Here is a 121,896-nt window from a genome sequence, read left to right as displayed (position 1 = left end):
ATCCAGGCTAACTTCCTTAGATTTTCAGCTTCATCAACCGACCAGGGGCATGCCCATTTTCAGCGTGGGACGGCGTACCAGGGGGCTTGGATTCTCAAACTGGAAGGCAATGAGGACTTCCCATCCTCTTTAGGCACATCTAGAAGAATTCCTTTATAAGAAGTTACCGTTAGATAAGAAAAATGGTTTCTAATAAAGTGGCTAGACGCCTTGGATACAAAGAACTCGAAATCCCACAATGATCATGAAGCTGGGGCTGGCAGCAGGGCCTCCACCACCTAATTAACCTCTCTCTGTCATCCCCCTCCAAACTCGACACTTTCAAAAAGCCAGTGGTTTTTTTAAATACATTTATTAACCAATGTTAACACATTAAATGACTCTATATATTGCTAGTCAGAGCAGCTTACAAAATGCCAGAATGCATCATAGAACTGGACAGCCACAATGAATAATTACAATGTGCAGAGTGGCTAAGCTCAACACCTTAATATAGCTTTATGATTTGCAGAAAATTAATTTTTAATAATGATTCCTAAAACAATCAATTGTAATTTTACCTAAAACTTATACAAAAACCAGGCCACAATCTCTTATTTTTTTTTTTGTTGTTTTTGTTGTTTTTTTTTCTTAAACACACAGTTTTCACGCCGTAGTAACTTGGAAATGTGCAACCGTGTCAACAGAGACAAAAAAGCCAAAGTAACACGAATCTTACTTTCATGCAGCTATCAGTTAAATATTACATACTCTGGAATGATTTTACACCAAAAATATTTCCACAATAACTCGCTTTCATAGGGGTGGATCGAAGTTCTGGAAATTTGAAAAAAATCGAACGGGGTTTATATTCCTCGGTTGCGATCTACTTCACTGGCATCACAACCCAGTGGCAACACACACCGATTACCCAGCCACCTCTAACCTTAACACGCCTGTTGTTGTGTTACTCCTGCTGCACTGGTTTTCCTGGGGCTACCGGGACGCTCCATAGAATAGTGTGGACTAGTTGGCAGGAGCTAATTCGGTTGTGTCACCACTGTATGCGAAAAAGAACAGGATTTGATGATATTTCACAGAAGACTTAGTGGCATTTTCATCTTTAGAGTGACCCTGACCAAACCCAGAGAAAACTTTTTAAAAGGCTTTTCTCCCGATTCTTTCACTTCCGTGGGTGGGATTGCTTTTAATAAATATCAATGATCTAAATAAATATTTACAAATTATTCCTCTTCTCAAAAAAATAGCTAGATGGAAAATGGGAACTTGACTTGGTCTAAGATCAATCAGCCTTGGGAAGAAAAAAAAAACTTAAAACTTGAGACATTTCGAAAGAAAAATTTACATTTTACATCTAGTTAAAAAAAAAAAGGTTTCTGACCATTGATGCAATTTATATATCTATATATAAAAAAATCATTAATTAATCAACTATCGATCCATTCCTATTGGTAATGCTTCTTAATCCAGACATTCCGCAAAATACAGACTTTTTACAAATCACGGCATCTTTAATACAAGAAATCAACATGCATTATTCTTCATTCTGTGTACAGGGGTGGAGCTCATCAATAGGCAATGACCCATTACTACAAACATAACGGCTTCTGTGAAACGTTAAGTGCTTTCTTTTCCTTTCAGTATTAAGTTGCAATGGAATAGGTGACACCAGATAATAATAGGCAGTCAGATGACATCTGGGGAGGGAAGGGAAGCGTTATACGAAATTTCATATGCCTCATCGATCATTTCATGTATGGTGGAGAAAGGTAGTTTTTGGCTTTTTCTCTCTTTTTTTTTTTTGTTTACAAGCACTCGTGTTAGGACAAAGATGAAATGTGCAAACTTTAAAAGTTTAAATATTCATTTTCTCTAAGATCCAGCTCAGTAAAAGATTACCCCAGTTCCCTGCAACTTTAAACTACAAGATCAAAGCTAATAATTTGTTATAAAAGTTATATATTGAAAAGAAATAATGAAAAACACAATTGGGAAATATTTAAGAAAAAATATGCAGGACTAGGACCTGCTGTGTCAACCCTGTTCCCTAAATTCAATCTCATACCCACTGGTACAACCAATAGATAATGCCTTTAAACAGTAAATCAAGCTGAACAAAACCAGCTCAACAAGGTTAAGAAATAAATGTTACTTCAAGGTAGTATGTTTCCTTTCTGAAACAGTTTTCGTAGTTGTTCTTACATTCAGATCTACTTTCACTGTTTCTCTGTTAAACTCACTTGTATACCTGTTGTTTCTGAAAGATCATCTAAAGGTTAAAATCTCTGTAAAACCTAAAAATGTTTTAAAATTTGCTGAAAATGCAACAAATTCTCAATTGATTTTTTTTTTTTCCGTATTTTTAAATAACGATACCCTCCACTGATGTTACTTTTACTCACGGACAATCCGGAGGGATCTGTAACAGAAGATTAAAACTACTGTGCAAAATTTCTTCACAAAAAGTGTTTAAAGGCTGGTGCAAAATGGGAAGCAAATTCTAAACAATTTTGGCTTCTTGGAAACAAAAACCGCTGTGTCTGAGAATAGCAATCATCGGGGTGATTCTCTAGAGGAGGAGGAGGAGAAAGAGGAGGAGGAGGAATGCATCTTTCATCTTTTTCTGCGACAGGTGCGTTTGTGTTCCGCATGCCAGTGCTCCTGCTGACACTTGATGGAGCAGTAGGATGTGTTCCAGCAGCAGTGGTACATGGCTTCCTCTTCACAGTTGTAGCACTAGGGAAAGCAGACAATTTGAGATTACCTCGGTTTGCCTTTTCACTCAGCAGCGCGGCCCACGTGTCCTCCTAGGGCTGCAGATTCGTCCTGGGCTGAGGTCGGGAGGGAAAAATCAGATTCCTTCTTGGAATGCCGCCCCGGCTCTTAAGCTGGCTGGACTCCGGGGTTCCAAGCTGAACCGGGAAAGCTCAGGTAGTTCCCAGATCTGTGAGTCCCAGGCTGGAGGCCTGTAGCAGAAAGCTGGCCCCTCCAGTCCGGGGCTGAAATCATTGCCCACCACTGGTAGCTGTGTGGGCTACAGTAGCTAACTCCCTTATAATAATAATAATAATGATGGCATTTATTAAGCGCTTACTATGTGCAAAGCACTGTTCTAAGCGCTGGGGTAGATACAAGGTAATCAAGTTGTCCCACGTGGGGCTCACAGACTTAATCCCCATTTTCCAGATGAGGGAACTGAGGCCCAGAGATGTGAAGCGACTTGCCCAAAGTCACACAGCTGACAAGTGGCGGAGCCGGCATTTGAACCCATGACCTCTGACTCCAAAGCCCGGGCTCTTTCCACTGAGCTTATCTGCATCATGCAAGTGCCTAAGGCGGGCGCTCACTTTATGTCCCATGTTTTCCCTTCTCTACGTTTATACACTGGAACAATGTTCCAGACAACTGTTAGCCTCTTCGTGGAATACTGTTCTTGATCTTGATTAAGAAATATTGATCTTTTAATGCTTGTTTAGAGGCTCTGGGCTTCATTTCACTAGGGGCGGCGCTAAATTCCATACCCCGTAGAACCCTGGCAGTGTTCTCTTTCCAAAATCACCTTCCTCTTATAACGCTAATTCCCACTTCCTAACTCCCCTCTGCCACTGTGTTAAATTTACGCTTCCTGTCTTTACATCTATAAAAGTTAAGCTTTTTCTTTATATCTTTTTATCGGACTGACTTCTTCCTTTATCTCATTTAGGCAGGCACAAATAGAGGGGGATGTCTGGTGGTCAGAGTTGGCAGCATGACCCAGCGGAGGCAGCCAAGACCTGGGAACGTGGATTCTAGTCCCGGCTCGGCTGCTTGCCCACTGGGTGACTGAGGGCAGGTTGCTTAACTTCCCTGTGCCTCAATCTCAATCTGTAAAATGGGAATTAAATAAATACCTGTCATCTGTTCTCCCTCTCCCTTCAACTGTGCTGCACACAGTAAGCGCTCAATAAATATGAATGAATGAATGAACTGTGAGCCCCAGGTGGCACAGAGGCTGCGTTTGACCTGATTACCTTGTATTTATCCCCCTGTTTAATACAGTGCTCAGCATATAGTAAGTGCCTAGCAAACATTATTGTCATTACGAACACAATATGAAGTCACTGATAATGATAACAATATGACAGCCAAAGGAATGCCAAAAATTATTTTGCAAGACAAGGATATTTTACCCAGTGATGGCACTGCTCTTAAAAAAGGATGTAGAAAAGCGAGATAGAGATCACTGATCTTGAGAGGAACAAAACTGTTTAAAGCTCCGGGGAAAGGTTGTAAATTAGCTGTCTTCCAGCTCATGAAGGCTTTTAAGGGGAGGAAATGGGCTCACGTTAAAGCTGAGATTTTAATGACGCCTAGAAAAAGAAGGCTTGACTTTCAAGGTAATAAAGAATTGGAAAGAGGGTGGATTCTTCATCCCTGATTTTTCTTTAATAGAGAGAAGATGACTGTGGAGGACCATCCAGCCCATGAGGGGGGCTCTCATGGGTCAAGATTCTCCAGTCAGCTCTCTGATTCTAAACAATCTAGTGCCTTTTTTCCCCACTTTGGTACAGTGCTCTGCACACAGTAAGCGCTCAATAAATACGATTGATTGATTTTCCCTGATTTGTCTTCGTGTGTCCTTTGTGAGCTCTTGAGACTAGTATCCTGCCAGCCCTTTCACCTTTAGAGAAGCAGCACAGCCCAGTGGTAACAGCATAGGTTTGGGACTCAGAGGACTTGGGTTCTAATCCCGGCTCCACCACTTGTCTGCTATGACATCTCGGGCAAATCACTTCTCTGTGCCTCAGTTATCAAATCAGTAAAATGGGGATTAAGTCTATGAGCCCTATGTGGGACAGGGACTGTGTTCAACCTGATTAGCTTGTATCCTCCCCAGTGCTTAGAACAGTGCTTGGCACATAGTAAGTGCTTAAATAACAATTTTTTTTTTTCACCTGCCTTTCAAATTCTCTCAACTCACAATTTCACCTGTTGTTTAGGGATTCCCCCTTTGGGTCACAAAATAATAAAAAACAACAATAACTGACATATGTTAAGTGCTGGGGTAGATACAAGATACTCATGTTCCACATAGGAGGGAGAATAGGCAATGAATCCCCATTTTGCAGATGAGCAAACTGAGGCACAGAAAAGTTAAGTCATTTGCCCATGGTCACTCAGCAGGTAAGTGGCGCAACTGGGATGAAAACCCAGGTCCTTTTTCGACTAGGCCACACTGCTTTGGAAATGAACCTGATGAAGAATTACAGAAAGTAATCATCACCTCTTAAATTTGCCCAGCTTCTATTTCTGAGGTAAAAGATTTCTCTACATCACACCTGTAAGCCAAGAGTAACTTTAAATTTGCTAAGTACCAGGGCTGTTCTCATTCTTTTTAGCATTCTGAAGTAACTAAAAGTGTTCACAAAAAAAAAATCAGAAATCGAGATAAAAGGAGTTCAGGAGCTTGAAACAAGTTTGAACTCAAGGTACCCACTGCAAGTATAATCATGAAAATATATTCTTTACATTAGAAAACATTATCATCCAGGTATCTAAGGGCTCACGACCTAAACTTAACCACTTTAAACATGAAATGTAAATACCCAATAATGAGAGCTCTTTAAAGGATGATTTGGCAGGATTTTCTGATTCGTTTCTCAGGATTAAATAAAGCCCAAGAGGGCCACCAGAGCCTCAACTGGAGGTTTCACAGCAATCCAGTACACTTGAAAAAATGTAATTTTAACATTAGCTCCGATACAGGGGGAACCCTCGCATAAAATAAGGACACTTTTCAGAACTGAATCTCCTCCCGTACCAAGGATAAGTGTGCAGAAAATGTACTGATTCAAAACGAAACAAAACATATTTACCCACTGCTTCTTCTTAGTCTGGGAAATCAGTTGCTTGTGCTGGGCCGCTAGCTTCCTAATTTCTTCTACAAATTCTTCTTTACACTTTTCCTTTACCTGCTTACATTTTTTGTCCATCTCTCCCTGCATGTTGGCCACAGCTTTATTTACAGCCTGCCTTTTTTCTTCCTCCATCTCTGTACGCAGCTGGGATGAAATAACAAAGTCGAAAACAGGTCAGTTTACACTACGTATTCAATCGGCCCTGCCTGCCTCCACAGAAGTGTAGGAAACCATTTCGATACATTTATTTCCAGCTAACATGTGGAGCCAATCTCAGGTTTTTCACAAACGTGCAGACCTGAGGCAGTCTGCGAGTACCATAACCATCAGAAGGATACAACAGGACAAAAGGGAGCGGTTGGATTCTATCTCTAGTTGAAAAGCCGGTTGCAGAGGTACGAGTTTCAAAACACCACAGGAAATGCTGCTCAGTCACTAGGCAACATTTACCCCAAATAGTGAGACTTCAAAGGCCACCAGTACCTTCTCCAGTGCTTCTCTCACAACGCGTTCGGTCTCCCGCTTGTGATCAGACTTCATTCTGTCTTTGAAGTCATTGAAGACTTTGGTGTATTTGTCATGGCACATGTTCTGACACACTCCGTCATTGGAGGTCTGGGTGCTCCGATGCAGCATTCTTGGAGAAGAGGCACTTAACTTCTTGGTCTGGGTTGACACGGAAACCTTTTCAATTGGCTGAGGCATTGTGGGGATTTCCTGGCTGGAACTTACAGCTTCAGTTTCAGGTTCTGGCTCCTAGAAGGCCAAAGAAACTCTCATTACCACGGATAAACCGACAGACAAATGAAAGGTCACAGTCATTTGCGGGTACGTGAGAATCTAGAAATCAGACACAAGAGATCATTTTGGAAAACAACTCCAGATAGTCTAGCAAAATAAGCAGGGGATACCTCACCAAACTGGTTTCTTTTCGGATGAATGCTTTTGGAATGAATATTGTGAAAGCTAGAGTGTTCAACCAAAATCATTCTACTTCATTTCTACTATTTATGTTGAATTGTGAATTCACAAAGTTGCCAAACGGATACTTTTCAGTAAGAGGTAGGCAGGACGGTACTTAAAATTTGTCATCTCCTGGCTTACAAACAGAATGACAGAGAACACGAGTATTTTTCACCAGTTCCCAAACCCCGGGCATTTTTAAATAACATCAGTTCTGGTCTTCATTTTATTAGTGCTGAAGAAACCGAAATGACTTTGGGAGAAAAGCGGCATCGTTTTCATTCGTTCATTCATTCAATTGTATTTATTGGGCGCTTAGTATGTGCAGAGCACGGTACTAAGCACTTGGAAAGTATGATCCAGCAAAGTTCTCTAAACCAGAAGAAGTTTAACTCTTAACTCCGACGGGGACATGCAATACCAAAATCTATTTCTTTTTAGTGAACAGAATACGTGCATGATAATATCAGAGTTCACAAGGATGTATAAAAACTAGACTGATCGGACTATTTCACCGTGGACACATATTGCCCACGGGTGCCCAAGGGAAAACTGTTTGGACCACACCTTTAAAACAGTAACTTCTTCTGAGGCCACCACCCAATGTGAGGTCGGGGCAACTTACTTCCTTTTTGGGCTCCACACTTTGATTCCGTCGTCCTTTCTTTGCTCTGGGTTCCTGAGTGACCTTCAGCTGTGGGCATTGTAAAATGAGAACAAATTATTCCAAGTCCTGTGAAATGAGCTTTATCAACTGCAAGTATAAGGAATGAGCCTGAGCCTACAGGTGAAAAGGGAGTAAATTGCTCACTTTTTTTTTCCATGCGCCACTTAGGGAATGGCCTATCCTGGTGCATGAATGAATAGCCACGTGGTCTAAACGAGTTAATGCACCTCCATAAAGTGAGCAATTTACTTCCTTCTCACTGGTAGGATCAGGCTCAATGTGATTTTCACACAGCTCTTTAGAGTAAGCCGCTTTATGATTGGGAAGCCAGAGTCTACCTGTTCAGTAAGGAGTGTGCACTCAAATAGCCTCACCTATTTGCAACAATAGATGGGAAACACAAAAAACTCACCTGCTCATTGCTGGTAGAGGAGATGCTGGACTCTGCCTCCTCCTCACCCCGGTCTTCATTCTTAGATTTCCAAAATCTTCCTTCCCGAAGGAAACGCTGGTGCAGTTCCAGCTCATCACAGGCCTTTTTCCAGCCCATACTGCGCTTCACATGCAACCGATGGATATTAACTGTGATATCTTGGATATTTTCAGAAGGAATCCATGCCCTGTTTAAAAAAAAATTCAAAATGGTCAGGAAAGGGTCATTAGTCGCAAGAAACAAATTCACTTGCAAAAGTCATCTGGGACTGGGGAGGGGGAACACGGTGGGACGCAGTCTCCCACAGAGGCCTCAATCTCATGCCCATTCCGATTCCAGGGGCACCTAACTACTTTGTTGAGCGGCCAAGTTTAATCTCGACCTGTTCCTTCTCCCAGCTCTCCAATCTGCTGCAAATCTTTGAAAACTGCGTGTCAACATAGCATTTCCAAAACAAAGACTGCCCTGCTACCTCCCGAAGAGCGATAAGCTCTAATGACACTTGCTAGGGGTATCGATCCCTTCAAGTCCGCCTCACACACAGCACAAGGATCTGTCCCATCTGACAAAAACGCCTCACTGAGTAACTCGGATCAGAGATCTCTCTGCTTAGCAACTTGGTGCCTGAGACCAAAAGAACTAATTAGACTACACTTTCAGTGGACTGAGGCCCTGGCAAGATTTTTCAATATATTTGGAACCATTTACAAATGTTCTAACATTTGTAGTAGTAAATCAAAATTTCCAAAAAATAATCCATTTTAGCGATTAGGTCTCTGACCATATAAGTATAGACGTATCCACTAAAAGCAACACCCCAAGAAGCAACATGCTGTCTTTCGAGCCGAAGGAAGACAGGATATTATCCACAGAAAACTGAACTGTACAGAAAGTCCAGTGAAGAGGGACTTCTGCCTGCTTAAATGATGCCTAATTCCTTACTGAACTTCAAAAATGTTTAGTTTCATAAGCACTTTGACTTGAGCGGTTTTGCTCAAATGGAAAAACTGACTTCGATATGAGTGGAGGTCTCATTTTCAGGAATGTCATCATCTCTGAGTCCAAACCCTTTCCCGAGTTATGTTAAGGATATGTCTCGTCAAGGAGAAAAGAGGGAAAATGAGGAAGAATTTCAGTCGCATGTCAAGGAAAGCGTCAAAGCAGCAGCAGAGGTTGCTGAGCCCAGCTGAAGAGTTTGTTTCCTGCAGCCACGGCCTGGGATTTCTCAGGGAAGGCTTCTTTGGAGGCAGAAAATTGAACGTGACACAGGTTGATGCCCGAGGGTAAATATCGGTGCAGAATTTATGAAGTGTTTTAAAAGCTAAAAATCAAAATGTATTTTAAATCCCCAAATGGAATGAACAAAAAAAATTCCAGGTGTGTAAATATGTCAGAGAAAGTATATTCTGCTTGGCATTAAGTGCCAACTGAATCCAGTCAGCGGGCAAACCCAGCTGTCTCTAGTGGAGCAAGTGGAGGGATGGGATTTTTAGACTTTTGTCCACTGGGAGACACGTTACTGCCTAAGAAGCCCAGAAAAGTATACAGAAGGTGGTGGGAAGGGAACTGTCATAGTGACACAATATAGGGAACTACAAACACTTAGGAAACCATTAATCACTTAGTAATTTTGAAAACGTGATTCAAAATATTTGGGAACCTGCTTGTGAGTTTCTAAACATGAGCTCAATTCATCAGCTTCTTCCCTGAAATGAAAGATGATAATAAATGAGTAACTACACTGATGTTCCAGGCGGGTAGAGCTCTCCCCAAGGGCAAACTGTCTCAGAAGCGAGGGCCATTGGTATCCATGAAAAGATTAGCCACTTGGAAAGGTACAGAAGTCAGATCTAAATGAGCATATAATGAGTACTTCATCCCATTAAACTATGCCATCGCTTTAGTAACGTCATAACTCTGACTTAGATGTCTCGGCAAGGTATAATTTGGCTGCTATTATTATGCAGCAGTTTTTAACCTGATAAACTGTTTGGAAGTCTGAGAAGTACCTCACAGAAATGCCAGGAAACGGGAAGACTCTACCCCAGTCTTTCGCTTCCGCTGACTGACAAATACTCAAATTGGAGCTACGGTTTTATGTCTGTGACACCTTACATAAAGGCTTCAAATACTGGAGAGTTAACAGGCTGGCCAGATATTTTATTTAAAATACTTAAATTTTCTTGCACATGCTTAAATTGGAAAAAAAAAACACAAATAAAAATCCCTGAGCCAAGAGTCGTATCATGGATCACATGCATTAAAATTGCCATGAACATTAAAAGGATTTACACGATTTTAAACTGAGACTGATTCTATTATGAAATCAAATTTCTAGACTGATGTATTTATTCATTCTGCATATCCACCCAACAATTCTTGAAGGAATCCTGAATTTAGAACTAACTTTGCTTCGAAGTGGTAGAATTATTAAACATACTTTAACAGATACCAAGTTCACATCCAAATGCAGACTTTTGGTTATTTACCCCAAGTTGATTACATCGTATCTAATCCCAGACATTCTGAAACCACTTTGGGAACACGTATGTACTTATGACAGTTTGAGAAAATCAGGTAAAATTTATAACCTTCTTTAAGTAGGACTGTTTCTTCAAAGGCACATTTATGGATGGCTGCATATGAGATTAATAAATTACCTCTGGTGATGGTGACCAAAGAAACGAACGTCAACCTGATTGTCCTCTTTCTGCATGACTTTAGCTGGCCAAAACCCAAAGCCTTTCATTTTGGCCCAAACCAGCTCATGATTAGGTATCTGGAAAGAAAGGATAGGTTTTTATTTTCCTCTTTGAAGGACTAAATGCAAATATACTTTAAATACTTCCACAATTCACTGAGCCAGTAAGTTGTTAAAAATACATCTGATCTTATGCCAAATCTTTTTTTGGTGATTTTCTAGGGCTCATAAACTATGAAAACTATTGTTCAACTATGTATTTTGAGTATTCCAGTTGTAAATATTTTTATGTCTGTCTCCCCCGCCTTAGAATGTAAGCTCCATATGGGCAAGGTATTTCACTTATTCATTCTGTAGTTCCCATGTGTCTAACAGAGCAACCTGCTCCAAAGAGAGAGGACTGCTCAAACACTACTAAAGTGTGTTATCTAAACTGAATACAGCTTGCAAAGAAGTCATCAGACTCATTCAAGAACTGAGAATTTCATTTTTACTATGTTTTCAATTATTTAAAATTCATACCAATGAAGTGGTTAAAATTATTCACATTTTGTGTCTAAATCTTAGATACACTCTCTTGCAAATCCATATGTTAAAGAAGCTTGGAAAAACTGCACTTCAGAACAGTGGGAAATTAAATCTTGAGAGCAGGATTATCCGTGCTTCAGAGGTGTAGCTTTTTATTTTGAAACGCAAAGAAAAAATGAAGTTTTAGAGACATACGCAAGGATAGCAGAACCAGTTGTCAGGGCGGGCATTTGACAAATAAAAACAATTTTTGCAAAGCTGCAGTTCATCCAGCTGAAAAATAGAAACAAATAAATCCAAGACATTTACATCATAACATTAGTATAGTATGAGTCTATGATGAGCTTCGCTACATTTCCTTATAACAAAAAAGTGCATTTCATGATAGATTGTAAAACTACTAGAAACAATGATCGCAATTTAAAAATACTTAAGACAACAGAAATACTCTGAATGTTATCAGCTCTGACAACTTTTTTAATTTGACCAATTTATTAATTTAATAAATAAAATCACTTAGAAACATTTTGGTCCTACATTTTCTTATTTGCAAATGAAAAATTTCACTTTTAATTTTTCATTTCTTAGAATTAATTTATTTTTTTTCCCACCCAAACTGATACTTACACCCAAACTGCAAATACTTAAATATCTGCTTATACAGCAGGGATATACAAAGAGAAAGTACTATGGTGGAAGTAAATATTTTACAAAATTGTTTTGCTGTGAAGCTTATGAGAAAGATGAATATTTCAAATGATACGGCACAGTTGCAAAATGAAATACTTTGGCTTGCAGCAAACTAATGAAGTTCCGTATTGAATGCTAATATTACCTCATGGCATGTGTCTTTGTAAAGCATTCTGGCTATATCAGCTTGCTCACTGTCCGCTGTAATCAAAGAACATTTCCCATTACCAACAAAATGGCAACCCGCTAACCAAAAAAATCAAACTGTCGCTTTGGGATAAAAATATGTGATTTACAAAACTTAATTCGCAAAGATAAACAAATGTGCTTCACTGCAAACCAAAAATACATATTTTAAGATCAGTGAAAGGACCAAAAAGAGCAAAAGGGAATGGCTGTTGACATTCAGAACATTCACTCTCTAGTATCAGCCTCCCGCCTCTTCCCTCAAACTCAAGTAACTTATTTAGACATTAATCAAAGTTCAAAAAAAAATCTCCTAATACAAAGCAGCCACACAAAACTCTTGCCAGTCACAACCTGTTCAGCTCCCAAGGGGCTATAAAATGGCCTTTGACAAACAGCTCCCAAGGGCTGCTGCTACCAGCTTTAGTCATCCCTCGACCAATGGTGTGAATCACACCGACAAGGTAGTCTCACTCTGTTTCTCCCATACAAAACCCTAAAAATTAATTTCAGTAATGCAGGCTTAATCCTGAAGACTTTTGAAGGGCTAGATCTCTTCCACAATAAATCGATTTTTAAAAATAACTCCACCTCCGTAGAAAATCACTGTATTGTGAAGAAGCAGTTGAGCATCAGCTTTGAATTCCTCGTAACTTCTGTACTTTCCTTCATTCACTTTCTGCACAAAGCAAAAATGAAGTGGTAAAAACAGGGTTAGTGAAATGATTTGTATTATACCAACTGATTCCTACTTCTGATTGTGAGTATGGCACAGGAGGGTTAACTCCTGTCAGATTATTCAGCAGCAAACTGAAATAGCATTAAACCAAGATGGGACTAGAAATGTTGGAATTATTGTTTTGCTTTCCTGCACTACCATTAGATGGGTGCTATGAAAATAGCACCATTGATGCTTAACAATCTGCTCTTTTTGTCAAAACAATATCAGTGACTAAATTAGGCTCCTTGTGGAAAGGGAACATGTCACTTTGATATTCTGTAGTGGTGGTGGTAGTAGTAGTAATAATAATGATAGTAATGATGTATTTGTTGAGTGCTTACCAGGTTCCAAGCACTGTTTCAAGTGCTGGAGTAGATACGATTCATTCAACTCAGACACTGTCAGTGTACCAAATGGGTTTCACGGTCTCAAGATGGGGGGAAAGGTTATTAAAACCCCATTTTACAGTTAAGGTGACAGAGAACCAAAAGAAATTAAGTAACTCGCCCAAGGTCAGAGAGCAGGCAAGTAGCAGAGCAGGGATTAGAACCCAGGTCCTGTGACTCTTAAGCCCAAGCTCCTTCCACTGGGCCATGCTATTTCACTTCCTAGGCATCTAGTACCCAGGACCCCACCATGTGAGTGCTAAATAAATGCTCCTGCAACTACTACTGAGTTCAGTCCATTTCCCACCTTTCAGCACCATCTTTTACCATCATGGAAGCCATAATTTTAAACTAAATGAATTGAAACTGGTACATAATATATTCCAATCATATATACCTTTTGCTGAGCTGTGTAAGATTCATTTTGTCCACTGAATTCAAACAGGATCCTTCTACACCCACTCCACTTCTGACTGGCTCGATGAAGTTAGAAATATCTGTCACCATTAGGTGAAGCTTATTATGGCAGGCAAAAGAAACCCAGACTCCAATGCAGAACTATACTTGAATTTGAAAACAGACATGAAAACTCTTTTTGAGGAAAAAGATCAGTACTTTACCTCTTGAATGGTAGGGACATCGACAGCTGAGTGTACAAGCCTTCTGTACATTGGGTGTTTATTGTCCTTTCCCTTTTTGTTTAGGTCTATGGCCTGCAAAGATTGTTAAAGAATCACCAAAGCAGGACTAGCAAAAGGGATGGAAACCATCAGCACATGAAAATCAAAATGATTTGCAGGAAACATACATTAGAATACATACACATTTATGTGGGTTTCTCTGGGGTTATATAACAGATAAGCTGTTTTGATTTGCGGGGAGAGGAGTAGGAAGACTTTTTTTACCTAGATCCGAGTACTATGAATGATGACACAACTTGAATCAGTCAAATTCTCAGTAAGCTATGAGTGTCTTAATTTTATGGAAGTATATGGCAAATCTAAAGCAGAAGATGACATTTTCAAAGGATGAAAACAAAAGAGAGACAGCTTCAATTTTGAGAGCTCCTCAGTGCAGGATGCAACACAACAGGGTACTGATTTTCACACATTATAACACCTTACATGCTAACAGTTGCCACTAAATTGATAATATCTGTCAAAATGAAACTAAGATGATGGAACTCTGAAAGTAGGACTCACCCGCTCCTTCATGCGGGACACAATGAATCGTAGATATGTGCTCATCTCCTGTTTGCTTGTGTTTTTCTTCTTAATGCTCTGTTAAGAAAAATATCCTGAGTTGTAAAACCAATTTCATATAATCACACAATTCTCTTTGCATTACACATTGATATCTAAAAAGAGCCAATATTAAAATATTAGTAAGCAAACCTTTTAAACATGACACATAAATGCTAAATGAGGAAAGTTGTACAAACCAAGGTGAGATGGGAGATATGAGAAACGAACTGAACAAGGAAGACTTGGGAATTACGTACATTATTTCTCTTCCAACACTCACACAAAATTAAAAAAAATGATAGAAAATAACTTGTAGGAACAATGCAATGGATAAATCATTCTAGTGAATAGCTTGAAGTTAAAACATCTCACTTATGGTGAGAATAAAAGTATAAGACATTAAGGATAAGGGAATGTCTGACCCCTGTGAATTAAGTAGAAGAAATTTATATAAAATACTGTGGTTGAATTAATCCCATATTAGAGAGCTCCTCACTAAAAAATTTCAATTCAGGTAACTGGATTGAATTGTTTAGATGCAATGAAATGTAACCTCCCTTCAGGGAAATAAAAAAGACAGCATTTCAACTTTCTCTCTGACGACTAGCCAATTCCCAAAGCAAACTTTCTCCATGAGTCAAAACTAATAGCCAATACCTAACAAAGCATCTGCAGAGTAAATTCACATTTAATGTGTCCAAATCTAGAAAATACCATAATCTCCATCACTCCCACAAATATAAGAAAATACATATCCATGCAAAATTAGGCTCAGATTTTCATTACAACTCAAAAGGTCTGGGACCTGGGCTAGGATCACAAGGAAAGAAGTTACCTTTCTTCTTTGGGAAAGGAATTGTAAAGGCATTTTCTCCCTAGTATTTCCACTATTGAAAGTGTTTCTCCTTTCTCACTAATGATGAATGCAGCACAATGCTATATATTTTGTCTGGTTGTAGCTTAGATCCTTTAGTAACTTTATACGAGGTTAAGTGTTTAAAAATATTGAAATGTAGGTAGAAGTAAACATAGCAGTTGAGGTTTTAACAGTTACCTGGGTGTTTGAGAGAGCGAGAGAGAGACATTCTTAATAAAATGCTTCACTAACTGAGCAAAATGAATTGGGGTGAAAGAAACAGATCAGTCTGCAGGCTGGAAGAAGAGGCATTTGGGCATTTCACCAGGGGATCTAAAAAGACCTTATCTAGGAAAGATTTCCTGAGGCCAAAACTCTGGACAAAAGTGGCTATCTCTGTGGTGAGAGGAAACTGGAAGGAAGGCAAGCTGAGCTGCCCTGGGGCACTCTTAAGGGAAGGTCTCACAAACCATGTAGGACATGCAGAAGACAACTTTAGAAGCTCAAAAGCGATCAGTCCTCCTGGCATCTGCAGAGAGATGGCCGGGGACGAGGGATGAGGCCGCAAGACGGGGGACATTCTTTAGCGTGATCCCCAGGTACAAAAACGTGACTGGCAGGGAAGAGAAAGTATAAATGGCACTACGCAAACCATCATTACTCTACTGGATTCCTTCACACAAGTTCCCAGTCCTGAAATCCGGGACTGAGTCTCATCTGTTGTTCCCTGGGCTGGTCAGTAATATCTGCTAATGGGCAAAATAGATTTTATTCAAACCCTGATTCATAAGGTGAGGTTCTGAAAAAAAATTCTGGATATCTTCGGGGCCAGGGGCAGGTTGGATCACATATCTCTAAGTATAATTTAAGAGGACAATTAAGGACTAGCCTTGGGTTCTCTTAGGGAAGGGGCAAATAATCCATCAATGGTATTTACTGAGTGCTTATTGTGGGCAAAACACTGTACTAAGCACTTGGGAGAGTACAATAAAACAGAGTTGGTAGACAAACTTCCTGCCTACAAGAAGTTTACGTTCTAGAGGGAGAGACAGACAGGAGGATTGGTGTCTGGATTACTGCTGGAGAAGCTACATCACCTAGAGGAAGGAGTCAGAGGACCCAGATTCTCATCCTGGCTTTGCTAATTGCTTGCCGTGTGACCTTGGGTAAGTCACTTAACTTCTCTGTGCTTCAATTTCATCCACTGTAAAATGAGGATTCAATACCTGTCCTCCCTTGTACTTAGGCTCTGAGTCCATGTGGGGCAGGGACAGTGGCCAACCTGATTAACTGTATCTACCCCAGGGCTTAGAACAGTGCTTGACACATAGTAAGCGCTTAATAAATGCCACTATCATTTTAATGCTCTCATCAAATTGAAATCAAATACCATGTGTACACAACCAGTGAAGATTAATTTTAAAATGTCCTGAAAATCTCCTCAGTATTCAAGTCCAATTCAAATTTTATCCTTACCCAATAGGGGTAGCTTAATTGCACTTGCGTGTAGACATTTTAGGCAAAAAGTAAATTGACTGGGAGCTGAGGTTGTGGTCTTGAATAAACATTTAAAGTTGTCTGGTGGGACAGGCCTCCAGACCACTATTAACTTCAGACTGGTTAACTTTGGTCTTTTCCTTTAGGCCCACCTATTCCACACCCTCTCTTTCTCTCTCGCTCTACTCCTAACAATAGGCAAAAGTGAATCTCTCTAGTCTTTAAAATGAGCCCAGAATTTCTTTAATAAAAACCTAGAATCAGGTTCTTTAATATAGTTTTACCTTTCTTTGTCTCATTACATTTTGTGGCTTTGAACTGAGAAGATAACAAAGGCTGCTGCATACTAAAAATGATTGCTGAAAATAAGGATACACTTTTATCTCTCCAGATTGATTAAATTAATTCCCGCTGAGGTTGACCAATGTACCGGGATCAAGTGTTAAAGAATCTAAAACGTGGGATTATAAATTGTTACTATAAGATTCCAAACAAGCCATTTTAAATAAGAAAAAGTGTATTATAATGGCCCAAATTGAAATCCATTAGCATTCAACGAAACTCTCTTTCATTCAATTTACAATTTTCAACCCTCTTCACTTGACATTATCTTATATGCATCACCTACCAAAAATATCATAGAAATAATGAGAGCAGTTTTTCATGCTTTGGTAGTTACAGGAAGCTTAGCGGGGTAGATGAATATGAAATATGGTTTACAGTTTTATAGCTCAGACTATATAAAAATCAAAAGTTGGGTTCAATAATCCCACCACCTCTGCTTCCGATTAATGATATAAGCACTAATAAAAAGTGGTTCAGGTATTTCCCTAACTTATGCAATATTTTACTTTTGTATAATTACTACCTTTACTTCAATGACATTTGTCGGCTTCATTTTAATCTCTGAAAATATCACCACACAAAAAACATACTTCTGCTTTTTTCTATGCAATTAAAAAATGCGTTTTGTCCATAAACAGCAATCAAATAATTTTAAAAACCCAAGGCTTCTCCTCTTTCACTTTTGAATCTAACCATGAATTAGGTTTCCTTTGCCTTAGTGGCGGGTGGAAGGTCAAACTGTTCACTTTTGGAACGTGAATATGGACCACTTAAAGCTCTTCCTTTCATAGAGGAACTCTACCACTACACTTCTCCCTTGAGAGGCATTAGAGAATATCCAATTAAAACTCAACATATTCACACTGAAATTTGGTGATAATCACCAAACTGCAGGTGGACGGCACTCACTCCCACTGAATACCTCCTCTACCTCTGGCGGGCCCAGAGACAGCTTCAGCTGGCTGGCCAAATTTCCATTTACATGCCAGTCCTCCTGCAGAGAGCCACTGGACTGAGTCTTACCCGAGACTGGCAACGCGCCTCACGGCACATTGGCAACTGCAGTTGGGGAAGGGCAAGAACCCAGCTTGCTCCGCTGGCCACTGCCATGGCTCCCCCACCCTGGAGCGGGGTGGGCTACCTCCCAAAGTGTCAGGCCCTAGAATGTCCTCTGGGATAGCCCAGCCCTTCTGCAACACTTCAGAGAGCTTGAATGAAAGATCCAGAAAGGTAAAAAGTGGATCTATTTATCACACCCTTATAATTTCCCATTCCAAGAAAACAAGAGTAATGTTCGTTTAGAGGAATTTCTAATGATGAAAAACTTATTTGCTCTGGTAATAATAAGGCACACTACAAAAGATGCACCATTTGGCATTTCCCTATGCTCGATCAATGTTTAGTTAACCGTACAGACCAAGAAGACTACACAGTGAACAGAGAGCAAAGAGCAGACAGTCCTGCCTGCTGTTTACTCTAAGTGCAACCTGAAGCCATTTAAACTCCGAGGTTTTCCGTTTTTCATTCGTCCAAATGGGGGCCACACAAGAAGAATATTGTGTAAATATACTATTAACTAGAAGCACTTTTGAAAGACTCAAAATGTAGTATAAATTTACTCCACACTTGATTTTTAAATACCACGTTTCTTGCAAACTGTCATGTCTTAATATGACATCTAACAGTACAGTGCTCTGCACACAGTAAGCACTCAGGGAATACCACTGATTGACTGACTGACCTAGAGGGACTACAACAGAAACTGCTGTAGCTGTTGAGTCTTTCACAAGATAGACGACATGAGTATTTATAAGACTACCAGGAAGGAAGACAAGTCCACTGTTCTGGGGTCAGAGAAACAGTGTGCTGCAATAGTGATTTTCAAGTGAAACACAAACCAGCATCGTTAAAGATTCTACGCAATTCTGTTCAGTTCATTAAATCCTCTACCAGGGATCAAAAACATTGGCAGTAAAGAGACTAGGGTCTCTCACAGTCACCACTGCTCCTACGCTGAGCCCTGGTGGTCCAGGCAATCAAGACAGAGAGAGGCCAAGGAGAGAGTTGGGAGGAGGAATGGGAACACTTCACTCACATCACGACTCCCTGGACTGGAAGAGTCACACCGGGGTTTGACTCAGCCACTACCAATCCCTCGTGAAGCCGTCATCAGAGATGAAAGATGACGGTGCCCGTCACTGCTGCCACCATTATACCGATCCCATGTGTCACAAGTGGTAGCAGTCACCTCAAGAAGTTCTTCGAGAGACCACTGCTGCTTCCATATCATCTAGATCAGGGTGGGGAGGCCACAGAGAGGCTGGGGATGTTCCAAGTTTTAAGTCACCTACCAAATAACTAACGGTTGCTAACTATTTGCCGCTGAGAAAATCAGTTGAATGTGGCTGGTCAATTCCCAAGCCTGTTTTTGGTACATTAAAATAAAACTCCAGCCTGGGACCGAAATAATCTTAAAGTAATAATCTGGTGTGCGTGTAAAATTAAGGTAAGAGGTTCAAAGCAATGCAAATATTTTGCAAGGACTACACCAGTGAGTTGTGAAATTCCCAGGAGTGGTTATAAAAGCTGACAGAAATGGGTTTTAAATCAAGAAAAATCCTAGGCATGGTTTCTTAAAACATCTCTGAAGCAGCAGGGTTTGCAAAATAAAGCTGCTCAGGATGACTGAACATGCACAACTGACAAGTGGATGACAAATAAGTCAAAGTCTCAGTGACCGTGGCAGCACAGGAGGGCCAATCTTTACATAAGAATGAATTGTTCTGAAATGAAATGCCCAGTACTGCATGTTAGTGTCAAACAGACATTCTCTTCAGCTTAGACAGTCCCATTTTTCCCCCCAAACAATCCCTTCCTAAACAGAGTATTTGCTCTATATTGCATAAACCACTGGTAATCTTTTCTCATCCAAAATACCTTCCTAGGACTGTGAGTCCGTTGTTGGGTGGGGACCGTCTCTATACGTTGCCGACTTGTACTTCCCGAGTGCTTAGTACAGTGCTTTGCACACAATACGATTGAATTAATGAATGAATATAAACTAATTTTGAAAGAACCAATGTAAAATGAATTTTTATCTAGAGTTTAAAACTACAAATGTAAGATGAAATTCCTTGTCAACGGCAACAGAGGGAGCTCTTCCTGACGAAAATTGCGAGTTTCCTGATGAAAATTGAGAGTTTCCCGATTTGGTGCTCTCACAGACTTCATTTCAGAGAAAAAAGGTACTTTGTTCTCAAAGTGCTCAGCTTCCGGTTCAGTTACTCATACTCAAGGCCCATTTACCAGTTTGAAAGTGGGGGAAACTTCAAAAGACACAATACATCTTCGAAGATGTTCGGATTTTCCTGGTTTTCTCCCCTGCTTTCACTAGATGAAATCATCTACCTCATTTTAATCTCTGCATAAATAGGCACAAATCCACCCATTACTAAGGATTTCATGACAGCAATAGAGCAACGCTCCAGATTTTTCCCAGAAAAGGGGGAAGCAAGAGTTAATTATCGTCCATAAAATGGATCCCGGGGATTGTCAAACCACAGTCAATTCCAGAGTCCTCCCACTGCCAACTGCAGCACTCACGAAACATGCTCTAATCGAGCTGAATGTAAATCTGTCTAGATTGGGTGTGCCGGCACAGTTGGTGGTGTTCACCCTGACTTCTGATCAAAGGGCAGCCACAAGGTGAAAAAGATGAAAACACCATCCTGATACAAATCGCAATCCTTAAAGTCAGTAGGGGCCACCCTTAGGCAGGCCTGGGGAGACAATAGCTGACTTCTTCCACATGGGAGTGGGGCAATAAGCCCTTTGGTTTGAGCAACATCAGGTCAAAGCCGGATTTTTCCACAGAACTATCCAAAACTATCCGCAAATTACAGGGGGATTTGTTACCAGGTTTTCTGGTCCCAATTCAACATCGGGTTGAGGGCGCGCTGTTCTGGGAGATCCTGTCCATTAGGAGGCCTCTGGATTAGTTGTCAGGGTGACGGCATTTCTCCATTTCCCTCATCTCAAGGCCAACCTACCTGGACAAAAGGTACTGGCTTGTGGCAGCGGGGCAGGGTTGGAAAGGACTGACTTGTTCTCTCACAATCGGAGGTGACGACAGCTGGGGTTTCTGGGACAGGTGCTGAAAAGACTCAGCTGAATGTTACTCCAAAATCAACAGTTTTGTTGGCACCATACTTCTAGCCACCACCCCCCTCGCTCCCCCACTGTTGGTCTGACATTTAAAGTTACGTTTATCCCGTGCAGATTCACATCAATAGAGGGATTTTCTACTAGAAAATCTATTTCAAAAATACGCCTGGCCCCATGCAGCTCTCTCCTCTGAGAGGAAAGGGAAATGCAAGAGGAAGAAGCAGATTAAGAATGAACATCTCAGATGGACAGATGGACAGGAGCTGCATGTTTCTGGGCCCCAGTGAATGAAGTGTGAAGCCCTAAATCTGTCTGTACAGAAAGGAGAATAGCAATTACAGAGAGTGAACAAAATGAGGAATGCGGGTGCCAATTCTAATCGAAGGACTTTTTCTTTTTCTTCAAAAGTAACCGCCGAATGCCACCCACAGAAATCAGGGATATGAGCAGCCTTGACTGAAATTTTAACTAATAATTAAATCTCAGGATTGCAATTCTCTATATTTTAAAGAAAATTTCTGAAAGTTAAATCAACACTAACAAAGCTATAGACTGAAGAAAGGTACAACCAAAACTTTGATTTTCTTTGTTAAAATTTCCTGGCAATTATTGACAACGCAGAAAACCTGAACAAAAGCCTGCTTTGTTAACCCTTTCTATACCAAGTTTCTAAATTCTGCAAGAGATGACTAATTCGTACCCATGACTTAAATGGAGACAACTAGGCCAGGTCCTTTAAACGGAACATAATTGGTCAAATACATAAATAATAAATGACCATCGAAATGTAATGCAGGGGTAGAGATGTGATCACCGACACTAAAAGAATGTTTTATCCTCTCCTCTTCCCACTGCAGTCTCCTCTTCTGGCTCTTTTACCTCTGCTTCCCTGCCCACCCCCGCAACTCAATGACCAGCTTTCCCCAACTCATGTGATTCTAAATTGTAGCACCTGCTCAAGTCCTGGTCTTTATCAGGATAGCAGTCGGAAGAAAAAACTGGAAAAACATGCTTGTCTATTCAAGGAAACCACCTTAAAAGACAACTCAACACTCCCTTGCTCAAAGAATGTGAATAGCACCTACACATGAACTACATGTGCGCCTTCATTTTGCCAGTGCTTTCTGAATACATTTCAAGACGGGTGTCACATCAAACAGGCTGGCATTTAGATATCTGCTGCATTCACGGATCCCCCCTACACATTAAATATTATTTTCCTCACGAGTCTAAAGGTTTCAATGGGAGCTTGACTCTACACTCAAGGAACGCAATTAACTGCCAAGGAATACCACCCTCTATACGGCATTTTGACTAAAACAGTATGGAGGTAACCACTTGGACGGCAAAGGAAAAACAAACATGCATATGTGCATGAATGAAAGAAAAATGAACATGAACTTAAAATATACACGCAAGAGATGTTTACAAGCTGCATGCAGGGGTAAGACACTTTTCAAAGTAGTAAACGATTTACAATCAAAACAGTATAGTTCAGATAAGTAAATACGTTCATTGTTTTGTTACTCAGTTTCTTGGCAAATTTGACCTGATATACGGGAATCACACATTACATACACACAGAACAGAATGTATTTTTTAAAAGAAAAGAAAGTGAAAGCTACATATTTTACCTACCTGCCTATTCCACCATTTGATCTTTATCAAAATAAACCCAAGCCACCCTCCCTCACTTTCCAAAGGAGAATATTAAAATCAACAAGCGCAGGTTCTAACCCACAAAACAGGGCAGCAGTTAATGAACGTAAAAAGGGAAAAATGCAAATAAAAGAGAAAGAATTCTACTCTTAAAACCATGGGCCCTTGCTGAAATTACTTTGTATATCACCCCAAACAGAAAACCTGGTAGCATAGTGTTCCTTGCAGTCCAAGGTTAATACTGGACTCATTGTTAAGAGGCCATACCAAGGGGAGAACAGTTTATATTAAGGACCACTGCTTCAATTTGAATCAATTTCCTAAGGTCCTCAAGGACAGTATCCGAGAATATATGCAACATACAGACTCTCTGTGCATTTATCATTGTTTCAAAAGGCAACACATTATTACTTCACCCATTAACCTGGCCAGGCCATCTGGGATAGCTTATTGAGACTATTATTAATGAATTTCAACCCTCTAACCAGCACATTAAAGCTCATAGGTACTCACCCTGCAAACTGGGCACTGCCAGTGACTACTGCTGTCTCTAAGCCTGAACTCATCAGACAAACACTTGGAATGATACACACGAAAACACAGGTCACATATCAACACCTCTCCAGGCAAATGGCATTCAAAACAATACCAGTCATGATTTTCTGTTTCCCAGTCCTACAAAAAATACAAAATAATTGGGTATGATAGTCTGTCGAGATCTGCAGCAACTAAGAACAAAATATAGAAACGTCTTAAAGTCCATCAGAAGTTAGACATTTTAAACATTTGAAGACATTTACTATACCTCATTTGTGTAAAACAAGAGTGAAAAGCAAAGGCATCTAAGGGCATCGATGACTATAAAAATTTGGTCCTAAACAGCATTGATGTTTGAATTTTTTTTTTGAGGTGGCTCACTAGCACAAACCAGTGCAGGTATGTGCCCCAAGTTATCAAATGATGATCCCTCCCCAACCTCCAAATCTTTGACCAGTTCTAATACTGTTTATGAAACTTATTATCCACTTTATTAAGAAGTGGGTTGCTGGAACTACTAAAAAAGACTCCCCAAACCCTCTATTTTATCGTTATTGTACCATTCCAAACCTTTGTTGTTTAAAAGAGTATGTAGCACATCATGGATTCCCAAAGCAATACATTTAAATCAGTGATAATTGATCATCTGTACTCCCTTCCCTTTCTCTTCTACAAATATCGTGCTATTTAGTCTTAAAAAGAATTTACTTCGGGCACTGGGTAAGTTAATTGTTTTCAGAATTTGAAGGCTGACTTTAAAGAATGAATAAATGTTTAAACCTAATGATTTAACTGTGTGGCCCAAGTGCATCACCACAACATTGATAAAGAAAGAGGAAGGTTCATTTTCTGGGCTGGTGCTCTATGTACTGATTCCTGGATTACTGACCAGAAAGGAAATATCAGTCTGTACATACACAATATTTATTTTGTTTTTCTTGTTTGGATTTCAACTGCTAATATCGCTTAAAGAATAAGCAGGAATATTTTCTTAAGTGGGCTTTTAAATTTAGGGGTTCCCCTCCTCCCCCAACCCAAAACAAACAAAAATACCCATTCCCCACAATCCTGTATTAGCTAGCAGTGACCTTTCACCCCAGGTTTAGCCCAAACAAGGTGATTTCCAGAAGGGCTCGACCATCACTTTACTCTTCATTAGCCCCATTAATTGTAATCTCCCTCCAAAGCCGACTGCCTCCCGGATTACAGCACCTAAACTCCTCCAGGAATCTTAGTGCACTGTTTTTAAGGAGTCATTTTCTTTTCTTCACCCTAAAGTTCACTCAGATCATTGCTGTTACATACCTAAGCCACATCACCTCTTCTAGAAGAAAGGAACTCAAGTGTTTCATCAGTCGTTGCCCATACCACAAATAAAATCCTGAATCCAATGTATAGGTAATGTAGATTGCAAATGTTGGACCTGATACAGTGTCTGACGTGGAATATCTGGACGGTTTGTACTAAGATGTTATGCTTGCCCCCTGACTTAATACATCAATTTATGTCAATCTGAACCTCATTTTCCAAAAAATTACATTCTCTACAATTTATTCTAATAACAGATAAGATGTTGTTTAATTTGCTGTTTTGTGTTAGCAGTTACTTATAAACTGAATTATAATACAGCTAATTTGATTACCTATTTTCATTTAGCTGATTTTCCAACTTTGGAACAAAGTGTGCAACTTCAAAATTCTTTGAGTGTACACTGAAAGGTCTTTAGCGGCCTACACTTGGCTCAAATTCTGAGCACTACCATCCTTGTGCATTTTATCCTTCATCTTAAATATAATGATCAAAAATTGCAATCAACAGAACACAGACCAGTTGAGAGAGACAGACAGACAGAACAACTGTGGAGAATAATTTTTCCCCTTAATAAAATGAGGGTAACAGTTGTCGCATCTACTGGGGGGTGATTAGCCAAAGATCCATCTTTTCATGATAATTACAAAAATGAAAGTCTGATCTTCCAAATGTGCCACCTGAGTCATGTTCAGACATGCAGATGCAAAGTTTCATATAAGTGCACACAATCCACATTTGGATAAATGCATATGGATTAAACCACATTTATGTTTAGACTTTTAAAGTAAACGATAAGGACAATATTAAGCACCTACAGTGATATTCCCCCAAGGAAATATAAAAAAAAAACAGCTTTTAAATAAAGCTGGAGTCTTCCTAAAGGAAACACATTTCTCAATAAAACTTTTCACTGACAAGTCTACGGTCGTACAAAACTGTACATCTACGCTCCCGTCATACATCTCACATAATAAAACGGACCTTAGGAAAGGTTCTGTTGCCTTCGACAGCAAAATAGGAGCCCGTAATTTGTCTTGCAGAAGACGGGAGTTATTTAAATAGCAAACATCTGGACGGCAATGACTGCGGAAGAAAAGCTTGAAAATGGACTGCGTGCAAACATAGCTAAGCCTTTTAGAGAATTCCACCAGATGTCACCAGTTCCCCCACTACCTTGATTAAAAAGAAGTCACTTGAAGTGTAAGGTATGTGAGTAACCAATTCCAGTTTCAAGAAACAACAACTTCCCCGCCCAAAATAAAAGGACCAATTCAGAATACAGGCTAAATTAAAAACTGGAAGGCACGTGGATGAAGAGGGTGTAGCTGAACACAAAAAAGTATGTTTATAGTAGTCTAAGCTAACCTACTGAAGAGAGGAATGTAATAGAAAATAACAGACTTCAAATAAAACCACATATGTCAAAAGTTGTTCACCTTGTTTTTGGTTGTTGTCCGGGAGAAAGGCTGCATACTGTAGGCCTTTCAAAATAAAAAAAAATATCTTGGTCTCTATACTGTAACTTGGCTTGATATCAGGATATATACAGGGAGACAAGGAATCCAACATGGAGGAGACAAAATATTTCCTCTACTGTCTGCTGATATACATTTTCTAACACAAATTTAGCTAGCTGTTCGCTAATATTCTGTTTTCATTTTACTGTGCTCATGCACTGTAATACAATTCATTAATGGAAAAATAAACAGCATCATGCAAACTCAAGTGTAAACGACAATCAATAAGAGAGGGTTAAAGTGTTCGTACTACAGCATCATGAAAACCGAATTATCGCTGGGGAAAAAAATCCTTTCCCAGAATCAGTGTGGTGTGGGGGTGGGAGGGAGAGGGATAAAGTCTATTGTGATATCAGAGAAATACTTATGAGTAGACTGTGTCATCATAAATGAAAACAGTTAACTTGGATAGCAACATTCAAGTACATCCTTTGACATGGTAAATGGGTACAGTTTAGGAAAGTGATAGGGGGTCATTCTGAGCTAGTTTCCATTTAAGTATGGGATTAAAGAATACTATTTTTGGTACGAGAATATTAATCCACTGCACAAGAAAATGAAGGAATTTTCCTTAGTCAGCAGCACTTTGCCTAAATCTATCAGTTCATCACTCTAACTCCTTCCTTAGTTTTCCATCTTCTTGTAGTTTTGCCACAGTTGACTATTTAAAGTGGCAGCTATCTTTGGGTGCAAAATTGCATGGATCACACAATAGAAAGAAAGGCCTTAATTTTATCAGGCAATTCACTGACTTTTCTTAAGCGACAGATGCATACTGAAATAGCAAATGGGCCCCAGTATAGTATTTTTCACATGACTATGTGATACACAATTCGTTCTAAAATACGGTGGTGTATATTGGGGTTTTCCATAGAAAAAATCATTAGTGCACAGGAAATGTGAAGACTAAGAATATCAGAATGTCAATGATTTGCTTTTTCTATCACATTTCAAATGTTCTCTCCTCAGAATCATCAAGTGTAACAGAGGAAGAGAGTGAGAGAAAAGAATGAAGGTGAGGAGGAGAAGAGAGGAGAGACAGAAAAGTTACAGAAATGGGAGAGTGGAAACAGAGTGACAGAAGGAGGTGGGGAGAGAGGGGGAAAAAACAAAAAACTCACTGGGAAAATCCAATTCTTGTTAACACAAACCTATATGAATAAGGCAGGATTTTACGGCCCAAAACCATTCTGCAATTTTAAAAAACGTGAATTTCTTTACCAATCAAGATTTTTAATGCTTAAAGAAAATGGTCATTGTAAAGGTGAATGCAAATGATTCAAAATGCTTTAAATACTAATGAATAAAGATTGTATTCATTGTAACTGAAATTAAAATGGTGCATTTTGAAGGACAGTATGTGGTTCAGTACATAATTCACAAATAGGTTTGTGAAATGCATGCTGAAAATAGTGCTCGAAATTAACTGTATCCTGTAGCAATGGTTGAAACTTTTAGGCCATTTAATATATACAATTGAGCCAATTTAAATGGCAACAAAGCTCCAGGACACAATAAAAAAAAAGCAACTTCACACAAAAGGTGTAATATTTTTCTATGATTACTGCTAACTACACTAATATCTATGTAATTGTAGGAGGAGAAAAAGAAAGAAAAGAAAACCTTCCTTTTTCAAACTGATTTTTTTAACAGAATAAAGGAGGCCTTTTTATACCATGACGCTTTATTGTGCCAATTTTATGGATATGGCTCATAACTCCTATCCAAATTATCCACTTTGACTAAAGTTCATAAAGATTATAAATTGTACCTGCCTCTACAGTAAATTTTCATTGACATGTATGGGGCAAAACACAATTTATTTTTAGCCAAAAACCCAAAGTAATCTTCCTGTAGTAAAAATGCTTCACTTTGAAATTGAGTGCATCTCGGGGTATTGTTTTTCAATATGGCTTTAGTAAACTACAAAATATGACTTTTGTTAAGGAAAGGGAGACATTCCTACACCAGAAACATCAAGAGGCAAAGACTTAAGTTTTCTACCTGATTTCGAAGGTGACCTGTTGTTCTTGCGGGTGAAAAAAATTAGAAATTCTACTTGCCAGTTACTAGAAAATACATTTGAAAGAGTTGATATGAACCCCAAACGACTAAAACCCAACTTACAGTTTCCAAGTTTCATTGGGTTGCAGAGACAAACTGTTAAAAAGCTTTTTTTTTTTCCATAGAGACAGAGTACTTATTTCCAGTCTGCATTATTTTTTTCAGTGAAGGAAGAAACAAGAGAACCTAGATTGGCAGAGCAAAAATTGCAATTTGGCTCACCTCAAAATCCTAATAAAAATGCAAGTTCTAATCTCCAATTTTACCTCGTCACAATCCCTGAAAAGGTTACAGCCAGAGATGTAAGCAGGTCACATATAGGGCCCTTCACTGGCCAGCAAGAGGAAGACATTCGCTACTTCGGTTTCTAAAGACACTCAGGTCTGGGAAAATGGAACCACCAGAGTGGTCCAGCACTGGCTGTGACCCCAACTGATGAGGCGAAATATTAGAAAACCTTTTTTTTTTACAAATGTAAATTAAGAAATTTACCTAAATGAAAGAAAAAAAACACAAGAAAGAGATCCTCTCTGTAATTACAAAGAAAGTCACCAGAACAAATTAAGTATTATAAGCACTGCTGATGGTGGAACATTCAACACAAGGCTGAGGAGGAATCGGATGGAGGTGGAGAGTGGGAAGGGGAAAAAGAAGACTCTTTAAGGGCAAGGGCTGTGACTTCTACTTCATGTCCCCAAGCGTTTAAGCACAGAGCTCTGTATGAATTAGAGGGGCCACAAATGGTGCTGCGATTGCCGAGGGCTTTGCTGCTGTTCGGGCCACAGAGCAGCAGCTGAGGCAGGTTGCCTTCTTCCACAGGAAGAAAAGGCAGCGTTTCTTTGGACTCAGGTATTTTTAAAAGCCATATCAGAGCTATAGGGCCAAATTTGGACCTCAAATATAAATTGCAAGTAATGCTTATACACAATTTATAAAAAAGGCAACTCAAAAATTGCCCCTTAATTGCTCCATCCACCTCCAGGCACTTGCAATCATGGTCCCTAAACTGATGGAATCGACCATAAGAATCGCCAAAGGCCAAAGAAATACCCAACAGTGGTCAGGGTTTCATGCCATGGGGCACTAAATTTGGGCAGAGAGTAGTAGCACTAGTAGGAGCAAGCAGCAGAGACTGAGTTCCCACTTGGATAGAAGGCATTGTACTAGGGCTTCAGAAGTAAAGAATCGTCTGCACACTGGATCTGTGCTCTTTGGGGATTTGGTTTGCGCCCCATAACACTTACGTACATATCTCTAAATTATTTATAGTAATGTTTGTTTCTCCCTCTAGACTGTAAGCTTGTCGTGGGCAGAGAATGCATCTCCCAAGCAGTTGGTAGGTACTCTGCACAAAGGAAGAGCTCAAGAAATACCACTGATGAATTGATTGAATAAAGGAGTGATATGACCCCTGCTAACAAAGAGCTTACATTTGAACAGGGACGCGAACATTAAAATAGTTACAACACTGTTAAACTAGAGTTGGGTGTGTGTGTGTGTGCGCGTGTGTATGTGTGTGTGTGTGTGTGTGTGTGTGTATATATATATATATATATATATATATATATATATATATATATATATTAGAAATGGCTGGAGGAATAATGTAGCTCAGCTTGCTAGGAAATCTTCCAGGCAAAGCCTGTTGGAGTAAGTGGGAAATTTGGAGGGGTACAAATATGATGAGAAAAGGGGAAGGTTCCTCTGTCTAACCAGGGGAGAAGGGACATTCCAAGCTAGGGAATAGCTGAGTGAGGCAATTGGAAGTGTGAGAACGGAGAGCCTGGGGGAAGTGAAGACAGCAGGCTAGGCAATAGCAAGTGAAGAGAACAGATAGGAATGGTGTTTCCAGATGGTGGAGAGTAGAGAAGTCTTTTTTTTTTGCTATGAAGAGCGATGGGTTTAAGGGAGAAGAGAGATGTAGGCTGGGCAATGCTTTAGGAAGATCTGTGCAGTAGAATAGCTCAGATAAAGCACGGTGGGGGGCAGATTGGTGGCAGGGAGACCAGTGAGGAAGCTAATGCAATAGTCAAGCCCAGGCAAGACCAGGGCTTGAATCAGGGTGGTAGCAGTTTGGGTAGAAAGGAAAGGTAGGATCCAGGATATGATATACAGGAAAAACCAGCAAAAAGAATTCATCAATAGCACTTACTGAGCCCTTACTTTGTGTAGAATACTGAACTAAGTACTTAGAAGAGTATATAGTAGACATTATCCCTTGCCCTTAAAAGAGCTTACAGTCTAGTGGAAAAGACAGAAACTAAAATAAATTACAGCTTTGGGAAGCAACCAAGTTACAAGATATGTACACTAGTGCTGAGGGGCGAGGGGGAGAAATAAATACCTACATGCTTAGGGGTAAGGAGTCAAGTGAATAGGTATAAGGATGAGGCTGGATAGAAGCCACCTGTCTGCGAGGTTATGGCACATATGCATGGGGAGAAAAGGAGGTATTTAGGGAACACTACTGGGATAGAAGTAAAAATTTAATGAAGTGGCACGTTAGCCTAGATTCCAATGAACAATTCATGGTAAGCATTATTCAATGGATTTCTGGTGGCTTAGATAAATGAGAAATACCTCCCTTCTGTCTCCTCTCTGAGTAGTTGACCATTAGGTTGAGTAGAACAGAATGACTCTGTCCTCGTTCCCCACCTGTGGAGTACATGGAACCTGACAGGTTGAGGATTGTGGGGGTTAAGTAATTTCACATCCAGGCCTGTTAGGTTTCCATATCCAAACCACTGGGCTTGTCTCTCCCCCGCCTTAGATCTGAGGGTGCTATGTTTTTACAGGTAAAGAGATAAGACAGCTAGTTCCCTATACTCAAACCCCTTTTGGAGACAAAGACAGAATGGAAAGCTCACATTTTATAAATCCTAAAAGACTCACTACTTCCCCTGCCCTAAACCATATCATATTAATCTACTCCACATTTATTGTAGGGGGCTGGTTCTACTGGACCAACTTAATAGAAGAGCCCATTAGTTCTGATGTGGAGAGTCATAATTGCCCCGGTTATGGGGAAAAGGCTGGGATTAATAGCTATGTTTCAATAGCTAACATATAAAAAGAAGTAATTTGTTCATAATAAGGGCTACAGTTTCCAAAATTAGGGGTCAAAGGGGCCCTCGAGCAATTTTAGCTTTTAGAGTTGACAGTTTTATTTGTTTTTTTTAAAAAATCCCAAAGTACAAACAGCTTTTACCTTCATTTTTTTGATCATCAAACAAGAATATTCCTTCCTGTGTTTTCAATGCGATTCCTCTTGAAAAAATGGGAGGAAAACTTGTGTTTGATGAATGGGGTTCCTGACCCCTTAATTCTACGGGGACTGCAACCTCCAATTAATTAATCAGTGGTATTTACTGAGCACTTGGGGAAGCAGTGTGGCCTAATGGGAAGAGTGTGGGCTTCGGAGTCAGTTGACCTGGGTTCTAATCTCAACTCTGCCCACTGCTTGCTGTGCGACACTGGGCAACTCAATTAACTTCCCTGTGCCTCAATTTTCTCAACTGTAAAATGGGGATTAAATACCTGGTCTCTCTCTTTCCTGTGCCTCAATTTTCTCAACTGTAAAATGGGGATTCAATACCTGGTCTCTCTCCTACTTAGACTGTGAACCCCATGCAGGACAGGGGCTGTGTCCAACCTAATTAACATGTACCTACCTCAGGACTTGGAACAGTTTTTGACACATTAGTAAATGCTTAATGAACAACAGAAAAAAGTGCTTACTGTGTGCAGAGCACTGTACTAAGCACTTGGAAGACTACAATAAAATGGAGGTGGTAGGCTTGATCCCTACCCATAAGGACATCAATGACCTCCTCCATGACAAATCTGACAGGCCACACTGTATTCTCATCCTTCTTGACTTGTATGTCACCTTCTACATTGAAAGAGAAGCAGCGTGGCTCAGTGGAAAGAGCACAGGCTTTGGAGTCAGAGGTCATGGGTTCAATTCCCGGCTCTGCCAATTGTCAGCTGTGTGACTTTGGGCAAGTCACTTAACTTCTCTGCGCCTCAGTTATCTCATCTGGAAAATGGGGATTAAAACTGTGAGCCCCACGTGGAACAACCTGATCACCCTGTATCCCCCCCAGCGCTTAGAACAGTGCTTTGCACATAGTAAGCGCTTAACAAATGCCATTATTATTAGTAGTAGTAGTACCTTCTTCTCCTCGAAATGTTAAACAACCTTGACTTTACTGATGCAGTTCTCTCCTGGATGTCCTTTGTTCTATCTGACCAATCCTCTAAATCAGTCAATACTATTTCATCTGGCCAATCATCTCAGTTAATAATATTTCATCTGGCCTAGCCTCTCAATTAGTCAACAGCATTTATTAAGCAGCTAATGGGCTCAAAGCACTAAACTAACCCTTTTGGAGAATACAAGAGGGTTAGGAGACGTGATCCTTAACCTCCAGTTGACAGTTTAGTGAGGGGTTTACAATCTACATCTTCCTCAGTTTCTTTTTCTGGCTCTTCATCTACCACTCACCACCTATCTGTGGGTAGTAATAATGGTATATATTAAGCGCTTATTGTGGGCAGAGCATTGTCCTGTAAGCCCTGGAAGAGAATAAGAGGAGAATTTGATATTATCCCTGTCCCGTGGTGGGAGAGGGACTCTCAATACTACACAAGGGTCTGTTTTGGCTTCACACTTAAGGAGCTCCCAAATCTATCTCGCTTTTCCCGACCTCTCACCTCCTCTGCAATGTCATACTTCCTTTTGCTGCCTGGACATCACCCATAGGTTGTTCCACTGACACCTCAAGCTCAGTGTCCAAAACCGAACTCCTCCTAAACCCATTCCTCCTAACATTCCCATCCCAGCTGACAACCTCACTATCACAGGCTCAGATGCCCACAACCTTAACAGTGCAGCTAGTCCTCTGGGTAAGAGTGGCAACGTTTTTAAATTCCACAATCAGCTCTGTCAAGGGAATCGCAAGGGAAGAAAAGGAAAAAAAAAAAAACAAAAAAACCACACATGATTCAGGAAGGAAAGGGGCAGGTCATTTACATTTCCCAGAGGTCACAGGGGTGACTTGGGAGTAGTTTGCCAGGGATGGAACCACTACGATACAGTAAAGTTACAGAACAACTACATCTACATCTGGGCAAAACTAAGCCTATACCAATGAGGGCTCTTATTCCAAATTCTGCTAGCTGCTCTCTGCTTTGCTCGTGCCTCGTTTGGTCCCAGTGGGCCAGTAGGAGATTTTCTCCTGATTTCCTCTAATACGTGGTGAATTTTTCTTGCTCCTTTCTTCGCCAACATGCGTGGAAAAATAGGCCTGGGACTGACTTCTGGGATCTGGTCTTCCAAGCATTCCTCAGACTAAAGTTGGCCAGGTGCTATGGCGATCAGGCCCCTAGCCGCATGGAAGAAAGTTACTTTCCTAGTCCCTCCTGGTGAGTGTAGTTTACATATCAAACTGGCAACTCTCCATTTAAGTTTCTGAATGCTTTCCAATTGTAGTATCAAACATTGATTTGGGCCATTATTCTGTCGGGTAACTATTTCAGTCATGACTCTGAGCTCTTTGTGGGTACAGAACATGTCTATCAACTCTTTGTGCCCATGGAATGTGTCTGTTTATTGTTGTATTGCACTCTCCCAAATGCTCAGTTCAGTGCTCTGCACATAGTAAGTGCTAGGCAAATATGACTGAATGAATGAATATTGTGTTATTCTCTCCCAAGTATTTATTACAGTGCTCTGTACACAGTAAGCACTCAAAAATACCACTGATTGATGGCTGATGGTTAGAGTGGGTTATTACTGATAATAACAATAATAATGCTAATAATTTTGATACCTTAGTGCTTACTAAGTGCAAGCACTGTACTAAGTGCTGGGGAAGGCACACCATAAGCTGATTGGACACAGTCCCTGTCCCACCTGGGGCTCAAAACCTAAGAAAGAGGGAGAACAAACATTTACTCTCCATTTTGCAGGTGAAGAAACTGAGGTACAGAGAAGTTGTCACTTGCCCATGGTCTCATAGCAGGCAAGTTGTATGGCCGGGATTATAATCCAGGTCTTCTGACTCCGAAGCCCCTGCTTGTTCCCTTAGGTCACACTGCTTCCAGCTTCCAGAGCATCAGTCTGTGTCCCTACTCCACTTTGAAGTGCACTGTGGGAATCTTCAGCCATGCAACCCCTGTCTCACAAAGCATATGAGTCTATGACTCCTCACTCCTTTTATCTCCAATGAATTCTGTCACTGAATTTTCCATGACATTCTGTGGATCTGTCCCTTCCTTACCATTTAAAATGACTACCACCGTGACTCAGGCACTATCCCATCCCAGTTACATGACTACTCTCTGTAGGCCTTCTTCACTTTGATGCCCAGATCATTTTTCTGGTAAGTTTTCTGCAGAGTTCCCTATGACTCAAAAGCTTCCAATATTATACAATTCTTTCTACATCAAGTGGGAACTCCTGACCATCGGCTTCGTGGAACACTATCAATTCTCTCCCTCTTACTTACCAATCAATTGCTCATATTTATTAAGTGCTTACTGAGTGCTTACTGAGTGGGAACAGTACTCCGTACTGTGTGCACTGCACTGAGTGCTTGGGCAATGACATCACAATATTAAGACACATTCCCTGCCCACAACGAGCTTACAGCCTAGAGGTTCTCTTTTCTGTGGGTCTACACACACTCTTTTCCCCCTACACCTCGATTAGGACTCTCGGCTCCCTTTCCAAGTTACACTTTTCTATGTGCCTCATTCCTGACTCTCCCATTTGACTTTCTTTCCCTTCAAATCCTTCAGATCACAGTTCTCCCCATTTTCAAAGTCCTCCTGGAAACTAACCTCCCGCTGGAGACATTACCTGATTAAGGTCCACTCTCTGGGCCCTTTCCATCAAAGAGAACCCTTTACATCTTAGCACTTAGGCAAACTTTCACTTACACTAACTCACACATTTACCTTATTTTAGTTAACTTTGCAAACCTTTGCTCTCTGATTTTCGGTGAATGTCCCTATCTCCCAGGTGAGACTATAATCTCCTTGAGGACATAGATTATGCTCCTTACTCTGTTATACTGTTGTATTGTATTCTACCAAGTGCTTACTACAGTGCTCTGCACATGGTAAGCCCTCAATAAATATGACTGATTACTCAATTGTCCTCTTCTCCAGAGTCCAGCTTGTGCTCCATACAGAACAGGCACTTAATAAATACTACTGATTGATAGAACATGACCTGAAATAGTGTTTGGTTTAAAAACTTCTCCAATTGGACAAAATTAGCTGCTATGCTTCAACTATTGCTTCAGAATAAGCAAGGGACAGCTCTGGACACAGCAAAGGACAAATTGTGAAGCACTGTTTCTGGACAACCAATAAAGGCAAGAGTTGTTACAGAAATTTTTGCATTTTCTTGGATTTTTAAAAAATTATCCAAATATTTAAGATCATTCTCAATCAGAAAAATGTTAATGCCAAGCGTATACTAAACTTACAAGCTTTAAATGGTAACATTTAAAATGGACCCATTTTAGAAATATTACAAGCAACTAATACAATCTTATATTAATAGAATAGCTAAAAAAAAGATTTACATTAGGAACCTAGAAAAAATATTCAGGGCAAACAACAAACAAGAGAAAATTGAGGCTTATGATGTAATCAACTCTAGAAATATATACAAAAAAGATTCTATAAAAACACAACAAAATCCCCTGGAGTCTGTTGCCTAACCCTTCATACTTTGATTTCTGTTCTGGAGTTATTAAAGGTCAGGGGACAACCACTAACACCATAAAAAAAGCATAATATCCATAAATTAAGATTTAAAAAATTAAGATTTATATTCTTTGTACCTACAATTCCTCTGAAAGCACTGCCGTGCCCTGGCACCAATTCTATCGGTAATGTGAGCGCTTGTATTCCTTACGCATTACTTTTTGGAGACTTAAGATTTTCAACCTGTCAAATAACTTCAACCTGATCCTTGAGAAAAACATTTTTTTTTCCAGTTCATCTCTCTTCAGAACCAATTTCTGAAGGAGGCTACTAAGCAAAGTTACCCTGGCAGGTTCCTGACATAAGAGAGAGGCCATTTTAATTACAAAGGGCACATTTTCTTCTTTATATTATGGGTACTATGCACTTAATTTACTGTAAAGGCTACTATCGCTTTCAAGTCAATACCTCTTAATGGGTCAGTCGGGACAGAAGGAACTTCGTAGTCTAATGTTTTTTGTAAGTGGATAGTTTATTTCAAACATAAATTAAAAGAGTAAGAAATTGAAAAAATTCTTACTCTACTGTTTACTGATTGGATCAAATGATTATTAATACTCATTAATGGAATTTTTCAAACTCTGCAAGACAGAATAGCTGAAACGTGATCTATTTTACCAAAGAAATTATACTCACAATCTCATCTCCTGGCAACCAATATCCTTCTTGTTCAATACCAGCTTTTGATCCCTTGCAGCCCACAGTTAGAGTTTCAACAATAAGACCATCTTTCACCGCTAAGCTCAGCTGACGGGTGGTCTCTTTTGGATGCATACCATGGACTCGGGACATATACCTGAACACAAAGAAAAAAGAACCCAGAAAAACCCTTAATGCTAAACAGAAACAATGAATAACACATGGAGTGGTAAAAGACATCACATTATACTCCTTCCAGTCAGATTACACTTTGATGAAAATACAAGATTTTAAAAAAAACCTGCATTGTAGATAACTTTTCATGAGTCTGAATTGTCCCCACTACATTCTCTGCTTTAGACAAATTTATGGGCAATTACTAGCAACTGAAAAACAAAAAACAAAAAGCAAAACACAACACTTAAAAACATCCAGCACTCTCACTCCTAATTTTAAGAAAAACGACCAGAGCACCTTCTAGTCCCTAAAATTTCAATCTTGGAGAGGTGAAGAAGTCAGAGTCGAGACTAAACAATGTAGAAGAGGCCTTCCCACCACTGAGCCCCCTCCTTCCTCTCCCCATCCCCATCTCCCCCGCCCTACCTCCTTCCCCTCCCCACAGCACCTGTATATACATTTGTACAGTTTTATTACTCTATTTTACTTGTACATATTTACTATTCTATTTATTTTGTTAATGATGTGCACCTAGCTTTACTTCTATTAATTCTGATGACTTTTGACACCTGTCCACATGTTTTGTTTTGTTGTCTGTCTCCCCCTTCTAGACTGTGAGCCCGTTGTTGGGTAGGGACCGTCTCTATATGTTGCCAACTTGTACTTCCCAAGCGCTTGGTACAGTGCTCTGCACACAGTCAGCGCTCAATACGACTGAATGAATGAATGAAAGAGCCACAATGATCTAAAGGGGATCACGAATGGGGGTCACATCCAAATCCACACAAAATTCATACTGTAACACGTGATTTTCAGAAGACTAGTACTGGAAAGGGTTCATGGAAACCCAGCAAACAGGCAAAACTACTTTTACCTGGTTGGCAGGGTAGATTATTAATCATAGTCCAAACTGTTCTGCTGTTCTATCAAAAAAACCAAAAGCCCCACTGAACAAACAACTGGTTTATCACAGAGGGCTTAGAAACACTGCATCAGGAATTAAGAATTAAAAGACCTGGGCAAATCATCTGGTTCAAGCCTGGCCAATTTTTTTCTGGTTGGAGGGCCCACAAGATCTGGATATCACCACCCAAACCTGAGCATGCTCCCAAATAAGGTAGGGGGTTGTGGGGGTGGAGGTGCACATGCATTTATGCAGAGAAATCAAAAAAATCCAAATTAACAATGGATCCCTGGACACTTCCCACCTAAGTCTGGATTTAGCCAATTCTCCACCTTCAAGGAAGAACACACCTGCTGCTCTCCAATATATGCAACTGTCCTCTCCTGTATTCCCCCAAAGGTATCTCATTCAAATGGCCCAGTCCACCTCCTCTCTAAACTTTCTCAGGAAGGCCTGAGAAAATACCAAAGAAAACACCACCTCCAGATTTCCCCCTTGACGAACACGTTTCAAAATGGACGCCTGGCTTCGTCTGTGCCGAGGAAGAAACAAGTGAAAAAGATTCTTCTCAGGAGCCTTAATTGCACTGCTGCTACTGAGCTGTCTTCTCTTGTGGCTCCTGAGACAGTACAAAATGTTCTTCGGCATCACAATAGGGAAGAAAATCCCCTTTCTCTCTTTACCCCTGCCCCCAGCCTCTGCTTTTCAGCCACTGGCAACACAGTTTTAACTACATTTCAAAAAGAGAAACAGAACCTGTCAAAAGCAGATTGAGGAGGTTGTTGTTACTGCGCCTCCCCATTCTCCCCATCTTCAAAGCCTTATTAAAATCGTATCTCCTCCAAGAGGTCTTTCCCGACTAAGCCCTCACCTCCCTTATTCCCTCTCCCTTCTGCCGTCACCTATGCACTTGGATCTGTACCTATGAATCATTTGATACTCATCCCACCCTCAGTCCCATAGCACTTACGTACGTATCTGTAATTTATTTTACTATCTGTCTCTCTGCTCTAGACTGTAAGTTCCTGATAGGGAGAGAGCATATCTACCAATTCGGTTGAATTGCACTCTCCTAAGTGCTCACTACAGAGTTAAGTGCTCCATAAATACCACTGATTAATTGATTTTAAGAACCCAGAGCCTGCACCCCACCCGTGTCAGGTAAGTGCTGTGATCTATAGCTTTGTGCTATGTTGCCTGCAATGCAACGAGGGAGGGTAAGGGGGGAGAGTGGGGCAGCAAATTAGAGAAGATTGGGAGTGTGTTGTATCTCTGGAGTTTACTACAGGGCATACACTGGCACTCTAACAATCAGAGGAAACAGGAATAATTACCCTCAAGAAAGGCCCTGCAATCATTAAGATGGCTGTGACCACCTCAACAGTACTAACCTTGGGTGTGCCTCGAGGTGTAAAGTTTGACAAGGGGAGGAAAATCGAGCTTTCACCACCCCATGCCCCCAGAGACCCTCAGTCTGACACTGCTCCCAGGAGGTAAATCAACGTCACTTTTCCTTAAGCTTCTACTGCCCCAATTATTTTATACAATTATTCCTATATGATTATTTTATCCGATTTCTGATGACTCAAAGAACAAGAGATTCCAAGCATTTTCCAAAACTAATTCCTCAGTGCTGGGATCTATTAAGTACTTGTCTATTCATGGATGCATGTTTCTGATGTCCTCCATTTTGTGTTCCATTTAAGTCACTCAGACTTGCAAATAAATACTCTGATCAATAGCAGTAAATCAGACAACGCAGAATTAATCATAATTTTATAGCAGGCTTGCCAAATACAGTATAGATGTCCCACTGCACAGTGGGATTATGCTTAATATAAATATTTCTTTTCAAATTACAAAGTATTTAAATAAAAATGAAGGTTTACAGAATAACCAGAGGGCCAAAGCTACGTCTCAACATAACAACAATAGTTCTCACGAACATCTGTTCGGAAAAACAGTCACATGCTCTCAAAAATATTTGCTCGTGCCCCTTGTTTTGGACTGAAAAATCACACTTGATATTTTTCCCGCACTGCTAGCAAACAATCCGAGCTCAGTTTGGGTTGGTAGGATAGGGGTGAAGATTTACAACTGGATACGAAAAGCTGTAGCTATGCAATGTTTAAGCACTTTTGGCTTGGCAGTAGATAATTAGCAAGACCAATGAAACGACCATTCTCATGAATCCCCTTCATTGCTACTGGCAGTCCCATCTCCCAATCCCAACATGCTAAACCCCAAAATGGTACCAGAGGTGCAGCTACCTCCTCCTTTTTTTTTTTCATTATTGCATTTGTTAAATTGTTACTATGTGCCAGGCACTGTAGTAGCACTGGGGTAGATACAAGCTAATTGGGTCGGACACAGTCCCTGCCTGACATGGGGCAGTCTTATTGCCACTCTACAGATGAGGCAACTGAGGCCCAGAAAAGTTAAATGAATTCCCCAAGGGCATGCGGCAGACAAGTGGCAGACCCAGGATTAGAACCCAATTCCTTTTCACTCCCAGCTCCGTGTTCTACCCACTAGGCCATGCTGCTTCTCTAGAACACAGGAAGTGATGAGTCCACGATGACTGAGAAGCAGTGTGGCCTAATGGAAAGAGCACAGGTTTGGGAATCAGGGGACTTGGGTTCTCATCCCATCTCCACCATTTGTCTGCTGCGTGACCTTGGGCAAATCACTTCACTTTTCTGTACCCCAATTCTTTCATTTATAAAATGGAGATTCAATACCTGTTCTCCCTCCTTCTTAGGCTGAGTGCCCCATTTGGGGACATGATTCTCTTTTATGTACCCCAGAACTTAGTACAGTGTTTAGCACATAGTAAATGCTTAACAAATACTACTCTTACTATTATTATGATTGCGGTGCCATTTTAGAACAGGTCTATGTGGTATATTGAACAAAGTGTGGTAATGTAATTATGCCACATCTCCTTTTTGCCTTCAGGACATCTCCACCTGGATGGCCATCCAGCACCCCAAACAAAACATGTCCAAAAATCATCTTCCTTTCTAAACCCTCCCCGTTCCCCATCTTGGCTGACCCTACGACAATCCTCCATGTGAACCTAGAACACAAGTGTAGTATCATCCATGACTTTCTCGCTGTTATTCTGCCCTTTCATCTACTCTACTGCTGAAAGTTGCCAATCGTCCCCCAAAACATCATGTGAATCTCTTTTGCCTTCTCCCCACAAACAGCCACTTCCCAGGTTCAAATGCTCATCCCTTTATAGTTGTGCTATCGCACCAGCCTTCTCACTGGTCTCCTCGCCTCTGGCCTATCCCCTAAGCAGTCCACGTTTCACCCTGCTGCCTGCATCATCTTTCTGAAATGTCGCTCAACACACACTTCCCTACTTCTCAAAACCCTCCGATGGGATCAGAAATAGAGTCAGCTGGGACACTGGTTTTTCAGCTTCAGTGAAAAATGTGTCTAACTTGGTTTGAACAGAAGTCTTCTTCTTAAATCCCCTTAGGGCATGCTAACTCCTCTGGACATCTTTGTGCTCCTTTGAACTCCTCTCTCCATGAAGATCTTTTTCAAACATAACAGACAACGATTCCTCCGAATGAGGCGCAATTAACTCATCGATGTCTGCATCAACCATTTCTAAATTATCTCCAGAGCTCAGCAACTTCTCTGGTTAGCTGGGCGGCCTCTTCAATGTCTTGAAAACCTCCCTCTAAAATATATTCAGTGTGAATGGCTTAATCTCAGCCCAAGGGATGGATTTCCTTACCTGCTGCACCTGACCAGAAGGGCAGAAAGAAAGGGGGGGCAGAGCCTCAAACAATACAGGTGGTATCCCTGAGGTGACGGTAACCAGGGAGTGTAAGGTATCAAATGAAACTGGTTGTATCCCTGGGGTGATTGCAACCTGGAGAAAGTCTGTGAAGGGGAAAGATGAAAACTGCAACCAGGGTTTGCTGCAACAATTTTCTACTTACTCTTACCTTGGATGTAGAGAGCAGAGCCAACCCTGGTTTTGGCCTGCTCTATTCCTAGTCTACTGTTCCTGGAATATAGTGGAAAGTGTAACACGTTCCCCAAGCTGTTATCCAGTTAGCCAAAATATAGAAAGTAAATACCTTGTTAGGAGGCTAAAATATGGCAAGAAGACAAAGAGAAATTCCCAGAACCCTCAAACAACCTCTAATTAGTCACAAGGCTGAATCAAGCTCTTTGTAAATGTAATTTACCTAGTCGGGGAGCTGGGTGTGGGGGGAAGCACTGTCACTAATCCACTAGGTAAAATACCGAAAAGAGGAGATTCTTTCATATCGTTTTCCTGTTACACTCTAAACCTAGTTTGATGAGGCTGCCTGTCTGCCCATAAGAAAGAGAAGTCCAATGGATCTCAAATTCTCAGGCCAACCTTCAGGGTGCTCGCACCTCCACCTGCAAGAAGGAGGTGGCAAGTTTATCCTGATTCGAGTAGGAGGGATGAAGCAGAAACACATAGTGTTCATTCATTCAGTCAATCGTATTTACTGAGCGCTTACTGTGTGCACAGCACTGTACTAAGCACTTGGGAAGTACAAGCTGGCAACATATAGACGGTCCCTACCAAAAGGAACCATGAATGAAAGAACACTGGGCTTGGTATTTCCCAGGATACCAATAAGACAAGAATTTTACCCTCTCCTGAAATACACTCCTGCTCCTTCTTGCACATCTAAGTTACCCTTTTGAAGGCTTTTGCGGGGCAGTCATCAGTCCAAACCAAGCTCCTCGCCACCCTGCTTGTTCTGGAGCAGTCTCACCCTAACTTTTCAGCAATACCTGTTAAAGGACTTTTCTCACAGCCTGGGTCCAAACACAAGCTTTCTTATTAAATATTTTAAATAAACTATAACTCTATAGTATTTTTTGTAACTATGATTTCCTTTAACACCTGTTACTTCAGATCAAAAGAATCTCTCTTGGACCATCTCATCCAGCTCCTCGAAACCCCCGATAAATCTCATCTCGAGAAGATTATAATTTAATATGGGGTGAGAGGGAAACAAAGTTATATATGAAATGCACATAAACGTAAATGATAGCAACAGATATACATTTACACACCTAACAATTCCTTCATTTTGAGAAAAGTTAAGCACCTAACTAAAAGCAAAAATTACTGTAATCCCAAAGAAAACTGTGTTGTCCAGTGTAATTCCTTGGATGGTGTTTGGCAGTTTTCACATTGCTTGACATGTGGAATCACGGCCAACAGTTCTGCTCTAGCAAATACCCAAGATATCGTTTGGAAATGGTATTGTGTAGGACCAGGTTATGTGGGATTATGTGAAGTGAAGAACTGGCAATTATGAAATCAATTTGTGCTGGTAAAATATTGATGAAAATTAAAATCAAATCAAGCCCCCCAGTTTTAGGTATTAATTAATTCATTCAATCATATTTATTGAGCGCTTACTGTGTGCAGAGCACTGTACTAAGCACTTGGGAAGTACAAGTTGGCAACAAATAGAGATGGTCCCTACCCAACAATGGGCTCACAGTCTAGAATGGCTGGAGTACAACAGACCTGGTTAATCCACGAAACCAGATAAACTGATTCCAGAGAAGCAGCATGGCTCAGTAGAAAGAGCATGGGCTTTGGAGTCAGAGGTTATGGGTTCAAATCCCAGCTCTGACAACTGTCAGCTGTGTGACTTTGGGCAAGTCACTTAACTTCTCTATGCCTCAGTTACCTCATCTGTAAAATGAGGATTAAGACTGTGAGCCCTCCGTGGGACAATCTGATCACCTTGTAACCCCCCCAGCGCTTAGAACAGTGCTTTGCACATAGTAAGTGCTTAATAAATACCATTATTATTATTATTATCATATAAGAAGGATTTGGGAGTAAGCACAAATTTCTGGCAGTTACCATATTGGATAATTTTCTCCATTTGGATTAGAAGAAGTCTTCAAGTACATCAATCAGATATCCTAGCACCACTGCCAGAGGCTTTGGAGCTCAATTTGGATAAAACATGATAGAAGAAAAGAGGAAAACAATCAATGTAAAACAGATATCAATTGGCTAGAACACAGTGCCACATACTACTTTCATTGTTTCGGGACCATCTTCCCCTAAGCCCTATTTCCCACACAAACAAAGGTCGACAGCATGACTTGAGGGACGATATGGAGATTTGCAGGAACACAAGATCATTGTGAACTAATTAAATTGATGATGGGGTCTCCCATTGGGAATGAAAGACAAGCCTTGCTCCGAGGACACAGAACCTCCAGCAGGAAGAACTGGCACTGAAACTCATGACTCCTGATTTCCCGGGCAGAGCTTTTTTCACTGGGTACATAGTACAGCTAATAAGCTTCAAATCCTTCAACCTGTCTACGAAAAGTCTAGTGAACTTTTCACCGGTGACTTCATAAAAATCAAACTCTCCAGTTCTCAGCCAAGCCACCGACTACATGAACTGAGTGAATATGATACTTTCTTTTTCAATCTTTTACCAAGACTTGGATACAGAAAGGAGGTGAAGCAATTTAATGAGATTTACAGCTGTTTGAGGCTAAAGCAGTTGACAGTGCTGAGAGGTTACCTTATTTGTTCAAGCTTAAACTAGCAGAGGCACTAGTCAACCTCTTCAATACTCACTATCTGGGTCAGTCTCATCTAAAAAAAAAACCCCATAAATACAGTAAACAGTTCCTGTTTACAAAACACGTCTTTAAAATTAAGCTGAATCAGTGTTCCTTAAAATATTTCACTAAAATTTGATTCTGGGTTATTTTTAATATTTCATTCAGATAGTTTATAACTTTCCTATTTACAGGCAGAATTGCTACAGTAATGAAAGTTATCGTCTTCTTTATATATTAACTCTATGACAAGATTCTGACAGGTATTCAATCCTAATATACTACGGTATTCTGTAGGACTTCAAAAGATGTATGTTTGAACTTACTTTCAAAGTCAGTGCAAAACCAGGACAAGATATGTAAAAAAAAATTTCCTATTCATTAATTCATCATGTAATAAAGGAGAGGAGCAAATAGAAAAGGTTAATTCTCCTACTCTTCTAAAGAAAAAAAACCTGCGGAAAGCAAGAATACACTCTTTGGCCATAACATGTGCTTTATCTATGCATTGTGGCTTGAAGGAATTAAGGTACTTTTCATCTGAAAACAGGAGCTGTTTGGATAGCATATGCCACGTGGATGGAAAAATATGGTTTTCTAAGTGATGTCAGAAAAGGTGAGCACTACAGTGTGAGTTTTTTCAATGTGGAGTTTTGAAAAACACAATCATTGTGTTTTAGGAGAGCTGTGTGAGGTTATGAAATTCTTCTATTTTCCTGAAATCCCTTCCTGTTGTTTTATTTATAGATCTAATAATATTTCATATTGACCCCACAGAGGGCAGAAGCTACTTTTGTAATCAATTAGCACAGCAAATGTTTAGATCCGGACAATGTTCATTTATGGGAAAGTTTAGAAATCACTACAAAGTCTGGGGTAGGGAACAAAAAAATAGGGTTAGCTTAACTGACCATAATTAACTTTGGGGAGCATTTTTGTTAAATTGAAGGAAGCAGTCAAATTACTGACAGATATAGGAAGGGGGAGGAGGGGAAGGAGGGGGAGGAAGAGAAGGAGCCTGGCTTCAACACACTTGGAAAGATACATGTTTTCAAGACTATCCACATCCATGTCTGGGCAAGAGTAGGCCAGAGTCAATGCCTTAGGTAGTAAATCTATACCATTCTACTCAGTAGGGTTCTGTTAATATCTGTATACCTGGCTCCATCAACACATCCTGGGCAATGGGGGGCCAAGGTGCCAAAGAAATGGAGGTTTCTTGGCAAATGTTATCTCTGTACAGAAACGCTCTGGGCATTTCACTCCCCTCCTCAAAAATCTCCAGTGGTTGCCTGTCAACCTACGAATTAAGCAAAAACTCCACACTCTCGGCTTCAAGGTTGTCCATCACCTCGCCCCCTCCTACCTCACCTCCCTTCTCTCCTTCTACAGCCCAGCCCACACCCTCCGCTGCTAACCTCCTTACTGTGCCTCATTCGCGCCTGTCCTGCCGTCGACCTCCTTCCCTTCCCCACAGCACCTGTATATATGTATATACGTTTGTATATATTTATTACTCTATTTATTTTACTTGTACATATCTCTTCCATTTATTTTACTTTGTTAATATGTTTGGTTTTGTTCTCTGTCTCCCCCTTCTAGACTGTGAGCCCACTGTTGGGTAGGGACTGTCTCTACATGTTGCCAACTTGTACTTCCCAAGCATTTAGTACAGTGCTCTGCACACAGTAAGCGCTCAATAAATACGATTGATTGACCCCTGGCCCAGGTTCTTCCCCTGGCCTGGAATGCCCTCCCTCCACACATCGGCCAAACTATCTCTCTTCCTCCCTTCAAAGCCCTACTGAGAGCCCACCTCCTCCAGGAGGCCTTCCCAGACTGAGCCCCCTTTTTCCTCTCCTCCTCCCCATCCACCCCCAGTCCTACCTCCTTCCTCTCCCCAAAGCACTTGTATATATTTCTACAGATTTATTACTCTATTTTACTTGTACATATTTACTACTCTATTTTGTTAATGATGTGCATATAGCTATAATTCTATTTATTCTGACAGTTTGGACACCTGTTTACATGTTTTGTTTTGTTGTCTGTCTCCCCCTTCTAGACTGTGAGCCTGCTGTTGGGTAGGGACCATCTCTACATGTTGCTGACTTGTACTTCCCAAGTGCTTAGTACAGTGCCCTGCACACAGTAAGCGCTCAATAAATATGATTGAATGAAATCTGTTGCTAGAAGTTTGGATCTGGTTTTAGAAGCCCACCGTATCTACGAGAGCCCCAGAGATGATTTACTGGAGGGGCCATCTTCTGTCCCAGTTCAACCAGCTCCCTAGACTGCCCTATTGGTGTTGTGTATGTTACGGATTCATTACTAGGCTTGGACCTATTCGGATGCTTCGATGTTTTTAGACCAGTGTTTCCATGGCTGCTACGTTGCAACACATTCAATGTTACTTATAGATGGTAAAATGCTACAGAAGAAGGTGTAACTGAAAACAACCTAGATGCTTCTGTTTTATAACAAAGAATAATAATGGTACTTGTTACATGCTTTCTATGTGCCAAGCACTGGTCTAAGCACTAGGGTACATACAAGTTAATCAGATTGGACACAGTCCCTTATCCCACATGGGGCTCAAAATCTACGTAGGAGGGAGCAGGATTTAATCCTCATTTTACAGATGAGGTAACTGAGGTAAAGAGACACATGTCTGCTGTGTGACCTTGGGCAAGTCACTTCACTTCTCTGTGCCTCAGTTCCCTCATCTGTAAAATGGGGATTAAGACTGTGAGCCCCACATGGGACAACCTCATCTCCTTGTGTTCCCCCCAGTGCTTAGAACAGTGCTTTGCAAATAGTAAGCGCTAAACAAATACCACCATTATTATTATTATTATTATTATTATTATTGAGTTGCCCACAGTCACACAGCAGACACATGGAAGAACCTAGTTTAGAACCCAGGCACTCTGATTCCCAGGCCAGTGTTCTTTCCACTAGGCCCTGCTGCTTCTCTAAACTTTGATTAGTTCGGCAATATCTTTACATGTATATATTCAACAGGGTGGCCACTGGTGTTTTTGCTACAAGCCATACAGTTCTATTTTTTTTCCTTTCTTAGTATGGGATAAGAGACAGAGAGATGGGACTAGCACATAAAATAAAATACCTTAAAATCCATATGGATAGCTGAGGCCACGGTGAATGTTTTCATGCTCCTCTGTTATAGTCTTAAAACTGGAAGAGTCACTACTGTCCCTGATAATGTTACCAGTGCTTAAACACTGCAATCATCATCATCATCAATCGTACTTATTGAGCACTTACTGTGTGCACAGCACTGTACTAAGCACTTGGGAAGTACAAGTTGGCAACATATAGAGACAGTCCCTACCCAACAGTGGGCTCACAGTCTAAAAGGGGGAGACACTGCAATGCAAATTCTATGTCAAGCAGATTATGAGGCAGCAAAAATCTTGGTTAATATGTTTCCTTTTTTGACATCTTCCTTCCTGGCTTTACCAAACAATATACATCAAAAATGTCAAAGAATGGAGAAAAAAAGGTTCAACTGGACAATCACCAGAGGAAATACACCTAATAGGCAGCCAGAGAAGTAACTGGTGAGAATCAGAAACAATTAAATGCGTTCTTAAGTGTACCACCTTTCTTCTGTAAAGTAAAAAAATAAAACAAACAACAAAACATGCAGGACACATGGATGCTTGTGCTTTCTTACTAACACTTATTTCATTCCACCACAGTGAGTGCCTGTTGAAACTTCCTTACCCTGAAATCAGTTCCCCTAGTGGGGCCAGTCAGCTTGCAACCCTGTTGCTTCAGGGAGCGCCGTGTTCAACACTGACAGGGAGAAGTCTCTGCTTCAACTCTGTTCCCCTGAAGAACTTATTAGGGCTCTGCAGCTCCAGGCTAGGAGTTGATGATGATTACAGGGCAGCAAGGCTGCACACATTTCCTTCACCAGCAATAAATGTTATGTTGTCCTGACCTGGGGTGGGGCCCAATGGGTGATCAAGGAAATGCATACTTTCTCCACCCTCACAACCTCCCCCCTCACCCCTTTCTCCTCCCCAATGCCAACGGTGGCTTTTTAACCCGCTTCCCTGGAGTTCCCATTTTTCCCATCAGCTCATATGCCCCCAAATCCTCCCCAGAGTCCCACAGTCCTATTTCCACCCTACACGTGCACAATTTAAAAATCCTTTTCAAACCTATCTCGACACCTCAGTCCTTCCCCAGCTCACAGCCCTTGGGGCCACCCCATCTGCAGTGACTGGCCAGGGGCAGCTGAGGAGGGGGAGGGTAGTGGCCAGCCCACCCCAGGTCTCCTCCAGCCCAAGCCTCTCAGTTGTGACAATCCCTGGAGCTTCAGGTCGAAGGAGGGGCTGGTGGCAGCTGGCCACCAGTTTTGTTTTTTCTTTCAAAAGGGACACCAAGAAGGGGTAGGACCCGAGACAGGACTCAGGCTGTGCTCAGGGGAGCTGTGGGAAACACTTTTAAAAGCTACCATGGGCGGGGAATACAATGGGAAAAGTTGAAAAAGGTGCAGGGAGAGCCAAGGGGAAGGGGAGGACAGAACAGGGTGGACATGGGGTGGACTCACCTGACCATCAGTCAGGGACTAGATGGAGGGAAACTGTGAGTGTCTTCATGTGAGAATCTCCTGTTCCTTGCACGCTGTCCATGAAAACACTGTAGTACATCTCACAGGGCACTGCTTGACCCCAGTGGTTACCAGCTGGCCCCATGCTTTGAAGTGCTTTTGCAGCAGTGGTGATGGTTTGCCTAGGGAGGGGAGGTTTCTCTCCGTTCAAAACCACTTAAAGCTGCAGGGAGCAGTCTCTGGTTTTGCGCTACTCTGTTCTTTCCCTTACACACAGGGGAAGGAGATCAATAGCGATACTGTTCATAAATGCACAGAATTTCATACTGAGCAAGTCCAAACTGAGATGGTTTTATCATTGTGTATTACATAGCTGTACAGTAAAGGCTGTAGGCTCCTTGGGGAAAAATTTTTCCTTCCACATGTCTGCACAGCACATTACGGACATGTTCCTCCATCAAATATTTACAAAATAATCACAAATGAATGAGAAAAAGAATTGCCACCATTTGGGCTATAACTAGAGAAAGGGGTGCCACATAATTCTAATACTTTGGATTTTGATTTAAATACAAAATAAACTAGTACAGGAGGCATCGTTTTGAGTCGCTTTCCTCTGCCACTGCCATTGCTTCCCGGAATTATTGGGAACATTCAGCTAATCAAATACCTGAAAAATCAAGATCTCTTGTTCAGATCTGGCTTACATCTATAACAATGGCCTCACATACACTAACTGAAAAAATGAATAAGAAAAAAGACTAGCTTTTAAAATTCCTAATTAAAATTATATTTACACACCATTAGAGGAACACTTTATACAAGGTTTATGAATTGCTCTGAGGCTCACCTCTGTATGAATTATTTATAGATTTCTCAGTAGATGTACTGTTCAAACAGATAAAAACCCTCAGTTCCACTTTAAGGTGCTACAGTCCAATGTCTGCACTAACCTCAAACACAGCTTTTATTTTAACTATAGATAACCTTGGAGCAATTACTGTTTCAAAGTCCAACTACAAAACCTGCTAGTTTTGAAACTATCACAATGCTGCTGAACATCAAGAACGTGCTAAATTTAATAATGGTTTAGGCCACAATGCTATTTGTGTTAAATACATACCATCTTCACTCATTACATACCAGACATTTCTAAAAAAAAAAAAAAAACCATTGTGGAAAAGACTAAATATGCTCCCTTTTCAACCTCCTTTAATGGTAGGGGTGTTCTGAAAAAAATGTACACATTTCAAGCTGTTTTTAGATCTGTAGCATGAATCTAGAAGAGCATCTATATGGAAAAGGAGGCAACGGCCGCAACTGAATAAAAGCTATCTTGAATAAGCACCCTAATTTATCAACGTCTAAAATGTAAGAAGTGAAGCTATATGGTAGAGGTGTGGTTCAGAAGCCAAAATGATAAGTTCCTTTGTTTTCAGGTTTATGTCATATTTCTTTTTCCCTGGTCTCCCATCTGTTGCCTACAAAGCCTCATTGCCATTGTACCCCAGAAAAAAATCCCATTTGAGCTAACACTAACATACCTCATCTATCCTCTTTTGATCCCCACTTCAACCTCACCAAACCAACCCCACCTTCAGACACCCAATTCCCATCATTCCCATTCCCCCATCATTTCCAAGGCAAATTTTCTTTCCCATCTTTATTCAATAAGATAATTTCGCTTTATCAATGAGACTTAGAAAAATCAATCAGAGGCAACACTTGATACCAGGGAGGAGGAATAACAGTGTCTAGGAAAAAGGTGGATACCTGGATACCGTAGGAACCTTGGAGTATTAGGTTAATGTAGGAAAAAGTACCAGATTACAGGTGTGGAGGTGTGTAAACTCACAGTAGTTTATATGCTTCTTATGCTTTTAAAAATGGACTACTTTCAATTATCACCTGATATGACAGGAGACTTCGGTATGGTTTAAAAATATCAACCATAGTTAGCCAGGCATCATAAGCCGGTCAAGATGTGCCACCTTTAATCAATCAATGGTGTTTATTGAGCTCTTACTGACCGCAGAGCACTGTACTGCTTGTGAAACTACAATACAACAGAGTAAATAGATGCAATTCCCACCCATAAGGAGCTTACAGTCAAAACATTTTATGGTATATATTATGGCCCTGATTTATCCTAATCGGAATCTTAATTACTCTAGAATACTTGAGGGTTTCTGAGAAGCTGACTCACTTTAATCTTTATGAGGCACTGTTTTAGTAAAAGAGATCGTAGGCAGATTAAGACTTTGGTGGGCCCAGTCAAAGGAGCCCAGAAATTCTCCCATTCCAGGCCATATTCTGCCCCACTATTTACCCCACTCCCCAAACCACATGCAGACCCCTGGTTACAAGCGTATTCTCCCCTCTATCATCTTGCAAGATGCAGTTCGTAATAGTAGTAGTCCTAGTATTTATTTACTAAATGCTTGCTTTGCGCATAACACTAAAGAGATCAAAAATAATATACAGGAGGGAAATTAGACAGTCCCGGTCCCTCAAAGCACTCTTTTTTAATTGGTATTTATTAAGCACTTACTATGTGCTAGGCACTGTACTAAGCGCTGGGGTCGATGTGAGCTAATCAGGTTGGACACAGTCCATGTCCCACATGGGGCTCACAATCTTAATCACCATTTTACAGATGAGGTACAGAGAATTTAAGTGACTTGCTCAAGGTCACACAGGAGTCAAGTGGTGGAGCTAGGATAGACTAGCTCTCTTCCTCCCGTCAAAGCCCTACTGAGAGCTCACCTCCTCCAGGAGGCCCCCCAGACTGAGCCCCCCCTTATCCTCTCTTCCTTATTATCATCGCCCCCACTCCCTCCTTCTACCCTACCTCCTTCTCCTCCCCACAGCACCTGTGTATATTTGTACATATTCATTACTCTATTTTATTAATGATGTGTAGATGCCTGCAAATAATAATAATAATGATAGCATTTATTAAGTGCTTACTATGTGCAAAGCACTGTTCTAAGCGCTGGGGGGATTACAAGGCAATCAGCTTGTCCCACATGGGGCTCACAGTCTTAATCCCCATTTTACAGGTGAGGGAAATGAGGCACAGAGAAGTTAAGTGACTTGCCCAAAGTCACACAGCTGACAAGTGGGGGAGCCGGGATTCAAACCCATGACCTCTGACTCCAAAGCCCGTGCTCTTTCCACTGAGCTATGCTGCTTCTCTAATCTATTTAAAATAGATAAAATAAATCTATTTATTTTGATGGTATTGATACCTGTCTACTTGTTCTGTTTTGTTGTCTGTCTCCCCCTTCAAGACTGTGAGCCCGTTGTTGGGTAGGGACTCTATATATATTGCCGAATTGTACTTTCCAAGCACTTAGGTACAGTGCTCTGCACACAGTAAGCGCTCAATAAATACGATTGAATGAACGAATGAATGAATCCATGTCCTTCTGACCCCAGGCCTGTGATCTACTCAATAGGCCAGACTGCTTTTCAATCTACCCAGCAGCAGCAAAAGCAATAAGGATATTTAGGGTGGGGGGACAGGGAGAGTTGCTTCTAACCAGGGATAAAAGTGGTCATGTGTGATGGTAAATCTCTTTTCATGAGCTAAATATCTTTAAATGGTTCATAAAACACTTTAATTTGCTCCAGGAGTATAGTTGAACTTGGAGCATTCCATTCCCTACTATCGACAGGAGATAACCTTTTGATGGTCAAAGAGGACAACAGGAAATAACTTACATTTTTGTTAAATGGTAAAATCCTGTAATTTCTAAATCAACAGTTAACAAGCCAAATTATAATTCTTACAAACAGATATTGATTTTTAACAGAACTGAAAACAGGATCATGGTGTCTCTAATTGGAAAGCACTGGCTTAATCACTGCAAATGTTTCTGCTTCATAATTTTAACAATCTTTTATCTAAAAAACCTTCCTAATCCATAAATCGTCTTTTGTTTTTCAACCTGAGTCATTCAGTCTGAGGATTAATCTTTGGGCCTTTTAGTTTTGCTTTTGCTTTTTAGGTGCACACGAAGTTTAATTTGCAATAAAAACAGGGCTATTAAGAACAGGAAAATCATGATTTTCTGTGCCAAAGGTAACAATTATAAATAACATGAACCTCATCCAGTTTGACCCTGGAGAAAGACAAATGAACAACGGATATAAGCAGCTCCGCCTTGCAGACTGAAAATTTTTTGTGTTTACAAAAGAACCTACTCGACTACGAAGAAAAGGTTCAGAAATAAATCTTTAGAGGCATCACTTGATGTTGTTTTGCTGTGATCTTTCAGTAAAAAGTCTCAAGGACGTAGCCAATTCACTATTGTTTTCCATTTGCCCTGGAGATGCCTGTACAGAGGACTAAAAGGTATTTGCTGCTTTCAAATGTAGTTGTGTAGCCTCTTGGAACAAATACACTTCAGTTTTTTCTACCTACTTATATGTTCCATCCCTGTATTTGTTCAAGAAATGACAAGGGTTTTCTTTAACCCTAAATTTTCTGAAGACATCATTCTGGGCAATTCATTTCTACTCTCTAAAATGCTTGCTGCACCTAGTAGCTATAGAATACACTACCTGACAGCCAGTCGGATTTTACATCAACAGGTAGTTACTTACGTAGGTCATTCTGCTGCTACAGTCAAATACAACAAAGGTAACAAAAGAGCTACAAATGGAGATGACTGCTAAGGCAGAAATTAGGTGACGCAATAATTGAATTGCTTTGCTTTCGGGAGCAGATGCCTTGCCTCAATCAGCAGTTTTAAAATAAACAACACATTTCCAAAGTTCAGAGTTAGACAAAAGCCATCCTCCTCCAGGCGGATTTGGAATCTAAAATCTAACAAAAGCAAAAAAAAAAAAAACAGATAACAGAGGCATAACGAATTAAGTGGAGAACTTTCAGATGTTACGAAAGTTTTGCTGCATAACAGAGCTGAGTACTAAAATAGGATTGATTACCTGGTGATACATTCAGAAGTAACCTGTTTTCTTACACATGAAGACAACTTACTGTTTCGGTTTATGTATATCTGTAGCGACAGGAAGAACTCCAGGAGAATTCAGAAATTTCAATGCCAAACATGCCACAAGAAGTCAGAAGTCACATTTTCTAACTGGGTTTTGACCCTAAAGCAAGCAATACATGTAATTAATCAAATGCCCTAATCTGATGCCTTAATTTGAATGGGATTATTTTGACTATTTTACCAATCTAATATTAATCTTTACCATACTTTGTAGACTGCTATCTACATAGGCTAGCTTTATGGGTGACCATCTGACTTTCTAATTACCTCAAATAGTCAATGAAAATCACGCCATTTACCAACTCTAAAGAAGAATGCTGTATTCATATGAATTGCAAATATAATTGAATACACCCCTAGATTATCCTCATTGATAGAGGACAGTGATGTCATAGGTAATCTAAAACAAGATAATCAAAAACCCTTTATATTTGAGCTTTGGAGTGCATTTACAAGCTTAAAATTTGACTGCAACTCCCAACAGTTTGAACAAAATAAATCTGGAGTAGTCCAAATAAATGTGTTCAGATGCATTTCACAATTACAGACTGCTTACATTGTTTTTTTCTGCCAGTTCTCCAAGGGGCTGTGAGTTTTCATGTGCATTTGGGGCCAGGTTTTGGAAGTCAACCACTGTGGATTAGATCTAGGGTTTAGCACAGTGCTTCACACACTATAAACCTTAAACAACTGTGATGACTGACACGGAGAACAAGTAGGGGCTTCACAACGGGAAATAAGAACATAAATAAAGGAGTAAAATCAATCCTGTTTCTGTGGAAAATGGGTTTCAAGAAATACCCAAGCATATGGCAGAGGCTGAAGGGAGCAGGGCTTGCAGACAACAAAGACTACCGACGGCAGGGTTACTTTTTGTTGCTGCCAGAAGTTCAGTTACTACAGAAAGCTCTCTGCAGACACCAAGTTAGAAAAACAGGTAGGGTGGCACCAAATATGAGCTCAACACAAAGGCCATCGATGGCTGGGCAATGAAAATCAGACCCTTGGTAGCCCTTTGGGATAGATGCTAGTGAGCAGGAAGAGAGCCCTGGAAGGAATGGATATTCCACAATGTTAGTCCTCCATGAAATCATTGGGAATTTACTATAACACACTCTCAAATATTATTTGAAGTCACAGGTTTCAAACAACATCAGGATGAAAGGCACAAAAATGTGCAGAGCTTACTACAGTAAAATTCTACTTCATTCACTGGAGGAAGGGAAGTTGAAAATCACCTGAAAACAAAACTATTTACTAGCATCAAGTTTTAAAGTACACTCAGTTCTCTCATAATGGGTGTTTTCCCTATCCATTTTGGATAGACAACAGATGGGGGAAACCAGAAATCACTTGTTCAGCCACCCGAGTCTGCCTGGATAGAACATGAAGCAATATTGGGCAAAACCTGTGTACATGAGGACAGCAGTAAAGATTCGTGTACTAAAATGGGAGTATTCCTTAAAACAGGGATGTTCGTGAATGTAACTCCCACAATACCAAAACATCTGACAGGGTTTTTTTGTTGGTTTTTTGGGGGGATTGGGGAAATAACACTAGTCCCTTAGTTAAACAACAGACCAGAGACTGGAGAGTCCCAGTTTGAATCCCTACTCTGTAGCTGTGGGCAAGTGATTTCTCTCGACCTGTAAGCCCTACTTTGCTAAATGAGAATAATATAAATGGACTGATTTTTACAAGTAGAGGAATAATAAGGAACTAATCAGAGTGACAAGCATTTGGCATAATTTAAATTCCATAAATGTAGGTAATAATTAGCATTTTATAACACCTTCACTCACTCACACATTGGATACTAATGACCATTTAACATTAATGGAAGAGAAAGAGGGAAAAAAAGGGCCATCTTTCTACTTCCCGCTATACCTGACTTCTTAAAAAAAAATCCACTGGATGAGCTGCCCGGGATGAAATGGAAAATCTTCAGATTGCTTGCCATAAGGCCACAGATAATTGCAGCCTTATTTTCAATTGTTAATTTTCTATTATTCAGAATGAGCTAAAATCTACCTGGGTGAAGTCACTGTCTGAGAGACTGTGCCCTGACCTGATTGGTTTGAGTCAGTTGCCCCTGCTGACAGCTCATTTCTGGAAGCAGCAGGAGAGTGTAAGACTTGGGCTTACCTCGCCATCAGTTTTTTTTTTTTTGTTTATTTTGGGTTTTTTTTTTAAATAATGGTACCTGTTAAGTGCTTACTATGTGCCAGGCACCGTATTAAGCACTGGGGTAGATACAATGCTTCTCAGGTTGGACACAGTCCCAGTCCCACATAGGGCTCACAGTCTTAATCTCCATTTTACAGACGAGGTAACAGGCACAGAGAAGTTAAGTGATTTGCTCAAGGTCACACAGCTGATAAGTGGCAGAGCCAGGACTAGAATCCAGGTCCTTCTGACTCCAGGGCCTGTGTTCTATCTCTTAAATAATAATAATAATAATAATGATGGCATTTGTTAAGTGCTTACAATGTACAAAGCACTGTTCTAAGTGCAGGGGAGGTTACAAGGTGACCAGGTTGTCCCACTGGGGGCTCACAGCCTTGCTCCTCATTTTACAGATGAGGTAACTGAGGCACAGAGAAGTTAAGTGATTTGCCCAAGGTCACACAGCTGACAATTGGAGGAGCCGGGATTTGAACCCATGACCTCTGACTCCAAAGCCCGGGCTCTTTCCACTGAGCCACACTGCTTCTCTGCTTCTTCTTCTTTAGGCCACATGCCGCTGTCAGAGTTGCTGGAGCAGTTAACTGGGGGGGAGTTGGTGGCACACAGCTCCCCAAGCACCAGCATTAGAAGCCTGGCTCAATCTCCTACATATGGTGTACTGATTCCAAAGGTTGATTTTTCACTGTGCAGATTCAGGCTAAAAAGATATTCCCCCCCCCCAAAATTTCCTTGCCTGTGCAGACTCTGTCATTGAAATTTTTTCTAAAAGAAACCTTCATTTATTTCAATTTACTGATCATTTAGTCCTTTTTCTTTAGTGCATCCCTAAAATTTTAATAAGTAGACTAGTGAAAAAAAAACCCAGCACAAAATTATTATAAAATATAGAAGGAAGGAATCTCCTGTAGGATTTTAATTTATCACTAAGCAAGACTTGTAAATAGCACTTTTTAAATTAAAAGGGCCACAGCAGTTTAAATAGTATACCTATACTGAAAAAAAAAAAATTGCATTTAATCTAGCATTTACTCTTCTAGCCAAGACCAACTACGTTTTAGGAGTCTAACCTGATTCATTCATTCAATCGTATTTATTGAGCGCTTACTGTGTGCAGAGCACTGTACTAAGCGCTTGATGAATTCTTTCCTCCCAAGAGGTATTTGAAAATTAGGCTAGGGCATGTTTCAATTGAGAGTTTTAGATTTAGCAGTAATTCTGTAATTTAACTTCTGTAACTTTAAGATTTGCCCATAAGCTTAAATAGAAACTACAAAAGTTCCAAAATAAAAAAGACATCCCCCCGAAAAAAAAAAAAACATTAAAGAGAGATTCATAACCAGTTTATGATAAGCCTGGGGAGGATGGCTAATGTAATTTCAGAGGTTGTTCGTATGACTTCAGCAGGCACCTAAAAAACTGGTAAATATATCTACATCTTTGGCAAGGGCCCTAATTTATTTTAGGAGACAAGTCACATACTCTTAGGATTCAAACTAATTGTAAGGATAAAAACTAAGAGTGTTAAAAAAGAATCTAAGAGTATACCAGCAATATTAAAATAAATAGTATAGTTTTGGTCAAATATGACAATGACACCTGCCAAACCAAAAGTGCTTCTCACAGTCCATACCCCTGAAGACTAACTGCAGATCTAGTCACGGTCTGCAGGAGCTGATGTTTGGTTTAAATAATAATAATAATAATAATAATAATAATAATAATAATGGCATTTGTTAAGCACTTACTATGTGCAAAGCCCTGTTCTAAGCGCTGGGGAGGATACAAGGTGATCAGGTTGTCCCACGTGGGGTTCAGTCTTCATCCCCACTTTACAGATGAGGGAACTGCGGCACAGAGAAGTGAAGTGACTTGCCCAAGGTCACACACCTTACAAATGGTGGTTTTCTACCAGCTACCCTCTAAAAGGACCTTTAAATCAACTAACCAATTGTTCCAGGTGGCTGATTTGAGTGTCCTCAAAATGGAAGACATTCTGGAAAAAATAACCTGTTTGAATTCATATCACAAAAAATGTTAAAATCCTCCAGATGTTTAGCTGCAACTCTCAAACCCTTTTTAATTCATTTTAATGGGGCATAATTCTCCTCCTTCACCTTTGTTAAAATAAAAACATTCTATTCTAAGCTGCAACTAAATACATTGCTAGTGAAGGTAACACAGTTGGAGCAACTTCTTTTTCAGAGTTGATGGGTTGTTTACCTTCAGTCTCTACACTTCAACTCTCTCCACCCAAGTCACGGTTTCTCTCTCAAACTGAGTATATGAGAAATAGAAAATTGTATGGCAATTAACAGTCAGGCTATGTTCAGCAAGGAGAAAGCACAGAAGTTAACATGCTGTTGAACTGGAACAATTCTTCAGAAGGTGAACAATAAATGTACAAAAACCCAAAAAACTTAACACCCCCAAATGGAAAAACTAGAATTGGTTCTTCAATATCTGTCGATAGCATATTTATGTCAAGGGGATGCAGCTGAATTGATGCATTCCTTGTCACTAAGTATATGGAATGAGAACAGAGGAAAGTAAAAAACTGATGAAAACTGTGAATATAAATATTCTTAGGTGGCTAGTGCTTCAGGGAGTACTTCCAAGACAGGCTTGGGGGAAAACAAATGGCAGAGAGATTAAGTCCTTGAATCCCTTGGTTAAAAGCCATGCTTAAATTACTATTTTACTTTTGTACTAACAAAGGTGCATTTCTTTCCTTTGCTAAAATGTGGTGAATCAACTATAGATTAACCATGCTAACAGGGGTTAGGGGCAGCATAAACAAATCAAAATTACAGAGGGATAATTAAGATTTCATGTGAGTCCTCACTTTCACAGTGACCGCTGACAAACTGCAAAAGACACTAACGTGAGTTTCACTGTTCCACTTCAACTTCTGTAGTGGTGAAGTAAAACGCAAACTTTTAAGTGAGCGGCTATACTTAGCTCTAAGTAAGACAAGGGGCAGGGCCTCCAGGGTTTGGGCCAATGGTCTAAGCCCGTGTGAAAGAACACCCCCCCCACACACCTAAAAAATAGAGGCCAACCAAGGTGAACATGAAGTTGGAAAGAAAAGAAGGAAGTAAAGGCACAGCTGAAAATCACCCTGCTCGACCTAGACCTACAACTTCACAGGAACACATGTGAAAACTGACACACTCAGCCAGTCAGACGTGCGGGGAACGAAGCCAAGTAACAGCAGGAGGAAGTAAGGTGAAGGAGAAGCCAAACTGAGCTGCGGCTACTGGCAACGAGCAGGGTTCCTGTGCGGCTGCCCAGCGCTCAGCCGTACGCTGCCCTTCTCTGAAAGAGTAGAAGCAGGGTGACTCTGGTGGGTCCCTAACAGAGGCAGTAGTAGCCCATTTTTTGACTTAACTTCCTCCTACTTCTGCTGCTCTGCACAAAGCCCCTGAGAGATTTCCGGGCTGATTCGGTCACGGTCACCACCACTGAAAGTGAGACCTTTCCCAGCCTACGGGGATCAGCAACCCCTGGGCTCTCACTGGAGTCTAATGTGGCTCTCAGTCCACAACTGGCAGTGCCACTATCGCATACAGCCCCGTAGCCACAACTTAAAGCCAAGGCAGGAGGTGCAGGTTCACTGGGCTCCACCCAGCCCATCTCCCCACCATGGGGCAGGAGAAGAGGAAGAGGAAGGGAAGAAGAGACGACAGAGAGAGTCAGCAAGGAAGAAGTGGAAAGAGCACGTCTCTAGGGGTTAGGAGTCTTCAGTTCTATTCCCAGTCCTCTTCTGGTCTGCTGAGTGACGCCAGGCCAGCCTTCCAATTCCTCTGTACTTATTGCCTTAACACTAAAATAGGAATAATACCACTTTCCATCTCCTACCTCACAGGACTGTCGGTTGAAAAGACAAAACGAACTGATCTGAAAGTATTTTGATAAAAAAAAAAACCATAATATGAATTCATGGGTTAAAAAAAGTGCAAGAATCAAGGGGACGGATAGACTGTGAGCCCACTGTTGGGTAGGGACTGTCTCTATGTGTTGCCAACTTGTACTTCCCAAGTGCTTAGTACAGTGCTCTGCACACAGTAAGCGCTCAATAAATACGATTGATTGATTGATTGATGAGACACTGATGCAGTTATCAAAAATTATAAGGTAACAAACACAAGTAATTCATAAGAAATAATTTTTCTAGTTTCTTCAAATAAATGAAAGATGATCGTACGGAGGGTAGAGACCTGTTTTCCATCTCCTCTGGGAAAACCAAAGAAGTGAGCCTAGGGATTTAGGTTAGCTAGATGGACAAAGAACCCTGAGAAAAAGGATTGTCAAGCAATGCAATGCACGGTGGGACCTCATGGATCTCTTTCCTTTGCTGACTTCAAAATTAGAATAGATTTTAATCTGCTTGGGGTGGCTTTGGCGCTGTCCCATCTGAAAGAAAGGAGGGAAATAAAACTCCTCCAGTCTTTTTCAGCCATGTGATTATTTCCTAAAGTGTGTCAAAGAGCTTATTCTACTACAGTTTAAAATGTGATAAAGCAATGAACCTCAGGCATTTTCTTGGAAGACAGTTTTATGGAACAGTGGCCTCTCAACTGACATCATTAGTGGGCAGAGTAGGGAGCAGGAAGGAGGGGAAGGGAGAGGAGACATGGCAAGAGTAAGTGAAAAGCACCAGAATAGTCACCGAGGAGCCATTTTCTTTAGTCGGTTTCACCTCACCCTTCAATTTTCACTAACAGGCAGGGAAACCAACTTAAACTTTCCTTCCACTTGCCTACGGACAATGAGGAATTAAGTGACCAGAAGAAGGGCAAAAGCTCAAGGAGGAAGAAACCAGAAGATGGACTCTTTCATCAATTATAAATTTGTTACCACGACCCTAATGTGGGGAAATTTCCCTTTCCTCTATTCCATGCCAATACAACAATTTATACCTTCCTGCAACACCCAAACTCACATTACTTCTTAGGGTTCCCATCTTTTGAATACCCTTAATGTCTATTTGTCACAGGCTTACAAGTGAAAAATAACAAAACGCTCCCACCTGCTGCCTCCTCTCACTGGAAGTGGGGATTGGTAGGACTAAAGGAAACTGGGAGGAAATTGAGCAGAGGCATGCTCCTTTCAGACAAGGCAATAGTAACAGGAATAGAAAAGGGCAGCCACTACCAAAGCACTCACTGTAGTGCCAGCACTAGCATTATTTTCATGGTCACACATATATTTAAACATGAGAAACTAAATGCTTTATATCTGCTTGTCTTCCCATTAAATTGTGCACTTCTCAAAAGTGGGCAATTTGTCTTAGCCGCCGTTCGACTGGTCCTAGGGCAGTGCTCTGAACACAGCATGCACTGCCCTAAAATGAAACTGACTCCAATCAGGAGCGCTTCATACACATACATAAAAATGCAAGCTGTGTGTCTATATGCAAGTTATACACATGCAAATCGATTAAATATCACAACCAGGCCCTTTCTATACACTTTTGACACTGATGAAAGCTAGAGATCCTTGAAGAAACAGGCCCTGCTTTTGCTTCTTTTCATTTAGGATTCCAGTCAAGGGAAATGTATAACAATCTTTTCATTTCTATTATGACCTCCTCCTTAATTCCCACATTCCACAGAGATGCCTCAAGAAAACCATAACACGCACTTAAGAATGCACACTCATTTTTTCGTTCATCTGAGTAGAATCTAGTTGGCCACTCACTCTTCTCATCTGGCCCCAGGTGACTTCTTTCCCTGTAAAGCATGGATGGTGCCCTTTGCAAATCTGTCTGATTAATCAATCGTGTATTTATTGAGCGCTTACTGAGTGCAGAACACCGTACAAAGCCCTTAGAACAGTGCTTTGCACATAGGAAGTGCTTAAAAATGCCATCATCATTATTATTATTATTATTGTGCCCAGCCTGCCTGCCTTGTACAGGTCTTAATCTCCATTTTACAGATGAGGTCCAGAGAAGTTAAATGGACTTGCCCAAGGTCACTCAGCATCCCTACTGATAGCTCACCTCCTACAGGAGGCCTTCCCAGACTGAGCCCCCTCCTTCCTCTCCCCCTCCCCAGCCCCCCCGCCCTACCTACTTCCCCTCACCACAGCACCTGTATATATGTTTGTACAGATTTATTACTCTATTTATTTTACTTGTACATATTTACTATTCTATTTATTTTATTTTGTTAATATGTTTTGTTTTGTTGTCTGTCTCCCCCATCTAGACTGTGAGCCCGCTGTTGGGAAGGGACTGTCTCTATATGTTGCCAACTTGTACTTCCCAAGCACTTAGTACAGTGCTCTGCACACAGTATAAGCACTCAATAAATGCAACTGAATGAATGAATACAATGTAACAACTGGTGGACACGTTCACTGCCCACAATGAGTTTACACTCTGGAGGGAAGTCCGATCAACTTCAGTTCAAGTAGGAAGCTTAGACGCTCCATAACATGATCCTTTCTCAGTTCGATTCTGAACTCAACGTCTTGTAGCCCCCCTAGGACTGGAGAAACATTCCATCTTTCTCTCTACCGGCCTTTTCCTTCGTGCATGAATCTGACTCATGAATGACACTTCTCTGTCAGTATCTAATCATGGCACTCCCCAAAACCTGCTTCATTTTCTGTGCCCAGCCCTCTGCCCAACATTTTAGCCCTGTAATTTCAGAGTGCATTTTACTGCTACCAATCCCCGCTTCCTGGATTATCACAAATACATTCATTGAGCCTGAAGTGAAAGCAGGGCACTTTAGTAGGGTTTCTATATTGTTACTTATGTAATAATAATAATAATGGTATTTGTTAAGCGCTTACTATGTGCAAAGCACTGTTCTAAGCACTGGGGGGATACAAGGTGATCAGGTTGTCCCAGGTGGGGCTCACAATCTTAATCCCCATTTTACAGATGAGGTAACTGCGGCCCAGAGAAGTGAAGTGACTTGCCCAAAGTCACACAGTTGACAATTGGTGGAGCCGGGATTTGAACCCATGACCTCTGCCTCCAAAGCCCAGGCTCTTTCCACTGAGCCACGCTGCATTATATCCCAAATGCCTCAAAACAAAACTTTCACTTTTAATCCCGAGCCTCAATATGCTTCATTAATTGGCTCTCTTTACCCGACTTCCCTTACTCCTCCACACCCTGACCTACTCTCCACTCCAACTAAATAAACCTGATTACTACCTCTCAAACATAACTAGCCCACTCTCCCCTTTGATCCACTACTCATAGCATTTCCCCCTCCTGGAAAATCCCCCCTTCCCTATCCCATGCAGGATCTGTTCCCTCATTTTAAACACTGCTGAGAACACATCTGCTTTATGAAAAATCCAGAGGGGGTCCCCTCCCATCCCTTCTCCTCCCCACACCCCAGCTCCAGTTTCTCCAGGCTCAGCAGTCGTTCTTGTAACATTTCTGAATAACTCCATATAGCACCATTTGTTATTCACATGTTTGTAATTTTTGTTTTTAAGCAATTATCACACTTATCCTGCCTTCTCCTTTAGACAGCGAGGTCCTCAAACAAATTGGGTTTCCCACATTCTTTTCCAACTGCCCACAGCATCTAATCCAATACCGTGCAACAGGAGTTAATTTATGTTACAGATAATGATGAGGAGGAGGACGATGATAAATAAACTGCATAATCAATCAATAGTCTTAACTGTTCAGGCTCTTCTCCTTTCCCTCTAGTTTCTTCTGCCGGTCTCTCAGTCACTTCACTACTTTAGCATTTTCAAGGAACAGGAGGAAACTCAAATCAGTCAACTTTGCTCCATCTTAGAAACTCTGGTAAAAGGCTTATTGAGTGAGAACATCGAACCGATGCACAAAAGTCATCGTCTGTCAATATTTTTTTATCCACACTCTAACCTGGCTCCTCATTTCAAGGGATAATTAGGAGTCAGCTGTGTTTATGCAGCAAAAAGTGAACAGAAATCTGGTAATTATACAGTTAATTTAATCACTGTCCGTGGTCAAACTGGATAATTCAGGACAAAAAAAAAAAATCTCTGGGGCTACAATCATCAGATTCGATGGTCTACAGTGATCAATTAACCAAGTTGTTCACTTTCACTTTTTGCTGTGTAGCTTCGACCCGAATCTCAGGACAATGCTTATTCAAATCATCATACAAATCCTAGAATTAATTAGTCTATTCCTTTGTTAGTGAACCTAAATGCTTCAAATTAGGAGAAGCATCCTGCCTCTCAAAATTTTGAACAAGTTAATGCAATATGACAGTGTCATTCTTATTTACCCAGCACTTGTGCATATATGTATGTCCGCAGAAAGACACATATAGATGGCTATACCGATGTCCAATTTAGAATACAGAATCAATCAAAGGTATCTACTGAGCACTTACTAAGGGCAAAGCGCTGTACTATGCACTCAGGAAAGTACAACGGAGTTGGTAGACGTGATCCCTGCCCACAAGAAGCTTACACTCTACAGGAGGAGACATTAAAATAGATTAGGGATAGAGGAACTAGTAGAATACTGGATGAACTCTCAGTTATCCATGAGCACAATACTTGCACTGAAGATATAATTCAGACCATTTGTCCCATAGACTTCAGATATTTGTATTTACCTAGCAGTTGTGTGTGTGTAAAGTACAATCAGCTCAATGATAATGAGTGTTCTTCACTACGCATTTTGGATAGAACACTGTGAAGAGAATTAAAGAACATTCTTGCAACCGAACACATGCATCCCGACAAAATGTGGTGTGAGGCTGTAAGAAACGAGAGGGCAAGTGGGTTGCATTCATCAAGACAGGCTCACTAGAATTCAGATTTTCTCCTTCAGAAGGGGTTTGTCGGGAATATAACTCCCATCTTCTGGGAGGCGCGACTGTATATAAGACAAAGTAAACTCAGTCCAACACAAGCAGATTGCTGACACTACAATAATCTATGAAGTTCCTCACAGCATACTTCAGACCAGCTGCTGCTGCTGCTTAGTAGTCCAGTTCCCCCTCCTACCTACCAAATTCTCGGGGTGCCTTTAACTCTGTCTCCTAGCCAGGGCAGATATTGACTACCCCTATCACGACAAGGAGGGAGGGGAGCACAGTAGTATCTGAGTGATGTACACAATGTGTGTGTCCAAGTGTATGCCTGAATGTGTCTGTGAAAGACCATGTGTGGACTAGCCAATGTTTTGTTGTTTTTGTCTGGCACCATTGTCTTTACTAGTATAGTGAACGTTCAATAAATATTATTACTTCTACTAGTGTTGATAACAGACTATTTTAGTTTATTTATGTATTTATGAATGAATGTGTTTCCCTTGCCTCTCAAATTAATTTATAATTTGGCACCATCTTCAGCTTTTTGAACCATTTCTCACAGCGTTCTACATAGAGTAAGCATTGTTTAAATGTCGTTGAAGGCTTAACTGGTTTATCCAAATATATTTCACATAGACTGTAAAATGTTAGCAAGATGACGTCCAATATGAGGCATTTATTTATATAATTTTGGCCAAAAAACACCATATTCTAAAAATATCCAAATAACTGAAACCAAAGTCATATTTACTTCAGTTATAGGGGAAAAGGCCTTAACTCTCCCCACTTACTGGTTCAGAACTGCCAAAGGGCTATAAAATGTTCTAAAGCCACTGGTTTATATTTTAATATAAAATACTACTTACTTTGTAATACGGTCAATGTTAGCAATTTGCTTCTGGTTCCGGATGATCTCAATAGCTGCCCAAAGATGCTGGATAGCTTTTGTATCCGCCTGTCGTCTTTTAGTTAAGCGTGCCATGACCTGTTTACTTTTTTAGCTGTAAAAACAGACAAATTAAAACAATTACAAAATGGATTATAACACATTTGCTTGCAGCACTTATAACTTTGTTTTTAAGCAATTTAGGCAGCCTTGTGGACTTTCCAGGTTTTCTATTCCTCTTCACTTCTGCTGCCCATTTGGGGGCAGATCACTGGGTTTTAGCACCTCCACTATACAGTAGATGGGTCACAGAGTAGGTGAAAATATTTCATAAAGTGAAAAGTTTTTGAGGAAGTAATTAAAAGCTATTGACTTCCATAAGCTTTTTAAGATTTCCTCTGCATTTTAGTTATCCATAAAGACAATTTAACAAATAACCAGGCATCAACAGAGGAGAAAATTTTAGGAGGAGCAACCCAATTTACATGTAGCATACATCTTGCTTTCAGTTTTCTCAGTGAAGAGCCCATGGTGGCTGCAATGCCAATATTACTTACAAGCTAGTACTTGTAAATTCCCTATAGGATGTGTGCTACTTTACTTTGCTTAAGGCATCCGAGCTGAAGCATCAACTTTCTCATAATGACATATCAAAAAATGTAAAAAAAAAAAAATGACATACCCAAAGCAACATTTCTTGGATATTTGACAAAAACCACCAAGGCAGGCCTGGTACCTTTGTTCATGGGAAGAAAGTGGGCAATTGGCAAATGGAACCCTGAACAACAGAATGGAGAATATGCTGGATTTAGGGTGGATTATTTTTTTTTCACCCAACATCGCAACATTCTTGGATGCTGAGATGGCCATGGTGGAGAGGGAATTGGATAGGCAGAGCTGGGGCAGAATGAGAGGTGCTGGAATGGGAAAGACTAAAGGAAGGGGAGTGGGGTGGGGGGAAAAAACCATTGTGAGCCCAATGTGGGACGAGGACTGTGTTTAATGCCCACCTGTGTATTGTCTCCCAGTGCTTAGTACAGTGCTCTGCACATGGTAAGCACTTAAAACACTATTACTAATGCTACTAATAGAGAAGGTAAAATGTGGAAGAACCAGGTACCGGAGCTGTGTTTCATAATTGCAGGATGTAAGTTTATCTCCATTAGTACATTTGTTAAGAGACAGAATTTTGTGGCCCACTAAGTATTATTATATGAGCATTTAACACTAATATCTTCATAAAGTGGACATAATGTAGACTTATTTATCTTTCAAAGAACTGCATAGAATTCTTAGTGAAATGATGAGCATTAGGCCTGGAATAAAATGACAAAACAGAAGCATCATGGCCTAGTGGAAGGAGCACAGGCCTGGGATTCAGAGGACCTGGGTTCAAATCCTGGCTCTGCCACTTGTCTGCAGTGTGACCTTGGGCAAGTCATTTCACTTCTCGGTACCTGTTGCCTCATCTGTAAAATGAGGAAGAAGACTGGGAGCCTAATGTGGAACAGAGACTGCATACAACCTGATTATCTCCTATCTACCCCAGCGCTTGGTATGGAGCCTGACACATAATAAGCACTTAAATACCATTAAAAAAACCCGACTGAGGTCTTCTACCTACATATATAACCAACAGGTTAAAAAAAATGCTCCTGTTCTTTAAGTGAGCTTACATAATTTTGGAAAACAATGATTTAAGCCCTTTTTAATGTTGGGGAAATTGGCATGAAAAGATGCTAAAAGTACAACGAGTATTTACAATTTAAAAATCTCTATCCACATGATACAATTAACAAGACTGTAGTACTTGTGATCCGATTTGCTCATACAACCAACCATGAACAAAAATATAGCAAGCAGCTGGCTTTGTTTACAAATTTTCCCAGAGCTTCAGGCAATGAACACAGATAAGCTGTACACCGCCCACAGCCTAGTTGCAAGTACTGAAACCCCATTTTTTAAAGCTTAATGAATCATTTTGATCACTAAATAACTTTCTTCCCGTGCCACCACTTTCTCAATGAGAAATGATTGACTGCAACACACTGGTACATATTACCACGTTTCTGGGATCAAATGCCTTACAAAAGGAATCCAACACTCTGCCACAAAGCTTGTGGCACAAATAAAAGTCTCACCAAGGTTGTATACCAAGGCAGGGAGCACTGGAAACAAAACAGGAAAAACTAGAGACTTTAGCTCAAGACCACAGTTATATACCATAACAGGAATCTCAAATAACAAGATAGTACTCTGGACGAATGTGCCAAACTAAATGGGTATTAACTGTTCAGGAAAGAGAAGCATTAAAAAAAAAAGGGAAATAAAATAGCTGTGCATGTTCAGTGGCACAAGGGAAATAAAAGAGGCCAATAAGTAAGGGGTATCTGAGATAAAGCACTGGGCTAAAAGGGTAAACAGAAAGAGTCTATTACAGACTTCTAAATCAGGAAAAGAAGGCTGAGAAGGACTTTTGGGATAAGCCACCTGCAAAACAGCTTTGGGTCAGGATCTCCTAAGGGTGGTAGATCAACTATTCAGATATCAATCAATGGTATTTGTTGAGTATTTACAGTTTACAGTGTTTCTCTCCCAAGCACTTAGTACAGTAAACACTCAATAAAAATGATTGACATTGATTGCGGAGCAGTGTACTAAGCACTTGGAAGGGTAATAATAATAATAATGGCATTTATTAAGTGCTTACTATGTGCAAAGCACTGTTCTAAGCGCTGGGGAGGTTACAAGGTGATCAGGTTGTCCCCAGCTCACAATCTTAATCCCATTTTACAGATGAGGTAACTGAGGCACAGAAAAGTTAAGTAACTTGCCCAAAGTCACACAGCTGACAAGTGGCGGAGCCGGAATTTGAACCCATGACCTCTGACTCCAAAGCCCGGGCTCTTTCCACTGAGCCACGCTGCTTCTCTACGGCACAACAGAATCAGCAGTTACATTCCCTGCCCACAAGGAGCTTACAGTCTAGAAGGGGAGACAGACACTAATATTAATTATGGATATGTACATAAAAAGTATCTGTGGAAAGAGCAATTCACCAGGGCACTGATCATCCCATAGACTTGCGAATTAAGATAATTTCTGAATGCAGTAAGTAGCGGAATCATTTCGACAACTTGTTGCCAACTTGTACTTCCCAAGCGCTTAGTAAAGTGCTCTGCACACAGTAAGTGCTCAATAAATACGACTGAATGAACGACTGAATGAATGACAGATCCTTTTCTTGATCAATTTCTTACCAAGCAGATAATCTTAATGCAAGTAATGGCAAGATGTCTGATGTGGAGCAAATCCCACTTCTAATGGAGGGTTGGTTATTTACAGGTTTTTCCTCCAGATGTCTACTGATTGGACCAGTCCATTACCCATCAGCGTCTCCAAAGACAGTGGGCAGGGAAAGGAAGAAGGGTGGAACTAACTTCTGTCATATTTGCTAAATTTGGTAGAGGAGGAAGATATTTAGCTGTTTGCTAAGTATGAGTTTAGGGAAATATCTGTGCTTTAGCTGAAACCTGATACCATCTGAGGATTTGGGTGTTTTCTGTGTAGGTGGGTAAGCTAACACGTAGGTATGCTTATGTGGATAGTAGTCCCATGACCCACTACCACTCACCCCATACTTCTTGGTCTCCTAAGATCCTTCTGGGCAGGCAGTGTTGTCTACCAACTCGGTTGAATTGTACTCTCCCAAGTGCCTAGTAGTGTTCTTCACACAGTAAGCGCTCAATAAGTACCACCGATTGATTGATCACATGCTGTACACTCTAGCTTTGATCTCCCTGTGGTAGCAAGCTCCAGCCCTACTCTCCTGCTGTCCGGGATTGTACTTTGCCAGTTGCCACACTGTGACTCGCCCTTCCACCCACCTAATTTCTTTGACCCTGCCCTCTTGCCACCGCACCCCAAGAAGACATTCTCTTGCACAACTCCTGGGTGCAACCCCAAGGCTGAAAATCGCTAATTACAAGTAGGGTCACTCCACCATCAGATCTAAGCTTAGGCCTCCATCTACCCCTTCGACTGCCACCTCAGCTTGCTGGACTCCCATCTCCTCTCATGAACAATGAACTTCCCCCCAGAGAAAGAATTCACCCTTCACTGACCTGTGATAATACCGGACTAATTTACCACAGACAAAGGGGTTGGTTACTATCCCCAAAGTATTCAGGAGGCATTCATTCAATTTGTGGAGGGAAGCTGCTTTAGAAAGAGCATCATCTACAAAGCATGCAGACATACACATTTAAGTCAAAATAAACCAGCACCGTTTCTGACTTCCACTGGCTTAGATTTTTCTGAGACTATGAAAAAACTGCCCAAAGTGTCACTCAGTTACCCCCAAACACTGGCAAGCTCGGTGGGGTGACTGTTCGCCTTTTTTCCCCCCATGATTTTAAAGTACATTCTCAGGGTTATTTCTGCAGAACTATCATCCATAGGAAAAATTCCTTGGGAGAAACTCATCCTATTGGGGGGGGGGGGGGGGGGGGGGGGGGACATGCAGCAAATTCACTTTACGGTTAGGAAAGAACAACATCCATTGGCTTCCCTGCTTTTCCATAGTTTGGGGTGCTTAGGGACCCCGAAAGATGTAGTGAGCCTGAGACTATGAAAAAACTTCGTGGCTTAATTGAATACCTATTGTGGACCTAGTACATGTTACTAAAGCTGATAATCAAATAGGAAGGCATTTTTTTTACTAAGGAATCAGAAGCCATTTTCCCTACACAAGTAACTTGAAAAGACAACTCTGAATGTGAAACACAGTACTAATATTTTCATAAACAAGTAAACTATAAAGAGGAAAATTAACATCATATGGGAGAATTTTCATTTCAGAAATACCTTTAGCAATCAATCTTCAAATCTCTAAGTGCTAATCAAGTAGTCATCATTTTTTATAAACTTTATAAGTACTATTAATAACATCTCAAAAAGGACATTTGAAAACTGTGTAAAAGGTGATTATTAGCTGAATGGGAATGAGAGTTGTCTGTAAAAGGAGGATTTGTTCTATCATCACGGCTGTCCAAAGTATTGTTTAGCAATCTAAAAGGTCAAAAGAAAAAAGGGGATAGTAGTGTAGAAAAAAATCGTTAATCTATTTCAGGAAAATTCATGATGAAATGCTAGAAACCTTCAAATAAAACCAGTGAGGCAGCCACACATTTCAATGAATTGTATCAGGTTAAAACCAACTGTCTTACGACAATTTTTGTTTCACTGAGATGGAATCCTAGAAACAAAATGGAACACCCAAACTGCTTTTCACTTTCATGATGCTTTCCATCCGTTGATCATGCCCCAAAAATGGTAGTGAAAAATCCCAAGGATCAATGCAACAACAATAAAAATATTATTTTCAGGTTCCAAAGAGCTATTATTTCATTGAGGATGGAATTTTTAGCCTCCCAAGTTTCTAATTTTCCCTATCTCATTCTAGACTCTTGTTAAAACATGCTATTCTTGCCTATGTAGCCACTCTGACATTCACCTGTGAGCCTCATGTGGGACAGGGACTGTGTACAACCCAAATGTCTTGTATCTACCCCAGCGCTTAGAACAGTGCCTGGTACACAGTAAGCGCTTAACGAATACCATAATAATAATTATTATTACTATCACCTCTGGATTTCCAATCTACTGCATCAACAGCTCTAAAACTTCTGCCTCCAAATCTCCCCCTCCAACCTCAAATCCAAGCATGGGCACCCGGCAGTCTTTCGGGGTCCCTAAGCACCCCAAACTATGGAAAAGCAGGGAAGCCAATGGATGTGTTTCTTTCCTAACCGTAAAGTGAATTTGCTGCACGTTTCCCCCCCAATAGGATGAGTTTCTCCCAAGGAAGTTTTCCTATGGGATGATAGTTCTGCAGAAATAACCCTGAGAATGTACTTTAAAATCACGGGGGGAAAAAAGGCGAACAGCCACCCCACCGAGCTTGCCAGTGTTCGGGGGTAACAGTGACCACACTTTGGGCAGTGATGTATCGGGGTTCTTCTTCATTTGTTCCCCTCCAGGAGGTCCAAAAACAACACTGTCAAAAAAAATCCTATTCTTCATCATAATCTACATGAGACACTTCTGGGTCATAAGAAACTGCAATTTCTGCCACAATTCTACCTCAGTCTTGCCTGCCTCACTGCTGATCCTTGCCCACGTTCTCCCACTGGTCTGGAACATATCAGACGGGCCACCATTCTCCCCATCTTCAAAATCTGACTAAAAATCACACTTCCTCCAGGGACTAAGCCCTCATTTCCTTACGAGATTTGCCCTCTCTTCTTTATCACCCATGCAGCTGGGTCTGTATCCCCTTAAGTACTTTGATACCCTACAGCACTAATGTACATACATATAAGTTACCACTTCCCCTACCTGTAGTTTATTTTAATGCTCTTCTCCCCGGCTAGACTGTGAGTTCCTTGTAGGCAGGGGCTGTGTCTACCAACTCTGTTGTCCTGTAATCTCCTAAATGCTTACTACAGTGCTTTGCCCAAGTAAGCACTCAATAAATACCACTGATTGAATTCTACCTGGAGTATAACTCACATTAAACTGCTTAGCCCAATATTAGCAGTACCAGAAGCCAAGGAGATAAAGCATCCATTAGTGAGGTTAGTCCCATTATTGTGCTCACTGTCAGGACCCTGATGTCAATTCGACAACCTAACTGATCAATGGTTGCCCAGCCATCTCTGCATTTAAAAGAAACTCTACAACTCTGGCTGTGAGGCACTCGATCAGTTCTCCCCCTCTTACTCCTGTCTTCCTACAACCCAGCCCACACATTTCACGCTTCTAACAGCAACGTATTTATGGTAACTCGATCTCATCTTTCTCACTGTTGACCCCTTGCTCATGTGAACTTCGACAAGTCATTTCACTCCTCTGGGCCTCAGATACCTTACCTGTAAAATGGGGATTGAGACTGTGAGTCCCACGTGGGACAAGGACGGGGTCCAACCCGATTTGCTTGTATCCACCCCAGTGCTTACTTAGTACAGTGCTTGGCACATAGTAAGCACTTTACCGGTATCACAAGTATTATTATTATTTTCCCCCACTCCTGCCTGGGACACCTTCCTGCTTCATATCTGACACTACTCTTCCCATCTTCAAAGCCCTTCTAAAATCTATCTCCTCCAGGAGGCCTTCCCTGATTATTCACATCTTTCCATCCTAGTCTCTCTCTTTCTGTGTCACCTATGCACATGTGTCCATGTCCCTTAAGCATTTTAATACTCATCCCACCGCCTTTATGTGAATATTCTGAAATTTTGCTCCTTCCCCTATCTTTAATTTGTTCTCATGTTGGTCTCCCTGACTAGATTATGGACTGCTACAGAGCAGGGACTGCATACACCTTCTCTATTTTACTCTTCCAAGAGCTTAGTACAGTGCTCTGTACCCAGTAAGCACTCAATACATACCAGTGAATGACTGATTGAATAATGAATGAAGTGACCAAGAGCATTTTGGGTTTCTCCACCTTCCTAAACCTGGCCTGCTTGAAAGTCTTCAAGGAAGCTGTATGTGAAGGGGGACTGCACGGCTACAAGCAAGATCCCTTAGGCAGCAGCTGGCAAATGTGCCAACTCCCAAGCCAATAGGAGATTTGCAAAAGTAAGCAATCGCAAAGCAAGCCTGCCCTGTCTTGATAAATTCAATGCAGCGTTTGCCAGGCAAACTGCTGAATTGTGAGAAAAAAACACTGTACCAGTTACCAAGACACTTTTTGTTAGCTTGGAAACAAGGCTGCTAAATGTTTATCCTGTTAAGAGAGATGCAGGATCCATTCACTTTTTTTCTGTTTTTCAAACTGCTCCCCAGTTCAACTTGTGATTATACAGGATGACTTCTTAATGCCACCTCATATTGTGCTGCAGTAATAGCAGTATTATTAGTATTTATTTATTAAGCAATTGCTTTGTGGCAACGCACTTTTCAGATCCAAATCCTCACTGTTATACCCCCCATTCAAGCCCTCTGCCGCTAAAACTATAATAGCCTCCCTAAAACTTTGATATTCTGGCTCATTTGTCTCCTGTTCTAAGAAAAACCAAACCAAAACAAAAAAACCCTGAAACCTAGCTGGTCTTTACAGAATTCCAGCACCAATACCCATCCATCCCGTGTGTCTTATTATGGAAAAGATGTGTTTGGTCTTGTGACTCTCCTCTAATGGACCTTTAGATTGTGGGTCCTCAGCTTAAGGGCTTTTTGTTTCTGTTTTTAAAAACTCAGCTCCTACTAAACATATATACCTACAGGACTATACAGCCTAAAATTACAATAATACAGTCACGGTTCTCTTAAAATGCTGGGGTCACATTCTTGAAGAATGCTTTATGACAGAAAGCTTTGCATTATGGCACTCATACCTTAACCAATACCACACATATGTGTCACAACCATTTCCACCAACACTGAATCACATTCTAGCTCTGAGAGATGACACAGGTTATCAGAAGAACTTCCCTAAATCCTTCCATCAGGTTCTACTCAAAACGTGTTGTGAAAACCAGGATTGTAGAAATGATTATATATAATAAAACAATAGGTCACCTTGGCCTTCAGAATGATGTATTAATGCTGTAGCAGTGCCTGTCTTAAATTTTAAAATATCTATATTTTTCTTTGGAAAATAAGAAACATCTGCTGAAAAAACACTCCAAAGGTTAGTTTTGCAAAACTGATTCCTGGGTCATTAAATTTTCTAGAAGACTCAATCCTTTTGAGATTATTACCCTCCAGAAATTTGGTACCACTATTTTAAATTACCACAAATGATAACCTTCAAAAAAACATGGCCTTAACCAAGGAGAAGAGACCAGCATCTCTTAATCATTTGGTGAGCCACGATTCGATAGATAGATTTCACTCATTGATGCATGAAGATTAAAGCTTTCTCTTTGGAACTGAGATTCCAGGAGGAAATGGCAGACACTTTCTCTACATTGACATGTATAGCACCTCACCCAGAGTCAATCCAGGTAGGACATTTAAGATGAGGTGCCTGGATTTGAAGCTATCCCTGCTTGGACTTTGATCTCCCTTCGAATGTCTGAAGACAATTTCAGAAATCTCAATGAAAATAACAATGAAAGAAAACTAGCTGCACCTTTGCTATAACAGCATTACTGCTGAAGGTCACAGCAGTGCTTAATTAGTATCTTTGTCATTTCGAGACAAATCATTAGCATATTAACTGAAACACGGATTCTCTTGAAATGATGTTATCTGATTATAATAAAAAACAGAAGTTTGAACTAAATCTTCCTTGCCAAGAATTCTTCGTTAATAATAAATTAAGTTTAAACATCCAAAAACTATATAAGGCAATTCTAGCACGGCCTATATCTTTTAAATTTTCTAGAAGGCCATGTTGACTCAGAGGCAGAGCCTGTCCTAATCTAGGTCAGTCCCACCACATTAACGCAGGGAACCCTAGGGTTCCTGTTCTTGATTCTGCTGCCATCCTAAATGGCATATGCTCCTTGTGAGCAGGGATCGCGTCTACCAACTCTACTGTACTCTCCTAGGTGCTCAGTACAATGCTCTGCACACAGTAAGTGCTCAATAAATACTATTGATTTGTCCAGGGCAGTCCTCAGTATCCACAGAGCCTAACGGCAGGGAAGAGGGAGAAGGGTGGTGGAAAGAAAAGAACCATTGAGATGACTTTGCACTGCACCATTCGCACACCTTGGGCAGATGCTGTTAATTAACATGATTCTCCAGCTAATCAGGTGGCTGGATAACATCACAGTCTAAACTCCTATTTTTGAGTCCTACCAGGGTGCCTCACAAAAAAATTGTGTTGGCCTTTCAGGGCTAACAAAACTGGAAATTAGAAACAAAACAAAACAAAAAATCCTAAAGAAAAAAGAGACCTAAAAATCTTGACACCAGATTCAGGTCAGGCTCTGATTCTCTCTGGTGCCTTGGCTGCTAGGGCACTGCCTCACATGCACAGTGAAAATGGTCCCACGCACATTCTTTGTAGGGAATATGAGGACACGCAAAAGTCCAAGCAGCCACAGTGAAAACACTTAAGGGATGACACATCAAGCTTGTGATGCAACATAATCTTAGTGAGGCCCAGCCCAGGGCTAGACTTGGGACACCTCAGCTCTGGAACTCAACTGAGACTTAATATTTTCAGCCTACAGAGAACTCTATCCTACCAGTCTGAAATATGACTAATAAATACTACTATCAAGTCCTCCTGACATAAGCTTGTTAACATATGGGGATACCATTAGGGCCATTATTAAAACATTTTTTCAACCTGACACTACGATTGCCTCATACATGTGACCAATACAAACCACATCTTATTCCTTCGAAACTTTACCTTACAGCTTCTGCCATGGAAAAATAGTGAACTTTGCATATTAACTTGCCAGAAGACTGCAAAGGAGAAAGTAAAAACTGCATGGAAAAATCCTTTGGCCTCTCTGCATGCTGGAAATAAGCATTTCAGTTTTTTTGTACAAACAGAAGTCATCCCTCCTCTCCCCCTCATCCCCCTCTCCATCCCCCCATCTTACCTCCTTCCCTTCCCCACAGCACCTGTATATATGTATATATGGTTGTACATATTTGTTACTCTATTTATTTATTTATTTATTTTACTTGTACATATCTATCCTATTTATTTTATTTTGTTGGTATGTTTGGTTCTGTTCTCTGTCTCCCCCTTTTAGACTGTGAGCCCACTGTTGGGTAGGGACTGTCTCTATGTGTTGCCAATTTGTACTTCCCAAGCGCTTAGTACAGTGCTCTGCACATAGTAAGCGCTCAATAAATACGATTGATGATGATGATGATCATGGGACAGACTGGCATAGACTATTATCTTACTTAAAGTTCCTTTCTGGTTTTCCCAAAAGAGCAGTTTTGTTTTTTTTTAAATCTACATCATTTTTAATAGCATTAAAGTGAAGTTTCACGGACAAGTTTCTGTAACCTGACTGAATGGTCTGTCTCATTTTACGATATATTTTCTACTAAATAGGTTGATGGGAATTCTGATTTGGCACAAGGATTGCTGCTTCAACCCAACATAACAGAGCAGAAAGCACATGCAGCAAGTGTAAGATTTCCTCTTTCTTTTGCAAATGTTTCCAACTCCATAATTTAGACGAGTGCATTAATACCACATAGGTTGTGGTAAACCAGGTGAAAAGCCCCAGAAACTGGAATTTCTAATAGCCTCTGAGTACAAGTGCCATCTTGGCCAACTGATCCCTTGTGGGAGTGTCTCATCCAATGGAAGAATGTGTGGCTGATCAGGATAAATCTCAATCTTCCTTGGGAGGTTGGGAGGAGCTCCAGAGCATTCTCCCCAGGATGATTTAGCATGGCCAAATTGGGTAGTAGCAGGATGGGCAAGCAGCAAGGTGTTGGGCTAATCTGACTACCAAACAGGATTCCTAATAACAGCTTTGGCAGCTGCTACAACTTCAAATCCCTGGATTCCGTGTGGCCAGGATTCAATTAATCAGTGAGCTCCTGCTCCTTGGAGGCTTCCCTTGGGCCAGTAGACCCCTTCTGTGTGGGTTTATTTCCCCCCCACCCACCCCAATTATGCAGCTCTCATTAGGCTTCTGTACGTCATGACTATGACAATCCCCTTCCTTGACAACCCAGCCTCTTTTGTTAATCTGAACTAACCAGCACCTCTCATTTGTTCATCCAAAATGCTGGATAATTAATCAATGGTATTTACTGAGCGCCTACTGTGTGCACAGCATTGTACTGAGCGCGTGGGAGACTATGATACAACAGAATTAGTAGACATGCTCCCTGCCTACAACGAGTTTACAACCTAGAGGGGGAGACACGCATTAGATAATTTATAATACATAATTCATAGATATGTACATAAGTGCAGAGGGATGAATACCAAATGCCTAAGGGTCTCAGGGTGTATATGATGCAGGATGGAGAGGGAATTGGGGAAAAGAGGGCTTAATTGGGGAAGGCTGCTAGGAAGAGGTGGGCTTTGAGATAATGATAATAATAACAATTAATAACAATCATAATAATAATACCTTTATAAGGCTTTGGATAATAAAGTCTATATAACTTCTGAAATGGTCTTTCCTAACATACTCGCACCCCTTTTTCTTCAGCGCTCTTCAGATTTCAACAAAATTTGATTACAATAATTCAAGGAAATACTACCACACGGCTGATATTTTTAGTCCTTTGCTAATGCCCAGTGGTAAAATACTCAGGGCAGGCTTGGTGGGAGATAAACAACAGGATTAAGTGTTTCCATTAAAAATGCTGTGATGTTCAGCACAACATAATTTAATCACTGTCAGTTCATTATTAACGAAGCATCACAGAAAGCCTGATAAGTACCACTTCTACAAAGCCCAGAATTCATGTAAACTTCGTATACTCAATGAAGCTGCTTATTGCCATGGTAGATGAAGGTCCGATTTTATGGAGACTATGGAGACTAAGATCCTACCTCCTTGCTTTAGCACAAGTATGCATTTCAAGTGCTCAGTGTTCACGTGTAAGGGAGTGCACACAACAACAGACCCAACCAAGCTGTGAAGGTGCCAAACTAGGATCCAGAGTAGTAGAATCTGACTGTGCACTTGTAGAGCAGTGTGGCGTAGTGGAAAGCACGCGGGCTGGGAGTTAGAGGCCCTGGGTTTTAATCCCAGCTCTGCCAAATGCTTGCTGTGTGAGCTTGGGCAAGTTGCTTAACTTCTCTGTGCCTCAGTCTCCTGCTCTACCTCAGACTGTGAGCAACGGGGACGGGGACTGAATCCAACCTAATCCACTTGTCTCTACCCCAGTGCTTAAAACAGTGTTTGATACATAGTGCACGTTTAACAAATACCATTTTAAAAAAAGTATCAGCCTATCAACCTGTCTAAAATAGTGATCACAGGGTATGAAGGCTGGCCAACCAAATGCTCAACAGCAAAATCATATTCAGTGTGCCGTAACAACTGATGCACAAGGATGACTGTTGCTACTCATAAAATTTTGATAAATTTCCCAGATCCCCACACAAACGTCAAGGGGAATAAAAAGGGAAAAGGAAAGCAGCCTGAACACCAACTATTATCTTAGGGTAGCACAGAATGCAAAGGAGAAGGGCCAGAAGAGCTGAACTTCAAGTACCAACTACAAGATACACAATTTATCATTAAGTGCATGTAAAGAATCTCAGAAGCTTAAAGCAGATATCATAATACGTAAAACGGGGCAATCGAACAAATCTGATGTCCAGGGAACCAACAGCGATCAACTAGTCTCAGTAGAGGACCACAAAGCCAGAATTGGATGTGTTGGTTTTAGTGTGAAAAAGGATGTGTGCCACTGACAAAAAGCAGTGATAACATTTCTCCGAACAGAGCAACACTCATCCTTGACATTAGCTTCCATGGTATTTTGTAGAAAAGGGTAGAAGTACATCCCAACAGGCAGAGGATGGAGAAATTGAAGAAATCCATGAAGAGGTGTTTTATCCATTGCTTTCAATGGATAGAACATGACAAAAAAAACTTCTCCACCAACAGTTTGGAGAAGGACAGTAAATTAACTAAAATAAATACAGTAGCTCAACTGGCTGTTTAAGCAAAGGCTAATCTTCTGAACGTCACAAACAATATTCAAAAAGCCATCTCAGTCAACCCTTAAAAGCTCAGGAAAAAGCCACCCAGAACCAAATAAAACACATGAAAAGGACTCTTCACCAATGTTTCAACAATAGGTAAAGACATCTTCCCACTGACTCAGTCCACTAGATTCTGAGTTTGTCACTGCCCACCAATAAAGAAGTGTCAATTTAGCACAAGGGTTAATGGAGGAATTATGTTGATTCAGCCTCAAATTTTACTCCAGTTCAGGAAAAGACAATGGTTATGATGTATCCCTTACATACAAAACCTCATCAGCATAAAAAGTAACCTTGAAAACTTGGCCAAAAAAGCAACAAAGAATCGAGGGGATGCTGAAAACGATGGCAAGGAGGCCATGCATGAAAGCCAGAGGAAAAAAGACAATTTCAGGACACTTTCCAAAGCCATTAAGAAGATGATTAAAAAAAAGACTCTGGAGAGTTCAGGAAAAAAGTTGAGTGTAGCAGCAAAAATGAGGGGAAGTTGGATGAGAGTCCAAAGTGATTTAAGGCTGAAACAGAGCATCCCAATGGCACTGAAAGACTGAAGTGGAAATCGGAAAGAGATGACGGACAGACTTAAGGATAAATGAAATGTGCACAAAATTCTAAGATAACCTTTACTCACCTAAAGTCACAGTAAGTCGTATTCAGCCAAGAGTGAATCCAAAAACCAGAACCAGAGTAATTTGGGAAGAAGTTGAATACGCCATCTGCAATGTGAAATGTGGAAAATGCCTAGGCATGGAATAACACATGACCGGAATATCTCAAAGCAAGAGAGTACACCGCTATTTAAGGCGATAGCACAATAGTTCAACGTATGCATCATGAACAAGCACACTTCGACTACAAGGAAAAGAACAAAGACAATACTGCTGATCAAGACAGAAGACTAAATTCACCCAGATCTTTCCCAAGGACTGTATTCCACAAAACCCAGCAGTAAGGAAAACTTGGGGGGGGGCTGTGGTTCTCGCGGCATCCTCTGTAAAGCAGAATCACAAATACGCATGTACAGAAACTGTTTCTTCTGACACCACGATACCCTGTATCCAAACAGATTTGTGCTGTCAGAGGAATGCCCCATAATTTCCTAACAAGTTTCAACCAAAAAGCAGAGTGAAAGCACTGGCAGAAATAGACGTCTCTTCAAAACTAACATCTAATTACTGCAACAAATACATGAAGTCTTGCCCAAACGGCAACAAACATAATCTTGATCTTTAAACCAAGACATAGAAATGCTGAATTTTGTTCAGGATGCTCAAACACTGATCATATCTACTTATACCACCCCCAATTTACTCAAGTTCAAACAGGGCTGAGCTAAAAATTTCAGCAGTGTTGGATAAATTGGCATTTATTCATTCAATCGTATTTATTCAGCATTTACTGTGTGCACAGCATTGTACTAAGCACTTGAGAAGTACAAATCGGCAACATATAGATACGGTCCCTACCAAACAACGGGCTCATGGCCCTCATAGTGAGGGAAACAGTGAACAAGGGAGTGGGTGTTGGACAAGCAACACCCAGGAGGCACTGGATTCTAAGGTCAAAACAGCCTCGGCCTCACCCTGAGATGGGTGAACTTCTGCTCCTTCATCAATCAATGGAATTTAATAAGTATTTAATGTGCACAATCAATCATTTACTGAGCACTTACTGTGTGCAGAGCACTGTACTAAGCACTTGGGAGAGTAAAATACACAACGGAGTTGGTAGACACTTTCCTGCCCACAAGGAGCTTTTATAACCTTAAATAACTTTATTTCTCTCCCAGGGCTGTTAAATTATTTGCCTAAGACCACCAACGCAGAACTCATTTGTGCAGGGAACTGGGAGGTGGTTTTGCTACTTGCAAAGGAGGGTGGGGCTCATCAGGAAATTGGCAACCGGCTACTTCACCTACTCTTAAAACTGACGGCATTCAACGACAGGAAACCTTTTGACTCAAGGTGCTCAGTGAAACTGACATAATAAAAAGGTCCTGGAGATGAGTTGCCATTGCAAAAAAAAAAAAAAAAAATTACAACCTTCCACATCCCATGCTGTTTAAACCCACACAGGGAATCAAGGAGAGTGACATAATCCTGCAAAAGTTATTTACATAGCTTTATGTGTGTCACAATTCAACCAAGGCAACTGGTAAGGAGTCAGAAGTATTGATAGCAAATAACTGACGCATCAACCCTTTAGTGACGACTTACTACATTTTTAAATGATGCTGCAAAATTAGAAAGGAAAACATAAGAATTACAATTGTGGTTTCAAAAATTGGGCTAGAAACAAAGCTCCCACAGACCAAGTGGTTAGACAACCTACTCAACTGTAGCCTCCTTGAGGTCAGGGATCTTCTCTACCAAATCTATTGTTCTGAACTCTCCCAAGTGCTTAGTTTAGCAATATGCACACACGAGGTTCTCCATCAATAAATGGAATTCAATGCTTGTTACATTGAAGGGGTGGTAAATTACTGTTTTCAGGAGAAACAGTTAAAACATTTGATAATTACAGGAGGAGAAATTGGGAGAAAGCAAAGGTTTATTTCAATAAAATCAGGAAGTCGCTAATGAATAATGAACTGCCAATGAATGGCATTTTTTGAGCGCTTACTGTGTGCAGGGCACTATACTAAGTGCTTGGGAGCATACAAAACAGACCAAAATGTTTCCTGTCCACAAGGAGCTTACCGTCTAGAGGAGGAAAAAAAGGAAATAACACTTTATGACTCTACTATTTTGGCATCAGTGTCATGCGCACCACGATGTTGGTCAACAATCTGCACCAAGGAACAGAAGATGTCTGTAATCCAAAAGGTGGATTACAATGCTCATGCGACATCTTACATCAAGAACAAATTCAAGATGAGAAGCAGCATGGCATAGTGGATAGAGCAAGGGTCTGGGCACGGGCACAAGTCGGAAAGCCATGGGTTTTAATCCTGACTCAGCCACTTGTCAGCTGGGTAACCCTGGACTTCACTTCACTTTTCTGTGCCTCAGTTACCTCATCTGTAAAATGGGGATTGAGACTGTGTGCCCCACCTGGGGCAGGGACTGTGTCCAGCCCAATTTGCTTGTATCCACCCCAACACTTGCACATAGTAAGTACATAACAAATACATTAATAATTATTATTATTAAGAAATTAGGAAGTGGGCAAATTTGTCAAATGGCACAAGTTAAGCATACAGCAAAATGAAAGGGCGGAACACAGCTACAGGGCAGGAAAATGATAAACCTCCCTCCTAACAATTGAGCAGAAAAAAAACCACAAAAAAACAAAAAAACAACTTGAATGGAAGACCAAGAATGCACTAGGCAGATATTCAGTGACTGCATTTTGGTCTGAGACGTCCAAGCTGTGCTCAAGATAGACTGGAATAATATGCTGCATGGAGTGAACAAAGATGTCAGAATAAAGGACTTGAAGGAAATTTCAATTTAATAATGCAAGGTCCTGTCTGGGAAAGACACTTTCGCTACCTTAAAAACTTAGCCAAAAGTGTTACATTAGTTTGCAATTATGAGCTGCTTTTAAGAAAACTGGCAATGATTCTCTAGTCTTTGTAAACTGATTTTCTTCACTGGCGAGATATGAGAGCTGGGAAAGAAGAGCCAAAGACAGGTTCTGCAGGCTCATCTGACTTTAAATTTTGCCCAATTAATGGTTGGAAGAAAGCCACGTGGCACACTTTTGGGAGAAGTGTTTTGAGGACATTTCCTCTTTTCTTCATCCATTGGAGCCTGCCTCCGCTCTCCTCTCTCATCTTTTCCTACTTTCCTTTGGTCCGTCAGGTCTGTGCATATTTCATGCTTTGGTTTTATTTCCTCTTGGGCTTTTCCCAACAGCTGCAATGCTCTACCATTACAGTATTCATCTCCTGGGTGAAAGTCTGAGAAAACTGAGAGATGCTGCTTGATTGTATCAAAAGACTAACTTTAAAGTGTTTCAGTGAGAAAGAAAGGTGTTAAATCTTCCTTTGCAGCTGTCGCTGTCAGTTGTCCTATAGACATGGACGCAGGGAGAAGGGTGAAAAGTGTTAGCTTGCCAATCTGAGCATGTGGCCAAATAACAGATTTGTTCTATTCTAAATTGGAATAAAGCCTACTAACAATCTCTGTGGTTCTACTGTTTTTGTTTCTATAACCCAACCAAGAAAAGTTCTGCCCTGAAAAAAAGTGCAATTTAGTTTCCAAATAGGAAGCTATCCTTCACAATTTCATTTCTTTCTCTAACAGCATTTTTATGACACACTGATATAAAAAAATTCAAACTAATCAATCCGAAATTACTTTTCCAGAGCCGCCAATGGTGCCATTTGCATTTACTAATTGTAAACAGAACAGAGGACACTAAGCTTTCTGGATTTCTTGGCATTGATCAATGTATTTTGATGATTTATAAGAAATCACAGAGATTTCCACAACTTATTAGACAAACTATGCTTTTAAATGTTTTTGAGTTTTTAATCCAGGAATTCTAAGGAAAGATTAAAGTTTTAGAATTTGTCAAATGCTGCCAGCAGATTCTAAAAACTTGATTGTGGTACTAATCAAATGGCAGTTTCTGAGTTAAGTCGGTTCAGGCAAGTCTGTTTGGGCAATAATTCTCCAAAGGAAACATTAGTTTAGGTCCTGAATCTGCACAAGGCAAAACAAACATGGAGCACCTAACATCAGTGGATGCTAACAAAACCAACATTCCTGGAATTTTGCACCATTAAGTCTCACAAAAAGCCTGTTCATTTGTTTTGATGTGTATACATCTATAATTCTTATTTATTTATATTGATGCTACTGATACCTGTTTAAGTAAACAGGTATTTTTGATGTGTTTTGATGTCTATCTTGCCAGTTCTAGACTGTGAACCCGCTGTGGGAAGAGACTGTCTGTCTCTGTTGCTAAGTTGTACTTTCCAAGGGCTTAGTACAGTGCTCTGCCCACACTAGGTGCTCAATAAATATGACTGAATGAATGAATGAATTAAACTGGATCAGCAACTTACCTGAATGACTGTCAGTCTGCTGCATACAAGGCTTTTTCACCAATACCCATCTTTATCTCCCTTCTTCACCACTTAGCTCAAAACTAAATCCCACCAAGTTAATGATGCTAGCCCAGATAGAAGACTGTTTGGTTGTTGGTTTTTTTTTTTTACAACTTCATTATCACAAATGCCCGAGGCTTGTTTTCTAAAAAGCAAGGATTAAATGACCATTGAGGCAGGATATTCTTCTCCCTCTTTTTCCCTAACAGCCTATAAGGATCATAAATAAGGTATAGATTTTCCATGTTTCCACATTTTGCCCTCCTACTTTAAGTCCAGGGTGCTTGTGTAGGATCTCTTAGGGAACCCAACGTGTGACCAGGTGATGGCCTAGTCAGGTGTTGAGAAGGGCCATGTTGGGTACATTAATACTGAATTTCAGGATCTTTAGCTGCACATGAAAACCACTGGTATCCGTCTCTATTCCTCCAGACAAAAACACAGTCCATAACCCGAAATAAGAACAAATACATCCTTCTTCAGCCTGAGCAATCTATTAGGAATCAGAAAACACACGCGCACGTACACACACACACACACACTCTCTCTCTCTCTCTCTCTCTCTCTCTCTCTCTCCAACCCCAATGAGACAACTTTAAACTTGATTCTGCATCAACCTCAAAATTCAGAAAGAAAAATAAACCAGATAATTATGTCCTGAATATTTTTTAAAAAATTTTCAAACTCCCCAAATGTATGCCTTATCTAAAATAAGCATAGAGAAGGATGCTTTGAGATGGTCCTTGCTTCCAAGCCAGTGAAGACCGCGGTGCAAAACTTTGCTCTCAAAGAACAAAGCACTGGCTTTTAGTCTCAGTCAGATTTAAGTTCTATTTTTTAAAAAAATTACACCACTAAAACAGGCTAAGTGGAAATCTCTTTTTTATTAGATTCCAAATCAGGTCGCTTCCATTTGTTCTGTTTAGAAAACACGGATGCATAGTTCCCCATCCCCTACAAAACAAATATTGAGCTTGCACCACGGAGGTTTAGTCATTGAACTTTTTACTTACAGATGGTGCTGTACAAACCAAGTTGAACAGATCAAGGTCCTACCCTCAAGGATCTTGAAATCTACAATACACGACACTAACATGTACAGCTTTAAAGGACATTCAGTGCCTGACACTGGTATAAGTTTGTAAATTGGGAAACACTTCAAATTAAGAAGAGTCAGGGAACTTTCAGGTTTAGACACGGAGACCAAAATTGGCATATTTTATTTTCCAATATATGCTAAAGCCAAAATTAATTTTGAAGTTCAAAATGTACTCTGCTTAAATTGGAACGCTCTAAAATGCACCAAGTGTAGCCTGAAATCATATCATTTTGATTTGTGTGTCCTACATGAACACCATCTAGTTTTTTTTAACAAACCTTCAACTGCTCATTTATTTCCAAATGATTATGAAACTTTGGATGCAAGAAAACTGAAATCCACAGGACCCATTTTTAGCTTATAGCCAAGAAGGTGCCTGCCAGCGGTCGTAAAACAGAGTTAAAATTCCACAAGATGACAACAAAGTAAAATATGTACAATATGTTTTTCACTCCCCTTGTAAAAAATAATGTACTTTCTTGCTAAGTTACAAATGTAAAAGTACAGTTATTAACAATCATAAACTTTACAGGGTTCTTTTGTTTTCCCACTGAGTAGAATCAAAGTAAACACGGCAAAGGGTCTATTCCATCAAAATCATAAGCTTTTTTCCAGGTAAATTTTTAAAATTTTATTATTCACATGAATTAAATTGGAGATAAATATTTCAAATGTAACTGCTAAGTCACAAAAGAATAACTGGTGGGATTAATGTCCATTTTGGACTCGGCTTCCCTTTCTTGACTTTATCTTCCTGCTTACGAAAAAGCAAAAATTTACAAGGCTGACTAGTTCCAGTTCTAATGCAGATTCATTTTATTCACATATATGAATTCCTCATCTCTACTCTTCCTTTAAATGATATTGAGCCAGGAGAAAAAAAAAAGTGATATCGTTCTTCACACTGGATAGTCTCAGGGAACCTTTTGGTGTAAGTCAATGATGCCAGATTTGTTATTCACAGTGGCCAAGTTGCTCAAATTCCTACCTGCTCACTGAACTGGGCCCAACAACGCATGTGCACACGTGTGTATGTATATGTATGTGTGCATGCGCTTAGTACAGTGCTTTGCACAGAGTAAGCACTCAATTAATAACACTGAATGAATGAGTGTGAGTGTGTGCCTGTGTGAAAGATATATGTGTAAGTGTACTTATCTAACAGATCTGCTTGCAGATCCACTGAGAGGTGGGTGCCCAGAACTAGGCTCTCGGCCTCAGCCTAGATGATTTCTCTCTCTAGGTTTATTACCATAGTGATGATTAAGCTGAAGTGGAGGAGCTCTAAGAGGCAACTGTGGTATTGGTTAAACGCTTACTATGTGCCAGGCACTGTACTATGTGCTGGGGTACACAGGCAAATCGGGTTGTCCCAGATGGGGCTCACAGTCTTAATCCCGCTTGACGGATAAGGTAAGTGAGGTAGAGAGGGGAAGAGAAGTGACTTGCCCAAGGTCACAGAGCAGACAGGTGGCGGAGCCGGGATTAGAACCCGGGTTCTTCTGATTTCCAGGCCCGTGCTCGATCCGACTAGGCCAGGCTGGTTCTAGTACCTGAGTACCAAAGTTAAAAAATGTCAGGAGCAGGTTCACCCTGCTGGGTCGTGGCAGTGCTGGCCCCCAAGTCAAGTGGCCCACGCTGGACCCCTGGCAAATGTGAGGCTTAGGGAACCACCCACAGGCCAGCAGCCAGGAGATAATAATAATAATAATAATAATGGCATTTCTTAAGCGCTTACTATGTGCAAAGCACTGTTCCAAGCACTGGAGAGGTTACAAGGTGATTAGGTTGTCCCACAGGGGCTCACAGTCTTAATCCCCATTTTACAGATGAGTTAACTGAGGCACCGAGAAGTGAAGTGACTTGCCCAAAGTCACACAGCTGACAATTGGCAGAGCTCGGATTAGAACCCATGACCTCTGACTCCAAAGCCCGGGCTTTTTCCACTGAGCCACACTTCTTCTCTGTAAAACACTGTTCTAAGTGCTGGGGAGGTTATAAATTGATCAGGTTGCCCCACAGGAGGCTCTCAGTCTTATTCCCCATTTTACAGATGAGGTAATTGAGGCACAGAGAAGTTAAGGCTCTTGCCCAAAGTCACACAGCTGAGAATTGGGGGAGCCGGAATTTGAACCCATGACCTCTGACTCCAAAGCCCATGCTCTTTCTACTGAACTACACTGCTCGACCCACACGCCCAAAGGTGGGATGCCCTGCCTAAATCAGAACATCTAGTCACATCACATAACATACATATGTGTGTACATATGTTTGTACATATTTATTATTCTATTTATCTTACTTGTACATATCTATTCTATTTATTTTATTTTGTTAGTATGTTTGGTTTTGTTCTCTGTCTCCCCCTTCTAGACTGTGAGCCCGCTGTTGGGTAGGGACTGTCTCTATGTGTTGCCAACTTGGACTTCCCAAGCGCTTAGTACAGTGCTCTGCACACAGTAAGCGCTCAATATATACAATTGATTGATTGATTGATCACCATCTAGTCACTGTAGTCGTTCTGCTCCTACCCCCGGACAAAACTCACAGAGAACAGCGCAACTCACTGCACTCAAGCAACAAAGTAATATGCTAGTGGCTCAAAGGTGGAAGATTTTTCTCTCATAGAATGGGGTCCCAGAACCTGTAATTGTCAAAAAAAAAAATGCTACTTTATAGATTCTTCAGGTTTTACTTCCTTTAAAGGATAAAACGGTTTTATAACTGCAAAATGAAGCACCTAAGTGTATGTTCTTCCAAGTTTTTTAGAGATAAGAAAAGTATGCTAACTACTTGAGAACTGGAAATGACACTAAGAAATTCACTGCTGAAATGTCCAGATATCACAATAGTTGACACCACAGCTTTTTAAATGTAATCAAAAAATAAATCTTTATTTCAACTTAGGGCTTAAATAAACTCAAGACACACCATTTTAGTTGTTTATCACACCAAAGGTGAAATAATATTGTTGATTTTTATAGACCATATTTTAAGTTATTGCTAATGGTTTCAATATAACCAATGTCTAAAAACTGCCCAAATGAAGTTTTACCTATTTTCCAGATCAAAATAAATATAATTTATCCCAGTACTCAAGAGGCTTAGCTAGAGCTTTAATAATCTTAGCAAAAATATATGTATAGGAAAAACTCAAAGTCTGCAACGCCTGGGCCCAAGGTTTTTTTCTAATTTCATTCTCCTCTTACCGGTAATATTTTGCATCTCTCTCCCATGCTGGATTGTATGCTTCTTGAAGGCAGGGATCACGTCTTCTAACTCTGTTGTACTCTTCACTAAACTTAGAAGGCACTCAATAAATACTATTGTTCCACTAACGAAAATATCACAGACAGTTTAATTTTTCCTATTCTAAACAACCTAATATCCTTTTTATAGGTGGTATTTCTGTACCACCTGTAAACTGGATAACACACAAAAATAAAGAATGGAAAGTATTACAGAATGTGTTTGTGGGTCATTTATTTTATCTGGAGGTGAAGACTGAAATGCCCTTTCCATATGTCATCAAGTAAAAGCAATGCAGAGCACTGAACTACATTATTCATTCATTCAATCATATTTTTTGAGTGCTTACTGTGTGCAGAGCACTGTACTAAGTGCTTGGGAAGTACAAGTCGGCAACATATAGAGACGGTCCCTACCCAATAATGGGCTCACAGTCTAGAAAGGGGAGACAGACAACAAAACATGTATACAGGTGTCAAAATCATCAGAACAAATAGAATTAAAGCTATGTGCACATCATTAACAAAACAAATAGAATAGTAAAATAGTAGCACTTTGTCTACCAACTCCGATGTACTGTAGTCTTCCAAAAGCCTATTACAGTTCTCTGTACGTAATAAGAGGTCAAAAAATACCACTGATTGAATCACCTCTTTGAACGACCACACAAATTTACTTTCTCCACATTTTTATAAATACAAAGCACCGATGAACAGAACTAGAGTACATCAGGGAATCTAGCAGAGAAGAACGAAAGTTTGGATAACTGAATTTTCTAGATATGCTAGATCTGAATAAATGAGTTTTGTTGTATGATGCCAACTTCTTTTACAACATTAGATGAAAGGTATTGTCCAAATTTTGTTTACCGAAAACGGTCATCCATTTACTGTGGTAACCATTAGGCCTGTGAAGGCTTTTTAGACTGTGAGCCCTCCAAAGGACAGGGGTCATGTTTAACTCCCACCTGTGTAGTCTTTCCAAGAATTTAGCACAGTGCTCTCTCTGTCCATAAGAAGCACTTAATAAATATTATTGCTGCTGCAGGAGATTATTGGGCTGTTGTCCGAATCCTCCATCTGGGTTGAAGCGGGCAGGGACAGGAAGCCAGGAGCGTATAGTCAAGGGTATGACCAATCAGAAATCTAAAAATGTTGCAGTACCATCACATTAAGTGTCTATTTTCCTTGCAGGGGTTAATTATGCTTCCTTTCTCTGGGCTGAGGGGTAAGAATATCATCTGATTTCATTCCGCACAATCTATTTGAGTTTAACTATTTGCAGTTATCCAAACTTTTGTTTTTGTCCGGTAGATCCCTGCCGGTATGGTTTTGGTTTTTTGAATGACAATACGCAACCAGGCCAGTCACTCAGTCATAGTTATTGAGCACTTACTTTGTGGAGAGCACTGTACTAAGCGCTTGGGAGGGTACGATATAACAATAACCAGACACATTCCCTGCCCAAAATGATCTTATGGTCTAAAGGGGCAAGTAAGTACCTCAATACATACACAGAAACTGTGTAGGTGGGTCAGAAACACAGAGCATGCAACCTAATGGAAACTGTACACACAACCTTACGATCTTACGATTGCTGGTAGAGTTGGCAGGGAGAGAGAGGGGAGGGGCAGTAAGGAACAAAGACAGACAACAAAGATGGCAGCCTGTTTCATTCCCAGTGATTTTTATCCTCCTGCTGGCTTTATTTCGTATCCCAGACATATGTCACTGCCAGCAAATGAGAGAGAAAGATGAAGTAAGGGATGTGAGATAAAAGATCTCTGCTGTAATCAAAACTCCCCCAACTAAATGAAAGGTGTGTGGGGGATGCTGAGAGGCTGCCTGGGAGACAGAGGTATCTGCTTAACAAACACCATTTCAAATAAAAAAAGAAGGGCTTGACAAAGTCCTAACAACAGTACTAAGTTTGGTTTAGACCGTCACCAAATAAATCGCTGTGCTTCTCTCTGAATTTGCCGATGCCTTTATCCTCCGCAAAGCTCTAGAAAACACCGATTTCTGCAGCCTGCCATTTAGTGAGATAGGATGGAGTGGAAACAACAGAACAGGTGGGTCCAGAAGGTGAGAGAATGGCAGTCAGGAAGAAATCATAACGACGGGGTCCAGGGAATCGGGACTCGGGGTAGAAGGGAAAGGGGAAGTGGTGGAGAAGGGGCACAGTCAAGCAAGTAGGAAACTAGAGAAAAAGGAGAAAGGAGAAAATGAACATGGGGGATAAAAAGGAGGAGGGTAGGCGGGATTGTAAACTAGTCATGTGCAATCACAGAACTACAGTACAAATATAAAGCATCACCATAACAAATCTACATGATATTGAGGCATCACAATCTATGGGACTTTAAAATGGGGCCTATTATTACTCATTCATTCAATCGTATTTACTGAGCACAAACTGTGTGCAGAGCATTGTACTAAGCGCTTAAAAGTACAACAACAAACAGACACACAGAGGAGCAGCATGGCCTAGTGACAAGAGCACGGGGTTGGGAGTCAGAGGACATGGGTTCTACTCCCTATTCTCTGCCACTTCTCTGCTGTGTGACCTTGGGCAAACCACTTAACTTCTCTTTGCCTCAGTTACCTCATCTGGAAAATGGGGATGACGACTGTGAGCCCCAAGTGGGACAACCTGATTACCTTGTATGTATCTAACCCAGCGCTTAGAACAGTGCTTGGTATATAGTAAGCACTTTAACAAATACCATAATTATTATCCAGGGCTTAGAACAGTGCTTGGCACATAGTAAGCCCTTAAATACCATTATTGTTATTATTATTATCCCCTCTTGACTGTAAACTCATTATGGGCAGGGAACGAGTCAACCAACTCTGTTGTACTGTACTCTCCCAAGTGCTTAGTACAGTGCTTGCACACAGTAGTGTTTGATAAATACCACTGTTGATGACAATGGCTGCCCTGCATTAAAAAAACAATTTAGGAGAGGGACTACGATGCTGCTTGAATACAAAAATCTTTCCAAAGAATCAGGTATTTCTGTATATTTGCTCTTTGCATAAAAGAACATACATCAGCAACTTTCAAAACCACACTTACAACCACAACTCACCTAGCTTGCTTAACTGGGTATCTATTTCTAAAATACTGCATCATGATAGTATTAGGAGGAAAAAAAAAGGAGAAAACTAAATTAACACTTCACAGTGGAAATAGCCAAATCTGGGAGAGAGCAAAGGGCAAATCTGTATATCAAATATTATTTTAAGAGCCAAGGAAGCCTAAGACTGATCATAAGTTTCTTTCCTAGAGATTTTCAGGATAGCTGACCATCTTTCTGCAATCATTCAAGAAAAAGTATGCCTGACTGCTGGGTTCTTCATTAGGATTTTCCCAAAGGCACCTATGATATATCTGAAGACCACAAAGGCATTTGTACACACGTTACTTACAGAGTACTCTGTGTATACAGTCACATATTCTCAAGGGTCTTTCAAATTTAAGTTTTATTTGTTGCCTTTAAAGTTGGCATTTCCTGATCCCCTTTTCTCCGTTTCATCTCAGCCATGCTTTTATCACTGACCCTGGTTCCTTATCTTATGCTATCGAGTCATCTGTCTGACCCATAGCGACTCCACGGACACATCTCTCCCAGAACACCCCACTCTCCATCTGCAATTGTTCTGATAGAGTATCCAGAGAGTTTTATACACCCCCAAAGTACATAATCAACAAGGGAGTAAATCACCCAGTATCAAAGGAAGAATAAAGGATTATGGCAAGGACCACAGAAGCCTCATTCTGATCACCAATACCTTAGGTGTGGACAACACATTCTAGAAGTAATTTTTAGAAATACTTCATTCCTAGGAAGAGTCTTGGATGAAAATAGTCAACAAAACATTATCTGTGCTTACATAATACACAATTATTGCTTACAGATCATCATTATTACTACTGTCAACCAAAAAAAGACTATTTTTCTTAAAGCCAAACAACAGCTCACTACTTCTAATCTACAATGGAGCTGGTTCAATATTTGATAGAATGCATTCTTCACAAATAAAGAATAATCTTTCAAGTGACCTTTATTCAATGAGATGACTTTCTGTATTCTACCCTGCCTGTTATCAATCTTTGGCTATGCTATCACCAGGATGCACTTGATTTTTTTTTTTCCATTACAACTGGATTCAAAATTCCTACTTTCAGATGGCAACATTTCCTTAGGGCAATGATCCTTCTGGATTATTCATGGGCAACATAATTAAGCGTACTCGTAATGATGATGGTATTTGTTAAGTGCTTACTAGGTGCCAAGCACTGTTCTAAGCACTGGGGGGATACAAGGTAATCAGGCTGTCCTACGTGGGGTTCACAGTCTTAATCCCCATTTTACAGATGAGGGAATTTAGGCACAGAGAAGTTAAGTGACTTGCCCAAAGTCACACAACTGACAAGTGGCAGAGCCGGCATTAGAACCCATGACCTCTCACTCCCACGCCCTTGCTCTTTCCACTGAGCCACGCTGCTTCTCTAATCACATCAAGATCTCAGGATCAAACAATGCCTATGATCTCTGCAGCTCAAAAGAGCAGAATAAACAACATCAAAATAACTTTGCTTCATTTATAAAGCTAACAAAGGCATTGGATCCACACGTAGGCTTGGACTCTGGCAGCTCCTGAGAAAGTCTGGCTGCCAAAAGAAAATCACAAATTCACTAATTCACCCAAATCCCACACTTGAAGTTGTTAGACTTGAAAACAGCTTTGAAAATGCTCAGCTTTTTATGGAAGGAAATACTTTCAGATAACTGAGCCCCTTTATGATCTTAGTAGGGCTTCCTAGGCTCCAAGGGCTTGGATTTTTCTCAGCAGTTCTGTCCTAGGATGCTTAAATCAATCAATCAATCCATCAGGGGTATTTCAGAGCACTTACTGTGTGCAGAGCACTATACTAAGCGCTTGGAAAGTACAAGTCAGCAATAGAGAGACAATCCCTGCCCACACCTGGTTTCTGGGCACTTGCTGTGTGAACACTGAGCTGAATGCTTGGGAAAGTAAAATATAACAGAGTTGGTAAATGCAATCCCTGACCATAGAGAACTTCCAGACTACACGGGAAAACAGATGTTAAAATACATTATGGCTAGGGGGAAAAGCAGAGTATAAGGATAGGGAGCATTCAAGTGCCTGTGGAGTAAACCAGAACCATATGCTATGGTCTTATTTTATACAGGAATGTTTGAGGACACAGCTAAGCTGGTACTAGACTTGCTCTAGTCCACTCAGAAACACTTCCAACTTCACAATCAATAAAGGTCATCAGGAAGGTCTTGTGAACTGACCATCACGCTCAGGAAGCAGAACACAAGAAATTCAAAAAAAAGTGGATCAATCTGAAGGGTCAGCAAAATGCTGGGTGGTTGAACCTGAAGGCCAAAGATTGTTACTAATTTGTACCAAGGAACTTAACACATACCTTAAGATCGTTATCAGTGAGAACTGATAATTGTCACTGTATTCTACAGGTGGGCAGAACCTATTCCAAATGTTTGCTCTCCAATGAACAGAAAGCGGGCTAGAAGGCAGGGTGGTCTCCATTTTTAAACTAAATTAAAAGTCTACCAAGAGGCAGTAGTAGTTCTTAATACTCAGAACCAAAAGGGAACTTGAAAGCTCAACCTCTTAACCAGGGCAAATGTTTTTGAAAGTCAGTATCACTTACTTTTATTGGAATTTTTTTCTAGCCAAGGATTCCTTTGTCAATGTGTATCCAATGTGGTATTCTAGATTGGTGCTAGAATGAAGCCAGGGTGTCTCATTGCTTTGAACGTCAGTAGTTCACTATGAGGTAGAGTGCTTGTTTAGCCATTTCCAACATTCGCTAATGCTAGAAAGGAGTCATTTTAATGGGGAAATTCCCTGCCAGGAAAATGTCATTATATATAAGCAGAAAAAATGAAATTTGAAATTTAAACCCAGTTTTATACTTCCCAATTTGTTCTCCACATATTACGTATTTTAAGTCCACCCCCATATCGTATCATACTTATAAGTACCCAAATCATTATTTCAAAATAAAAATACTCTCACCATAAACAAGATGAAGTTAAAATGATTTCATGTCAGGCATCTACCTGAACCTGAAGAAAATGCATGCCGGTCCACCCAAAGGCAACTGTGTGGAAGCAAAGCGGCAAAAAATGCTAAGGCAGTGGGCACTCAGAAGTACTAGAGGAACAGCCATTTTAAGCAAGAATGGTAACTCCACAGATATGCATTCTTTTGTCCAGAAAAGGCTAAACATATGACCAAAGGGGACAAGTGTAGGTGTACAGTACTTAACAATAGAAAATACACAATACCTATTCGAGTTTCACACGAATTATGCAATAATTTCAGGGCAAGGCCATTTACATTACACCCTAGCCCAAGTAAGATTTGAAGGCCAAAGAGGCCATATTCATATTAACACTGAAAGTATCACTTTTCATCCATAAATTCAGTGTTTTCGCTTCACTCGATTTAGCTCTTTGCGTCATTACTCCAACTGTCAGCTCACCTTCCTGATTACCCCAGGGGACAATGTGTAAGATCTGCTTGGTGTCACTTTGTTTTGGATTACATAAAGTACCCCTGAGACATACCTCTCTGGCAGTTTAAAAACAGCAGTCAATGCAAACAAAGGCCTTGGAAACTCTTGAACTCGACTTACAGGTTTAAAAAAACAGTTTTGAAGAAATACCTCTGCTGATTCAAAATGCATTTACCAGTGTTAGCAGATAGCTTATATAGCTTTGAAAAACCATGCAAATCAAGAAAAATAAATGCAAATCAAGAAAAGTAAACAAGAAAAATACTGCAATTGTAGCTTCCAAAATATTTCTGCAAAAAGAAGTTATGCCCATAATACTCTACTATGATTAAGTGGATAAAGATGCAAATTTCTATTTGAGGATAGTTCTTCGGTCTTTGTCAGTCACTGCTCCCTTTCTAAAGGGAAATGGCATCTTAAATCCCCATGGATTTACTGTAATTTTGTACATGTTAGTTGCTGCACAAATATCATAGAGTTTAGCTCTTGCTGTCACCAACCACCATAACTGCCACTCTTCCTTCTTAGATTTTGAGCCAACTTTAATCTGACTTTGAGCCTCCCAAGGGACACAGACGACATCTAATTCCCTCCTGGACATTCTCTTCCAGTATTTACTAAGCTACTTTGTGCAGAGCACTGCAGAAATGCTACTACCATTATTCCTACTTTGGTCCTTTCTCCACCAGTTATGACCTTTTGAACCCATCTCTCTTTCCTCTTTCCAAGTCATTTGACCTTTCCCATTTACCTCGCATCCCATCCCACCCATTCACTAGTCAGATAACATATCTGCTGACTTTTGCTTGTCTCACCCCATAGGCCAAGCAGTGTGGCTTAGTGGAAAGAGCACGGGCTTGGGACGTGGGTTCTAATAATAATAATAATGGCATTTATTAAGCGCTTACTATGTGCAAAGCACTGTTCTAAGCGCTGGGGAGGTCACAAGGTGATCAGGTTGTCCCACGGGCGGCTCACAGTCTTAGTCCCCATTTTACAGATGCGGTACTGAGGCACAGAGAAGTTAAGTGACTTGTCCAAAGTCACACAGCTGACAATTGGCGGAGCCGGGGTTTGAACCCATGACCTCTAACTCCAAAGCCCGGGCTCTTTCCACTGAGCCGCGCTGCTTCCCTACTAGTCCTGACTCTGACATTTGTCTGCTGTGTAACCTTGGGCAAATCACTTCACTTCTCTGTGCCTCAGTTACCTCATCTGTAAAATGGGGTTTAAAAGTGTGAGCCCCATATGGGACAGCCTGATTACCCTGTATCTACTCCAGTGCTTAGAACAGTGCTTGGCACATAGTAAGCGCTTAACAAATACCTTTATTATTATTATAACTTGAGGGTATGGAAATGTTTTAACAATTTGTTTTGCAAACCATCATTTGGCACCAGGTTAGTATTATGCATTCAATCTAATTTACTGAGCACTTTATTGTGCACAAAGCATTGTACTAAGCACTTGGGGGAGTACAATGTAACAATAAACAGACACATTCCCTGCGCACGAGTATTGCTCCAGGACTACAAGGGATAAATCACTGCCCTTCCCTTAAAATTGTCAAGACTCTTAGTGCTTAGTACAGGGTTCTGCAATAAATCAATAAATACCATTGATTGACTGACTATAATTTTACTTGAAATCCTCAAAATCTTCCAAGGTCATTCCCTAGCCTCAGCAAAAGTTCAAGATTTTCTTCCACAACATCAATCAAGGCTCTCGATATAGAATCAAACACAACTGGGGAGTAGATGGGACGAAAAGGAGAAAGAACAAAATGGGGTGGAGATTGGGATTTCTTGGGGTAACGGGAAAGGACAGAAAAGAAGCTGGATTTCCCAGGGGAGAACAAAGAGTATTTCAGGACCATTAAGAACTACAGGCTGGGAGCGACCCTCTCAGCACTAACTCCTTTGTTCATGGTAATGCACAGGAAAAAAAAAGTCAATGGACAACTCAAAAGCTGAGGACACTCGGCAGGTTTATGGTGTTGGGAATAAGCTTAGTGACATCACTGTTAAGAAAAGACAAATGCTCTTAGCTATTTCCTTAAGTCCTTACTAAAGATTCTAAGAGCCTGACAAAAGGAAAATTAAAATTTTAAAAGTTGAATTGAAAGTTGAAGGATTAAAGGGGAAAAAATGAAGTTGGATCTTCTCCACTGAAAAAAAAACACAGACGAAAGATGTCTTAGCATTCTAAACGAATGGAAACTGAGCTACATTATTTTTAAAAAGCCATTACAGCTATCCCATTTTCAGATATCAATCAATCAATCATATTTATTGAGCGCTTACTGTGGGTAGGGCACTGTACTAAGCGCTTGGGAAGTACAAGTTGGCAACATATAGAGACAGTCCCCACCCAACAGTGGGCTCACAGTCTAAAAGGTCTAAAAGATATGATTTAGTACAAGCTGGCAACATATAGAGACAGTCCCTACCCAACAGTGGGCTCACAGTCTAAAAGGTCTAAAAGATGTGATTTAGTACATTTTCACAATACAGCGCTTGGCACTTAGTAAGCACTTAGCAAATACCACTATTACTATTATTATTTTATGTTTTGTTGTTTCACACTTAAGAGAATAGCAGTATCTGTTGCCCGCAAACATTTAGCCCACTGTGGCCCTAATCCGGGCACAGTAAGTCCCTACCTATTTATTTTCTTACCTAGGAACCCCCTTGCCCTTCCCCCGCACTATTTTTATAGCGAGGCTGGTTGGTGGCACTCAGAGCTCTGGATTAAAAGTATAAATAGAAGCTCTGAGAGGGAAAGGCATGTGAACCTAACAAGTGACTACTACCCTGCCTGGGCACAGAATAGACAAAGTTTCCCACCCAGGCCGCAGTACCTCCATACTCAGAACATCGGATATTATTTAAAAAACATATTGGACGTCAGAACAGGAAGGTACGAAGACCACAGGTATTGGAATAACGAAATAGGCCCATGGAGAGATGTGCACATTAAGGATACGGAAGGATCAGGTCATTCATCTTTTAACATTTTAAATCAGTCCAAAACACATTCCACACACCAAGTTAAACATACCGAAGTGCAGACATGTTATCTGCAGCTTTTTTCTACGATAACAGGAAGTCTGGGAGGAATTTAGGGTGTGGTTGCCCAGTGGGTTTTATAATGATAGTTTCCAAAACAAAACTCAATCTCATCTGAGATTTTCGAAGCATTATCGTGACCTAAATAAGAATGTCTTCTTTTCTATGCAAAACTCGCTGATTTTTCTTTGCCAACTTATTCTACATGATCTTAATGTTATTCAAACAAGAGGCAAAGTCCATTTGTAATTAATTTGCAAAAGGCCTACTATACAATATACAAACGATTTTGACGCTCAAAGCAAAAAGGAAAAACACAAAGCTTAAGCTAACAAAATTGGAAACTGCACTCACCAAAAGAAAGAATGAACAGACCATCTAAAAACGAAAAACAAATATTAATACTTTCTCAATGAAGTATGTCATATGCCCAAAGAAATGAGAACTTAAAAAAAAAGGTATGTCTAAAAGAGGAAGAGGAAAAGGGGTGGAAGTATTGCTCAAATTAAACCACACATTTTAATACAGTACTTGACTATATACAATGGAATTGCACACTATGAAAAATTATCCGGCTAGAGAGAAGGGCTTCGTGTAAAATGGTGATGATATGACTACGAGTGATTCACCGATGGCCACTCAGAAGGCTTTGTCTATAATACTCCCAAGCCTCACCATTTAGGAACAAAGTTTGGATGAAAAGTTTTAGAGAGCATAATGTTCTCAAGATGAAATAATGCCACGCACATCTAAATTTACGAATGAACCCCTTCTTCCAACGTTTGCTTTGATGTACAGTCAAAAGGTAAACTTCCAATTTATGTAAGCTCATTAAGCCTACTTTTCCATATAACTAGTCAAATATGACTAATAGGCAGTTGGTGAAATAAAAATTGACAATCTAAAACTCTGATGTCTATAAGCAAAAGACACTGGCATTTTGACAACATTTCTGCCTGGCACTGATGGCATTAATGCATTGATGGCACTGATGCAGTTCACAACAGTTCACAATTGCAATTGTTTTGCAAAATTGGAATTGCAACTGAAAATTCCGTTTGCAACATACAAAAAAATTATATTTCTGTTGATTTGTCATTAAAGGAGATGGAAGCAGGACTCAAATGCTAACAAATTGCATATTTTCAACATTTATTTTAACATAGGCTGTTAATGCCTGTGTGTATGGTAGTAAAATTTTATAACTATGTAACCGCTGAGAAATCTGTAATTTGAACACATCCCAAGTAAATGAATACAACTCTGACAAAAAATGAATATAAATTGATTTGTCTGAAAAACTGATACACTGGTGTCAAAACCTTAAGCTCAAATTAAGCTAAATAAGATGAGGCTTGCACCATGCCCTAAAACTTCTAACCCAAAAATACTCAAAGGTTTATAACCAAAATAGTTTTCACAAATACACACAATTCAGTGCAGACTGTAAATGTTCCTTCCCGCCCTCACTTTCATTCTCTTACAATATAGGGATTACACTCTTGATGCTCCCTGCGTTTAGCACATTTCGCATTGTGCACGTCTTGACCGACACCCCCAAGCTTGTAACACTTACTTCTCATGACATAGCATCGTTTTCTGTCCAAGTACATTTAACCAGTTGGAAGACTATGTCTCCCAGTTTTTTTTAACAATGTTCTATCCAGAAGGAATAGTGAAAATGTGGTTTATGGAAGAATTTACTACCTCATAATGCTTACAATATTCATGATACAGAGTACTGTGATTACAAGCAAAACAGAACATACACCACTGTTCACAGCACATACAAACCAGAGCGCTACTGAAAAGTTCAAGAGTGCTGTAAGGAAAAGCTGCATTAAAATGCAATAGCACTCACATAGAAAAACACTGAAAGAAGAATGCTATACTATACAAAGAACAAATAATATTACCTGGATATGTGCTTGGAAATAAGACGGATGTTGGCTTTGGGGAAATCGAGTTTCATTTTCATTTTCCAGAAATTTAAATAATTCTACAAGTACGTGATTTTACCAGTGGTTCCCATGACTCACTAAAACGAAACTACTCATTTGTCGGTTCAAACTCTTTGACACTTACCACCCTATAAGAGATAATTTCAAAAAATTCAATGAGATTTGTGGCTAAAACTATGGACCCAATGCCTCTCATAAAATTAAAACTGAACATTTTACTCTCACAAAATTCAAACTGCATACCAGATTGCAAACACTTGCCCACAACTACTTTCAGATGTGTATCTAAAGAAAAAAAAAAAATCTTTGAGACAGAAAAACGGATTTATGCTTCCCATGATCTTCATCACAGGAAAGCAATAGATATTAGCAATGCTGGAGCCCTTGTTTTAAGTCTATGTTTAAATCAGCACTAACAAAGTTACCAAGTTTAAGTTGCAGGCACCAAACCAGCCTCACATGAGAGATCAGTGTCTGAGGCGGATACTTAACATCGCCGATGAAGAAAAGTTCCTGATGATGACTTGAGAACATCGCCGTTTTAAGTGTGTGACTGTGTCAATCTGTTGGGATGGAGTGAGCTCTCGTGTTTGTATATGAGTGTGAATGTGCAGCGTGCCCTACTTTAATAAGTAAAAAGATTTCATGAATGTGTTGGGATTAAGGTCCACTTCGTGCTTGTTTTTGTAGAATGGAGGATGTTTTGGTAATGCCGAAGAGTTGAGATATAGAGATTATGTATATGGATGTGGATGGAGCAGAATGAGGAAAGGTTTTAAAGATGGAAGAGAGAGAAGGACTTGAAGGAAATGAAGGGTTATCTCTAAAGAGAAAATGAGGGAGTAAATGTAGATGAGAGGGAATCCCTGTATCTGAGGAAGCCAATGTGAATGTTGAAGAAGAATTTAGGCATTTGTCCTGGGGTGGGGGGCGGAAATTGACCCCTCCTATGATGGGGGAGGAATTGGCTGTGCTCCTGAGTCCGCGTGAAGGTGTGTGTAGAATGAGTTATGTTTGAGTAAACTGGCCAGTATTGTGAAAATGTGTACTAGGCATTACGAAGAGAAATTCCTAACTGAATTTGGGCTGCTCCACAAGGTTAGAGTCATTTTCTTGGTCTGGTGTTTTTAATCCTCTTTTCTTCTCTCAGCTTCTTGAAGTTACCAAGTTAGTTGCAGGAAGTCCGCAACTAAGGCATAGGGGTAGGAAACCTAACCAGTGCCTTATTGAGAAGAAAGGGGAAAAAAAAAAAAACCTAGGGGGCTGGAGCTATCCATTTAGAAGATCAAAAAGGAATTTGCTTGAGGAATTTGCCTACAGCAAAGGGTTGCCTCCCTCAATTAAACAATTAAGGTGAAACTGCCAAGGAGGTAAACTGGGAGAGAACTTGCAATTGTTCTTCCTGGTAGGAAATGCCTATAGGGGTGAGGACTGAATCAGTATTTCTGAAATTCTACTCCATTAGATTTTGCTGAATTGGTAAGAGAGACTTATAAGTAGAACACAAACTATAACGCAACTAGCATGACGTAGCGGATAGAGCACAGTCTTGGGAGTCAAGGTCATGGGTTCTAATTCTGACTTTGCCACTTGACTGCTATGTGGCCTAAGGAGCGCAAGCATTCTAGTCCAAGCTCTGCCTCTGGCCTTTCGTGTGACTTCGGGCAAACCACTCATCTTTTCTGATCCTCAGTTTCCTCCTCTGTAAAAGGGGAATAAAATATGTGCTCTCTCTACCTCTTAGAATGTAAACCTCAAATGTGCCTGGCACCTGACCTGAAAATTGGGTATCTATCCCAAAATTCCGCCAGAGGGCTAGCGACAGACTAAGCATCTAATAAATACCATAATTAAATAATCTTATAATTAACCTCTGAATACTTAGAAATTGACTCCTTATAGAAATTCTAATTTTCTGGGCCTTCCAAAATTAAAACTCAAATGAGACGTTCCAGATGTTTGAACTTTAATGCAAGATATTTTTATATTTTTATATCGTGTTGAGGAAATTTGACAGGCTTATCAGCAGATGCTGGCAAAGATTATCCTATAACCTATATTTGGATGATTGTTTACAATGTGTAGAAGAGGGAATAACAAGAAAATGAGTGGATATGTTGTTTTTGAAATGCACAACAGTCTACACAGTACACAAAATAGAACTTAGTGAGATCAATGACCATTCACCACCCAAGGAAGTGTAACCATTCACTGAGTCAGTGAGTCACTGTGCAGTGATCTGGGAAAGGCACGCTATGCCTTCCCATGATTTCTTTACATTATACTGTTTAATGTGGAACCACTGCTCTGGGAAAAATACTCAAGAAGCAACTAAGACTTTACGAAGAGGTGACAAATTGGTACAATCCCCCTTTTCGAATGCTGCATGATAAAGGTAATAGAGAAAATACTTAGGAATAAAATGCCTCTACAATGTTAAAATAATAAATGAGGAAAAACTAGAGGCTTAGTAGAACATAAATGTTCACCCTTTCCGAAAGGGAGAGGCTTTAAAACCCAAATCAATCCATGAAGACTCCCAACTGTCCTGGACATCCACTTTTCCATTTAGCTAACCCAAGGACCCTGTCTGAAGGGGAAGAGGAATTATGACTCAGTTGTTCATTTCAGAACCTTCACAGATTGGAAGTCTGGAGTCCGGGCCGTTACTGCCCTTGTCTAGACCAGCCCTGACACTGATTAAGATTTAGAATTTAGAACCACTAGAAACTCACTTCTGCCTTAACCTGAAATGGAGGCTGACAAGAGTCAACCCCGTCAGGCTAAAACCTCCTTTAGGACAATACATAGATGCAGGATCTACACCTTGGGCAGAATCCATGAGCTTTCCTGAGCCCATGACGTGCTCTAGTTAATTTATGGCAACAACATATCATTTCTGAAGGAAATTCTTATTTCGTTGTTCAGCTACCATTCTGCAAAAATGGTAACGATAATAAGAAGTCCCAAAGAGCACGCTACTACAATTGGGCCTCAATTGAAATGGGTTTTTTTTTCCCCACTGTTTTCGTTAGGCATGATCAATTGTGACCTTTCATTTTTGCACGTGGTATGGATTCATTTTGCATCATGCAGAGCAGTTGCAAATGCCTCTAGAATCAGCTGGTTGTTTCCCAACCCCCTCCTCCGCCACACTGCCTTTGGACTGTGCTCAGAAGTGTCACACATCACACTGTCCGCTTACCTCTGCCTACTAGTTATGCCTTTATAAAGCGCTTCGTGTGAAATCGAAGAGGAAACTGACAGAAAGGAGCTCAAAATGTGTCAGTGTGTAAAAGCAGAAACAAAGCCTTGTCTTCATTAAAATATCTGAAATTATTAGGTAGGCTACTAGAGGTCAAGGTTCATTACCTGTCACTAGGGCTCCTGGAATCAAGGAGTGAACCATGCTTACAATGAAAACGATGAGGTAAAAATGGGCAGCCCCCTACAATGTACCTCAAGGAATCATTTGTGAAATTCCCGTAAAAGTGAAAGGAAGTACTTAAATGTGTGGTTAGAGGAACAAATACAGACCCCATAGACAGAGGACATTGATTTATGAAAAGGATAAACAATGTTGCTATCACAACAAGAGGGGAGAACAGTGTAGCCAAGGAATCACATCAAGTGGACCCTCAGTATCACTAAATACTAAAGCAAGTTCACATTTCTTTTTTTAACAAAGCCTGTAGTGGATTAATTAAGAGGGTCATCTTTAGTTGGCATCTAACACTGGCTCTATTCAATTTTAAATATCCCAAGATAAGGGACTATGTCTCAATCAACAGACATCGGTACCGCCAAAAGTGCTCTAAACCTTTAAGAACATGGAAATGGACCAAAAATGATTTGAATATACTGAACCCCCTGAAAGTATTATGACAAAAGCACTATCACTAAATGTGGCAAAAATGGCAAAGCGGGAATCAAAACAAACCCAGTTTCTGATTTTCCAGATGAGAAAGAGTTCACATTTGTTCAATCAGCTTCACAGGTGAACACAGACAAGACTTCTTAACCCCTTAAGAACAATGTCTATGAGTGGACAATGTTACTAACCACATTCCCGAACCGTGAAGCAGCTATTTTAGTACTACAGAACTCACACTCCCAGTTCTACTGCACCTTCCCCAAAATTTATTCAAAAACACTAAAAATAGAAATGTAAGAGGTTATGGCCCGAGATCATGCAGAACTGGTTCTATTACTGTACTTAAATGGAAATGGAGGATATTTAAAATCCGAATTCTGTCGATTTGAGATCAACCAAAAGCTGCTTATCCAGGGTGGAATATCCATGCCTTCTTCATATCCACCCCCTCATCAGCCTGCCACCATAGGGAAAGAAAGGGAATCAAATAAGGCTTTTTTTTTTTTTAACTTGTTATCAGCCTTGGTAAAAGATCTGGTGAGGAGGGAAAAAGTGAAATTAGGCTAAAAGGACATTGGGAATTATTCGTGGGTTTTATTTTGTCTGGGCTATTCAGTTTTATCCTGTCAACTTGTGGTTGCATTTTTTCAAATAACTTCTATCTTGGATGTCAGAAATTGTCACTAAAGAATTATAAAATTCAACAGGAGACCAAGCGTGAAAGATGAGGGATATTCACATGTCAGAACTAACATGATTAAACCTGGCAATGCTTAAATCCCAATTCCAGGCTCCCACACCTACATCAGACATATTTTCTTGTTGGTGCACATTTTACTGCATAACGCAATATATACGTTAAAGCTGCCGTGGCTAAGACCACAACAAAGTGAATTTCGTTCATTAATTCAATCTATTTATTGAGCACTTACGGCGTGCAGAGCACTGTACTAAGCGCTTGGGAAGTACAAATTGGCGACACACAGAGACGGTCCCTACCCAACAACCGGTCCCTACCCAACAACCGGCTCACAGTCTAGAAGGGGGAGACAGACAACAAAACAAAACATGTGGACAGGTGTCAAGTCATCAGAATAAACAGAATTAAAGCCAAATGCACATCATTAACAAAATAAATAGAATAGCAAATATGCTAAAATAGAGTGAATGTGCACCCTGAGCAGAGAGTCAGTACTCACATCTTCACAACTTAAGTTGATTTTACTACATGAAATAAGAGAATGCAATATTCATATTTAAATATTAAATTCATCTTATTCACCATCATTGAAAGGAATCCTTTCCTGGGGTAAAATTATCCAATTTCAAAGATTCTAGGAAAATAAAAAGAACAAAAAGCAAAGATTGCATTCTGCAGGAACACCTGACACAAAATATATTTACAAATGGTAAGAGGAACTAAATCACAAAGCTAAAATCTCCATCCCTAGAACAATGGTGAGTAAAAAAAGATCTCAAAATAAGAAATGACTGTGATGAATAAATGGAGTGGCAGCAACCAGTTGTGGGGTGAAGGCTGTGGCCCTTTTGTATTTTGAAGCAATTTTTAAGTCACTTTTGGGAAAATTCTCCCCATTATTATTTCCATGAGCTGGAAAGTTTCCAAGAAACAGTTTTAGTTTACCTTAGAAATACAAAAAGCCTAAATCTATCTCTTTACCTGCTGCCAATTCCTAGGAGGGGTGGAGGGGGGGAGATTATCAGGGAACAATCAATAGTATTTACTGAGCACCTATTGTGTACAGAGCACTGTTCTAAGGGATGCCCCTTCAGAAGTAAAAGGCACATTATGTGTTTTATGGGTTTACTTTTTTTCCATTTTTCATAAATATCTTTTCATTTAAATGGTCAGTCAGTAGTGCAGCCAGTCAAAAAATGCAGTGGATTAATAAGCTCCATACTGACATTACAGACACAGATAAATCAAATCAGTGAATTTAGGAATGTAAGTAACAATACAAAGTCATATGGGGTTCTCATAGAAAACTACAGTTTTTCTCCCCAAGGTGAAATGTTTACATCTTTCATCTTCCATTCTTTCTAATTCTAGAATTATGACATCACGTAGAATAAATTGTATATTTTTAAACCCTTGAAACCCACCTTCCTGTCTGACAAAGGCTAAAGTGAAAGACTAAAAAAATAAGGAGAATGTCCAAAAGTTCTACTAACTGAAAGTACAGAATTTAGCTGAAGAGACGGGGGCACTAGTACAACAGGGAGCTATTTGTGGGGAAGTGAAGTAATTCTTCACACACAAAAGGAAAGTGTGCATTGTAGAACATACATTTTGATCAACCCAGGCACATGCAAACAGATGTTTTCTTCTGACTGCGTAACTTTCTACCCAGAGACACATCATCCGAATGTCCCTTAATTCCCCAATAGTGGTCTATCCAAAACACATTATGAATGCAAAGACCAAGAGATAACTGTCTGTATTTGAATACTAAACTTTCTCATATTATAATACTGTACTGGCTGCCCAATAATACAGAGCCTTCTTTTTTCCTATACTATAAGATTACTGATCTTTCACTCACATTAGTGAGAAATGCTTGAATTAAAACACCACAAAAAGCGTTGATCTGACCTGGGTTGTCGATGAGATTTTAACTTATTTTCAAGTGACTTTATTACACTACTGGCCTAAGATCTTGGAAATGTCACAATCTCTTTGATCTCAGTTTCCCACTTGAGAAATATCATAGTAATTGCTGACCAAGAATATAAATTGTATCAAAGTGTAAGCATAAAGAATGCATAGCATACTAAGTGTAAATTGCTTACAAGCAGACTGTACTTAAAAAAACCTCCAACTTACTTTAGCAATAACTTCAGTGAGAGTAATGAAAGTGAACAAAAAAAGACCTGTAATGCTACAGAGAGCACGGTTTGAAATCCCAGATAAATTAAACTTATTTCCCACTTTGATTTAACACTCACAAAAATGTTATATGGCACAACTGAAAAAGAGACCCAAGTTTAACCTTAAAAAGGAATTATCCAAGGGAAGCACAGAGTACAATTCAAAAACCTTGAAAAAAAGAAATCAATTAGTGGTATTTAATGAGAATTTACCCTGTGCTGAGCACTGCTCTAACTGCTTGGAAAAGTACAATACAGTAGGGTTGGTAGACATGATCTCTGTCCATAAAAAGCTTACTGTCTAGAAGGTAAGAAAGGAAGAAAGCTACCCAACAAGTTTACAAAGTTGTGCATTTCCTTCATTTTTAAGCACCTCTAGCACAAGAGAAGACAAAAGAATGGTCACCTACTTTTTTATGGTGAGCCTGAGGATTAAAAATAATCTTTGAAAACCGTATTAATAAAATCCATTTATCATCCAGTGACCTAGTATGATCTGATTCACTTCTCTATTATGTAACACTTGGGTTGGAACTTCATAATTATACTCTCACGGAAGCGCACTGATTCATTTTATTTTTCAGTGAATATACACAGTTTGGATACTGCAGCTTCAACTATTGCAGCAATCTGAAAAAAAAAAAAAAGCCCAGCCATTTCAATCTAGGCTGCATTGATCCAGCAGACAGATCAGTTGAAGTTACTGCTGCTCAAAGTAAAGGCTCCCTTTCTTTTTTCCATTGCCTTCTCCTCCTAAATTTTATATTTCAAAAATATTTGGGTAATTGGTGTCAATCGACAAACTAAAATTCCCTTCAAAATGTTAGCATTCAAAAAAGACATCTTTTTTTCTTTCCCTGAGCCATGTTATCTTCAAAATGTCTGCTGGCACAAGCAGTCTGGTTTATGATGAAATACCCAGCTTCCTGAACACAGCTACAGGCAGTAGACTGCTTCTAAAGTGACCTGAAGTGCATTCACATTCACTTAAAACAATACAAACACAGAAGAACACTGTACAAAATCATTTGGTTCAGTTCTCCTGCCAGTAGCTTTCAAAATGTATAAATTAGCATTTGTGGTGGTCAACGCTAGCATTTAGGTTATGAGCAAGATTCCCATTAGAAGCCCCATTTTCAGTTCATCTCTCTCAAAAAACGTTTCTTTTGGCTGAACATGTTCATGCCTTTTCAATGTTCCTTAATTTTGGGAGGAGTCATTCAAACAATAACTTGATGCAGTGAACTGTTTTAAGTTAGGAGAGGAATTTTTTTTTGCTGTGTGAATGAAATTTGATATTTATTTTTGATAAACGCCAAGAATAATTGGGAAACCTGAAATCTGATCATGAGCCGACCCTCAGAATAACTGTGTTGGGTAAACTTTTGGAAGGAAAAAAAAATAGAGAATTGGGCATTTGGTGGTCCCCCAGCTGTAAATTTACATCTCATTTGCTATTAACATACTTAAGTTTTAATTGTGTTAGCCAAGGGAGTGATTAGAGGTTAGGGGATTTTTGATTGTAATATTTTTTTAAAGTTTCTTCTCCCCAAGGTAATTAACGCAAAAAAGTAACCATTATTAATCCTATATTCAAGTGACAAGCGCTTCAGAAATACTAATAAAAAACTGGTATCTACAGAAGCAGCTAAAACACAAAGTATCTTTTTCAAAGAACGGTATACAGTTAAGAAAATAATTAGAAATCAAATTGATTTATTTGGGGTTGTATTAACGTGGAAACTTTAAATCTCTCTTTGTTGGGCCTTTTCTTCCATGCACTTCTCTACTGCTGCATTGACCCTGATTTTAAAAGTCCCTACTCTATTTAATTTTCCATTTCGTCTCTACTTTTTCTTTCATTTCACATTTTACACAATTTATTTTCTCATGTACCTAGTAGGTGTTTAACAAATATTTGTGAATGAAAACAATTTCTGTAAAGCATTAGCCTCATACCCAAAGGAGGGATTTTTTCAAAGCCTCACGTGCATGCAGTGAACATCTGAACTCCTGGAAGACATAAATCTAGCCCTATCTACTCAGAAGCAGCCAAATGGTTTTGCTCAGTGTACCCTCAAAGAATAAAGACATCATCTGAACATATAAGAACTATCGACTGTGAAATTTCAGCTTCAAAGGAACCAGCGAGGTAAAAACAGGACTTAATTTTTGTAATGAAACATTCTCCCAAAATAAAGGTGTGATGAAAACTAACCAAACATAATGGCATTGGAATTTCTAAATATACCACTGTTCTTGCTTTCCAGAGTCAGCGAAGAGAAAAAGTATAATAATAATTAAAAAACACCGCATAAAGTTTGGTGAGTTTTGGGTTTTCTAGGATTTGGCCTTTCACTTCAAGGCATTAAGAGAATTATGGTAACCTCCGCAAAATGTACATGAAGTCACTTTAGAGTGTGTGTCAATGAAAAAGTAGGAAAAGAAGAAATGCTGAGAAATTAACTCAGCAAAAACTAGCTCTGCATATATGTAAACCACTACAGCCAACTCTCAGGAACTGAATTTCCAGTTTGTGGATGGTCTAGGGCCCCTGCTTCTCCTTTTCCTCCCCTTCTGGCCATTTCCCTGTCATTAACCCTCCACCGGAGGAAATCAGATGATCTGAAATTCCTGCCAATCTGGCTCTGCATTAGCAACGAATAAAACGTTTGGAGAAGGAAGCTGTTCCAATGATTGTCTCAAACAGGGTTTCTGTGGATTTCAACAATCCACGTGACTTCGTCTCTCATTATCCGGGAAGACTGACAATTGACTTTAAAATGATTTGAGATCAGAGTCTACCAGCCGGGCACAGTTTAAAGAAAAAAAAAAAAAAAAAAACCTACCTGCCACATGTCCCTACCACCTCTCTGCTTAACCTATAGAAATTCCAAGCGGCCAGCAGTCTGATTCATAGAAGCATAAATGGAAGAGGCACAGATGGAGTTCTTTTCTCCCTCCACGGCAGGTAGGATAGAGGAAGAGGGAGTTTCCGACTCCTGAAAAGTTACATATCCTCTAGGCAGCCCCGCAAGTTGTGACGGCTGAAAATGGGCATTTTTTAAAACATCTCATCCTGCAGTAATTCATGAGATGATCCGAAGGCGAATAAGCTACATCTCTTCTCTCTCTGGCTAATATACCGCTGTTATTTTTTTTATGGCATTTGTTAAGCGCTTACTATGTGCAAAGCACTGTTCTAAGCGCTGGGGAGGTAACAAGGTGATGAGGTTGTCCCACAGGGGGCTCAGTCTTAATTCCCATTTGACAGATGAGGTAACTGAGGCACAGAGAAGTTAAGTGACTAGCCCAAAGTCACACAGCTGACAATTGGCGGAGCCGGGATTTGAACCCATGACCTCTGACTCCAAAGCCCAGGCTCTTTCCACTGAGCCACGCTGTTATTTCTGACAGTAAGGACTCCGCTATCAGGAATTTGAGATGGTTAAAGAAGGGTGACCTAAAGTAAAGACAACCAAGAATCAGCTGTAACAGGGATTGGCAAACCTAGAGTCTGGGCCAACGGAAGTCCCACCAAGCTCTCAAGCTTTAAAGCCACTTCATTCAATCGTATTTACTGAGCGCTTACTGTGTGCAGAGCACTGTACTAAGCGCTTGGAATGTACAATTTGGCAAGAAAGAGAGACAATCCCTACCCAGCAACAGGCTCACAGTCCCGACATTTATTTGGGGGTAGGGTTTGGAGGACTTTGGTCCCCCATCTTTTCTGCCTCCTCCCGCATCTAGAGACTAGAAACAATTTCTCCCACTTGCGGGTCCTACTCAGTATGGCAACAAAACTCCAGACTTTACACTGATTTATCTATTTCCCTGGCACTGTTTGGATCCTAAAAGAAAGCAAGGTATAAGAATTTCTGCCTACCCAATGCCAAGGCATGTTCTGACCAGTAATTTTAAGAAACACGGGCAAGCACCCTGAGAACCTCTTCCAATTCAGCTAAATAAAAGACGTCAGATTAACGAAGCAAACTCTCCAAAACAAAATGACAGAGGGAATATCAATCCTTTCTGGTCTAGGTCAACAGTGGCGACGAAGACAAAAGTTCCAATCTCGGGATAAAAAGATGAGCAAACAAGAAATGCATCGTACAAAGGCTTATACTTCTGGATCCAGTTAGGAAAAACAATGGAACACATAGTATAAGACACCCAACATGCCCTAACTTATTTTCAGTCACACTATAGTTGGCGAAGGCACTATTTTCTCAAGAATCTAGAGACAATGAAAAAAAACGTACAATAGCTCTATTCACACAGCAAAAATGTAGTGTTAAAGCCTCAAATGTTTAACGTTGTAGTTTTCAAAACAGAATGGAATAGATTCCTAAAATGACAAGTGAAACAATATTAAATTGATTCTCTGCCCCTTCCCCCACCACACACACACAGATCTTCTTGAATTTCTTCCACATGCAGCTGACAACACAAATAGAGTCTTCCTGGGGAGGTGTGAGGTGGAGATGTGGAAAACGATGATAATCAGGCAGGCATAGATCAATCGCACTTACTGTGCACAGAACACCTTACCAAGTGCTTTGGAAAGTACAACAGACGGTTGTTTCTTTTTAATGGTATTTGTTAAGCGCTTACTATGTGCCAGGCCCTGTACTAAACTTAAAGGTAATCAGGTTGGGCACAGTCCATATCCCCTTGTGGGAATCACAAGTCTTAATTCCCATTTTACAGGTGAGGTGACTGAGGTATACAAAAGTACAGTGACTTGTCCAAGGTCACCTGGCAGACAAGTGGCACAGCCAACATTAGAACCCAGGTCCTTCGGACCCCCAGGCCCGTGCTCCATGCACTAGGGCCACATTCGGTAGACGTGCTGCCTGCCCACAACCAGGTTACAGTCTAGAGGGGCGTGACAATGGTTCTGCCCACAGATTGAGTCCAAACCTTGCTGACCCGGGATACTACCCCAGATCACCTTTGGAAGTTCAAGAGCCACAATAAATGTCTTGGAGGAAGAGGTTCTCCTGGGAGAAATAACTTGCACCTTCTTCCCATTCTCTCCCACCACTCCGCCGCCTGGCAGCTTCCACCAGAGCACTCCACCAAATACATTTTACAATGGAAGATAAAAAAAAAAACCAGCCTGAAGGATGGAACGGGGGATGACAGAAAAGACAGGGGAAAGGGAGGGAATGACCCTCAACAAAGAAAAACTCATGCCGAACACGAAATCTGTTCACATGCCACTAGTCGATGCGTGAAGACTTGGAAAGATGCCGCCTAAAAGCCATACACCGCCTTCAAAAGAGTTGCAAATGGCACAAGTGCTGCCATTTACCTAAATCTGAGCAAAATAATATCATACAACCAATGAATTTACTTTGTAAATGCACTCAACCAAACTGTGCCAAGCTGTGCCTAAAGGAAAACTTTCGTTTAAAACCCTAAAAATGGAATAGTTATATAGAACGAGACACCCAAACAAATAGTCTAATTATCCAAACTCACTGACATCTATTCAAAGTTAATATCTACTGCACGCACTTAATGATCCATTCAACTGACAATTTAACCCACCAGAATGATTTCTCTCCATGGGTGGTGTATTTTTTTCCCCTAGTCAGACACTTAAAAGCAAGTTCCAGCCTAAATAGATCATCCAACCCTGTTACCTGTCGATCAAAAGGGGCCATCAGAACGTATACCCAAGCACATCCTTCACAAGCAGTGACGTCGTCATATCTAGCTCAAATCCGTTTTTAAATGAGGTCAGGGGCTGTGACAAGTGCCACCTTAAAAGCAGAACTTCTCTTCTGCAAACCACAGGTGAAGTGGAGCATAACTACTAAAAGAAACCTCACTAACTGCACCACAACTGTTTATGCCAGATTAGGACCAAGTAACTTCTAGGAATTTGGTCCCTTTCTCTTCGGTGGTTACCTCTCCTTGAAGTCCCAATAAAAGATGCCAATTTGCCAGCCACAAGGGATGCTGACCTTGGCCAGGCTAGACTATTTAAGGGAGGTAACAAATAACCCTATTTAAGGGAGGTAACAAATAACCCTTCCTTCACCCCATCCCAACCTGCTTCACCAATTTCCCCTCAGGGAAAGCTGTAGTTTCCTACAGACACACCACTATGCAAATTCATCAAAATAGGCTTCAAAGGGAGACGGTTCTGTACCTAGTTTGGCTTCCCTATCGTTTTTAAGGGCATATTTTAGACAATTTTAGACACCTCCGGGGACAGAGGGGGAAAAAAAAGCAACTGGCACCCAAACTTTTTAAAGGCTTCCTCTCATGGATCTGTTACACGCTAATGGTGACCCCCTCTCCTTCCCAGGGCTCAGAACGGTGCCCAGCGCTTAGAACATTCATTCATTCATTCATTCAATCGTATTTATTGAGCGCTTACTGTGTGCAGAGCACTGTACTAAGCGCTTGGGAAGGACAAGTTGGCAACATATAGAGACGGTCCCTACCCAACAGCGGGGTCACAGTCTAGAAGGGGGAGACAGACAACAAAACGAAACTTATTAACAAAATAAAATAAATAGAATAGTAAATATGTACAAGTAAAACAGAGCAATAAATATGTACAAACATATATACAGGTGCTGTGGGGAGGGGAAGGAGGTAAGGCGGGGGCGAGGGGGAGAGGAAAGAGGGGGTTCAGTCTGGGAAGGCCTCCTGGAGGAGGTGAGCTCTCAGTAGGGCTTTGAAGGGAGGAAGAGAGCTAGCTCCAGAGGTGGTCGGGTGCTCCAGCGCTTGGAACAGTGCTCTGCACATAGTAAGCGCTTAATAAATGCTATCATTGTTTTTATTCTCCCCCACCTTGGGGAAGGGGAGCCGGGGAAACCCGACGTCTTAACGTTTATGGTTTACTAATACCGCCCACTGGAGCTCCACATAGAAAGGGGATTTTCTTTTTTTTTCCATTCAATCGTATTTATTGAGCGCTTACTGTGTGCAGAGCACTGTACTAAGCGCTTGAAGGGAGAAATGCTGTTGAAGCCTTGAAGGTATCTTTGCTGGGGGGCGGGAGGGCCAGATTGAAAGCTACAAGAACTAACTTCGGGGGAGGCAGGGAAGGCGAGTACCAGACTGTGAGCCCACTGTTGGGTAGGGACCGTCTCTACATGTTGCCAACTTGTACTTCCCAAGCGCTCAGTACAGTGCTCTGCACACAGTAAGCGCTCAATAAATACGATTGAATGAATGAGTAACTTCTGGAAGGGATGGGGGACGGCGGGGGGGGGGGGGAAGGGAGACCTGTTGAGGTTCAAAGTCGTTCTTTACCATTAGGCCGGTTTTTCCTCGGTTTTTGGCTGGGCCTCCCCGAGGCGGTGGGATCGCGGTCTGCGTCCTTCAAGCGCTCAGTACAGTGCTCTGCACACAGTAAGCGCTCAATCAGTACGATTGAGTGAATGAGTAGCTTCTGGAAGGGATGGGGGACGGGGGGGGGGGGGGGGAGACCTGTTGAGGTTTCAAGTCGTCTTTACCATTAAGCCGGTTTTTCCTCGGTTTCTGGCTGGGCCTCCCGGGGTGGGGGGCGGGGTATGGGATCCCGGTCTGCGTCCTTAAAGCGCTCAGTACAGTGCTCTGCACACAGTAAGCGCTCAATAAATACGACTGAATGAATGAGTAACTTCTGGAAGGGATGGGGGACGAGGGGGGGAGAGACCTGTTGAGGTTCAAAGTCGTTCTTTACCATTAGGCCGGTTTTTCCTCGGTTTCTGGCTGGGCCGCCCCGGGGGTCGGGGGCGCGGGGGGATGGGATCCCGGTCTGCGTCTTTCAATCAATCAATCAATCAATCAATCGTATTTATTGTGCAATTACTGTGTGCACAGCACTGTACTAAGCGCTTGGGAACTACAAGTTGGCAACACACAGAGACAGTCCCTACCCAACCGTGGGCTCACAGTCTAAAAGGGGTTGACAGGGAACAAAACCAAACATACTAACAAAGTAAAATAAATAGTATAGATATGTACAAGTAAAATAAATAAAGTAATAAATACGTACAAACATATATACATATATACAGGTGCTGTGGGGAAGGGAAGGAGGTAAGATGAGGGGGATGGAGGGGGAGAGGAAGGAAGCGCTCAGTACAGTGCTCTGCACACAGTAAGCGCTCAATAAATACGCTTGAATGAATAACTTCTGGAAGGGATGGGGGACGGGGGGGGAAAGGGAGACCTGTTGAGGTTTAAAGTCGGTCTTTACCATTAGGCCGGTTTTTCCTCGTTTTCTGGCTGGGCCTCCCCGCGGGGTGGGGGGATCGCGGTCTGCGCCCTTCAAGCGCTCAGCACAGTGCTCCGCACCCAGTAAGCGCTCAGTCAATACGACTGAACGAACGACCACCCCCGCCCGGCAGCTGCCATTACTCTCCGAACAACCAACCGCGCCGGCCAACGGCAGCCGCCGCCGCCGCCGCCTCCCCCTCCACACAACAAATCCACGACGTTCGGTCGGGCCCCCGACCAGCCGGGCCGGGCCCGGGCCGGAGGCCGGGGAGCGGCGGCCCTCGCCCGGCCCGCGCCTCCACGCGACTCCCCGGCTTCCCCGCCGCCGACCAGGCCGCGGCTCGGCTTCCTCCGCGGAAAGGCAACGTCAAGCGGGCGGGGGCCGGTCCTTGGCGTCGAGGCCCGCCCCACCGCCTAACTTAACGACAACCCCGAGTGGGGGGCACGAATCCGGGCCCCACCACCGCTGCGGGAGGAAGGTCCCAAACACAACAATACCAGCTCCTCCTAATCGCCATTAATACTCCTTAATAACCCCCCCGGTGGGCCCGGCGGCTTTTCCTTCGTTCACTCCCAACCCCGCTTGCGGCCTACTCCTTCCCCCACCATCACGGTCGGGCTCCTCGCCTAGCCCCCCTCGGGCGGCCGAAGCTTGGGTAGTTTGGGAGACGCCATGTTGCTAATCCTCCATCACAGTCCAACCCGCACGACTCCCCACACGGACACCCACGCGGGGAGAGAAGCGGCGTGGGGGCGAAACGGGCGACAACCCCCCGGGGGCGGGCGGAGGCCCGGCTCGGCCCCGCCGCCCGGGCGGCCTCCTCACCTTGAGCGGCGGCGACGGTGGCGGCGGGCCGGATCCGGAGACGGGGAGGGAGGGAGACAAGGAAGGGAGGGAGGAAGGGAGGGAGACACACAAGGAAAGGGAGGGAAAACGGTGGGGACAAACTTTTCGATCCCGAGGCCTCCCTTCACATCTTCCCCCCGTCCCCTCCCTTGGGCCGCCCCCGGGCCCTGTCCTGCCCTCCTCCTCGCACTTTGATCGTGCCTCGATTCTTTTCCCCCTCCTCCCTTCCTCCGCCTGTCCACAGTTGAGGTTTCTGGGGTAAACAGGGGGCGAGGAGGAGCCGGCAGCCTGAGGAGGAGGAGAACTCTAGCGGCCGACACCCGCCTTGCTGCTGAGGAAACTTATTTTTCCCTTGATTTAGACAAATAAATAAATTAAAAAGCACTATACGGGTCGTAACTCGTGACGACGGCGCTTACCAAGTGCAAAAACCTGTTCGAGTCGATCAATCAATCGTATTGATTGAGCGCTTCCTGTGTGCAGAGCACTGCACTAAGCGCTTGGGAAGCCCAAGTGGGCAACATACACAGTCCCTACCCAACAGTGGGCTCACAGTCTGAAAGGGGGAGACAGAGAACCAAACCGAACATACTAACAAAATAAAATAAATAGAATAGATATGTACAGGTAAAGTAGAGTAATAAATATGTACAAACGTATATCATCATCCTCAGTCGTATTTCTTGAACGCTTACTATGTGCAGAGCACTGTACCAAGCGCTTGGGAAGTACCAATTGGCAACATATAGAGACAGTCCCGACCCAACAGCGGGCTCACAGGCTAAAAGGGGGAGACAGAGAACCAAACCGAACATACTGACAAAATAAAATCAATAGAATAATAATAATGAGGGCATTTATGAAGCGCTTACTATGTGCAAAGCACTGTTCTAAGCGCTGGGGAGGTTACAAGGTGATCAGGTTGTCATCAATCATCATCATCATTCGTATTTATTGAGCGCTTACTATGTGCAAAGCACTGTTCTAAGCGCTGGGGAGGTTACATGGTGATCAGGTTGTCATCAATCATCATCATCATCAATCGTATTTATTGAGCGCTTACTATGTGCAGAGCACTGTACCAAGCGCTTGGGAAGTACAAATTGGCAACATATAGAGGCAGTCCCGACCCAACAGTGGGCTCACAGTTTTAAAGGGGGAGACAGAGAACAAAACCGAACATACTAACAAAATAAAATAAATAGAATAGATATGTACAGGTAAAGTAGAGTAATAAATATGTACGAACATATATCATCATCATCATCAATCGTATTTATTGAGCGCTTACTATGTGCAGAGCACTGTACCAAGCGCTGGGGAAGTACAAATTGGCAACATATAGAGGCAGTCCCTACCCAACAGTGGGCTCACAGTCTAAAAGGGGGAGACAGAGAACAAAACCGAACATACTAACAAAATAAAATAAATAGAATAGATATGTACAGGTAAAGTAAATAGAGTAATAAATATGTACGAACATATATCATCATCAATCGTATTTATTGAGTACTTACTATGTGCAGAGCACTGTACCAAGCGCTTGGGAAGTACAAATTGGCAATATATAGAGACAGTCCCGACCCAACAGTGGGCTCACAGTCTAAAAGGGGGAGACAGAGAACCAAACCGAACATACTAACAAAATAAAATAAATAGAATAGATATGTACAGGTAAAATAAATAGAGTAATAAATATGTACTAACATATATCATCATCATCAATCGTATTTATTGAGCGCTTACTATGTACAGAGCACTGTACCAAGCTCTTGGGAAGTACCAATTGGCAACATATAGAGACAGTCCCGACCCAACAGTGGGCTCACAGGCTAAAAGGGGGAGACAGAGAACCAAACCGAACATACTAACAAAATAAAATAAATAGAATAGATATGTACAGGTAAAATAAATAGAGTAATAAATATGTACAAACATATATCATCATCATCAATCGTATTTATTGAGCGCTTACTCTGTGCAGAGCACTGTACCAAGCACTTGGGAAGTACAAATTGGCAACATATAGAGACAGTCCCGACCCAACAGTGGGCTCACAGTCTAAAAGGGGGAGACAGAGAACAAAACCAAACATACTAACAAAATAAAATAAATAGAATAGATATGTACAGGTAAAATAAATAGAGTAATAAATATGTACAAACATATATCATCATCATCAATCGTATTTATTGAGCGCTTACTATGTGCAGAGCACTGTACCAAGCGCTTGGGAAGTACAAATTGGCAACATATAGAGACAGTCCCGACCCAACAGTGGGCTCACAGTCTAAAAGGGGGAGACAGACAACAAAACCGAACATACTAACAAGATAAAATAGAATAGATATGTACAGGTAAAATAGAGTAATAAATATGTACAAACATATATCATCATCATCAATCGTATTTATTGAGCGCTTACTATGTGCAGAGCACTGTACTAAGCGCTGGGGAAGTACAAATTGGCAACATATAGAGACAGTCCCGACCCAACAGTGGGCTCACAGTTTTAAAGGGGGAGACAGAGAACAAAACCGAACATACTAACAAAATAAAATAAATAGAATAGATAGAATAGGTTGTCCCACAGGGGGCTCACAGTCTTAATCCCCATTTTACAGATAACTGAGGCCCAGAAAAGTGAAGTGACTTGCCCAAAGTCACACAGCTGACAATTGGCAGAGCCGGGGTTTGAACCCATGACCTCTGACTCCAAAGCCCGGGCTCTTTCCACTGAGCCACGCTGCTTCTCATAGAATAGATATGGACAGGTAAAATAAAAAAATAAATAAATAAATAAATAAATAGAGTAATAAATATGTACAAACATATATACATAGACACAGGTGCTGTGGGGAAGGGAAGGAGGTAAGATGGGGGGATGGAGAGGGGGATGAGGGGGAGAGCACTAGGGAGGGCGGAGAAGCAATATGGCACAGTGGGGAGAGCTCGGGCTGGGGTCAGGGGTCATGGCTCCGCCAATTGTCAGCTGTGTGACTTTGGGCCAGTCACCTCACTTCTCTGGGCCCCAGTTCCCTCGTCAATCAATCAATCATATTTATTGAGCGCTTACTGTGTGCAGAGCACTGGACTAAGCGCTGGGGAAGTACAGGTTGGCAACATCTAGAGACAGTCCCTACCCAACAGTGGGCTCACAGTCTTAAAGGGGGAGACGGAGAACAAAACCAAACATACTAACTCGTCAGTAGACTGGGGACCGTGAGCCCCACGTGGGACAATCTGGTCACCTTGTATCCTCCCCCAGCGCTTAGAACAGTGCTTTGCACATAGTACGCGCTTACCCACTGTTGGGTAGGGACCGTCTCTATATGTTGCCAAATTGTACTTCCCAAGCGCTTAGTACAGTGCTGTGCACACACTATGCGCTCAATAAATACGATTGAATGAATATTACAAGGTGATCAGAACCTGATCACCTTGTATCCTCCCCAGCACTTAGAACAGTGCTCTGCACATAGTATGCGCTTAACAAATACCATCATTATTATTATTATTACTATTGCAAGGTGATCAGAACCTGATCCCCTTGTATCCTCCCCAGCGCTTAGAACAGTGCTTTGCACATAGTATGTGCTTAACAAATACCATCATTATTATTATTGCAAGGTGATCAGAATCTGATCACCTTGTATCCTCCACAGCACTTAGAACAGTGTTTTGCACATAGTATGCACTTAACAAATACCATCATTATTATTATTACAAGGTGATCAGAACCTGATCCCCTTGTATCCTCCCCAGCACTTAGAACGGTGCTTTGCACATAGTATGCACTTAAAAAATACCATCATTATTATTATTATTACAAGGTGATCAGAACCTGATCCTCCCAGCGCTTAGAACAGTGCTTTGCACATAGTATGCGCTTAACAAATGCCATCATTATTATTATTATTACTATTGCAAGGTGATCAGAACCTGATCACCTTGTATCCTCCCCAGCGCTTAGAACAGTGCTTTGCACATAGTATGTGCTTAACAAATACCATCATTATTATTATTATTACAAGGTGATCAGGTTGTCCCATGGGGGGGGCTCACAGTCTTCATCCCCATTTTCCAGATGAGGGAACTGAGGCCCAGAGAAGTGAAGCGACTTGCCCCAGATCACACAACTCACAATTGGCGGATCCGGGATTTGAACCCATGACCTCTGACTCCAAAGCCGGGGATCTTTCCACTGAGCCACGCTGCTTCTCAATGATGGTATTTGTTAAATGCTTACTATGAGCCAAACACTGTTCTAAGCGCTGGGGTAGATACCAGGTAATCAGGTTGCCCCACACGGGGCTCACAGCGTGGCTCAGTGGAAAGAGCCCGGTCCTTGGAGTCAGAGGTCATGGGTTCAAATTCCGACTGCGCCAATTGTCAGCCGTGTGACTTTGGGCAAGTCGCTTCACTTCTCTGTGCTTCAGTTACCTCATCTGGATAATGGGGATTAAGACTGTAAGCCCCCAGTGGGACAACCTGATCACTTTGTAACCTTCCCAGTGCTTAGAACAGTGCTTGGCACATAGCGCTTAATAAATGCCATCATTATTATTATTAATCCCCATTTTACACATGAGGGAACTGAGGCCCAGAGAATATAATCTATAGGTATAGTTTGATATTACAAATACATACATACGCACACTGTAGGGCCCTGACTACGGATGCAGACACACATTTGCAGTTCTTCATGTGCTGCTGGTGGTCTACAGTAATAATAATGGTGGCATTTGTTAAGCGCTTACTATGTGCCAAACACTATTCTAAGCGCTGGGGGAGATACAAGGTCCTCAGATTGTCCCACGTGGGGCTCACAGTCTTCATCCCCATTTTACAGATGAGGGAACAGAGGCACAGAGAAGAAGTGACTTGCCCAAGGTGACACAGCAGTCAAGTGGCAGAGTCCGGATTAGAACCCATGATCTCTGACTCCCAAGCATGGGCTCTTACCACTAAGCCACGCTGCTTCTCTATCCACACAACTCTTCCATTCCTCTACCTCCACTCTATTTGTTCAAGCATCTCCATAAAAATGAGTCCGGTCAAGGGGTAAATCCACACACAGTGTAATAATAATAATAATAATGTTGATATTTATTAAGCACTTACTACATGCAAAGCACTGTTCTAAGCGCTGGGGAGGTTACAAGGTGATCAGGTTGTCCCACGGGGGTCTCATTCTTCATCCCCATTTTACAGATGAGGTAACTGAGGCACAGAGAAGTTAAGTGACTTGCCCAAAGTCACGCAGCTGACAATTGGCGGAGCCGGGGTTTGAACACATGACCTCTGACTCCAAAGTCTGGGCTCTTTCCACTGAGCCACGCTGCTTCTCACCTACACCAGGAAATCAAAGGCACATCCATGTGCAATTTGCTAACCCACGAACCTACTGAAACAC

The 121,896-nt window shown here is 40.9% G+C and overlaps 1 protein-coding gene across 16 annotated transcripts; it reads right to left on the bottom strand.

Moving 5' to 3' along the window:
- Nucleotides 1-333: 333 nt before the first annotated feature.
- On the bottom strand, nt 334-116,609 carry ZMYND11 (zinc finger MYND-type containing 11). 16 transcript variants are annotated; one of them, XM_038755687.1, is made up of 17 exons: nt 116,460-116,609; nt 80,258-80,342; nt 65,932-66,066; nt 36,785-36,944; nt 26,222-26,266; nt 23,451-23,612; nt 14,375-14,452; nt 13,793-13,885; nt 12,657-12,744; nt 12,025-12,080; nt 11,385-11,462; nt 10,621-10,739; nt 7,940-8,147; nt 7,486-7,554; nt 6,381-6,653; nt 5,856-6,041; nt 334-2,736 (listed from the first exon to the last, which is right to left on the bottom strand). In XM_038755687.1, exons 3-17 carry the CDS (start codon nt 66,045-66,047, stop codon nt 2,614-2,616), a joined length of 1,854 nt encoding a protein of 617 aa, XP_038611615.1. In that variant the 5' UTR covers nt 66,048-66,066; nt 80,258-80,342; nt 116,460-116,609; the 3' UTR covers nt 334-2,613. The 16 variants fall into 16 exon arrangements, with proteins under 16 accessions (XP_038611615.1, XP_038611614.1, XP_038611616.1 ...); XM_038755686.1 differs by lacking the exon at nt 116,460-116,609 and adding an exon at nt 116,240-116,348; XM_038755688.1 differs by lacking the exon at nt 116,460-116,609 and adding an exon at nt 115,614-115,808.
- Nucleotides 116,610-121,896: the final 5,287 nt, after the last annotated feature.

The sequence above is a fragment of the Tachyglossus aculeatus genome, chromosome 13 (assembly GCF_015852505.1).
Source record: "Tachyglossus aculeatus isolate mTacAcu1 chromosome 13, mTacAcu1.pri, whole genome shotgun sequence".
Classification (NCBI taxonomy): Eukaryota; Metazoa; Chordata; class Mammalia; order Monotremata; family Tachyglossidae; genus Tachyglossus; species Tachyglossus aculeatus.
The sequence above is the reverse complement of the archived record's forward strand: the minus strand, read 5'-3'. Positions and strand labels throughout refer to the sequence as shown.

What these genes read in the sequence shown, in the direction of transcription:
- ZMYND11 (XM_038755687.1), bottom strand. Translation starts at nt 66,047, where the DNA reads ATGGCACGCTTAACTAAAAGACGACAGGCGGATACAAAAGCTATCCAG. An exon ending in TTTGGTCACCATCACCAGAG is followed by an intron (nt 8,148 to 10,620) that starts GTAATTTATTAA and finishes TTTTTTAAACAG; the next exon opens with GGCATGGATTCCTTCTGAAA. An exon ending in TGAGAGAAGCACTGGAGAAG is followed by an intron (nt 6,042 to 6,380) that starts GTACTGGTGGCC and finishes ATTTCATCCCAG; the next exon opens with CTGCGTACAGAGATGGAGGA.